Source organism: Acanthaster planci, linkage group LG01 (genome assembly GCF_054643075.1).
Source record: "Acanthaster planci isolate LZ-2023a linkage group LG01, COTS_SCS, whole genome shotgun sequence".
Taxonomy (NCBI): domain Eukaryota; kingdom Metazoa; phylum Echinodermata; class Asteroidea; order Valvatida; family Acanthasteridae; genus Acanthaster; species Acanthaster planci.
Genome location: NC_141777.1, coordinates 1 through 140,651, shown reverse-complemented (window position 1 = coordinate 140,651; position 140,651 = coordinate 1). Strand labels below are relative to the sequence as shown.

At 41.9% G+C, this 140,651-nt stretch overlaps 11 protein-coding genes, 2 long non-coding RNA genes and 3 pseudogenes across 21 annotated transcripts in view; 9 read left to right on the top strand and 7 right to left on the bottom strand.

The window, feature by feature from the left end:
- LOC110989926 (UDP-galactose transporter senju-like) overlaps nt 1-22,349 on the bottom strand; it is a 25,638-nt gene extending 3,289 nt beyond the window's left edge. Inside the window, exons 1-5 of one of the 4 annotated variants that reach the window (XM_022254629.2) lie at nt 6,493-6,613; nt 5,580-5,819; nt 2,461-2,654; nt 1,772-1,889; nt 1,288-1,334 (exon numbers count right to left, since the gene is read on the bottom strand). In XM_022254629.2, coding sequence (XP_022110321.1) covers nt 1,288-1,334; nt 1,772-1,889; nt 2,461-2,533 — 238 coding nt within the window. In that variant the 5' untranslated portion in view covers nt 2,534-2,654; nt 5,580-5,819; nt 6,493-6,613. Of the gene's footprint in view, nt 1-1,287; nt 1,335-1,771; nt 1,890-2,460; nt 2,655-5,579; nt 5,820-6,430; nt 6,640-22,209 lie in introns of those variants that run through there. The other 3 variants (XM_022254631.2, XM_022254626.2, XM_022254630.2) reach the window with 3 other exon arrangements.
- LOC110989925 (phytanoyl-CoA dioxygenase, peroxisomal-like) lies at nt 21,913-34,195 on the top strand. 2 transcript variants are annotated; one of them, XM_022254621.2, is made up of 8 exons: nt 22,415-22,839; nt 24,366-24,523; nt 25,670-25,838; nt 26,544-26,625; nt 27,730-27,911; nt 29,778-29,927; nt 31,622-31,756; nt 32,585-34,195. In XM_022254621.2, the coding sequence occupies exons 1-8, from the start codon at nt 22,756-22,758 to the stop codon at nt 32,636-32,638; spliced, it is 1,014 nt and encodes a 337-aa protein (XP_022110313.1). In that variant the 5' UTR covers nt 22,415-22,755; the 3' UTR covers nt 32,639-34,195. The 2 variants fall into 2 exon arrangements, with proteins under 2 accessions (XP_022110316.1, XP_022110313.1); XM_022254624.2 differs by lacking the exons at nt 22,415-22,839; nt 24,366-24,523 and adding an exon at nt 21,913-21,937.
- A 736-nt stretch (nt 34,196-34,931) lies between these two features.
- Nucleotides 34,932-43,739, bottom strand: LOC110989924 (uncharacterized). Its single transcript, XM_022254620.2, has 7 exons — nt 42,937-43,739; nt 40,397-40,492; nt 38,835-39,122; nt 38,232-38,463; nt 37,764-37,943; nt 36,635-36,837; nt 34,932-36,410 (listed from the first exon to the last, which is right to left on the bottom strand). Exons 1-7 carry the CDS (start codon nt 43,030-43,032, stop codon nt 36,183-36,185), a joined length of 1,323 nt encoding a protein of 440 aa, XP_022110312.1. The 5' UTR covers nt 43,033-43,739; the 3' UTR covers nt 34,932-36,182.
- A 5,624-nt stretch (nt 43,740-49,363) lies between these two features.
- Nucleotides 49,364-54,404, bottom strand: LOC147800220 (uncharacterized). The gene is made up of 6 exons (XM_087137164.1): nt 54,021-54,404; nt 53,413-53,583; nt 53,083-53,150; nt 52,465-52,562; nt 52,228-52,336; nt 49,364-51,583 (listed from the first exon to the last, which is right to left on the bottom strand). Exons 1-6 carry the CDS (start codon nt 54,402-54,404, stop codon nt 51,556-51,558), a joined length of 858 nt encoding a protein of 285 aa, XP_086993290.1. The 3' UTR covers nt 49,364-51,555.
- A 24-nt stretch (nt 54,405-54,428) lies between these two features.
- On the top strand, nt 54,429-59,677 carry LOC147800219 (uncharacterized). Of its 2 annotated transcripts, XR_015425338.1 has the most exons (4): nt 54,429-54,755; nt 55,056-55,221; nt 56,292-56,446; nt 56,572-59,677. It is a non-coding gene; the product is annotated as an uncharacterized LOC147800219 (long non-coding RNA). The 2 variants fall into 2 exon arrangements; XR_015425337.1 differs by lacking the exon at nt 54,429-54,755 and having other exon boundaries at nt 54,773-55,221.
- A 1,186-nt stretch (nt 59,678-60,863) lies between these two features.
- Nucleotides 60,864-65,558, top strand: LOC147800218 (carbonyl reductase [NADPH] 3-like). Its single transcript, XM_087141094.1, has 6 exons — nt 60,864-60,870; nt 61,635-61,978; nt 62,639-62,751; nt 63,609-63,734; nt 64,121-64,265; nt 64,790-65,558. Exons 1-6 carry the CDS (start codon nt 60,864-60,866, stop codon nt 64,949-64,951), a joined length of 897 nt encoding a protein of 298 aa, XP_086997220.1. The 3' UTR covers nt 64,952-65,558.
- A 2,013-nt stretch (nt 65,559-67,571) lies between these two features.
- LOC147800217 (carbonyl reductase [NADPH] 1-like) lies at nt 67,572-73,430 on the bottom strand. Its single transcript, XM_087137157.1, has 7 exons — nt 73,216-73,430; nt 71,474-71,737; nt 70,905-70,955; nt 70,079-70,191; nt 69,341-69,466; nt 68,723-68,867; nt 67,572-68,118 (listed from the first exon to the last, which is right to left on the bottom strand). The coding sequence occupies exons 1-7, from the start codon at nt 73,240-73,242 to the stop codon at nt 67,957-67,959; spliced, it is 888 nt and encodes a 295-aa protein (XP_086993283.1). The 5' UTR covers nt 73,243-73,430; the 3' UTR covers nt 67,572-67,956.
- A 2,016-nt stretch (nt 73,431-75,446) lies between these two features.
- On the top strand, nt 75,447-79,643 carry LOC110973489 (carbonyl reductase [NADPH] 3-like; annotated as a pseudogene). Its single transcript, XR_015425334.1, has 6 exons — nt 75,447-76,568; nt 77,075-77,355; nt 77,450-77,556; nt 77,821-77,946; nt 78,438-78,582; nt 78,909-79,643. The product of XR_015425334.1 is annotated as a carbonyl reductase [NADPH] 3-like (transcript).
- An 800-nt stretch (nt 79,644-80,443) lies between these two features.
- LOC110973487 (carbonyl reductase [NADPH] 3-like) lies at nt 80,444-86,678 on the top strand. The gene is made up of 6 exons (XM_022224348.2): nt 80,444-80,600; nt 81,365-81,628; nt 82,604-82,716; nt 83,013-83,138; nt 84,336-84,480; nt 85,414-86,678. The coding sequence occupies exons 1-6, from the start codon at nt 80,580-80,582 to the stop codon at nt 85,573-85,575; spliced, it is 831 nt and encodes a 276-aa protein (XP_022080040.2). The 5' UTR covers nt 80,444-80,579; the 3' UTR covers nt 85,576-86,678.
- LOC147800216 (carbonyl reductase [NADPH] 3-like) lies at nt 85,983-90,522 on the top strand (annotated as a pseudogene). The gene is made up of 5 exons (XR_015426416.1): nt 85,983-86,000; nt 87,401-87,507; nt 87,717-87,838; nt 88,853-88,997; nt 89,335-90,522. The product of XR_015426416.1 is annotated as a carbonyl reductase [NADPH] 3-like (transcript).
- Nucleotides 89,081-93,775, bottom strand: LOC147800215 (carbonyl reductase [NADPH] 3-like). Its single transcript, XM_087142825.1, has 6 exons — nt 93,534-93,775; nt 92,971-93,237; nt 92,576-92,688; nt 92,316-92,441; nt 91,938-92,082; nt 89,081-91,253 (listed from the first exon to the last, which is right to left on the bottom strand). Exons 1-6 carry the CDS (start codon nt 93,552-93,554, stop codon nt 91,092-91,094), a joined length of 834 nt encoding a protein of 277 aa, XP_086998951.1. The 5' UTR covers nt 93,555-93,775; the 3' UTR covers nt 89,081-91,091.
- A 183-nt stretch (nt 93,776-93,958) lies between these two features.
- On the top strand, nt 93,959-100,832 carry LOC147800214 (uncharacterized). Its single transcript, XR_015427708.1, has 3 exons — nt 93,959-94,140; nt 95,471-95,612; nt 97,300-100,832. It is a non-coding gene; the product is annotated as an uncharacterized LOC147800214 (long non-coding RNA).
- Nucleotides 100,833-104,881: 4,049 nt separating this feature from the next.
- LOC147800213 (uncharacterized) lies at nt 104,882-110,534 on the bottom strand. The gene is made up of 3 exons (XM_087139699.1): nt 110,264-110,534; nt 108,540-108,708; nt 104,882-107,603 (listed from the first exon to the last, which is right to left on the bottom strand). The coding sequence occupies exons 1-3, from the start codon at nt 110,407-110,409 to the stop codon at nt 105,660-105,662; spliced, it is 2,259 nt and encodes a 752-aa protein (XP_086995825.1). The 5' UTR covers nt 110,410-110,534; the 3' UTR covers nt 104,882-105,659.
- Nucleotides 110,535-110,670: 136 nt separating this feature from the next.
- On the bottom strand, nt 110,671-132,997 carry LOC147800212 (cobalamin trafficking protein CblD-like). The gene is made up of 8 exons (XM_087139723.1): nt 132,858-132,997; nt 132,653-132,730; nt 131,215-131,344; nt 128,788-129,023; nt 128,491-128,593; nt 127,732-127,871; nt 126,900-126,986; nt 110,671-113,045 (listed from the first exon to the last, which is right to left on the bottom strand). The coding sequence occupies exons 2-8, from the start codon at nt 132,668-132,670 to the stop codon at nt 112,848-112,850; spliced, it is 912 nt and encodes a 303-aa protein (XP_086995849.1). The 5' UTR covers nt 132,671-132,730; nt 132,858-132,997; the 3' UTR covers nt 110,671-112,847.
- LOC110973410 (uncharacterized) lies at nt 117,381-125,426 on the top strand (annotated as a pseudogene). Its single transcript, XR_015426116.1, has 2 exons — nt 117,381-117,743; nt 122,376-125,426. The product of XR_015426116.1 is annotated as an uncharacterized LOC110973410 (transcript).
- Nucleotides 132,998-135,780: 2,783 nt separating the features above from the next.
- LOC147800211 (dickkopf-related protein 3-like) lies at nt 135,781-140,242 on the top strand. Its single transcript, XM_087147584.1, has 4 exons — nt 135,781-136,098; nt 136,419-136,599; nt 139,003-139,201; nt 139,694-140,242. Exons 1-4 carry the CDS (start codon nt 135,877-135,879, stop codon nt 139,770-139,772), a joined length of 681 nt encoding a protein of 226 aa, XP_087003710.1. The 5' UTR covers nt 135,781-135,876; the 3' UTR covers nt 139,773-140,242.
- Nucleotides 140,243-140,651: the final 409 nt, after the last annotated feature.

The window sequence follows — 140,651 nt, the reverse complement described above, 5'->3', positions numbered from 1 at the left end:
AATCAAATCTACCAACACGTTTATGTTCATATGCAAGTAAGACTTCTGAATGAGAAACAGAGTGTTCATGATAACTAATTGATTACTGTTTGTATGTACTGCACATGTACATAGTATCGATATGAACCAATACGACCATAACATACATGTACAAGTCAATGTTGTTATAGCCATGGGGATGCAACTTTCTACGATTTTTTCATACCTGCCAACATTGGAAAGTCAAAAATAGGAACACAACTGGGAGCACAGAGCGCGAAGCCCTTACGGCGTGGGGTGTGGGGCCTGCTTGAGGACCCCCAGAAAATTTTGGATTCAATTCCTGGCACATTTCCCTTAGTTTGGCGAGGCAACAGTTTTTAAAAATTTGAAGAATTCCCTTGTCATTGTCTTCCCATACCTTGAGTTAAATACTTTCTTTAAACAGAACATATCTACATCTCAGTACCCCTTGGAACTTAATGCTTGAGACGGTCCCTCTCTGCATCCCCATGGAATGGCTGATATGTTGCCTCAAATCTTGCAGAATGCGAAAAACTCACCCTTACATGTAGTTATGAATTGGAACTGCTCTTTGTATTCGTCCCTAAATCTTTGCGTTTTTGCTTCTTATCCTTATCGCTCTACAAACTTGTTACCTCCCGCAACAATTCTCTATTTAAACCGAGGTTACACCACCTGACATGCCTGATCACGACTACACGCGCGCAAAGGAAAGTCACGTTAGATGCGAGCGTTGCTACACAAAATGGCAACTGATGAAAAAAACAGCCAATGGCGCCCTCTTTTTTTCCTGTGCATTGGCGCCCTCTTTTGCCATGACTCTTTAAGTTTTTAATTTCTGTTTTTCTATTTTGTTTGAAATCGGAATGTTCCGATTTTTTGCGGTCTGTTAACTAAAAATCAAGACAATTCGGATTAAATCAGAATGGTCCCCACAACTCTTCATACATGTTAGACTGACAATTAGGCCATTTTGACACCTAGGTTTTGCTGTGCAACTGCACATGTAATAGCAGAAACATTCAGTAACTTAGAACATCTTTAAATTCAGGCAAAGTCGGACACCCAATTCTTATTTGCTGGCTACAACCCTGACACAGGTAGTCATATCGCAGTGAGAATTTTGAGTTGTTGCTTTTTTGCTTCTTTGCCTTCTATTTTTATCTGGTTATTGGCTAAGAGATAAAAATTAGCACTAAAAATTTATCTCCTTGGCCTATCACTGCACAAATTTCTCTCTCAAAACTTTGTGTAGTGCATATCCCTGTACCTGCAATAACTCACCTGAGTTGTTTGATTGCAGATCTGTGATCAGTTTAGCAAATGAATACCTGTTGGAAATTGATATATGCAAAGAAACAAGGAAAACATTGCATGTATAATTTGGAAAAAACACTTGCTAGGTACGCCAAAGTTCAAGTTAACATCACATGGCCTCCACTTTCTGTGGAAACTGCAACAGCCATTACACAGCCCTTCGTGTTTGTCAATGCTGTTGAAAATTCCGCTCTCCCCGAAATTGAGGTTCCCCTCTAAACATGAGCAAGAGTTCCAGTTTTTAACATGTTCTCCAGCCGACTGTAGTAGCCCCACCAGTGAACTTGTTTTGGATCTGCTGTAAACATTTAGTGAATTGCAAGTTTCCCACAAAAACCTCCATAAAGTGAACTTTACAATGGATTTACCGAGAAGGAATCGACTTCAGGTCCAACAACCACCATACCAAACTTTAAAACTAATGAAGTGAGCATACAAAACTTTCCTTTACTTGAGGCAGTAGAAGATAACAGCAACCATAAGTTTGAAGAGCTCAATCAGCAAAGTCACCAGGACTGTACTGTAGCTGTAACCATCTTGTTCATCTTTAGTGAGCACTATCAACAGATCTAAACAATACAAGAGGATTAAAAAGCTTACGACTTAAAAAGGATTTCAGTTCATGGCCTCCACAAGTCATTACATAAAAACCAAATCAAATCCGGCATCTGGTGTAATTTGTACAATAGGGGTTCACCGTTGTGGACTCTACAGCTCAAACACTGTAATTACTATGTGTAACTCAATGCAGAAATTTTGTTGAAGTACGGTACCTGTACAAAGAACGAGTAATTAATGTATAGCATCAAGCATGGTCAGATTCAGGTTAAAGCTGACGGCACCTTCTCAGGAGACCTCTTTCATTCCTCGTTATCTCCCCCCCCCTCTTTCTCTTTTAGCACACCTCAATATTGAGGGTTGCTAGGGCAATATGGTAAATATGATAATAAAATTCCCGAGGATGAAATTCCTTTTGGCATACTGACGGTTGGCACAGCTACCAATGACATCTGACTGTTAATTATCAACGTGATCAATGACTTTTCCCCCAAGGCAAGATCTTGACCTATAGCACGCTTAGCAGAGGATTCATCAGCAAGAAAGAGAGAAGAATGATGTCCAGACTCAAGAATGACTTACTGTTGTTGACAAAAAGTGTGATGTATGCCAAAAACACCAGCCAGCTTCCACAGTCGACAAGGCCTAGCATCATTGACTCGTGAGATAGGGTTTCCAAAGAGAGGTCAAGGACCCGAACCAAATAAGCAATTGCCAATGGCCTTTTGTTATCACAGTCAGGATTCCGATGCTATGCATCTGAAGCCATCTTGCTTCTACACAGGATTAAACAAAAATTGAAATTAATTATTGATTTTACCATTTCAAACAAATTACAAAATCGACCTGATTCGACTACCCACCCTGTGTTATTAAATAGGGCTTCTAAAGCAAAATGATGCGTTCAAAGAGAGGGACGCGTACCAGTTAACAAATATATTATCACACAATGGATCCAAGCTATTAAGTGAAACTGAAGTATATGAGGCACTGAAGTGAGCATTTTTCCTCTTAAACACAAAATTCAAGGCAACAAATTTGGGCAATCAATTAAAGAATCTTTCAAAATTGACAGTTTCCAACATGTGACAGATTGAAGGAAAAAAATCACCCTCTACGATTCCAACCACAGACGTCCACAATACTTAGTATCCATACAAGTTAGCTGGAATAAAATCCCTCTTTCTTTCCTTTGTATTCACAAACGGCCAGTGGCTCTTCATTAACCTCAGCTGGAAAAACTAAAATAGGACCTGCTTGTGGTCCACCAAGATGCAAATTTGATGTAGTTACATCCACCTGTGACATTTGTGTTGCAGTCTGCTGGACACAAGATAAAACTATAGGTAAAGGTGGAACGCTATTGAAACCACTTACATGTAGTATGCTAGCAAAGTATTTAAAGTGCTACTTTTAACGTTAAATAGCTGCCAGGGGAGCCCCCTTAATTTTTTTCATATTACCAACCTGCACTTTTTTTTTTTTGCATATTGCGCCTTCAGGAGTTTTTTCAGTAACTTCTTGCGTCACTTTAAAGTTAAGTTTTAAGACAGCTGGGGAATCAGTTTTGTGACAGCTCGATCAATCGTTTATGGGTTTGTCCATACTAAAAAAACACATTTGCACATAACCAAAATCATTTCTCTTAATTAAACAGTGTTCTGGTGTTGAGAGTCAAGAAACGAACTCTAACAATATTACTGATGTTTGTATGATTGTAGAGACACTGTTTACACAGCGATTTGGTTGTTAGTTGTTAAAATAATCACGATTTTGATGAAAATGTCCGGCTTATATTAGGAGTTCCAGTGGGACCAAAATACCACTCTCACAGACAAAAACAATTCATCTGTTAAAACGTGGGTACTGCAGGTATAACATTAAACAGAAAATTAAACAGGAAATCTTAAACAGGAATTTAAGGAGAGCTAATTAAGGAATAACGTATTTCACGGTGTCTGTCCACAGAGTGACAAACATGAAAAAGACTGAGTTTGCCATTCCTTGAGCAGATAACCGCAACAAAACTATATACTGTATCTTCTTGAGAAAGTGTTTACAATTTAGTTTACATCATATTTGTGGTTTTTTTTTATCAGACAACAAAACTAAGATTTGATTTTAGGAATTGGAGATGTCTGTCCACTATTTTGTAACGTCACAACTACATGTATTTTTTGCTTTAAATGTAGAAATCTTAGATTTATCTTATTAGTACATATACATTTATTACAAAGCCAAATGAAATACAATAACATCTCACGAGGAAAAATAAGTTCATTTTGCTGAAATGAAAATGAGAAGACTGTCTGTCCCGAGGTTATGATATGTGATAAATGTTACATCTGTCCATGTAACAAACGTTACTTACTAAGGGAAACTTAAATAGTATTCATTTTAGCTGAAGTTTAATAGTATTTTTAACAAAATAATCTTGAAAACTGAAAACAAACTAGTTTGGTTTGTGAACAATTGTGTTCTCATGCTCTAATTCAAGCACCAGAAAAATGTCTGTCCAGTGCCAAATGTTACATTTCTTTTAAATAAATTTTTTTGTTATCTACACTGGAACTGTTTTTATGAGATAATGAAAGTTTCTAAAAGTTAACTAAACAGTATTTAACACATTGCAGGTAATTTTCAATTGTGCTTTAAATTTAATTTTAAGAATTTTAAATTTAAGAAACAAAGTGTCTCTCCAGTGTCCATGTGACAAACGTTATATCCTCAAGAATAAACTTCTGTAATTTCTCAAATACTGCTCATTTATCTTTACCTTTCAATGGTAACAGTCAGAAATAGTGAAGTCATAATAATGGTAAAATTTTACAGTTTGAGATTTGCACTGAATGTTGTGCAAATGTGTCCTTTACAGTAGTTTGGACAGACCCTTACTGATAAACTGTTCGTGATGCTTGTGCAGATACAATGCCATACATGTACATGTATCTACAAAATTTGTAAGTCACACTGCGGTTACTATACGTAACCATGGAGGAAGGAATAGACATACAAATACATGTGTACACTAGCTACTAAATTTTACAAATGCACAAGCATTAAATGAATTTTCTTACAAATTTGTACCGTCAGTTGGGTTTGTGAGTAGAGGTAGTAATAGTCGATTACAATTTGTCAACTTTAATGAAATTCTTACATGTGAATGTGGAATTTTCTGAGATTTGTTCAAGCGCAAAACGTCACTGATTAGGGAATAGGCCAATGGAATTTCAAGATGCTGAAATTGTTCAAAAAGGGTTGAGAGCTTGTTTTCTGAAGGTATAAGACAGTGCTGTTCAGCCATATCTTGACTCTTGTGCACATTTTATTATTTTACCTCCTGAGTTGATTATCCTACATGCATGGTAGTGATTATCCTATGGTGGTGATTATTCTATGAATGTATCTCATTCAAAGGTAAATCCATTTAGATGGAGAGCACTAAATTCGCGCAAGATACAAGCTGACAAGATCGTGCTGACCCTACCAGCAGGATCTGACAACGGACCTCCATGATCTACATGTACATGTATGTAACTGAATGAAATTTTTAAGTTTACCAGCAAAAAGGTTTGGCAACACCAACACACTGTTTTACAGTCTAGAAAGGTGTGCCATTTGCCAGACACACCACAAATTGCCAGACAATATGCTTTTGCTGCTGTACCTGAAAAGCTACTGAACATGCATACTACACGTACCTTCACCCAGCACTGCCTGTGTGATTGTATGGGACGGCGCATGACAGGGGTAACCATAATCCAGTATTGTCTCCTACGACTATGGTTTCGAGTTTGATCAAGCGTTTGAGGCAGCGTTGGAGAGCCGTAGCCAGTGTTTGATACTTGTGCATGTCGTAGTCTCACACGGAGACACCGCACCACGTGTTGCCAACATACAGTGCAATGTAAACGTTGAAAATATTTCTTGTTGGGGTTTTCCTGAAGATACACACCATATATATATTGCAATGGGCATTGGCAATGAAACACATGATAAAGCCAAAAGTAGAAATGTTTTTCAAAGTGATATTGAGCCATTTTATACAACATCGTCATTAGAAGCCAGTATCGATCCTTGACAATGTCACAAACTGATTTTTATCAACACCATTAAACCCTATTAATTCTAAACTATTGGAATATCAAGTGGACTTTTGGTTACACACCAAATCGCTGTGAAAGAATCAAATCAAAGCAAACAAGATTTCTAAGTTCACGAATCTGGCTTTAAAATAAAAACCTTTCTGAGCTAATGACATCAGGATGACCTTTAGTTCAACGCTAGCTTCATCATTACGTGTTTCACATTCTTGTGAAAACCCTGGTCGCAAGAATATATTGATTTGTTTTACAGGAAGAAAGGGAATAAATGAATTTTCACTGATCGAAAAGGCTACGGCATTATTTGATTACGCTATTAATTCTGTCAGTGCATGGAGGAATAAAACACATGGTCAGTGTCAGACGTCCTGTTTCCATCACGAAGCTCGCTGGCGTTAAGTGTATGACCATGAACAATAAGCAAAACTCAGTTGAGAAAGGAAGCATACGTGTCCGGGTGATATAGTGAAGACTGTCGTGTTCGATTTCCTTGATGATAAAAAAAGAATACCTTTTAGCAAAGTATAAAGCATGGAGGTAGGATCACATAATGCAAGGACCTGTCTATGAGCAAAGCTATGCAACAGTCGATTACATGTACATGTACATGTACGTTCTCATCACAAGGCCATTCGTAATCCGCCACAAGGTGCGCCCTCTGTTGGTGACTGTAAAAACTGAAAGCCCCCACCGCACGAAAACGACGGCCGGGGCGTGCAGCGATTTCCAGCATGACCACCTGCCCAACAAAATAATTATGTTCCTGCATAAAGATGTTACGCCAACACTTCCAATTTATACGCAAAATATATTAAATAGGTCACACACTGACATTCGTACACTTGATTCAATGTTCATTTCATATTATGTCGCCTTTCGGAAATTTCCTGTGGAAGTTGTGGGGTTCTGCGGCCGCCAAAATTGCGTCGCGTCGTTTTCGCGTTCCGTACGATATACTAGCCCCAACACCACGACGCTACGACGGTTTCGTGAGCGTCGTGGTGTCGTTTGTCGTATCGTGCCGCCGTGCCTTACTGTTTCAACGAATTGCTCGTGATTACTAAGGCCAGTAGAGGATGTATGTCACAAGTCCTGGAAAAAAATAATGTGCGTGCACAGGGTTGCATATTACACCAAATATAATACGCGCCCATAGAAAACAGCGCAAAATTAAACCAAAATAGTGCCGCCTGTTGACTCCGGAAGGAGTTGTCCTCTTTTTTTTTCACTTGAAATTCAAGATTATAGTCAGAAGATCACTTTTCTTTTCAATTTTATGGGGGTGGGTTAGCCACGTAGATTTTTTTGAATTCGCCTTTCCTCGAAGAAACCCAAAAAATTATACGTTCAGCTCTGAATGTAGCCGGGCCGTCCGCCTCTATCTTATAAACTAGGCTTTTTTGTGGTAGAAATACGCCACTGGCAGACGTGGAAACTTACCGTTCCCAAATTCGGGATTTGTAGAAATATTTCAATGATCCGTCCTAATTATGGCATGTCTTATTATAAAAGCCCAATGGGATCACAAAATATTAATGAGCTCCCAGAAATCGAACGATGTGAGGGAATGCACCGATAGGCCCTGTGAAAGATTTGATCATCATGAAAAATGGATTTATAATATTGGTATTGAACTTAACTCCGCCTCTAAGGGCGTAGATACTGGTATCAAAAGATACTGTGTGGGCACTTTTAATGCTAATGAGCTGGCCAGAAATTCTCACTTGAATTAATGGTCTGCACCCACAGAAATCTGTGCAAAGTCAGACCGAAATAGCGCCGCCTGCTGACTCTTGGGAAGAGGTTGAAAAGTTTTACAAACACGCTCAACCTATCTTTTGAACAAGGAGATTGTTTGGCCTCCAAAATGGTGAGATTGTGTAAATCATTGCCAGGATGAACTCCCCGGGCCTTTGAGTTTTCATATGAGAGCAGAATGGCTAAAAACTACGGTTGGAAAATGGTCCTAAGTGGCCAAGAAAGTTGAGGGTTGCCACTGGAAAAATGACTTCGGAAAAATCACTTTGGGGGGGGGGGTGATTTTGTTTTGTGGGAATAATTAAAAATGTAGTGGGGGAAATGGACAGTTGTGGAGCCCACCCCCTTTTCCATCATTTTCAGCAAAAACTCCTGGGTAGTACATATACATCGACTCAAAAAATCGGGGAAATCCCCTAAAAATCTGGAATTCCAGATTTTAACAATTTTCCCTGGGTACCTCATCGACCCCAAAAATCGGTTCCAAAAATACCGGGTATATATTCACCTTCTGAGCCAAAACACCCTTTCACCCACCAACGCCGGGGATTTCCACTGACCTTGAACTCTTGACCCCGGCGCACTTTTCCTGTAAACAACTCGTGACCAGCACCGATCGCACCAACAATCACTCACAAACAAAAAAGGGACTTCCCGTCGCTACAAGTCGAGACTTGCCCGTTATAAAAAACGAAAAAAAAAATAAATAAATAAACACTACATAAAAATAAATGGTAGATCAAACTACAAACGCGAATTGTTATTTTTGCAAAGACACGAGAAATTCGATCGACTTGATAGATTCGTACGATTGCTTTCGTTGTTTAAATTCCGAAAGTTTATGCAAAATGCACCGATTGTAAAGAATGCCACAGTTGTCACCAATGTAACGACTGCACCAGATGTAACGACTGCTCCACCTGCGACGATTGCGGTAAATGTATGAATTGCGTGGCTTGTTTTAATTCATGCGACTGCTGAAATTCTAATGCCTTGGACAGTTGCGAGGACTGTTACGAGTGCGCCCATTGTATCGAGTGTTTTGGTTGTACGCATTGCACCTGCTGCGTAAATTGTGTCGCGTTGGAAGGAATGGATCACGTGGTGCTCGTAGACGGCAAGCATAAAAAGCTGTGGCACGCGCGAGAGAATGAGCCACTCCCCGATTCAGCGACTAAACTCGACGCTGATTTGTACAAAATTGGACTAATTATTAAATACGACGCTGAGGTCAAACATTTAATTAAAGTAGAAATCCCACCCGAGTTATAACTGAGGTTAATTTTTTTCCTTAAATAAATGAACTATTAATAAAGATGACTGATGTGGAACTTTGTCACTTGCTGAATCTAAAGGAAATACACATAGCAGGATCTCAAAAACAAAGTAAACCGAGGCCCCCTTGTAACCACCAAATACTTGAAATAGACGAAAGATACGCTTGTAAAGATTGCGGTCTAATTTTTGGGTGGGTTTCTTCGTACACCCCTGTAGACATGGGAGATCGATATTATAAGCATCACGTTTGGAAAAAGCGCCACCACCAAAATCAAGAAAAACCTAACAAAAATATAACATTTGCTTTAAAACGGCGAAGCGGGTGAAATAGAATATAAGTTAAACCAAGTTTTAAACGGTAAGATCTCTAGATGTAAACCGTTGAAGGCTTTAATCGCGGTGTGTTATCAAGAGACAACCGGGGAAACCGAATCTCAAGTGAAAGATCTATTTCAAGTTTCGGATAAGCACTGGGAGATCGCCCTCGACAAATTAAACCTCGCCAAACAAGACCTAGAGATTGACCAAACAAGAAACGTATATAATAAAATGGAGACTCACACGTTTTGCTTAACCGAGAGCGAGCAGACATTTAAATTGAGAGATGTCATCAACAACACCAAAGGCGACAAGGTCGTCCGAGTAAAGAATATTCAGTTTGAAGCTGGATATTTTAACGTAACAAACGCCACTGAAATTGAGTGGGATACAAACTTGGACGGTAGGCCCGCAGGGGTACTTGGCGAACGACCGCCCGGAATACCCTCAGAGGAAAGAACGGAAGTATCTCCCAATTCAGAATTAGTACAAACAGCTAAAAACAGATTGATCCAAGCAAATGAAAGAGGCAATTTAGTGGAAGAAATTAGAATCATCGCTGATGAAATTGAGCAGCTAAACCAAGAAATCGCAACCTTAGAAGATCAGTTAAACCAAAGACAACCATTAGAAACGCGAGCTCGTTTAGCTTTTGATATCAACAATAAAAAAGTAAAATCAGCTTCACTGCTCGAGGGGCAAAGACAAGCTTTAGATGAAATTTACGAAGGGAATCCCCGACTCGACCTACTACCAACTTCCCCGTAACACCCGCGAGACCCAGAAGAGAATTAACTAAAAGACTGTTTTTGACGGGGCTATTAAACTGAACCTATATACGACAGACTTCATTCGCGAAGCTCATCTCAACCATTAACCGGGGGCCAAAGAGGAAGCATCGTGCTATCCCCCGGTTATTATAACATGGACTGGTTTCACTTTTTGTTAAACTCGATTCCGGGCGTTTCTTTTAAGGTTCACTCAGAATCTAAACAGGTGACTTTGGCCATTACGGACCCCAATCTCAAGTTGCGACTAAATAAAGAAGTGTCCAAGCTACTGAACTTACCCAAAATAAAACTTTTACCCAACGTTATTTGCGAAGGCAAGTACGATTTAAACCCATTGAAACTCGCGTTTATTCATTGCAAACAATTAAATATATTTTACAATTTTTATAACGGCCAGTCTTTAGACTTGCTGTACGTAACAGCTACCGAGCCTCGCACCTTAACAACCGTGACGTGTGAAACGCCTAAAAGTTAATCGACAGGAACATCAGTGAATTGACTTTTTCTGTTAAAAACGATCGAGGTGAGCTCTTGAATAACATCGGCAAAATTTTAATCGAGTTAGACATTTTTTTTAAAACGCGTAATTATAAAAGTAATATTATGATAAAGATGACGACTAACATTTACCCAAATTTGACTTTAAACTCGGCTGAACAAGCGGAAACCAAAATTTAGAAAGATCGAAGATATTAAATCCCAAATCCAAAGAGAACGCGACGCACGCGAAGCTAGCTATAAAAAGATCAAACGGCTTTTAACCGCACTCGGATACGTGGAGTACGGCGTGGAAGCCCTGGGCGCGACCTCGGCAGCCGTTGGCTTTCCCGCCATTTTGGGAGTCGTTACCGGACCCGTCGGACTTGTGATGGAAGGCATCGCTATTGGTGCGTTTGGTGCTTACGCGGTTCTAAAGTATGCCTCCCGTAGACTCACCCACAAAACTAAAAAACACGACCAAATTCGAATGTTGGCAGACGCAAAATTAAACGCCATCAAGGAATACGTATCTCACGCGATTGAAGACGGTGATATATCCCAGGAAGAATTTGTACTTATTTTATCCGAGCTGAAAAAGTTTAACGAAATGAAAGAAAAGATCAGATCGAGTACGTCTACAAAATTGCAAGCGAGGAAGCGAGCAGCAAAGAAGAAATCGAACGCCAAGTCAACCAAAGAGCAGAAGCGCTAGCCAACGTACGGGCGGCCGTTTTAAAAAAAGATCTTATGAAAAAACTTGGCGAATAAGTTTTACAAAGTCGGCCCGATATCAAGACCCACCACCCGCTTATCGAGAAGCGACCCAACCGACAGCCCCTCCTTTTAAAAGTCTTTTAAAATAAATGGGAACCAACTTTAGTCAGTTAAATATTGTAGTCAACAGAGACAACTCTTTTACAGTAAACTTTATCGACATGACAACAGCTTACAAATTACCAAAAGTTACTACGGACGAAGTTATAGAACGCTGGAAAGAAGACCAGATGTCGTTTTACCAAAATCAGATTAACTTTGCGGTCTATTGTGCGACGACGGCATGCGGAGTAGACTTTTGGAAAATCGTTGACGCAGATCCATATATATCCGCCCTGTACAGCTTTACGTATATTACACGGTTAGAAGAATCTTTCATTTGTGTGATTTTGAATTGCCCATCGAAAACGAGTTTAAATAGCTTGAAAATTATTAGAATCGCGAAAAGTTTTTGAAAATTTGCAGCGATTTTGGAGTTGACTCGGACATTAACTTTAGGCAAACCGTCGACCTCAATACAAATGGCCTTGGTTCAGCTTATTATTTTGACCGAGGCAGTTTGATGGACACGGGTGTTAGGAGGTGGTTACCCGTTCCAGGTGGTGACTTTTATCCAGATGCGCTTTTTCCTATGCCCGAAATATATAAAAAATATAAAGCTATGGATGAATCAATGGGGACAGGCTCGTTAGAACAGGTTTTAGGTTATCACTACAGCCTCGAGCCAGAAGATCACAAGGTGATGAGTTGGCATTATGCACCAGTTAACTCTGGCAAAACAGTACAATATGTAGTTGAATATATCGAGCAAGACTCAAAAGTCGCGACTAGCGGATGATGGGGTTTTATACCTCGCAAAAGGACTCAGTTGACAGACGTGGGAATCACCAAGGTAAACGAGTCTATCCGCGCCTACGTCTACGCATTACTCGGGGCACGGGCACAGACCAAGACAAGCGTTTTAGCCACCGGCACTGGATTAGACACGCAACAACAATTTAAAACAAACGTAGAAGCTTTAATCAATGCAGCTCCCGACCACGAACGATCTATCAACCAATTTCAAGATACGATCCAATACGCTAAAACTCATTTAAACTATGTAATCGGTCCGAGTTTGTATATAACCCCGTCAAACATGGACTTACGCATCGGCACTTTTGAAGGTTATAACAATAATTTACGGATTGCGACAGCAGATATGCAGACTGGTTATGTACCGGGTTTAAATTTGAGGTCTCAAGTCAAATATGATTTTGCAGAAGAAACGAGCGACCCAAAAAGCGAACGCAGCGACCAAAACAAAGCGAGCAAACCGAGCATCACCCCAGCTCCCCCTTCCAAACCGCTCGACATACACAACAAAGAAAAACTGTCGTTAACCGTTGGAGCCGTTGCCGTGGGTGTCATCGGTTTTACGTTATATAAAATTTTAACTTAAACGATTTGATTTAAGGCATAAAAAAACCTCAACCCAAATTTGAGGTGAGGTTTAATTTTTTTTGCCTTTTTACATCTTTTGCACGTACGTCAAAATCAAAACACCCACGCCTACAAACAAGGTCCACACGTGATCTGCCACCCAGCCGACAGCTTTACTCGCCACGTTAAAAATCCAACTAAAAACGCTACCGATGATCCCGGGCATTGGTTTTGGTGCTGTGTGCTCGCTCCGCTCGCTCCAACAGCTCTGACGCTAGCTACGATGCTACTAACAATGGTACTCACGGCTAAACTAAAAGCTGTTAAAATGCTTACGATCGTGACGCCTTGCTCTCTAAATATAGTTCGAATCTTCTCGCGTAGTGTCAAATCTGAATTCGTGATCTTTTCGATCGTTTCTTTGATGCGATTGATTTGGCTCGTCAATTGATCGGTGTTTCTATCGATGACTTCTAATCTACCCCGTCTTTCGACTCGTAAGTCGTCCAATTGCCGTTGAAGTTCTGTACGTTCTCCTTCCGATGTCACTTCTTCCAATCGGCTTTGACCTGTTGAATTTTTGCGTCTAACTGATCTAATGTACCTTGATTTAAAATTAATTCTCCTTTTATCGTTTGTAACGATTTATCTAAAGCGACGAGTTCTCTGTAATTTAACCCTTCGAATTGAACGGTCTACGTCACGGGTGATGTCTTCTACAATGTCGCTCACTTGGTCTGATATTTGGGGAAGCTCTTCCATTTGAATATTTTCGGGTTGGATGGATTTAAACTTTGACCTAGCTTTTTCTGTCTTTGATCCAAAAGTGCTAAACCCTAGTTCGTTTGTAATCAATTCTCGAGCCTCAACCCTTGCAGTATAAGCAGCCTCTTTAGCATGATCGACGATCGCACTGAGCTCTACGGGTTGATCAACTCGCCCCACTTCTGCACTGGTCAACAGCACACGACCTTTGTCGCCCATGTAAAATAAGCCTTCACCATAGCGATTTTCAAATTTTGCATAGATAGGTCGCGATGGTTTATCTTCTCTGTCGCTAAAGTGTTTATAAAATTTATTTACTTCGTCTTTAGTAATAGTCTCCTGAGCTTCAGTGAGCTCCTGTCGTAGATCTTCCAGGTTTGACCCTCCACCTTCCACAGAGGACGTTTCTTCTTGTGTTTTATCAAAGGTATCGTCCCATTCTAAGTTATTTATATCAGCTTGTTCTTGATCTTGATCTTCCAATGGAGGATATTCCTCCAGATCGAATCCTCCTTCAGCCATTTTACTTTAACTTTAAAATAAGGTGTTCAAATCCTTTTTAACTAGTCATAGGAAAACTCGCGGGCAGGATACCCTGTGCTACCAACCAGCCCTGGGTGGCCAATGCACCGCTAGACAGTGCGGTCAATTTCAACGCGTCTTTGGCAGACAATTTAGTTAGGTATGGCGGTTTAATTTAAAAAAGCTTACTCGATAGCATGGCGTAACCCATGGAGATTGCCGAAACGACGGCACCGTGGTAAACAGTATTGGCGATTCCGTTTTCGTCGATTGATTTAGCGTTACTCATATTTAATAATAAGGAGTTTTTAAATTTAATCCAAATTTATTCCAAATTTATTCCATATCCAAAATCTGTTCTTCAATTTTATTTTCTTGGCTCGGATTTCTGCTCTCGCTGCGTTCGCTTTTTGGTTAAACTAATTGGTTCTTGTTCATTTTGGCTTTCATAGGCGTGAACTTGTTTTTCCAAATAAAATAGACCGCAAGCGCTCCAATCGCCAATCCACCCAATATAAAATTTCTGTTCTCGATGGCCGTTTGATAAATTTTATTTTCATTTTTATTTTCTCAGCTGAAGTTCTGGCTGCTCTCTTCGCTCGCTAATTTCATCTTGGCGAGCTGCTGCTTCATCTTTTTGTTATGCTCGGCTAACTTCCTACCCTGTTCTACTCGCCTCGGATTTTTAGCTTTAGTTACCGTCTGTACCTGCGTCTTTACCGGGGTAATTCTCTCTTCGTTCGCTTCGCTCGTTGACATCTTCTTTTATAGTAATAGAACTTTTGTTGAACTACAGGTGTTTAGTGGTAATCAGCATAGCTGTCAATGGTGACAAGTAAACTCCATACTTGTAACAAACTTCGGTGAGTAGGTGTCCCATGGTCTGACTGATAATCGGGTCGTCGTTTAGGTCTTTAGTCAGCGCTTCTTCGGATTTTAAGTTGACGTTGAACCCAAGGAGATCGATCGGGGTGGCTATTCCTAGCAAGCGAGAGTACAAACTTAGGATCGCGTGACCGAGAGTTTTTACGATCTCTTTACCAAATTTAACTTCATACAAATTAAAAAGCTTTTCTTGGTCTTTGAGTGACATGGCTTCGATTTCTTTGATCGAGTATTCCTTCCGAGATCCTTCTTGCTTTCACCTGACGCAGCTATCGAGCAGTCTGTCTTTGACGATAAGTTTACATTCGGTTGATTCTGTTTTTGAATCGGGGAGAATGCTTTTGATGTTGTCCATTTAAATATATACTTTTTAAATTTGTTGACCGTTTGCTTTAGGCATAGATACTCGCTCGTATAGTAGGTGAAGTTAGCTGCTATAATTAGCTGAGCAACTAGCTGTACGTATTCTAAAACAGCTATCATTTGTTATAACAAAAAAAAAAAAAGTTATAACCAGGCTACATCAGTCTAGTTATAACAAAGGGTAAGTAAATGGTAACTAGAGTCAGTTGACTCGGGAACCGTGTTACACTTACGCATTAAATTACACTTACGACAGTCCAACACACAATTTGACTTGACATGTCCAAGGTCTGTATTTAACCGCTCGATGGTACACAGTTCATCTCTTGGATAAATATATTGCAATTTTACGTTGCAGTCGTTGCAATAGCAATATTCATAATCTTCGATCAAACCATGGCAGAAGTCCGTATCGATAAAATGATCGGGGTCAAATCGATTGTGCTTTTTATCTGATTGGCGACAATGACATATCCAACCTCGAATCGTTACTTCTATAGGATCTGAGCAATTCTTGCAATATTCTCTCTGTTTTTCGTGAATACATATTCCAGTTCCTTTGCACTCTTTACAAGTATATCTTTGTCTCCCATGGGGACATTTATTCAATTCTTGATGAACTGGTACTTTCTCGATGCACTGTTCACAGGTCGCATTGATGTTACCCGTCTTCCGAGTTTTACAGTTGGATGAGTCCAGGAGCCATCTGCATTTAGCGCAATTTTTAAAATTATTTTCAACCATTATCTTACTTTTATTAAATAAGATTAAAATATTTCTCATTTTTTATTGAATTAAGTAGCTCACCGGCGGCTCGGTATTTAAAATTGGCTTACTAAGTTTCACGTCGCGTAAATGTTTTTTGATTTCCTCTCGTTTTTCGTTCGGTACTACGTCCTTTTTGTCGAGACATTGGTCAAAGGACGATCTATCTTTGCAATGAAAGATTGCCACCCACGCGGTATTTTCTCTCACGTCCTTGAGCACAGAATTATACTTTTGGGTTAAGAGCCAACACGAATGATCGCAATGACGCCCTGAAAAAGCTATCCTACCAAGAGCGCAGGCGTTACTCGCCTTAGATTTTTTACGATATTTAATAAACTGATCAGCCGCGCAGTCGTCGATGATAAACAACGTATTTACCCCGTCAAAAATTTTCTGATAAAGTTCAATCGCTTCGTTTAGTTCTAGTCTCTTCTGATCTAAATCGCAGAGGTAAACATTCTCGTCCTTGTATATCCACAGACGTTCTAAATACGTTTTATTCTTAAAAAGCGTCGGACAGATGATCGCGATAGCTTCAAACGCGGCTTTATATTCAGTCTCTAAAAGATTTAATATTCCGTTGGTCTTCCCGCTACCCGTCTTACCTACAATTAAGGCGCAGTGCGGATTCTTGTAAATCTGGTTCATTTAATTTAAGTCCCGTTTAATAAACCAAACTTTTAAAATTACCGTCTTCGACCGTCAATGGACGCGCCCATCACCAAAACCACGTACATCGTCAGCGATGTCTCCACCGCCGCCTAGAGGTTTACCCGACCCGTGAGCGCTGTTATTGTCAGAACTTCTGAAATCGAGCCAGAGACCATTCTTATCTCTTCAATATTCGGCTATATCTACTCCTGTTAAGTTTAGGTCCTTGGCCGCCGCTCTCGCCGACTCGGTATCCGAATCGCCAAAGTACTTCGTTACCTCGTTCCAATGTTGATATTCAAACAGACCTTGCGAGTACAATTGATTTGGCTTGCCCTCGACCGTGACGACCGTTTTTGTGACATGCGGATTATAAAATCTCTGGGGATTTTTAATGGCCGGGTCCTAAACAGGATCAAAAATCCTTTCAAGCTCTTGATCGTCTGGTCAATGCTGATGTTCCATAGCGTGTCAGACTTGTTTACCGCTTGCTTCTTCCACGAGTGAACCGGTCGAATAGGTAATAGAGAGTGTTTTTGTTCCTCAAGGTTTGAGCCAGATCTCGATTGGTGACGACTTCGTATTCTAGAGTCAGGTCCGAAATGGAGTATTCTGCGGCTGTATCTGACGAGTTGACCACTTTATCGTGACTGTTAAAAGTCAGTTGATACGTCAGAGGCTCTTGAAACCCCTTTAAACTCTTTAAAGGGGGAATGGTCCGTCAACATCGGCGTGTCCAGTGGAATCGCGTAACGATTTTAAAAGCGTCTGCAATTGCTTTATCTTTACCGTTGTTTGCGGCTTCGTTTTTAATCGCCAGCACCGAGACGTATCTTGGTCACGTTTTCTTTTTCCAAACCAAAGTACGCCATATTTTTCGTCTGCGACAGAGGTAGCCAATTGTCCTTAAAATTGTGAAATACGTCTGCATCTCGTTAACTTACGATTTTGTTTCCTTGGAGACTCACGTTTATTTCCAAAACCAGGTTTCTCGCCACGTTGTTATACACGGTTCTGTTATCAACCGAGGCGCCGTCTAGATCGAGTTTAAAAGCGAGTTTTGGCGGTACCGGGTACAATGACGTCTTCCGTGCCTAGGGCCGGAAATTTTACGTTTAACGTGTGACCCGCGGCTATGGTACTCGGTTGTGTGTAATGGTTACTTCGCGTCTTTCGCCTTTGATCGCGCGAGGAACTTTAAGCCTGCGACTCGGGTTTAGCTTTTTGGTGTATTGATTCGACATATTACCTTTATATAATACTATTCTTATTTACGATTCTTATTTTTATTTTATGATTTTTAATCTACTGAAATATTTTTAAAAGAAAAGAAAACGCAATTAACGTTAAACCCGCTACAAAAAATAGGTCTTTGTATTTTTCACTTTGGATATCACCGATGTGATCGATAATTTCACCCAGCATCTGCTCGAAGTTGCTTAGGTCGGCTTGAATTTCCGACAGTTGATCTTTATTTTCGCTATTCATTTAATTTAATTTAACCTTATTTTAAAAATGGCTAGCGCTTTGATGATGGTGGGAGGAGCGATAGTAAACGCCTTGGCATTTACGGGCTCAAATTTTTTATTTAGCAGTTTATCAAAAAGTAAAGTCGACGAAGAACGAAAGCGTCACGACCTCGCGTTGGAGCAATTGGCGCAAGCGAAGGAATCCTGGGAACAAAACCGTGTACACATGCTAGACTTTTTAAACGAACGAATGCGACAAGAACGCGCGAGTCAGCAGACATTTGTAAACGTGGACGAAGCCCTACGAGCTTATTCGGAATTTGACCGGTAAAAATATTACGCTGTTACCGCCAGAGCCTAAATTGTCCGATTTTTACAAGCCTTCCGAAGATCAAAAGAATCGCGAGTTTGTTTGGATTTTAGGCGGGACGGCCTCGGTCAGTTTTTTAGCGTATCGATTTGCGTAACTTTATTTTTAAATGGAACCAAAATTTTCATAGTTGTTTTACAGCCCGCAAGGCTACTGGCGAGGAGAAAGCGCGGTCGATCATCTACACGAAAAGACCTGTGCGGACAAATCAGTTATCCGGAACTGGCTAAAAAAGCAGGCCATTTGGCAAATATATTTACCAAAACCAAATTACGTACCCAGACCTACAATGTTGCAATCAGAATCGGTCGAACCGAGTTAAAAGAAAAACGTTTACGTGCGCTTTAACCGTGGTAGACGTGGGTTCCCGGTATAGAGAAGCCGAGCCGTTGACCAGTAAAACCGCCGAGCAAGTGAGCGAAGCGAGCAAGAAAATTTACGAGCGATCACCTCTGACCTGGCCCAAATTCGTAATGATGGACTCGGGATCTGAATTTAAAGGCGAGTTTAAGAAGCTAATGGCAAAACACGGGGTAAAAATGTAAGTGGGTGAGCCAGGTGTGCACAGATCGCAGGGGATCGTGGAAAGGTTTAACCGCACTTTAGCTGAGCGTTTATTCGCCCACCAATACGCTCAAGAAATGATAAACGTGAGTGAGCGAAACGCTGAATGGGTAGAACGTTTGCCCCAGGTCGTGAAATCGTTAAATGAGGAAAAAACGCGTTTAATCGATGACGTTCCCGCCAAAGCTATAAAATTAGGCCGAGTGAAACAAACACCGAGTGCACCTGTAAGAACGACCCAAACAGAACTTCCTCCAGACGCGGTCGTTCGGTACCTTTATTACCCGGGCGAGCAAGAGGGCGGCACCGTCAGAAGGGCGACAGATCCGGTCTGGTCCGTGGACGTTTACCAAATTGAAAAGCGCACCAGTCAATTTAAACGGGTGAATGGCAAGCGGATAAAAACGGGCCCAACTTTATATTATCTGTTAAACGGACCAAATAGGAGTTTTGTCAAAGAGGAACTTCAGGTCGTACCCGAAGATACCGAATTACCGCCTGATTAGCTTATGCCCGTAAGCTAACGTATCAACCCTGTGTGACAATACGTAGCGCTTTGTGTCCAACGGCGAGAGGCTTAGTTTGTTTTGCGACACGGTGAACATCTGATGTTTATCTGATCTAAATAGCTGCTGTTTATTGAAATGAGAAACCCGGTCAAATGGGCAGCTTTTATACATCTCGTGGGTTAGGGTCGCTTGAGTTACTACTTTTGTGACCCCTTTCGCCTTCTTTAAATTTTGATCGGTAGTTAAGATCGAATAAATTTTTGGGCGTATACAAACGACCTCTGAAATTATTTGGCCACCAAATTCGTTTTTCATTTTGCCTATTACTTTTTTTATTTTTTGAATCATAAAGTCGATGACCTGGCGGGTAATTACGAAAGTCAAATAATGTACGCTTTTTACTCAGGTAGCCGTTTAAATCGTGCTTTTGTAAAGAATGTAAAGACCGTCTTTTTTAGTGTAACCAAACACATTGATCGCTAAGTTATTTTGCGATTCGATACGTGGTATCTGAGATATGGGTGTTGGAAAGCTTATGTCTGTAAAATTTAAACCATCTGATTCTGACCTGTAAGTCGATGTTCGCTCCTTATTTATTTTATATTTTGGATTTGTTTCTAGCTGGCTTTTGACGTTGTCAGAATATAATTTTAAAGCTGCCCGCAACGCCCATCGGATACATTCTTGATCTTTATTTTCGACATTTATGATTGCTTTTTGTCTCCCAATTCTTTAGGCAACGGAATGTAAGAAGAACCCATTGGATTATATTCAACCACGTTGATGTACAAAGCGACGACTTTGTCAAAGATCCAACCCGAGCCTTTTTGTGTATGAGCCTCCACCTCTTTTATTTGCGCTTCGCGTTGTTCAGTTCAGCGTTTTTAACGTCGGCTTTATTTGCGCCTGCATCGTTGTCGCTCGGAAAGGGGAATACGCCAAATTCAGTTTTTCCGGGTTTTTCCAATCTAAACTGAACTTTGATATTTGTTTGCAATTTGTACGAACCAATTTCTTTTAGTTCTTCCAAAGCTTTTTTTCTCGATGAAAGTTTTGTAAAAATCAAAAAAGTGTATCAAATCGTATTCAAAGAAACGGGATATCAATTCCCAATTGCGAAAATTACCCTGAAAGCGCCTGACGTTTCTAATGTCGACTTCCGCAATTTCCTCGGGCTGAGTGTAAGCTTTAATCGGTTCAATAAAGTCCTGTTTGATATATTTCTCTTTCCTTGCAAAAGGAATATTATATTTTTGAACCGTTTTCAACAGCTGCCGATATGACTGACGCGGGAGATACCTAAATTGTTTTTGATCTGCCCGTATGGCTTCAATAAGCTGAGATCTACGCTTGGGTGCCGGTAATGGGATGTTATAACGCTTAAAAAGATCTTCTAAAAACGCCTTCTTAAATCGATTAAAAGTCGTTAGTAGAGGTCGGTGTTGTGGATTGCTCATGTCTCTATTTATATGTAGGTCTCTAAAATTTTTATCATTTTTTCTATCGACTTGACTTGAAATGTTTTTTTATATATTGTTATTTTTATATATAGGTCATTTATTTAAGGCGGTTGTAAACATAGCGTGTTTTGCTTTGAACAAAGCCACACTTTAAGTAGAGGTCACGAGTTCAGGCCGGGCAAGTCTCGACTTGTAGCAAGGGGAAGTCCCTTTTTTGTTTGTCAGTGATTGCTGGTGCGATCGGTGCTGGTCACGAGTTGTTTACAGGAAAAGTGCACCGGGGGTCAAAGGTTCTATAACTGGAAATCCCCGGTGCGAGTGGGTGAAAGGGAGTTTTGGCTCAGAAGGTGTATATTTACCCGGTATTTTTAGAGCCGGATTTTGGGGTCGATGAGGTACCCAGGGAAAATTGTTAAAATCTGGAATTCCAGATTTTTAGGGGATTCCCCCGATTTTTTGAGTCGATATACTACCCGGGTTTTTTTTTTTTTTGCTGAAAACGGTGAAAAAGGGGGTGTGCTCCACAATCGGCTATTCCCTACTACTCCTATTCGGCTTTCCTTTTTTTTAGCGCATGCCGCCTGCAAGGTGCACTATATTTGCCATCTGATCGCAGTTTTCGACGGGCGTCGCATTTTTCAATGAACTTTGACCTCCACACAACCATTTCTGAAGCAAGATTTGACGGGAGAACCCCCGCCTTTGTGTTGGTCATTGTTTGATCGGAATCTCAGGAATTCTTTACAGACTTCTTGGGGGGACTCTGTGTTAGGTAACGATAGTCTGGAGTGTGTATAGGGATTGGACAGGTAAGGGGGGGACCCTCCGTCTCATATCTTGCCTGGTAAAACCATGGAGGAAGAAACACAGCCTGTAGCCTACATCATATGTACTGTACATGCTGTAGCCCCCGACCTGTGTAGAAATGTATACGTTGCTAAAACCACAATGCTTGCAGCGAGGTGAACTTCCACGAATAATTAGGTTCATTAAAGGGCTGTTAATTTATTCACATACAGTTAATCGACGCATACATGCTAATTTAGCCGTTTCTATAATCAGTAAAAATATGTACGCATACCTTAGCATCCAAGTCAACTTCGCCAGGCCCAGCTGGACCAAGGTTGACCATTGATGATTAATGGCTTATTCACATTGAAAGACAACGCCCGACGAAAAATGCGACGCCCGTCGACTGAAAAATGCGACGCCTGTTAAAATATCCGACGCCGGCTAAAAAAATGCGACGCCGGTGGAAAAATGCGACGCCCGGTCGAAATGCGACCAGGTGGCACATGGAACACTACTATAGTGCACCGACCAAAACTGAATAACCAGTCTTGGGACAAGACTTTACAGGGCCATCGATCGCGATCGGTACGGTACATGTACTTGTAATTGTACGTACCTGCATGATCGATCGTGACGTACCCGTACCTAATTTGTGCAGAATAGGATCGAGCGTCGTATCTACGTAAAGGTTAACTTCACCTGAAGTAGGGACAACTTTTGCATGTGTTGCTTTTGCATCTCAAACGGGCAAACTGGGCCAGTCCTCTATTTGATCTCCCACACGTCGATGTAATTTTTTGCCTTTGCGCGGGCGGAGTAGACCAAATCAAGTGTCATGGCGGCCGAAAGGTTGGAAGTCCTACGCCGACACTTATCATTAGGGAGTGCGGCAAAATCATTGAAGCCGTACACACTCCTTGTATCCTTTGTGATTTTACGAACTTTCAACAGGCATAGTTTAATTATACATCATGGGCTAGCTCAGATTTTGAGGTGAAGTTATGGCAACAAACAGAACTGTTGAAGAGCACCATATGTCATACTTGGATGGTCATTCACCATGGAATTCTACCTCCATGGTATAACTGTAAGCATGCATGGTATGAGTTGGACCGGACAGATTTTACTTATTGGGGTAATCCTGCAGTTGGGTGAATTAATATGATGTCACTCGTCCAGGTAGGTGAGTCTGAAAGCTTTTAACCCTAACCCCTATGGTGTATGTGTAGGCCTACATCATACATCATTTCAAATTGGAGGATTGAGGAATATTGGTATTAGGCGGAAAAGGGGTCCCAAAATCCACAGTGCCCTTACTTACTACTACCAGTATCCTTGTTGAATGCAGTCTTTGAAAATGCACAAATTTTAAATTTTGCGAAACCCCTTTCATGACTACAAATTATGTAGAGCAATTAAATAGCAAGCTTCATGAATCACAGGCAACAAAACTGTATGTAAGAGACTGACATCAAGTACACGTTTTGCACAAATTTAATTTAAGAAGGTCCTTAGATACAGATATTATTATCCCCATGTTTTATTTGAATTTATTTACAACAAATGCACACTTACTCGAGCCCATCCCAGTATTACAAAACTATTGCCCCCCCCCACGGACATGTTAACACATACGCATAATCTTTATTGTTGGGTCCATTTCCATGTGTGATATGTGCTGCATGTGAAGCGTGGCACATACTTACTGGGCACAGGTACATGTATATGCCGGCCATAACACATAAGATGAAATTTCACCCGTTAGTTTCTACCTGTAGCTTTTTATGTATACCTGTATTGCCTCTTGAGTGAGAACTTTACATGTAATTCCCTCTAAAATAATTCCTTATAAAAAGGAGGATCCCAGAGAAAACAAAAATCACAGAATATAAGGATATTGATATCACCCCCCAAAATACTCAGTATCAGTACTAGTTTCCAAGCTTGACTGGTGCCCTGTAATTGAGACAGCTCAAGACTTCTGAGGAAATGGGAACCAGTTTATGCCAGAATTCCTGCCCAGTCGAACAGTAACCATCATACATGTACATGTACATGTAAGTCTCCCATTAAGCATTGCCCAGTTTAATTTGAGGCACAAAACTTGAACACGTTCAAAGATTACGCTGAACACCATCATACTCGCCCAACAATAAAGTTTTAAGGAAATGCATTTGTTACTGCATGGTCACTGTCGTCACATTTTTATAATTTTGAGGCCCTGTAGATCCAATTAAAATATTGGGGGGGAATGTGGGTCTGATAAACATGTGTTTGCCAATTGATGGTTTCATGCACTATGTTGGATTCAGAAAGCAAGCATATTCAAGGAAGGATTCTAACAAAAATGCCTCATGTAGGGGTTGAGAGTTAATTTGTTGCTGATTGTAACATGCTAGAAGTATAAATTCAGGGAGTAATCCTTAACTGATGGCAATTTTGCAGTCCAGGAACGAGACCAGTTCAGTCTCGGTCAACCCAACAGTCATCCAGTATGTATTACCCAACTCACTGCTGACCCCAGAACAAGTGGCTTCCTATGAAAGGAATGGTTTTCTCGTCATAAGAAACCTTGTGCCTCACGACAAAATTGATGAATACAGGTACATGTACATGTATGCCTACACCAATGCGTGTCACTTGAGTTGTTTTCTCTAGGCTGGTTGTCCTTTCTTAAAATTCTTGAAATATTTATGTGAACAATTGTATTTTCATTGAGATGTTTATTGTTAAGGCTGAATCAGTTTGATGATTGAATATAAGAATTATGCTGTACAAGTACATGTACCAATTCTAAATTTCCACAAAAGATCTGAACAAAATATACAAGGTAAACAAAAAGATAACAGTAGTGCTTTGATACTTTTTCTATTTCTTAGACCTGTATGATAACAAGACCTTTGATCCGTTCTTATCAAATCATTGTATGCTAATGTACATTTCTGATGAACCATACTCATTTGGTGCAAATATAATCATTGAAAAAAAGTAAAATAACTATTTTTAGGATGTTCTACTATGTGGGGACCAAAATAGTTGCTTTAAGTTTGGCTTGAAAGAAACCTTTGCAAACAGTAAAGAAAAAAATTGAAGCCTGTAAACGGCATGTCAATTAGTTAATTACATGTACATGTGTACTTTAAATGAATATTTTTGTTGATGTTCAAGTGTTATAGGTACATTGTACATGTACATGTATTATATTTCTACAAAAAAAAATAATCATTAAAAAGACACACTTTATGGTTAAATTTCTGAGATTGACAGGTAGGAAGGGACATGTACATGTAGGCATCTTCCACATTACAACGTACGTGTACATGTACATGTATAATCTGAAATACCTGGTAATATAATGGTTGAAAACTTGAAACTGCCTTGAGCTGATTTTAGACCCACAGCTAATATACTGATGGCATTGAGGAAATAAAAACCGGTGTTTTTTCCAAATCGCAGAAACTTTCAGGCAACATCCTTGGCTAGAGGCAATGTTTCAGCCTGATGGCAAATCTATCTTTGGGACCTTTGTCTTGTTGGCTTTATTGAAGTTCTGACTGTAACTTTGTATGTCAGAGTGCATTGCAATACATTTTAATCAAATTTGATACTACGTTTTCATTTTAAGACATATTTGGACATTGAAACATCAAATACTGTCAACAGCCCTGACAGGAGAAGAAGAATGCCGATTACTATCGTCTTACAATTTGACAATTTTGGCTGGATTTTTGGATTTTATTTCCTTCAAGGCAACGATTTGCAGACATCTGCAGTCGGCAAGTGGACACCGAGGGCATGGTGATCATGCGTGATGTTGCCATTGCCAAATCTGAGTTTGTGCCGGGAGAACAGGCTGTCACGAAGATCCAAGAGTTCCAAAGTGATCCAGTACTGTTTAAATACTGCTGCTTACCAGAGGTAGGTGCCTTTATTTGTGTTTTCTCACCCCCAGTTCCCTAGGCCTTATTGGCTTGGATACAGTACCTCAAAATCCCCCACCTGCCTCCAGGTAAACATTGGATACAACCTTAGTCCTCCATAATTTTTTCATGCGTACTTTTTAGGGGTGATTTTCAATATCCTCTGTTAATTCCACTCATTATATTGAGGCAGTGCAAAAGGCATCCTTAATTAGTGTGGGTTGCTTCATATATAATCCAGGCCTGAAGTTATGAATGCATTCACAACACACTTCGGCAGTCAGCCTCACTTTTTTGCCGTTCATCTCCGAAAACCCGACCAGATGATTTTGGAAGATTGAGGAATGTTTTGGGTAAAGTTAACAGTGCATTAAATCCAACAAAGTTGGAAAGAATTGCTGAATTCAAGTAAGAACAATTAATCCGTATGCCCAGGGTTTGAGTGTCCCTTGGCTTTCAGAAAGCACAGCAGAGGTACGAAAGTCGTTCTTTGTGTAAAAAACACCATAGAAAGCTTGCTGGTTTAAGTTCTCAAGGCATCTTTATCTATATCACAAAGGAGGAAGGCCTGCTCACTTATGAGGGGCTCTTCCATTTAAACGTTGACAAGAAGGCTGGTTATCTAACAGCATCTTAACATTTATGTCACATAAGAACTCATTTTCCAGTGATGTACATGTATGTCTTGTACATATTTCTTCAGGTCTTGAAGTACGTTGAGTGTTTCACCGGGCCCAACATCCAAGCCATGCATACCATGCTGATCAACAAACCTCCAGATCCTGGTAAGCGCATTACATCCACAACTTCATATTTTCCAGTGTCAAAGTTGTTGGTTGCTGTTGGAGCCTTCCTGAGTCAAAGTTGGCCAAAGTGACTCTGGAAGCAGTGTCGTTCAAGCCAAAATGGTGAGACTTTTTGATGGAGAGCACAAGTACATGTACATGTATTCAAGAAATGCCGTGATAGTTTCAGGCATCTTCAAACTCAAATTGGAGTCCAAATACTTATCGAGTGCTTTGACATTGTTTCAATCTCTAATTAAATACTGCCTTGTCAGTTAGGCCTTGGCAAACTTTTGTCACTACTGTCTGCAGAGCCAATGCGTACATGTAACCTTCCACACCTAAATAACCAACAGCTTGCCAGCAGGGCAGCGCACTTTCCTTTGTATATCAGTGCATCCACCCTCATTATTCTGCCACCAGCTTTTGAATCTGTTGTAGCCAGAGTACACATATCAATCAGCACTCTGCATTCCCTTGGCAGTATCTGATCATTGATGGTACTGCTTGCTTGTTCTCCCCATTTTATCCAGCAATGTATAGCTGAGCACCCGTCTTAAAGCTTCATCATTTCTCTACAGAACATTTTTCAAACTAGACTTCTGTTTTCATTATATCAGCGGGCATAAAGGATAAATGTAGTGCATTTTTTTACAAAGGACAGTAAATGAAAATGCACCGTTGTGTTGCATTTAACATTATTTTCATGTGTTTAATATTGGTTTTTTAAAACTGTGATGTCATCACACCAGCGAGGAAAACCTCAATGTTGATATTTTACTGTTTCAAATATCCTTTTACTGTTGCTTCATTGGTGTTAAACACATGCACATAGCAATAAGCTAGTGAGCTACCCTGTCTTAAAAATGTTCAATGAGCAACTTTTGGATTCACAGTGTGAACAGAACAACCAGAGAACTGAGCTACATGTATGTTTCCCCTGATCGCAATCACAGCAGGAGCATGAACAATAAATCTCACCCCAAGCATGTCAAATTGTTGTCACATGCTTAAGAAATATGTAAAGTTGCATAAAAAGTTGTGTCCTAGAAAACGTCATCGCCTGGACCCTCAAATTCACTTCTTGGATAATTCATCAATCAGGCACAAGGTCCTCCCGCCATCCCATGCACCAGGACCTGCACTACTTCCCATTCAGACCGGCCGAGCGTATCGTCTGCTCCTGGACAGCCATGGAGAGAGTGGACCGTTCTAACGGTTGCTTGGTGGTGCTTCCTGGCACACATAAGACTGAGCTGTTACAGCATGAGTACCCACAGTGGGAGGTACGTTCTATTTGGGCAGTTGGGAGGGGGACATTTTTGCTTCGAGCTAAATTCAAATGCTTACTCCAAAACAGTTTTGGTCATGGTTGCCAGAGCCAGCCCTTACTCCAAAACAGTTTTGGTCATGGCTACGGGGCGCTGCTCTGTAGCGACCACCATTGGCACTTGGTGTCCGTCTTGTACAAGTGACTGTCTCTGTTCTAGCCCAAATTGTAGTATAATTAAATGCAGATGACACAAGTTATTATAGGCTATTCAACCGACGATTCAATCTCTTATTTAACGGAGATAGCAAAGTTTGTGGAGTGGTGTGACTGCCATTTCATGTTTATTAATACCGAGAAAACTAAGGAGATGATTGTGGATTTTCGGCACAACACAGGAGCTCATGAACCTGTTTATATTAATGACAACAAAATAGAAAGGGCTACTGTGATGACAAACTTAACTGGAACAAAAACACCCAGGTAGTCTTTGGCAAGGCCATGCAATGGATGTTTTTCTTTCACAAGCTCAAACAGTTTAATGTTGACAGGATGATCTTACGTCTATTCTACCAATTCATGATACAGAGCATTGTTCCTTTTAACGTAATTAGTGTGTATGGTTCACTTTCACCAAAAAACAGGGATAGGTTTAAGCGTGTTTGTAAAATGGCTCAACGCTCGGTAGGTCTCACCTTGCCAACATATGACAATATCTGCTGGGAATGTTTTATATCTAATGTACACTGTACATGTTATTCTATCAGATCCAACTCATCCTTTTTTTAAGTGTTTTGTTTTTAATAGATCCGGTTTTAGACTTTGTGAGCCTCGTACAAAGGTAGCTCGATACAGTCAATCCTTTGTTCCCAGCTCTATTCATTTATTTACCAAATCAGCTGTTCGTAAATTAGGGATCTAATTAAGGAGCTCCCCTACACATGACGAGTTTGTGGATTTTCCGGTAGTTTTTATTTGTACATGTATGTTAATAATTTTTATTTGAGTTAATTTGTTTTAGGTGGTTAGTCTCATTGGTTAAATATTGTAAATTATTGTCTATTTTTAAGTACATGTACCAATTTTTATATTTGGATGTGCCAATGGAAACAAAATTTCTGTATTTTTTATGATGCGGATAGTAAAATATCTCATCTCATCTTGTCTTGTCTCGTCTCGTCTCTAATGGCTGCCAGAGCCACCCCTTACTCCAAAGCAGTTTTGGTTGTAGTTGCCAGAGCCAACCCTTTTTCATGTACGTGTAAATGCTTCATTAGCTGTCTATGTTTTATTTTCAGTGCAGAAGTGCAATCCAGGTAGATGTACACAGTGTACAGTTCACATGGAATGGACAAATATAAACTGTGAAATTGGTTGAATGTAGCAATTAAGAGACTTTATGATTACTGTAATAAATACAGGTACATAATATGAAATTAATAAAAGGTAGAATATCAGAGAATTGTATTGAAGAAGTGAAATAATGCAACAACTATGTACTATTATTAAGGAAACATCAGACAGAGTAAGCTTGGTAGGAGATCTGCTTATTAGTTGGAAGCTGTTGTTGGAATGGATGTACATGTACATTGCACGTTCGCCCAAACTGGCACTGTGGTTGCAGAGACTGCACATGTGTGTTGACCAGTAGTTTATTGATGGGACAAATTTGTTACGGGGGCAATGTGTCTCCCAAAATTTGGTCCCCAATTTCCTGGCAAAAGACATTGACCCATCATCAATATGGGGCTTGCCAGGGCACGGGCACATGTATTCGGTACATTTATTGTGCATGTCTCACATATGACTAGCCTGTGTTTATCTGTACATGTTGAATTTTTAAATGCCCATGTTGCAACTAAATGTGTCTATGTTCCCCCAGGGTGGTGTGAATAAGATGTATCACGGTATCCGCGACTACTCCCCTGACCACCCGCGTATGCATCTTGTCATGGAGAAGGGTGACACTGTCTTCTTTCATCCTCTTTTGATTCATGGCTCTGGCATGAACCGTACCCAAGGATTCAGAAAGGTATGCCTGCCACCAAAAAACCAATCTGCTCTGGCTAGAAGCACCTGTTTTTCTTGACGAGCAGTACCATGAAATTCAGTTGACACTGTTTTTAAAAGTGAATCACACAGCTGTGTTTTTGAAATCACCTGCAAGAAGTGTTTGTGCTGACACACTTCGATAAATAGAATTCACAGTCATTTATTTTCTGTGTCAAATCGTGACACTTGCACCAGATGGATGATTGGCTAAATGCACATAAGGCATTATTCTTGTTCTACAAATGTTATGCTCAGCATATTAAGTCTGTGGGTCATTTCAAACATTCTACTGATGTGGAGATTTAAATTAAAGGCAGTTCTGTACCATCCCTTTTAGAGGGGTGGATCAAAACCTAAATTTTCGGGAGGGGGACAATTTGGGAGCCAACATTTTAGAAATTGCTTTATGTAACCTTTTTTGTTATTTTTAAGGATGGGGCAATTTTTAAAAAATTTTTTGTTAAAGGAGCAGGAAGGACATGATCGCCCCCAAATGGCATTTTTTTTCCTCATTATTTTCCAAACATTTGCTGTTGTGGCTGTGTTGCCTCCTAGAACCTTCAAATCTGCCAATGCCCAATATTTCCAAATCTACCTGTACAATTACACAGGATAGGGTTTTGTAATTAAAATCTACAGTTGGTTGTACACGTAGAATCTGCATGTTCCATCATTTCTGCATGTACATGTACACGTTACTACTCAAAGTCACATATAACCCATATGCAATTGTTTGTCATGGGCAGTTTTTATAGCATTGTTCTTATGTTTTCTGATATGGGCATGTTGATAAAGAGGGGATTATTGCAGTTGATTGTTTGACTGTTTTATTCATCCCAAACTTGGTGAACACAGAAAAAGATTCTGACTCCAAACTGTATTGATTGATATTATATTTTGGAGCAGGGAGTCAAAATTGTTTTGGGGATCCAAAAATGTCAGAAAATTTCTTAATGTATTCTTCCATGGCCTTTGTGAGGGTTAGGGCTACAGTTTTGGACTTTGCACATTCTTTTGGAAGGAAGGGAAGTGAAAAAGTCATCCCAAATTGCCTTTTTTGCTTTTTATTCAAAATGAAAAAAAATTGCTGCTGGGGAAGGGGATGTTATGTCCCATGTTGCCCAATTTTGATTTAAAAATGATTTTTTTTACTCAGTATTGCAAAGCATGCACAGTGGCGGCCATGTTGAATGCCCCCCACGACTGCACACGTTCCCGTTACAGCACCCCGATATAATGTTCATCTGGCTCTTTTTTGCAACAGTGGCTGTTTCCCCATTGACTGTGTACATTAATTTTTTTGTTACAATGCTTTCTTTACAGCACTTTCAAGTCAAAATACATGTATCTTGTCCTGGATAAAAACATTCAAAGTATTGAGGTGTGATTTTTTGGTATTAATTGCCCAGCAGCACATCAGCTGAAGTGGTTTGCCTTCATGGACCCACTCTGTGATCCCGGCGATGGTCCAACAGAAAATGGGGCTTTGCTAAACCCTGAAAGTATGTGCACTGCGACCACTACGTGCACTGCGATAAATGCACAAAATTAAAAATTACCCATGCATGAAAAGCAATGTAACCCGCAAGAATACTTCTGCAGTTTATCATGAGAATGGTTATTGGGTTCTTGGAAAACCTGTACAAACTTTAATCACCTTTTTGTTCCTCTCAGGCAATTTCCTGCCACTATTCATCAGCCGAGTGCCATTACATCGATGTGCAGGGGACCGTCCAGCAGAACATTGCTGATGAGGTTATTGAAATTGTCAAGAGGAAATATGGCACAGATCTGGATTTCAAATTTGAGGTTAGAAGACACTCATGACACTGACAGCAGTTTGACATTTTTGCATGAGCTAATGTGCTGCAGGGTCCAACCTTTTGTTTTCATCATTCCCTTCAGCATGCAAATGTTTGTTCTCCTGTGGCCTGTCTGCTGAGACTGTTTATAATCACTTTGTATTGGGGTTATTTTAGAACAAACCGGCCTCAGAAATGGGATTTTTTGGCAGCCAAATAGTATTTATGGCAATGGCAAGATGTATGGGCCAAATGAAGTCAAATGCTGACATTTGAGAGTTGTGTACCAGCCAAGTCATGGTACCAACCAACCTCCTCATCGGAGGAATCTTGTATAAAGTATGCATTGTGTTCCAAATCCATGAGAAGTTGGGAACCACTGAAGTGTGAGGTGGTTTGAACACATCACCCGCTACTGCGGATAGCTGAATACATTGGCAGACCATACCCTCTTGAAAACTGTCATGGGGAATTGTTGCATGTTAAAATGTCTTGGGCCTGAAGTTGCTAAGCTTATTTTGCCTTTGCAATTTTATTTGTGTATATTCTTAGAATATTGTCCTCCAGCTGATGCCAAGAATCACATCAAGACTTGATGAGGAGATTTGCGCTATATGTTATCAGTAGAAGATTAATGTTCATGGTTATACTCCCTGGAAATATTTGTTATCGGGTAGAGAAATGGTTGTAATGCAGACTGACGTATCTCCCCATCCACTCCCAAAAAGAGGTAACAAAGCCCCAAAGCGTAGAGAGCAAAGCTCATTATTTTTTTAAGGAGCCATCATCTTTTCCTCTTCTTTTTCAATATTCATCGTTACCTGTTCTCTTGCAGGATGCCTGGAGGTTTAAGAGTCGTTTAGTTCAAGGGCAGGAAGTCAGCTTGTAGAGACCAGAGTCCAGGAGGCCAGTTTTGGAGGATGGAGTGAGTTCATGAGGAGACCATCCTAATAGGCAGACCACTGGATCAAGGCTGTAAGAGGTTGTATGATAGTATCCAAATTTAGTATGCAAATGGAATTTTAAAATCTCACAAGGTTATTTATAATATAACTCAATGTACTTTGAATGGTAAACAAACAGGAAAAAATATTTTAAATTGCAAGGAAATAAAGTTTTCTTTATTTTTCCCCATTCTCCTGAGGTGATTGCAGTATGGTGCATTGTATTTTTTCAATGGACACTCCATATTATGCTATATTTAATCAGTTTACTGTGTACACACACCACGTCTGTGATGATGAGGGCGAATTTTTCTTGTCTCTTTAATTTGTAACAGTTTAAACTGTCATAAATTGTCGCAGAAATACAAATAATATAAATCAAATCAGCAACCTAAATTGTTGCCAAAGATGTTAAAACCAGCTTTGGTATTCAGAGAGTAGAAATGATATGTACACCTAACCATTTGAACCATATTTGGAGATCAAAGAGGGTTTCAGTCGTGAGCTGTGAGAAAGCAGGTTTGCTTGTTGGACCTTAAGTTAAATTAGCGGTTCTTTGGCACTAGCTTATGTGTTACCAAGTCACTGCTAATTGATTTATGGTCATGTTTTGTGCATAGTATAATTAAAGTTCGCACAAGTTTGTTGCTAATTAATTAAGGTCCTGGGTATTGTATTATCTTCAAGCAAACTTGAATCCTCACTTCTCATTGATCGACAACAATGTGACATCACACTGTATCGCAACATGCACCCTGTGCATTATGCTGTTCTGACTCTGTAATTTTATAATTATGCAAAATGTGCAGTATAGCTGCAAATCGTGCTGATCACCAAGTGCATTTAAACATGCACTCCTTTGAGTATAGACAGCATGCTTGTTTCATCTCTACTGCGTGTTGAGTTTACCGAAAGATATTGTGCTCGCATGTGTAATAATTATCTCTGTATTTAGTAAGCAGATTGTATGTTTTATTATCCATGCCCTACAATATTGTAATGATTTGAAGCTTGTGGAAGTTTTTGTGGTCAGCTAATAAAATGAATCTGGGAGTGAGCACATAAAATGAATCTAGGAGTGGGTGACATTTTTGGCACTGGTTGCCAGTGGCGTAACTAGGAGTAAATGCCGGGGGGTGACCCGGAGATGCACACACTTTTCAAGGGGGCACTTGAAGAAAATAAGCTGCTGTTGCATGGCTATATCAATGAAGATTATTCAAAGATTTCAAATGGTGGGAGGGGTGCGGGGGGGGGGGACAGGCATCTGCCGAGGGCGCGCCCCCCTCCTCTAGTTATGCTACTGCTGGTTGCAGTTTGTTTAGAATTTCCAATTTTTCCAACGTTTCCAATTTCTCTATGGGTCATCAGTCTCTTCCTGGGCGATATCCAAGGATGCCCCCATGATACAGTTTTGTTTCCCAGTACAGGTTAACACAGGTGATGTATTCAGTGTATGACATTAACATGCTTTGAGATTAAAGTTTGCAATCTAAATGAAATACGTTACTCTTTTTCCGTGTCATGAAAAGATTTTGACGTTGAAGTTGAAAGAATTTCATACAAAGGTACCAAAATACATGTATACATTCATGAGTAATACTGCCCAATTTGTGAAAACAAATAGTTTTTATAGTGTTTGATCTTACACGAATACTAGTGGAAGAACAGCAGGTCATGATGTTGGTGTCATCGCGTTAAACGGGTGGTGATGAGTAAAGGCTCAGATTTTTAAAAAATTGTCACTCAGTGGTCCAAACTCCAGCGTTCAGAAGTTTCCAAGAGATATTGACTAGCCCAGGCTGGTTTTTGATGATTGTATTCTTTTAAAGAAAGTTCAATTATTTATTTAAGTAATTCGACAATGGATTTGATTGTCAATTATTCAAATGGGGTTCAAAATCCCCTTGACGCTATGACTTTGCAAAAAGTGTCTGTGCAAGAAGGCACTTGGGGTGCCCTGGAGTTCCTTGTAGGACATGGGGAACACGCTTTTGGATGTCAGCTGCCTCAAATATTCTTGGCTGCACACTTTTTAGCGAATTTCCCCCCTCCGCAAACTATATAGGATTTTCAGCGCATTACAAATCTAACCTTTTTCCTTGAACAGATAACAATGTGTGTGAGGTTATGCGTGTTGAAGTTCACATCATATTACATATATCATATATATGGGTTTAGATACATTTTCATCCAAAAATATTACATACAAAAAGATATAGTTTTCGTGCATGCGCATTTTCAAACCTTTTTATTCGGTTTATTTCAAACCGTTTATTCGTCCAAATTTATAGTTAACTTCAAAATTGTTTGAAAATTCACTACTTTTCGTATCCCATGTTTAATTTCTTGTTGCTCGTTTTTGCACCTTTTCTCAAACAATTAGGCCTACTTTTCATGACAGATGATGTGATTTCATCTTCCTCAATTACCGGACGTACTGCAGATGAAATTTTGCGATCGATACAGATTTCGTTAAAATTTCTCACGATTCATTGTACTCTTCTTAGTTTTTAAGTCTCATCTGTTCATTTCTGCTCACTGATTGTTAAGACTGTTTAACATGATATGTAGGCCGACCAAATAATATAATATGTATAATGTGTAACCCGACCAAATTTCGTTGCTAAGAAAGTAGCGCCCTCTTGGTTCAGCTCGCGGCCACAGTCATTGGTCATTCCCAAACCATGTCAATGGTCTATCGTTTCAAGACAAATTTGAATTTAATCGTTTATGACAGTGAACGAAATAAGTTTGAAAATGTGCAAAAAATCTATATTTCTGAGACAAATTAACAGTGTCAACAACTCGAAGAAATAAGGTCTAGCAAATGAAATTGTACAGTTCTACGTCATGCAAAAATAAGTATGACTATACTTCTGAAAACAAAACTCCTTTGCATTTTTATATCTTTCACAGTCTATTCAGTTCTTATATCCTTCGGATTGGCTGTTAAACCTTCCATTTCTTGTCTTGCAATATACACACTGTCAAATATGTCTCTGCATGGTTGTGCACAATCCGATGAATTGGATCAAAACATTCTTGAAATCGTGGACTCACGAATTGAATCTCTACATTACGTGTGTGATCATGAGAGAGAGAACGAATTCCTTTGAAATGTGACGAAATTGAATTGACAGATATTGGGAAGATGGTACATAGGCCCTTTATTAAGCCTTCGTCAGGTATGTTTTTTGATGGTGTTTCTGGACACTTTTTTGACGCAAGGTTATTATTTAAACTTTCCAGTTGTGGCATAAAGTTACACGCTCCATGGCGAAAGCTCAACGTGGCTTTGGCTTAGAACACTGAATGCTGGAGCTGTGTAGTCGAGTTCACGACCAGTGCTAGTAAATTTGCAGTCTAAAGTCTAGACACATTTCTATTCGAATGAACGATTACAAAAGTAGTCCTTTTTTCATGTTACATGTAGACGACTTGTGTTGTGAGTGCTTTACGAAAAGCCCTTGACTGTAGAAACGCACTTCACTCCCGTGGAATGCTAAAGGATTCAGGATGCAAACTCGGTGCAGCCTGTTGCAAGGCCCCGACAAACTGCAAGGCTCCGTCCAACTCGACGGCCTTGCTCATGTAGACCTGGACGCTGCATTTGGTCCCCCAGGGAGGCAGAAACGCGCCCAAGTTGATGACGCGATTGTCGATGGACGCAGTCGTAGCCTGTTGGGGTTGCCATCTCTCGCGGTATTTCTGTGGCTTTGTGGATCAGGTGAAATCAACATACATGATAAAAAATACTTTCCATAGATTCATAGTAATAGAATACGTTTTATTTACACTTAAAATGTACATGCAGTCGCAGAAAACCAAGTATGCGACTGCTGTTGTCAGCAACCTTTTTGAGATTATGGGATTTGGGAATGGACACTGCGATTTCTCTTTGTAAAATGGAAGTCAAAACAGTGAGTGGGGCAACTCACCGAGCACAGTTGCAAGCATTGCTCGACAGTATCTGGAAAGAAACCTTGGATTCTTGCCGTAACACTACAGCCGCTGACGGTGCTGAAGTCCGCGCCCCTAAAACACGACAGTGGGATGCTCTCGTAGCGGAGACTATGCACCTTGTGACCTCTGACACTGTAGGCATTAGTCCTTACTGTCCCCTCTCTTGTCAAGTTGAGACCTGTGAGGAAATTTGATGTAGTTTTAGGATGCTTTTTTTTAAAGACTTTTAAATGGTGGAGATGTTTGGTCGTGGACTGTGGAGACCCAGCTTTAGAGGAGACGGAGGCCAATTTTATTGAGCTTCAGAAAACAGTGACTTGCTAAGCAAAAATCTCCAATCTGATGCTTAGAAAAACGGTTACTAGTCAACATAGACTGGTTTTCTACGTATAACTTTATAAGTTTGGATATCCTGGGCATTTTATGCGATGTGCATGATTTTAGTGCACTGAGCTTGTATTAAGAATTTTTTCTAAGATACGCCACGGCGCGCTCAAATGGATCCAAAGACTCATCCAAAACGCATTCAGGGATATCTTAAAACCATTTCGTGATATCTTGAATGCATTTAGTGATATTTCTAAATAAGTTCCAAATACGTATTAAGTTGATATCATAATATCTCGAGTTTATTTTAAAGTATATGCAGAAATTATAAACTTTTGTGATCTTGCGATGATTTCTCAGGCAGTAATTTTCAAATCGACTTTAGTTATATCTTTAAATAAACAATTATAGTAACCATTGCTTCAAATTGTATAGTAAACAAACGGCTGACTCTATTTTGAAAGAATCGAAAGCCATCTGTTTATCTGAAATATGTTTCGCTCATGTTCGTGATGACTGTGTGCTGACTGTTTTTATTATTGCTCTACAAAAAGGCTAATCGTGTTCGTCAAGATGCACAAATTAGAACCAAGGCTTGTGGTTTTATAGAATCAAGTTGCTAGTGGTAACTTTAACGGAGAGGATTGATTAATTGTGATAATTTTTGATTTGTTACGCATTCAAGTACAAAATAAGAACTAGAAATTCTTGTATCTATCACTCAATATGAAAGTGGTTGACATTAATGATTCTGTTGTTACGGCTCTTTGAACCTGCCTTTTGTCTCTTCCGCCGACAGCAAGATCAAGCGCTTATTGGTCAGGTACGCACGACCTTGGGTCATTTCAGGCTTTGGTGGTACCGCAACATCGCTTTTTGTATCGCCAAGATACTGGAACACTACCTTATGGAAGGCTATGTGATTGTCAGATACAGTCTCCTCTGAAAACAGAACACCTGTTGGAAGAAATTAAACCTTTGTGAGTTTTGCTGGTGTCTTTTTGTCTTGTCTGTTACGTACAATGCTAGTACGTAATAGTATAAAATGTAAGACTTTCTTGACGACTGACAACAAAGGAGATGTTGGGTCGAGGTACTTGCACTTGAGGGACCTCCAATTTGGGGTATGGCAATTGCAATAGCAATGGCAATGTTGCCCAAAATCAAAAGCAATTATCTGATCAGTACAAAGTTTGAGATACCCTTCAGGCACGAAGTCTTATTGGAAACATGAGTGCTACTCACCATCAAGCAACACATCGTATTCCATCTGACAGCTATGAGGCAGCTCCAGGTTACTTGTTGCCGTCATGACTTCCGTCAGCGCTCCCTGGACACATCCTGTAACCTCGAAACCACTTTTTGGATGTTGGACCCCAAGACTGTGGAGAAGTGTGTTGGACGCGGGGTTGAAGTTGAAAAGAGCCAGCTGTTCCTGTGAAGGGGGCGAGGGTGGCGGCTGGACCACAGGCTGAACCTGGACGAAGGTATTTTCGTAAAATGTTTTATCAAAAATAATGTGAGTTCTAATGACATCATGTCAAAGCCCGTAGGTCACCGTCTCAACTGTGCATAGGCCAGATGCAGATTAAATGCACGAAAGAAGGAACGTTTTTTGAAAAGGTGAGGGAAGCACTGAATTACAAGGATGTACACACACTGCTTTTTCAACTTACTGAGAACAGAACAAAAATCAATCGATCACTGGAATGGAATGCAAAAGGAAATCAGTCTAAATCATTGTGTTAAAAATCCTTTCAAAAGTGATGTTTATTTCATAAGACTTTGGAAGTTTCAGTAATGGGGCTCCCACTTTCCTTTCTTCGTATAATGCGATGACATATTAACCTGTGCTCTTGGGGCCTGTTGCTGCACCAGTTGAGCGGGCTGCTGTTGCACATATTGTTGCTGGTGCATGCGCTGCGTGCCTTGCGGATGCGGCTGATGCTGAGTGCTCCCTTGTTGCATGGCCAGCTGCTGTTGCAGTGCGTACTGCCGTTGTTGCATCGCGTACTGTTGCTGTTGCTGCATGGCCGCGGGCTGATGTACCTGTTGTTGTACAGTCTGGTTTTGCCCCAGTGATGGCGGGGGCTGCTGGGTGTACTGTGGGCCTTGAGTACTGGGCGGATTTCCAGGCTAGCACGGAGTTGAGAACAAATATAAAAACGACACGAAAGTGTCGTTTATTAATGCAACCTCACACAAACGGTGTCTTGAAATTTACAAGTACTATGTGAATTTCCGACGGTCACGTGGGTATTTTTATTGGGTCTACTTAGTTTTTCCCCAAGTTTTGTTTCACTTTTGCCTTAAGAAGGTTGTCCATTGGTTGAGAAATAAAGATTGAAAAATACTGAGCAAAACCTACTCATTTTGGGGATATGCCAAGGCTCAAATACAGAGATTATACACCACCATCTGGTTAAAAGTAGGCAGCACCTCCGTAATATAAAGTGAAGGAGTATAATTATGACGCTATGGAGAAAGATCCTGTCATTTGATTTCATTTCAAGCGAACCAATGTTAACGTTACTAGATTCTAGTTTCCACCAGTAAGTGCCTCTGTGTCGGTAGTTTATGTCATTCGTTTTATTCCTTCATAGAAATGATTTTTGTCCTCTGTCTCAAAATTACAGCTTTCAGTCGCTGCATTTCAAGTATTACTTCTAAACGGAAGACAAATTTATTTTCCCCTTTCTTTTGAAGTTTTCGAGGATTTTAAGAAAATAAACTTTAAGAGCAAGTGCCCTAGGAGATCAAGGGACTGGTACCTCAACCAAGTTCATTGATAAAACAGGCTAAAGTATAGTGAGTACAACTGAGTTTCAGGTGTTTCATTCGATAAGATTTTTTCACTATGTATTGGGTGGTGCTTATAATTGTCCTTGCAATGCACGATTCATTTTTGCTACGCTGGGGTGAGGAGCAGATTGGTTCTAAATTAAGATGCTAATCAGAAAGAGTTATTACTCGTCCAATAGAGGGTTTGCATGGCTACCCGTTTGCAGGCCAATGTTTTAAGTTGCTCCACAGGATGTGCACTAACGAGGTATCCCCGTGGAACAAACGAACTGCTCTGCAAGATGGCTAACACGCAAAGTCTATATTCTCTAAGCCAACTAAAATCCTTATTTTGGCCGGAAAGGCTTCACAAAAAGCATGGACTATACACATCAAATCCTAAAGCGACTAGGATTCCAGCGTTAGATTAAGCGCTTCGGATAGAATTTGGACATTTAAGATCAATCAAATGCACTTTCATTTCCAAAGTAATCAAACACTTTCAGTATGGTACAAGTACCATTAGAAAATTTGACTTCTTTTTTACAAAATGGTAAAAACGGAATCAAAAGCAACGCAAGATTTCTTCCTGGCAGACAATTTACCGAGGCCTCAATTTCTTTATATACCTGTGGGGCGTGCAGAGTTTGTGTCTGGTAGGGAGAAGAGCGACCGCTGGAAGGTTGGGAACCAGGCTGTAGACTACTGGGTAGCAGACTACCAGTCTGTGTCAGAAAAAAAGTAATCACTGAGTCTCTTCGAACCTAACTTCAACTGCTTTTGAGCATATCAAGATTACTGGTGGACAGCAGGAAATTAATATTGTAACGTCTCTCTTGGGGTAGGGAGTCGTTATCATAAAGAATGAGAGTCATTGGACTGACTTATACACACACCACTGTTGTATTCTGAAGAAATATTTACATCTTCTCCATATTTACAATGAGCAACTGCTACTAGTAAGGCTGGGTATTAAGTACTGCTCGTCCACATCTGAGCCATTTATTCGGGAGTGATAGAAAATTTGTTCATATCGGAGCTATGCACCCACGAACGGTCAGGGAGTTTTTTCCACAGCTGCCCGTTTGGGAATGATCGTAGCTGACCGCTGGAGCTGGTTGCTCTGTATGGGTGCAGACCACTAATTCAAGTGAGAATTTTTGCCCAGCTCATTAGCATTAAAAGTGCCCCCACGGTATCTTTTGAAAAAGGAGATTGTTTGGCCCCCAAAATGGCGAGATTGTGTAAATCGTTGCCATGATCAACTCCCTGGGTCTTTGAGCTTTCATATGAGAGCAGAAGGGCTAAAAAGTACGGTTGAAAAATGGTCCTAAGTGCCCGAGAAAGTTGAGGGTTGCCACTTGAAAAATGGCTGCAATCAGACTTCGGAAAAATCACTTTTTGGGGGGCGATTTTGTTTTGTGGGAATAATTAAAAATGTAATTGGTTAACCCACAAAAAATTGAAAAAAATTGAAAGATAAGCGACCAGACAAGAATTTCATTTGTGTTTCAGAAATCTCAGGGATGTTGGCGTGCATGCTATTGGGCCCTGAACAGGCTGATTTTACACTGTTTTCAATGGGGCTTGATCTAGTGGACTGGACCCATATAGACTTTTGGGGCTGCATCTTAGCCTACGGGAGCACTGTATTGGGGTGGTTAGGAATAATTCAAAGTAGAAAGTCTATGGAAAAAAGGTCTATGGGGATTTTGTACACACTTGGTCTTCGCTGACTTAGTTTCTGGAGAGCAGTAAGGTCCGAGAAGTTTGGGAGCGGGAGGGTGAAAGTCTGTTCGTGAGTGAGCTACGGGGGACTTGGTCAAGGAAAGGGTGAGCCTTTCTCGGTTCATTGGGTTGTGTATTACACTTAGTCTCTAGACGGCTAGGAAATCTACACGTAATTCTTCCGGGGTAAAACTGAGGGTGAGCGGAGGTAATTGACCTCGCTGTGCCGTGACCAGACACAGGCTTTTGGTGCGTGGTTTGGTGGGATACATACGGTATGAGTTTGGTATATGTGCGGGTCGAATGTACGGGTTATATATGTGCGATTGAAAGTAAGATCGACTCCGAGGAAGATTTGGGAGAAAATGACTAAGTTGGAATTGTGCTTCGGAGTTGCGGTTCAAGGGCATGTTGCAACATAGAGCAAAGGGGTCGCGCGGGAATGCAATGCGCTGTGTGCTCTACAACGCATGTAATCTACGTGTAGATGGTCATTGCGCGCTCGCTGTGGGGTAAGTGGTGCGTGTGGTAGCGAGTACACTATAATCTGCATGCATATAGGGGAACAGTTTGTGGGAGCGTAACAGTATCATTAAAAATACAATGTTGTGTGTCAATACCATTCTGAATATTGAAAGGCGCTAATGTAGAATATTATCGGTTAGCTTAACCACAGTCAAACCGCTTATGCGCATTTCAGAGTAAATTACAGTTCAGGCGCGGATCAGGGAGGACCCCCTAGAAAGTGGTTGAAAAATTGGGAAAATAATAAAAATAACTAAATTAAGTGCACCAATACCATATTGTAACAACGTGTATAACGAAATATTTCATCTTCACTTCCACTTGTCCGCAAGAAAAATGAGACAGAATATCCGGCCTGACCCCTCCTGGAAAAATTCCTGGACCCGCCCCTGGAATACGTAGGATGTATTAGGAGAGATTTGAAGTCACCGAGTTGGCAGAATAATGCTATGCGACAAATCATCTTTTCTGTGGATTAAGTAGGACTGACAATGACCGGTGCACTAACTTGAAGCTCCGAATATGTTCTCTGCATCTTCGTTGCGAGAAACCTACGCTGATTTATTTTTGTGTCTATTGCAAAAATGACAAAGATTAACAGAGTAACCGTCATTTCCTCCTTTATATCCTAAAGGAAGTAGGTTCACGTTGGCCTGGATCACACGATCCTAGATGCAAATGTACAAAATAGTAACGGATGAGCAACCCGGTAAGTGATCCCGTCGTTAGCCTGAGAATGATAGTGTGTGGTAAAGAGTAGGCTAATGCTTTGTCGTGGCTGACAATAATTCAGGTGGACTACCAGCCTGTGATATACCCTCCGGCCCCATTAATACTGACATGTTTACTCGAATCTTATCTAGGTCTCAAAGAATAGTTTCGGAGTTAATTGATAAACCCATCTCTTCCGTTTTACCTGAACATTCTGCCTATTTTGTGTCTGGGATGCATTTGGCGTCCCCGTGCCCACCGCCGTCTCTTCCATTGAGTTCACCAATGATGCCGACTCCATTCAGCGTCCCAAGCGAAACGACACGGAACTTCACTTCCCTGAATTTAGCAGGCCTAGTTTGTAAACGCCTGTGAACAAGGCACAACGCACAGCGTTGAGCTTGAGTATCTTTGAACTTGTGACGATCACGTGTTTTAATCATCGGCAAGCAGAATCTGTGAGATTCAAGAGGTTGAAAGGTTCCTTCTCCACTGAGTCACCGTACGCGTCGTAATACCTTGAAGCTGTGACCCCCACATACACACACGTGACCGAGAGTTGTAACCTTACCCACGACACTATAGTCGTGCGTAACACAATGCAGTCTCCCGAGCCTGTGTCAATAATAAATGCGCCCACAACGTCAAAGTCACGGACACAGAGAATGGTTATTTCAACATGTACATGTAAATGTAGATAACTCACTGCATTTGGCCCTGAGTGAGCGTTTCAAAATGGTTTCACTTTGTACATCATAGCATTTTCCCAGCTAGCACTGAGGCCGACGTCGGCAATCGTCACATCCGTCGCAGTCGTATTTCTGGCGTTGTTGTGACGTTGGTAAGAAATGGTCAAATTTCAACGTTGGCCTGCCGTGCCAACGTTCAGTCGACGTTGGTAATTAGTTTGTATCATCGACACTGAGGTTGCCGACCTTGAGCCGACATAATAGCGTCCTGTATGCAATTTGACGTCGGCATACCAACTTCGTGCCGACGTTGGCTATTGGTTTGTTTATTTGACGTTGAGTTGCCGACGTTGCGCTCTGACGTTTAGTGTCCAGTATGCACTTACGTCGGCATGCCAACTGTATGCTAACGTTGGTGATTGATTTGCATGACTGAGGGTTTTGCCGTTGTGCTGATGTTGGTGAATTATTGCATATTTCACGAGTATCACATGCCAACGGCAAATACATTCTTTTGTGATGTGAGTTAAAAAAGAAAGCAACTGGTTAACATGGGAAAGAAAAAAATAAACGTACACTTTGAAGGAATGATTACGGAAACCTTTCGTAAGACATGGAGTCCGTTAATTCGACATGAACACTTGAGCAGCGACGTCTATAGTATCTAGGGATAAAACGGGGTTGTTATAGTTTGTAAAATATGAATTTACAATCATCGAGGGCACTGTTTTTTTTGGGTGACCCTTTGAAAAATCACTGAAAATGACTCGCTATCCAGGTTTGGATGTATTTTGCATCCGAATCAAGCCACGGGCTATCTTTTGGGACCAAAAAAATCTTATGTTTTTCTTTATTTTTAAAAAAAATTGACCAGAAGTGACGTCATAACTTGGGCGTTGTACGTGATACGAGGATTGACTCTGAGGGAAAGTTGTTTGCCTTTAGGTACTCTTTCAAATGGTACCACTTTATATGCTGTGGGGTGTTCCCTTTAGGCTGGGCATAGAGTAGAGCCATAGGGTATGTGTATCAATGCATAGGGCCGTAGCACCAGTTTTTCCAAGTATAAAGTTTGTACACAACTAATAGGGAAGACTTGAATCGGCTATAACTGTTGAACCGGGAACCCAATGTGTACCAAATTTATACGAAAGGAGGAGTGTCTGTACGTATGACGTGTCAAGTTTATTTGTTTAATTGTTATAAGGGATGTTCAAGACGTCAATGTGGGGAAATCAGAAAGGGTAAGAAGTATCATCATGGGCGAAGGGTTAAATATGACCCAATTTTTGGCTAACCAGGACCCAATACGTCGCCCAAGGGCCTATCTCTATAGGGGTCCAGATGTGCAACTAGGCCCCTGTAGGGTTAGGGGTTTAGGGTAAGGGGTTTAGGGTTATGGGTTTAGGGTTAGGGGCTTAGGGTTAGGGGGTTAGGGTTAGGGGGTTAGGGTTAGGGGTTAGGGGTTAGGGGTTAGGGTTAGGGGTTAGGGTTAGGGTTAGAAGGGGTGTCCCCGTTCGGTGACCCTAAATAACTTTTGAGTCCCGTGACTTTTGACCCTGAAACTTACAGGAAAAATAGTAAACCTTTTCATCTACCTTGTGTTTAAGATTAAGGGTCATAGGTCAATGGGTCATGGAGTTATAGCCTTTCTCCCGAGGGCACTGTTTTTTTGGTGACCCCTTGAAAAATCACTGAAAATGACTCGCGACTAGGTTTGGATGTATTTTGCATCCGAATCAGGCCAAGGGCTATCTTTTGGGACCAAAAAAATTTCTTATGTTTTTCCTTATTTTTTAAAAAATTGACCGGAAGTGACGTCATAACTTTGGTGTTGTACGTGATACGAGGATGGACTCTGAGAAAAAGTTGTTTGCCTTGAGGTACTCTTTCGAATGGTACCACTTTATATCCTGTGGGTTGTTCCCTTTAGGCTGGGTATAGAGTAGAGCCATATTGTATGTGTATTACTGCATAAGGCCGTAGCGCTAGTTTTTCTAAGTATGAAGTTTGTACACAACCAATGGGGAAGACTTAAATCGGCTGTAACTGTTGAACCGCGACCCCAATGCAAACCAAATTCATACGAATGGAGGAGTGTCTGTCTGTGATCGTTTACAGAGACGGATGATGTCTCTAGGGAAAAGACCCGTCAATCACTTTCTGCCTCACTCTGGACGATAGGAATCATACGAAATACAAGACCTGAATATGCAGAAGTGAGAAAAAGGGCACAGATTATCCTACGGATGAAAGGGTTAAATATGCCCACTTCTTTCCTAACCACGACCCAATACGTAGACCAAGGGCCTGTTTCTATGGGACCGCGCATGTACAAATAGGCCCCCAATTGGGTTAGGGTTAGGGTTAGGGTTAGGGGTTAGGGTTAGGGTTAGAAGGGGTGTCCCCGTTCGGTGACCCTGAATAACTTTTTACTCCCGTGACCTTTGATTCTGAAACTTACAGGAAAGGTAGCACAACTCTTCATCCACTTTGTGTTAAAGTTTGAGCGTCGTAAGTCAAAGGGTCATGGAGTTATAGCCTTTCTCCCGAGGGAACTGTTTTTTTTGGTGACCCCTTGAAAAATTACTGAACACGACTCGCGATCCAGGTTTGGACGCATTTTGCATCCGAATCAAGCCACGGGCTATCTTTTGGGACCAAAAAAATTTCTTATGTTTTTCTTTATTTTTAAAAAATTGCCCGGAAGTGACGTCATAACTTTGGTGTTGTACGAGATACGAGGATGGAGTCTGAGAGAAAGTTGTTTGCCTTGAAGTACTCTTTCGAATGGTATCACTTTGTATCCTGTGGGGTGTTCCCTTTAGGCTGGGTATAGAGTAGAGCCGTAGGGTATGTGTATTAATGCATAGGGCCTTAGCGCCAGTTTTTTCAAGTATAGTTTGTACACAACCAATGGGGAAGACTTAAATCGGCTTTAACTGTTGAACTACGACCCCAATGCAAACCAAATTCATATGAATGGAGGAGTGTCTGTTTGTGATCGTTTACAGAGACGGATGATGTCTATAGGGAAAAGACCATACAATCACTTTCTGCCTCACTCTGGACGATAGGAATCATACGAAATACAAGACCTGAATATGCAGAAGTGAGAAAAAGGGCACAGATTATAATCCGGATGAAAGGGTTAAATAAGCCCCACTTCTTTTCTAACCACGACCCAATACGTCGACCAAGGGCCTGTTTCTATGGGACTGCGCATGTACAAACAGGCCCAGGGTTAGGGTTAGGGTTAGGGTTAGGGTTAGGGTTAGGGTTAGAAGGGGTGTCCCCGTTCGGTGACCCTGAATAACTTTTTACTCCCGTGACCTTTGATTCTGAAACTTACAGGAAAGGTAGCACAACTCTTCATCCACTTTGTGTTAAAGTTTGAGCGTCGTAAGTCAAAGGGTCATGGAGTTATAGCCTTTCTCCCGAGGGCACTGTTTTTTTTGGTGACCCCTTGAAAAATTACTGAACACGACTCGCGATCCAGGTTTGGACGCATTTTGCATCCGAATCAAGCCACGGGCTATCTTTTGGGACCAAAAAAATTTCTTATGTTTTTCTTTATTTTTAAAAAATTGCCCGGAAGTGACGTCATAACTTTGGTGTTGTACGAGATACGAGGATGGAGTCTGAGAGAAAGTTGTTTGCCTTGAAGTACTCTTTCGAATGGTATCACTTTGTATCCTGTGGGGTGTTCCCTTTAGGCTGGGTATAGAGTAGAGCCGTAGGGTATGTGTATTAATGCATAGGGCCTTAGCGCCAGTTTTTTCAAGTATAGTTTGTACACAACCAATGGGGAAGACTTAAATCGGCTTTAACTGTTGAACTACGACCCCAATGCAAACCAAATTCATATGAATGGAGGAGTGTCTGTTTGTGATCGTTTACAGAGACGCATGGTGTCTATAGGGAAAAGACCATACAATCACTTTCTGCCTCACTCTGGACGATAGGAATCATACGAAATACAAGACCTGAATATGCAGAAGTGAGAAAAAGGGCACAGATTATAATCCGGATGAAAGGGTTAAATAAGCCCCACTTCTTTTCTAACCACGACCCAATACGTCGACCAAGGGCCTGTTTCTATGGGACTGCGCATGTACAAACAGGCCCAGGGTTAGGGTTAGGGTTAGGGTTAGGGTTAGGGTTAGGGTTAGAAGGGGTGTCCCCGTTCGGTGACCCTGAATAACTTTTTACTCCCGTGACCTTTGATTCTGAAACTTACAGGAAAGGTAGCACAACTCTTCATCCACTTTGTGTTAAAGTTTGAGCGTCGTAAGTCAAAGGGTCATGGAGTTATAGCCTTTCTCCCGAGGGCACTGTTTTTTTTGGTGACCCCTTGAAAAATTACTGAACACGACTCGCGATCCAGGTTTGGACGCATTTTGCATCCGAATCAAGCCACGGGCTATCTTTTGGGACCAAAAAAATTTCTTATGTTTTTCTTTATTTTTAAAAAATTGCCCGGAAGTGACGTCATAACTTTGGTGTTGTACGAGATACGAGGATGGAGTCTGAGAGAAAGTTGTTTGCCTTGAAGTACTCTTTCGAATGGTATCACTTTGTATCCTGTGGGGTGTTCCCTTTAGGCTGGGTATAGAGTAGAGCCGTAGGGTATGTGTATTAATGCATAGGGCCTTAGCGCCAGTTTTTAAGTATAAAGTTTGTACACAACCAATGGGGAAGACTTAAATCGGCTTTAACTGTTGAACTACGACCCCAATGCAAACCAAATTCATATGAATGGAGGAGTGTCTGTTTGTGATCGTTTACAGAGACGCATGATGTCTATAGGGAAAAGACCATACAATCACTTTCTGCCTCACTCTGGACGATAGGAATCATACGAAATACAAGACCTGAATATGCAGAAGTGAGAAAAAGGGCACAGATTATAATCCGGATGAAAGGGTTAAATAAGCCCCACTTCTTTTCTAACCACGACCCAATACGTCGACCAAGGGCCTGTTTCTATGGGACTGCGCATGTACAAACAGGCCCAGGGTTAGGGTTAGGGTTAGGGTTAGGGTTAGGGTTAGGGTTAGGGGTTAGGGTTAGGGTTAGGGTTAGGGTTAGGGTTAGGGTTAGGGGTTAGGGTTAGGGTTAGGGTTAGGGTTAGGGTTAGGGTTAGGGGTTAGGGGTTAGGGGTTAGGGGTTAGGGGTTAGGGTTAGGGGTTAGGGGTTAGGGTTAGGGTTAGGGTTAGGGTTAGGGGTTAGGGTTAGGGTTAGGGTTAGGGTTAGGGTTAGGGTTAGGGTTAGGGTTAGGGTTAGAAGGGGTGTCCCCGTTCGGTGACCCTGAATAACTTTTGAGTCCCGTAAGTTTTGACCTCGAAACTTACAGGAAAGGTAGTGCAACTCTTGATCCACCTTGTGTTTAAGTTTGAGGGTCATAGGTCAAAGGGTCATGGAGTTATAGCCTTTCTCCCGAGGGCACTGTTTTTTTTGGTGACCCCTTGAAAAATTACTGAAAATGACTCGCGATCCAGGTTTGGATGCATTTTGCATCCGAATCAAGCCACGGGCTATCTTTTGGGACCAAAAAAATTTCTTATGTTTTTCTTTATTTTTAAAAAGATTGACCGGAAGTGACGTCATAACTTTGGTGTTGTACGAGATACGAGGATTGAGTCTGAGAGAAAGTTGTTTGCCTTGAGGGACTCTTTCGAATGGTACCACTTTATATCCTGTAGGGTGTTCCCTTTAGGCTGGGTATAGAGTAAAGCCATAGGGTATGTGTATTAATGCATAGGGCCTTAGCGCCAGTTTTTCCCAAGTATAAAGTTTGTACACAACTAATAGGGAAGACTTGAATCGGCTATAACTGTTGAACGGCGAACCCAATGGGTACCAAATTTATACGAATGGAGGAGTGTCTGCTTGTGATCATGTACATAGACGTATGACGTCTCAAGGTTATTTGTTGAATTGTTATAAGGGACACCGTGCGAAAAACTTGGTTTCCGTATGCGGAAACTGGTGCCGAAACTGGCCGCAAACCAACCCATTTCCTGCGCGTTTAATGTTCCATTCCGGTGGCCGTTTCCGCACTCGTTTCCTGGGTGCGTAAATGCACCCCTCGTTTACAACAATTACTACCCCACGGAAACTGGCTTGGAAACCTGTCTGCCGTTTACCACGCACGTTTCCGCTGCAGTCCGAATCGCAGCGGAAATTCATCTTTATTTAAACATTTAAGCACATTATTGTTTATTAATAATTAATGCAACGTTGACAATGGCTGTCAGGAAATGGTATGTGTGCAGAGAGACTTGTTTTAAGTCATGACTTTTTCAAATGTAGGACAGTACATGTACAGTAACTGCGCAGTTCTAGCATTTGCATGTTGTTTGGACATAATAAGAAATGACACAAGGCTGGAAATTTCAGCTGTCCTCATAATGCTTTAATTCAGTTTACTGAAACTTTTTTAAATGGCCAAGCAATATAAAGTATTGATGTTAAACAGCCAAGCTTGAGGCAAACGTTAAAGAGGCAATTTAACTAAAACAAATTCTACTAAAAAAATGGCATACGGGTTATAGTTCTGATGTTAAAAGTGCACCATATACATATTCTCTTTGTTTTGGTTCGGTCTGTATACAGCGTTATACAGCATAATTAATCATAAATTTCGAATTTTTATCACGATGATCCTTATCCCGTGTTTGGACTTTCAATAATCAACTCCCAGTACATGCCGCTAGATGACCTCGGATTTCTGGGTGCAGGCTGTCTGACCACAATGCCCAGGGGAGTTGTGGCCTTGGTCTGTTTTGATCACGGACCATATTACTACCTCACACGATACATAAATTTCCGATTCTCTCCTTGAAGCCCATTTGGACATATAATGTACACTTTATACACCTTCAGAATTGAACAGTTATTATTCTGTGATATATAAATAACTGTGCTAATTTATATCTATAATTGTGGTGTGTGGAAATGGCAACAGGCGAAAAGAAATTGACTTAATTTCTAGAGCGAATTGATAATTTTTCTCTCATTTCAAAAGATAACTACGTGTACGGTCAGATCTCACTGAAGTCAGCTGAAACTCAATTTAAAACATGCTCAACAAAATGGGAAAATACCATTTTTTATAGTAACTAACTCTAACGGGAAAGAAAATGACATTAGTGTGCCCATACATGCATAAAGAGGTAGGAGGAGAGTTACATATGTTTTTCGGTTTGATAAAATGTTCAGTTCAGTCAAATTAGGGCCGTTTGTAAGATATCAATATTTTATCGCAGGTAGCAATATTCTAGATCTCCTTCCTCCCTTCCCCTCGTCAAGAACTGGGTTAAAACATCAAATGCGTTTTTCCTCTGTTACATGAATTAAAATTAATTTGATAGGGAGGAACAGGTCATGCTTTTGTGTATAAAAATACTATTTGTCGGTCATTTTGCATGAAACAGCAACAACAAAAGTTAAACCAAGATGTAATTTTTTTTTACCTGACAAACAGTCAACTGTGACTAAATTTGAAAGAAAAAACATAGCACAGGACACCAACGCTGCATTCCATAAAAGATGTGACTGGTAACAACTACCATTTTACATTGCGCCTATCAGGTAGGCGAATAATTATCAACACATTAACTGAAATCGAACATATAAAATGTCATCACGTATTGAAGAGCATACGCAGCCTCTCTCAACCTCGTACAAGTTATTTTGTTTTTTACAGACTGAATTGTTTGTGATAAATAAATTCATAAACATGACATTTGAAAAAGGAATTTACATAAGATTCAGAAGCTTTACACAACAAACGCTCAAAATGAAAATATTCTTTGCCTAGTTTAAGGGGCGTACTGCCCAAGATGGTGCACTTGCCGGTGGAGGCCTAGAGGAAGGCACGTTCGAGATAACAAACTCCGGAAGCAACCTTGAAACTACCGGAGGAGCGGTCTTTGCAAACTGGGAATCCAGTTTGTGTTTCAAAGATGTTAATTTTGACCTCTCCCACGGTAGTTTAAGGAGTCTCCTGGTTTTGTTCCTCGAGGCACCTTCCTCCTCGTCTTCTGACATGCTCTCCTCTGAAGACATGAAGTCGATTGTCATCACTTCATTGAGCTGTCTTTTCATGTCTTCAGAGAGATCACTGTTTCTCATGGCGCTTTGTCGCCTCTGCAATTTCTGTGTTATAAAAACAAAATACATATAGAGTGTGAAAACAAGTGTTTATTTATTCATTCATTTGTTTATTTATATGCGTTTCAAACACCTTCCTGGTCACACTCTATGGACGTGTTGCGGTTTTAATAACCCAAAACTATAGATAACTGTTGTGGTGTTTATTTTTATGACGTGTGTTATAAATGTCGACACGATGACACGTTTGGGTGTTAATAACAAGACTCCAAAACTCATTTATCGGTGGTAAGACTTCCTGAACACTGCAACACCTCTATTTCCAAAAGGGTTATTAATTTCAAACAGCTATTATGTTTACAATTAACGCAAAGGTGCGTTCGTAATGGGCGTTCCTGTTTCCAGAGTATAGTAGTGAAATTTGTAACAACAATCAAAGACATCATTTTTTTCACTGATATTGGGAAAGGATTTGTAAATCGTTACTTAGAAAAGCTTGTATAATTTCTCAGTCCATGTTGGAATGCATGTTAGTTATCGATTTAAACGCACTGGATAAAGGCAAATGAATTTGCGGGTTACACAACATAATCCTGTCCCATGCAACTCGTGCATGCTGTTTTGAAGAGACTATGTATATAGGAGAGTTATTTGAACCAAGCAAAATAACGAAGAGAGAGGAGACTCACCCTGAATTTCCTGCTTCTTTTTTGGCCGCTTTGGCATGTCTTTCATATGTCCCACCATCAACTCGGCGTTTTCTGTCGCGCAGCGAAGAGAAGTAGGTCTTGGCAGCTTCTACAAAAATGATTAAATCGAAGAACTGTACAAGATTGTCCGGACTTTGTAGCAGGACCACGTAAATGATTGATCCACAATTCTGCAATACTTCTTTACACCAAGGACCTTTATGGCTAGGCACTTACTTCGTACTTGGTCGCAGGTCCACTTCTCTCGCCCATGAAGCGACCGGACTTCTCTGACTATAGTAGAAACCACCAACTCATTTTCCTGGCATGTTTTACTGTGAAAAGTTAAATTCATTTATCAAACCGTCACTGAACTTTCACTTTGAAAAGGTTGTGAGTAATGATCAACAGAGAAATGTTTGAACAGTATATTTTAATTAGTATTCCAACCATTTTCAATACACACAATTGCTTGGTCTTTCCGAATGAGATGATGACTTTCAAATTGTTAGTTTGTTCAACCTATTTTGGCCTTGTGCGATGTCTTTGATGAAATCTTAATACTAGCGTACTTCCTCCGGAATCACCCTTTACTGAGCGGCCGTTAAATACTAGTTTTACTGATACCTATTGTTTGTTTGTTGGCTGATTGGGATGTGGAATTTTTTTGTGTGTTTTGACTGTTCCTCTCCCGAGACCTTTACTCGGCCTGTCTCTCTGGCTTTCTCTCAACATGCTTTATCGTTGAAACGAGCAAACAGTAAAAGTACAAACCACAAAGGAAAGCAGTAAATAATCTTTGCAACACTTGTGGAGTGTTTTCTTTCAAGTTATGACAGAAAATTCAATACTTACGTCAGTGAAAGGTTGAATCCTCCCGTCCCGTCTTTGTAGAGTTTTCCGTACACTTCCCGGACAGCTTGCTATGGGGAAAAAGAGTGCTTACAATTATTAAGACCCCTTACAGAAAACCAAGGGCACAGGATTTTGGTCGTAATTTTTTTCTCTTTAATTAAGAAAGTTGCGTTGTTCAGTTTGTGTTCCCACACAATGACAGACAGCACCGAACTTTCTTAGTTCGTGGTTTTGATTGTCATTATTTAAATGAATATCTAAAAACTGGGGAAGAGATAAAAGTGCAGAAATCGTTTCATTTTAATTGAATACAAGGGTTTATTAACTCACTGAGCATTCACGTGGAACAGCAACACGTTTGCTTCCAGAGTTTGCTGCGGCACATCTCATGTTCCGTTTTATATCTTGGAGCTCTTCATTTTGCTTCTTGAGCTGTGCCTCCAGTTTTTTATTCTGCATGTATAGCATGCGCAGGGTAACTGCAGATGGTGCACTGGACCCCTAAACCAGACATTTGAAAAACACAGCAGCGTAAGTCAGCTGAGCCTACCAACAAGTTCCCGCGCGTCTCCCTTTATCATCAATTTACATCACTGCTTAAAACAATAAACTATAACTTTATATAATTTCCTAAGATACCTGAGTTATGGAGGATTGTCAACAACTGAAGAACCACCCCCTACATCTAAATTATAGTGTGTTCGCCCCTTTTCATTTTAAAATCACCACGCTCGGTCAATTCTTAAAATGTTCTTTGACGTTAGAAATGCTATGGTGAAATTTCTGCATAAAATATTTCGCCGTGTTCAGATGTTCGCAAGACTTATTATTGTAGATATTAGTAATTACTGAAGCAGGCTCAAACTTAAGAAACAAAACTTAATATTATGAAATTAATTATTCAACTATATGAATTCCATACTACGTGCTGAACTCACCACTGAAATACTTCCCGCAGAAGTATTGAGCGAAGACGAAGAGTGTGCACTCCTCTCAGACAAAATGGACGATGCAGATTCTTGGCTTTCGGATTCACTGTCGCTGGAAGTTGGTGTTGAGGTGGCTTGGGGGAATCCGAGGGTGTTCAGAGGGGCATCACTGGTGCTACTTGTGCTAGCCTGAGAATAGCTTACTCGTATGGCGGGTCTGCTTTGCGAGATATCGAGCATCGTTCTGCCATTGCCTGTAGACTGCAACTGCCCCGAGTTATATTCTTCGGGAGAAGAAACTCTGTCTAATTCGGCCAGCATTTCTTCTTGATTGAAGAGTCGTCGCCGAGGCAAATCATCAATATTGGGAATATGTCTGATTCTAGGATTCATTTTACCAGAATGCTTTGATAGAATCTGGGGAGCAATTGCTCTATATATGTGTGACAGACAAGAACGGTTACTATGAATTGAAAATGGCGCGCAAGAGGGGCCAATTGGGATTGGATGAATATATAATTGGACCTTGAATTATGCCAAGATCGACCCAGTCTAGCCACGGAGTCAGTCATCAACTGCGAAATTCCCGAGACACAGCTTCCGAACAGCGCTCCAATTGTACGTGAGCAGAGAAAGGAGACGCTCCAAGGCTTCTCAAAAACCGCAAGAAGCCAGAAACTGACCAGAAACGTGTGTTTTGGAATTACTGGTCGCACTTTTCCCGCTCTTCAAAATCATCCAAAAGTAAGTTAAACCTTTTCTAAGATGTACATGTATTCTTCGTCCTATATTCCTTTGGTAAAGTTGAGTTTATCCATTTATTTGAATAAAACCTGTTCAACTCACGTAGACAATGCATATGCTTTATTTAAGATCTTCATCTGCATTTGACTACACAAAAATCGCTCTTATGAAATACTTTATATCAGAAATTTTATCTTATCTAACGACTTAAACTCATAAGCACAAGTTATTCATCAGTCTTACAATTAGTGATGGTCCGATTTCCAACTTAACCTTTACTTTGTTGTTAATTAATTATAGGCAGACATGAAGCAGAAAGAGAAACGGAAAAGTTGCCCCAACTGTGCCACTAACTTTTCTCGGAGAGCCTTCTATTATCATAAACAAAAACACCACGATGGTAACGTGTGGACATGTGGTAATAGGCAAGCCAAGATTTATCCGTCGAACGTGCCTTTGCAAGCAGGTATGTGCAGCATGTCCTATTTACCCGACACGCGGTTATCGTTCATGATCAGTAGGAATTGGTCAAATGATGCCATGTTTTGTATGCTTTTGTTCTTGATGTCGCTTGTTTGTATGTTTTGAAATTCATTTGGTTTAAAACTATTTTTCTCTCTTTAATTTTTATTCATTCTTTTCGAGCGGTGCTTACTTCATTATGAGTGCCGGCGTACCGTTTTTTGCGTAAAATAGTTATCTGAGCTCAGCGTACTGTGCCTCAGTTAAAACGGAAGTAATGTCATTGGTTTGCATTTTTTGTGGCAAATCGGTTATGTTAAAAACAAATAAACCCCAAATAAAACTGCGTAATTAAATCAAGCCTAGTCCTCGCTGCATTAGCTAACTACAATGAGATCAATCGACTGGATAATTATGTATGAAGTAACTTGCCAAGTTACAGTATTTGTGAGCATTATCATTCCAAAATGATAGCACTTAAAGTTGTTTTTGAAAGGATCACTGCCGGTACTGAATTTGAAAGAAAGTCACTCTAAACTAGAGAACAACTAGAAATGGGTGTGTACATATAAGATGTGAACCATTCAGTTTCATCAGGTGTCCAACTCTACTAAATAATACAGTTGGATCCCACTTACAATCGTGTGTACGTGAGTGTCGAATGAAGCATAATGCACAATTTTCCAATGTGTACATGTACAGTACATGTACATGTAGGTCCGGTATGTGAGTGTACAATGATTGCACTGAACTGACCTTGTAAGGTCACAGGAGGCACTTTGACCGCTGTCCACTGCGGTATCGGGTGCCATTAATCATTATGACCGCTTCCGGGTTTTTTATAAGAAGGTAGGACTAAACTCTTTACCTCCATGTTCAGTGCAATATGTACATACATGTAATCTCAAATCTTACAGATATGATTCGGCGGAAGATGCAGTCATTTTCAAACATGATAAGAAAAATGAATGAATCTACAGTGAATATGACTTCGCGGAAACATTTGTGCACAGAAAACTGACGAACGGTGATGAATATGGCCAATGGCTTTCACATTTTATACATTTTTCACAGCTTCTATTGAAATGGAATCCCCCTCGAGAAAGATCAACGATGCCGCTGATACTGAGCCCATTTGCTCCAGTGCAGAGTATCCTGTGACCATGACCTCTTCGCCACGAGCTTCAGGAGATGTTGCCAATGATTCAACCCGCAAAGTAACTGTTGAGGTTAATATTTGTGATTCTTACTTTCTCATGTCATAATTTAAGGACGTGTAGGCACCCCTACGAGTTATTTTGTGTATTTGGATTTCCATTTTAATTTTAGTTATTTTTTGGTGTTTTTCTATCAGGATTTTACAAGTGAATCAGATTCTACTGGTACTGACAGTAGCAATAGCTCAGATACTGACAGTAACAGCGAAGATGAGCAGTGGGAGAAAGACGCAATCGATCCTAGAGACCTCTTCGAAGTACCAGAAGGGTCGTATTCTCAGCAGACACGCTCTGGCAGGTTTCCTGTCTGCGAAGATAGAGGAGATCTTCGAGAGAAATGTAAAGCTCTATTGATATGGGTGTGCCACTTTTTGTTCTTGTGGCAAACTAATTATTTAATAAGCGACCGTGCCCTGGATAAACTTCTTCACTTTCTGTCAGTTTTGTTTAAGGCGATTAGCCACCAAATAACAGCTCTGACAGAGATTGCTGGAGTGATTCCACAATCGGTTTATATGATCAGACGGCATTTAAAATTTGATAGAGACTCTTTCATAAAATATGCTGTATGTCCGAAGTGTGCAAAGTTATATGATTTTGGAGAGCTGTTTTACGAAGTTGATGGAACGTCAAATCCTCGTAAATGTTCCAATTCCTGGATAAAGTCAAGAGGGCGTCAGATCACCTGTAATAGCAAACTCGTGAAAGCAGTTCGATTCGCTGACGGATCGAAGAAATATTACCCACTTAAAATCTACTGCTATCAAAGCATTATCGAGTGTCTTGAAAATATGATTAAACGTGAAGGCTTTTTGGATGATTGTCAAAAATGGAAGGGGCGGAATATCCCTGGCGAAAGCTTGGCTGATGTTTATGAGGGAAAATTATGGAAACAGTTTCAAGCTTACCATGAGCAACCATTAGAAACGGGGAAATATTTCTTCGGTTTTATGATTAATTGTGACTGGTTTCAGCCATACGTTCGCCGCAACGTCTCTGTTGGCGTTATTTACCTAACAGTGCTAAACTTGCCCAGGGTCATGAGATTTAAACAGGAAAACACCATCGTTGTTGGGGTCATACCTCCTCTAGACAAGGAACCAGCATCACTCAACAGTTTTCTTGAACCAGTTGTTAAAGAATTGAATGCCCTATGGAAAGGTGTTCAAATAAGTACACCTTGCGAAGTTATGACGATTCAAGGAGCCCTAATGTGCTGTTCAGCAGATTTACCTGCAAACAGAAAACTTTGTGGTTTTTTGAGCCACAGTGCTTCACTTTTCTGCTCAAAATGTTTGAAAAAAGCTCCAAATGTCCAAACAGGGGAAACTGACAAGGTTGGGAGGCCTAAAATGAAAAATGATTACGGGGGGTTTGAGAGGAAAACGTGGCCTCCGCGGGATAACAATAGCCACCGCAGATGTGTGGCACAGGTTCGGCGGAGTGCCTCTTTAGCAGAAAGAGAGAAAATTGAGAAACAACTCGGAGTGCGTTACAGCTGTTTACTTGACTTGGAGTATTTCGATGCAGTCCGGTACTGTGCCATTGATCCAATGCATAATCTGTTTACAGGGACTGCCAAAAAGGTATTTAGCCATTGGGTTAAAAAAGATATACTCAAGAGAAAGGCACTGGATGAAATTGACGAGAAAATTAACCACATGTTAGCCTCGTCAGACCTTGGCCGATTACCTACAAAAATTGCATCAAACTATGGGAATTTCACAGCAGATGAATGGAAGAATTGGACATTATATTTTTCAATGTACGCGTTGGATGGGATCCTACCCGAGGTACATCTTAAATGCTGGCAGACATTTGTACTGGCATGCAGACTTATCTGCAAACCGTGCATATCCATTGCTGAGGTAGAAAAGGCTGATTTTCTGTTTCTTAAATTTTGCAAGGAATACGAAACATTACATGGATCTTTGGCAATAACGCCAAACATGCATTTGCACACCCATCTCAAAGAATGCATCATTGATTTTGGTCCTGTGCCTGCCTTTTGGTGTTTTGCATATGAACGGTTCAATGGATTAATTGCGGACATACCTACTAATAACAGTAATATTGAAGTTCAATTCATGAGATCTGTAACGAGAATTCCGTTTGTGAAAAATATAAACCACCACTTAGACTTCAGCAAAGATTTTCTTGACATCTGTAATAGCGTTTCACTGGGTCACAGTACCGGTACATCAGCACAGATTCCGGAAGCGTCAGCCGTAGGTGCACTTTTCCGCACGTGGAGAGGGCCATTCGTAGTTCAAACCTTTTCAGATCTCACTGCAGTTAAACCTGTAGGACATGGTCTAATAGCTTCTTTTGATTCTGACGATTTGAATTATCTTCTGCAAATGTATCAATCTTTGTATGAAAACACCAGATTACAAAGGGATCATTTGCAGCTAACGTTCAATAAATATGGAGTTATACATGTTGGGAACGAAGTTTTTGGATCATATTTCAACAAGAGATCGCGAAATACCAGCGGGATTATGGCTCACTGGGTCGACGACGATGCAAATATTGATTGTCTCGCTGAGCTAAGACCAGGAATAGTCAAGTACTACATCAAACATACGATATTTCTTAACAGTGTCCCAGTACCTCACGTTCTCGCTGCGGTTCGATGGTATGTTAGAGACCATGCGATTACAGATCGCTATTTAGCACCTATTACATCTTGGCCTAAACGCTCATATTTACAAGGAGGGTCATCTTCTTTTATTCCGGTGCAACGAATCTATGGAAAGTTCATTGCGGCACACGACAAAGAAGGCAACGTGGCCTTGTCTTCACTGAACCGACAGCTCTTTCTTTAGGACAAAGGAAACACTGACTGTCCTTCATTCAGACTTTTTGTCTATGATATACTACATCGTATTGTTACCTGTAGTGATACCGAAACTTTGCTATAAGAAATGTCCAGTGATCTCTGGGTTCCCCAAATGCATTGGGTCAATTTCATTTGAACAAAGATTGTCTAATCCAAGAAGTGTGTACTTTATGTTGCAACAAGCGTACTCTAGATCTGTTAATGGCAAAAGAAGAAACCCTTCAAATGCATGTGAGGTATTTGCTAATAACGTGAAATAGGTTCGTTGCAGAATATGTTATTTCCCTTTTCGCTTAAGTCCATCGAGAAACTGGTATATAGAAATTTATTTTTTCTTGTACTGGTATTTCATGTAGGAGATTAATGGTTTACACAATAAACTACCAGTATTGGTCACCGCACCCTTTTAAGTAACAGTTTTGTTTTGTGTTCTTTAAAGTGGACCTGTAGTTGCACATAACTAAACGTTATGCAAACAGACGGATATTTCAGGGAGAACAATAATCGTGTCTATAACTAAAGTCTCAAGGGGAAATGGACATCCAGTGAGAGGACCCAGTGACCTCCCTCCACATTCCACATGACAGGAGGACATTATGCCAGGTGCACACGTTCACAGTTTTATCCCAATTTGATTACAGTTTACAGCGACGGCCTTGAAGTGTTCCCTATCTGGATGTGGGGTACCGGTCACTTTAAGTAGACGGATGATGGTGTTCTCCAGCTATGAGTAATCGGGCGTCTTGCCTTGCACACTAAAGTTTTCTTCTCCCGATTGAGACCTCGCTCATTTCCCTCCATTTTCAATAATTCCACAGAGGTTATTTCTTTTGAAGTGTATTCTATTTTGAATGCTTATATGATCTTGCAACCAACCACATTTCTCTCAACAAACAAATCTTTTACTATAATTGTAATTTCCTTCATGAATTTAATTGCATAAGTAAACTTTGCGTAGCTTAACGCGATTGTCGGCGCTAGTTGCTTTCAAACAATGCCAGCAAGCTGGTATGCCAAACTATCTCCGCCGACTGCAGGCGCTTGTACACATGGCACCGGCATAGTTTGGGGGTGCTGTGGTAGTGGCAAACACATTAGTGTCACCCAAGCAAAGCGACCCCCCCCCCACTCACTCCATCATTGTGGTCAGGCTTGCTACTGTTAATGGAAACTAGTGGCTGGGGACCTACCTTGTGAGAATACCTTGACCCCATGCGGTCACCATTCTCGGCTTGACACCGGCACCTCTACAGTGAAACACAGGGAGTGGACCGGGGAATGCGGTAGAACCCTACTACATACATATACATGTATATGGAGCATTTCCTAAATGATAATTATCAGGGTCCTTAACGAATAACTGATTCAAAAATATGGGATTGTGGATTACTTTTAGGATGAAGATTGGGCACCCAGGACCAAGGCAAATCATTTAGGTCAGACAAATAATAAAGTGACGGCTTTACTTTTTAATCACATCAACGTTATGATTCAGTTTTGTGTAAAACTTTGTTTCGTGGTGGTCATCTAAAAAAATCAAAATGACCACACGACATGTTACCGGATTTTCGAGTTCTTGTGAGACAAATGAAGGGTAAGTGGGGTACTTGCAATGGCTTATTCTTTATGGTCCTACACTGAGTGATAAACTATAGAACACTGAATGACTTCACCTTCACGAGTCTGTGTCACATATATAAATAGCCATCAAAGCTAGATATATTGAGACAATTGAACAGAAAAGGTCGTTCATAAAGAAAACCCCCATAGAGCCAGTTTCCCTTGAATCTTCCACCAGTTTCCGCGTGAGTAGTTTCCTTGGCACGTAAATCCTCCCCGTAAAATTAGGAAACGGGGTCTCACGTTTCCGTTGCCCGATTCGGGGTTGGTAAACTGGCAGAGGAAACGACTGGGTGCAAACACTGCACGCGTTTCCGTAGGTATGAAATTTTCGGAAACGCATGCCTTTCGCACAGTGGGAATCAAGGGTCTCTGCCCACTTTCCCTCCACCCAAACTGGGACTGTCACTTTCTAGATGAGAGGCCCCATCCATAAAGTGCGTCAATGATAAAGATATTTTTTGCAAACAATATCCCATCCTTAAACATCAAGAAATGTGACCAAACTACGCCGTAAAATCCGGGGAAAATAGTCATCTGCTCCAGGCGGGACCAAAAGAGGGCGCAATTTTCCTAACAATGGAGGCTCCTGTGCTTCGCTGGTTAACAAACGATTATAGAATTTACGCATTACGGTCGCGTGGATACCGACAATTTTGAACACTCTTCGCCAACATGGCTCTTTTCCGCTCTTTTCGACCGATGACGGGGTGTGTGCTTCTGCTCAAGGAGGATAAGCACTTTGCCAACGACCACTGCCTTTTTCGGTACACTGCCTTTCTCCAAAAAAATCTTATATTCTGTTGCCATGGTTACAGGTAACAGGAGCTAACAAGGGCATTGGTTTCGCCATTGTCCGAGCTCTGTGCAAGCAGCTGGATAATGGAATCGTCTACCTGACTGCCAGGAACGAGGAGAGGGGGAGGGAGGCCGTGACCAGACTCAATCAGGAGGGGCTCCAGCCTAAGTTTCACCAGCTGGACGTTACCGATCCGGCCAGCGTGAGCAAGCTGAGAGATTTCCTACAGAAGACGCACGGAGGCTTGGATATACTGGTCAACAATGCTGGAGTCTACTATGAAGTAATTTCATTTTGTTTTCAATATGGCTAACCAAGTTTTAATAATTCGCTTTTCATAACTCCTTCGCTGCTGACGGTAACTGCCACTTCCTGTAAGTGTAAGAAAAAGCCGACATTGTGCCCGTAGGCTGGACGCTGCATGATTAAAATGTCCAGACAGAAAATGTACCCGTTACGCGGCATGATCACGCTTGAATTTGATACTAAAGTAACCATAAAGTTCGGAGAAGAATAAAGGTTCAGTTCGGCTTGCTTTGTTTGAGGGAGGGGCTACACCGTTTGGGGCTGGTCTTGAAATTATTGACTGGCTTCTATAACTGCAGTTTCTGTGAGCTCCCACAGTACATGTAGTAACATGACTAATTTCCCCCAAGACCGCATCAAGAGTTTCCCTATAGTGCTCACACCCTTGCCTTCTTAGCTGAACCCGTCTCAGTCTAGAAAATACTAGTGTCTCGGGAGTTATCATCGACACGCCATTGCTCTGTTTTTTTGTAATGTGTTATTTTAATTTAAGGTAATAAATGCACTTGTCTCGATGCACGTTTAACGTCACATTTAACACAGCCAAAGAGGGTATAGAATATAAGCATTCAACGTCTTGGGATGTGATGCATGAGCCAGAAAAAAAAGGCTGCAGTAAATTTGGTCGTACTTACAGGAGGGGTCATCTCTGCCACTTGGAGAGAAGGCGTCGGTTACTATGGCAATCAATTTCGACGCTGCCTTGGACGTCAGCAGAGCTCTCTTCCCACTCATACGAGCTCATGGAAGGTAACATTGTCGACTAGGCAGTGACAACCGATGTTTCTGTAAGGTATTTTGATTATGAGGCTGGGAACTACACTGAAGCTATCAGCGATCCTTCATATATTCGGTGTTTCCATCACAGACGTCGTACAATGAAGACAATGAATACTGAATACAATGGAGGGTTCTATAAGCTTACACAAGACCTGGGAATGGTCGTGTGTCCCGTGTTAAAGAAGCGAGACGGTGGGACAAGAAAAAACTGTGTAAAGGCCGGTTTATACATGTACTTCATGTAAAGCGAAGCGAATTTGACGTCACAAAAAGATTTGCAGGGAAATTTCGCTCAAGTAAAAAAACGTGTTCAATTTTTGCGAATTCGTAACGGGAAATTTGATCTGACGTCACAAATTGGCGTTCGTTATCGCTTTCGCGCTAAATACGAACCGGCCTTAAACCACGTAAGCTGTCGAACGCACCATCTGAGACGCTTGGTCGTGGCAAACACACATCGATCATGCGTCACCGGTTCAGTGTTAATTTGGCGCGAACTCTTGTTCGACCAATCGTTAACTCCTTTCTGTCAATGTGTATTATGCATATTATGTATATTGCAAGTCGAACAGCACTTCTTGGCAAAATTCCTTCATCACATTTTGCCGTTGCTAGGCTGAAGGAAGCGTTGTAGTGTCCATGGGCCACGGCTTTGAAGACTAGGTGATAAAAATGTCTCAACTGTAGAAACGCCAGATTTCAAGAGGATTTTCCCAAAATTCTTCAATAAATTCAACTCTTTTTACCAGATTCCTTTTTGATTAATTTTTTTATTTCTAAAATTAAAATCACAAAAGAAAGCTTGCATATTGCGTTATGCTTCTCAGAATCGTCAACGTATCCAGTTTAATCGGGGTCTGGGCATTCCAAAAAATGACCAAGGAGCTGCAAGGTCGTTTCCAAGGAGCCAAGACGGAACAGGACGTGGAGCAGCTCATGCACGAATTTGTGACGTAGGTTCTAGAAGGTTAAAGTTCTCTTCCGTAGAAACCTTTTGAGTGGTCACCGAAAGAAGTATTGGCCCAAACAAAATAACCGTCGATGTCGACGGGGAATTATTAAAAAAAAATCTTCATCATGTCAAACTTGAACTCTTCGAAACTCTGAAATTGTGTAGATAAACTCTAAAAAAAATACAGTTACTTTGTTAATGACCCCTTCTGATATTTTGTTGACAACATTGCATGCAATTTTTATATTCCCTTTTCGTTGGCGTCAAGTCAGGCACTCCTGTACGGCACTGCATTATGCGGTGAGGTATAAAATGGCGTCAGACCACTTGAACCTTTCTTGTCGATGACTTAAACATGCGCTGTTGAATTTTGCCCCTTCTCGTTAGACTTGCCAAGGCCGGTAGTCACGCCCGTGAGGGATGGCCTGAAATGGTCTATGGAATATCCAAGATGGGGGTCAATGCACTTACCCGGATCCAAGCTGCTGACATTGCCAAGGATAAGACTAAGGGTGATGTTCTTCTTACGTGTGTAAGTTGATCTATGTACAACTCTATAGCATTTTGCCTCTACTGTTGGGAACTACATGGAGCAGCAGTCTTGCAGTAGGCCTACAATTCCTGGCAAATGTGCGTTGTCAAAATGTACCACTGTCTTCCTTATCATCAGATGCCATTATATCCAGCAATTCACGATAGCTAGACACTATCGGCGACCAGGAGGACTTACCATACGGAGAGCACAGTGCAGCCACGCCTATGGCGCAAAGCTAGAAGGCAACGTAAGGTCCAATGCGACGCCAATAGACCCCACCTCGTAAACACGTGCACCGTAAGCTTGCGGTAGCAAACCGGTTCAAAGTTAGTGCGGCGTTGTTGCAACCTCTTGACTGTGGCGGAGAAACAGTAAATGTTTACAGCAGAAGCGGTGAGACAAAATTAGCTTAATTGTGCATGACGGAGTTGGTATATGTATTGCGGAGATACAAAACACTTCTTCAGAGGCAATAGACGGTGCTGCAAAATTAGGGATTATGTATTTCTCTTTCTCCACAGTGCTGCCCGGGCTTCGTGGCCACAGACATGACAAACTGCCAAGGGCAGAAGACAATCGATGAGGGCGCCATTACGCCGGTCTACTGCGCCCTGCTACCGCCCGGTTCCAGTCAATTCAACGGCAAGATGTTCAGCGAAAAGAAGCTAGTTGAGTTCTGGTAGAGTCCGAACAATGAGTTTTCGTCGTCGTCTTCTTAGACTTTGAGACACGGAGACTTTTAGACATTCATTCAACGTTGCTTCTCGGATAACTCCCAAAAAAAAAACTTAATAGGTAACTTCATGCATGCTCCATGGAATTCACTTAGAAATCAAGAGAATACCTAATTCAACAACATTAATAGATAGAGCTATGGGTTGAAGCAAAGCTTCCTTTTTCTAACTTGTGGACAGATACAATCACAATATAAATGACAGATAGGGTGAAAAATATGGAAAAACAAAAGCATTACAAACAGAGGTAAGACAATTACACATCAAACCTTTTAAGAGTTGAGTAGTATTGTGTGTATTAGTTTTTTACTTCTAATTTAGATAAAGTTAAGGATGTTTAATCGATTTACTCAAGAAGCTATAATGTTGCCCTGGTAAAAAAAGCCTGTTTTGTAAGGCCGTTGCAGGAACTTAGATATCTTTTTGAAACAACTTCTTCTGTTATACAACTGAAAAGTCATGGTTACAATGGACTAAAAGGGCTGGAAAATAGATTATTTGAATAATTATAAGCAAAGTTACCCATATTTAGGTAATAAAGATTTTTAAACCCTAAGTGTTTGAAGTTGACAAACAGAGGATGAGCATGTTCAATGTGATCCGCCTAAAGTGGGAACAGGAGCCTTGCACAATTTTCCTGGCAACTGCGGCTACTGTAATGGGGACTACACTTCCTAAGCTTGGCTAAACAAAATGAACGCTCCCCACCAACACGGCTCCTTTCAACCGGTGAAGCTTGTCGTGTGAGGGTTCGTGCTCTGTATTTCGGTCAAGATCAAACACCCACGTGACCAAAACTGACTTGGCGAACATTCATCACTGTCCACTGTCAATCGTCCACCATTAGCCCATATAATGTGTTTCCAACACAATAGGAGGGGGCTATTTACAGTGGGTAAATTTTAAACGTTTTCAGCGAAACAAACTATCGCCTGGGTATTGTGTGCACCATTTAATTGGCACGACCAACATCAGTGAATTTAGCGAACCTTATTTTGTAATGTACGGCTAGAGACTTAAAAATTTTTAAAATTTTTTTGTTTTAAGTACCTACCTATTTGACTTGTGGGGTCTAACAGCGCCCTTGCTTGGAGCAGGTATGAATGAAACTTCAATATACATGTAGCTGGGTTTATGCGCAAATGTCCTATAAAAACCATGTAACAACAAAACTGGACCCACAATGCCTTTGTCCCGAATGAAGCCACCAGCCGCCATTTTACTGTGCCGAATACAATAGGCAATGGCTCGCTTACGCGTCGTAACTATTGATGCCATGAACGAATTTGGTTAGTAATGGCGAAGAAGCCTTTGTATTACATTTTGTATTTGGAACGGTTAAAGATAGCCGCAGGTGGCCTCAACGACCGCTGCGTGCTGATGAAGGTATCAAAGGTCCACATTTACTGATATAAGGTCCGTGGGTTTATGGTGTGGTTTGATGGAGCGTTTTTAGGGCCTGTTTGTTTCACACGCATCACGGTCAGCGATCCAAGAGCTGGTTATCGCTATCCATTCGGTGGGTTGACCGTTCTGGTGTCAGTGAACCAGCGACGGATCACTGATCGCGGTCCGGACCTGCGTGGAACAAACTGGCCCTTGGTTGGATCCTGAGTAAGCATTCTCTTCCCACCTCGGCGCCTCCAGCAGCTTCACCATTAGAACCTCTTCTGGGGAGCTAGTTCGCGTAGCGGTTCTTTCCTCACTTTGCATCAATGAGTCCTGGCTTGGCCCAGACTTTAAGTGCATTTGGTTTCCAGTCCATACTCGCTCTCGTAGGTTTTCTCCAGGCACTCAGGTCTTCTCCTGCCTCTAAAACTGGACCTTCTTCCTAACTCCGTTAATGAGATGCTGATTAATAAAGGTTATAAATAAACGTATAGTTTATTTGTTTATTTTTTGTTTTTTTTCCCTGCCCGACATGTATTTCTTTCAAGAATTCTACCAAGAGAATTGTCATTTTAAAGTGTAAGATACAATATCATGCTGATACTCCTGGATCAATTAAGGCCTGGTTCCTAATGTTACCTTTATGCCTCCGATGACTATCCTTGCAAACTTGGCCGCAAAGTGACATTTGATCCTTGGCCACGTCAACCATGAACGGTGTTTAATACCGATGCTGCATCATCATTTTCTTCCCATTTCAACTATACATCCTCTCAATATCGGTCATCCACCTTGCAACATCCGTGACATTAACGGTGAATGATATTTCTTTGATGAGTCAACCGTGGTCCTTGAAGTTTTGAATCAACTATGGCATCCACGCTCTATCGAGTTATTGAGAATGTGACATTTGGTTGGTCGACTGTTTCATGTCGTCGCTATGATTAATTAAACACGCAATCTGTACGTTTGGTACCTTATTTACCGAGTATCGAAATACTATATAGCTGAATTGGCTCTGTACAAACTCAAATAAATGAATAAATACACGCTGTGGTTTTTTCTTTCAAATTATGAACCTGCTGCTGTATTTATTCCGAAATTCCACAGAGAGAATAACTGAGAATGAGCATTTATATTGGTAGAGCGGAATGAAACCATCAACATTGTCACACCCCCCCCCCCACCGTATGCGTTTCTCAATAGCTCTCTGTCGTGTAGTTGTGGCAGTCTGGATGGTACAGCGATATGATGTTCAACCAGCTTTGGCATTGATTGCGTTACCCACGACATAAATAAGGAACGTTAATGAATGAACCCTTTTGAGGTTGTTTGTGCAGCTATGTTGTTTACTGTTCTGTGTACACAAGCCCGATAGACCGGACACCCACATGACCAAAACTGACTTGGTGAATTCCATTCCTGTGTTAGTGGAGCATGCATGCAGTTATCTAATTAGGTTTTTTGGGGGGTTATGCGAGGAGCAATTAACGTTGAATGAATGGCTAAAAGTCTGCATGTCTGAAAGTCTAAGGAGACGATGACGAAAACTCATTGGTCGGACGCTACCAGAACTCAAGCAGCTTCTTCTCGCTGAACATCTTGCCGTTGAATTGGCTGGAACCGGGCGGTAGCAGGGCGCAGTAGACCGGCGTAACGGCGCCCTCATCGATTGTCTTTTCCCCCTCGTGATTCGTCATATCTGTGGCCACGTAGCCCGGGCAGCACTATGGCGAAAGACATTTAATATATAATGCTACATACATAATACGACCACGCGTTCTTAATTTTATAAAAGTCTTGTCTATTGAGGAGACAACGTATATGGGACACAACGCATGCGTTTTCCCACCAGGTTCACACAAGTGCAAGCTCTAATGGTTAACAAGTTTCCATCGGCTGAAAACAGCTAGCAAGCTTTGTTTGTTTGGTTTTTTTTTTCGGTTCCAGAACGGTTCCACCGCCAAAGGAAGTCAAGAGGTCGCAACAACGCCGCACTAACTTTGAGCCGGTTTGCCACACCGCAAGCTCATGGTGCACGTGTTTACGGGGCGGGGTCTATTGGCGTCGCACTGCACCTTACGTTGCTTCTAGCGTTGCGCCGTAGGCGTGGCTGCACTGTGCTTTCCGTATGGTAAGTCCTCCTGGTCGTCGATAGTGTCTATCTATTGTGAATTGCTGGGTATAATGGCATCTGATGATAAGGAAAACAGTGGTACATTTTGACAACGCACATTTGCCAGGAATGATACTGCACTGAGACTAGGCTGCTCAGTGTAGTTCCCAACAGTAGAAGCAAAATGCCACAGAGTTGTACATAGATCAACTTACACACGTAATGAGGACACCGCCCTTCGTCTTATCCTTGGCAATGTCATCAGCTTGGATCCGGGTAAGTGCAATGACCCCCATCTTGGATATTCCATAGACCATTTCAGGCCATCCCTCCCGGGCGTGACTGCCGGCCTTGGCAAGTCTAACGAGACGGGGCAAAAGTCAACAGCGCATGTAAAATTCATACGACAACAAGGGTTCAATTATGGTCTAACGTCATTTTATACCGCACCGGATAATGCAGTGCAGTACAAGAGTGCACGGCTTTAGGTCGATGAAAACTGAATTTAAAATTTGCATGTAACATTCTTCACAAAATATCAAGAGGTCAATAAGAAAAAAGTGACTGTTTTTCAGACAGTTTCTGGACCAAAGTCGATAAATTGAGAGACATATTGTCAGGTCTATTTACAAAAATGGAAGAGTCAGCTATTGTCAGAATGAAGAATTGTTCCATAATTTCTCTAGAGAAACTGTCAACCATTATATTTTATTTTTGAAAATACTTCTTTCGGTAATCGCTATCTTTGAATTCATTTCTGACATCATGGTGACAAAGCAGGAAAGCACTCAAAAGGTTATTACGGAAGTGAACTTTGACCTTCTAGAACCTACGCCACAAATTCGTGCATGAGCTGCTCCACTTCCTGTTCCGTCTTGGCTCCTTGGAAACGACCTTGCAGCTCCTTGCTCATTTTTTGGAATGCCCAGACCCCGCCTGAACTGACTACGCTGACAATTCTAAGGAGCATAATAAAATATAAAAGTTTTGTTTTGTGATTTTTATTTTAGAAATTGGAAAATTAATCAAAGAAGAACCATAAATTTCCGGGTAATCATTGTGCAGTTGTTGGAAGCAGCGCCTAATGACGCAAACAGGGGGTTGAGTTTTTATGGTATACCTAATATCATATCGCAATTGTATGCTGTCTATTTCATCTATTCATGCCAATTTTGCTATTTTATCCATGAAAAACCTGAAAAGTAAAACATTCCAGGGCAAAATTACCAGCGCAGCGACGCGTGACGGTCGCAATCGTTAATTGTACGTGAAAACCGCTTCAAAGGCCAACCGGAAGTTTCCTGTGTCGGCAACTCCGGCTGACCGAACAAGTATACGCGCAATGTGTGGTGCGCCCGCTAAAGTTGGCAGTCCACTGTGTGTTTCTTTCTCCAGGTTTATTACGGTCGGCACAAAGGCATGCCGAGCCCAGATAGTTTTAATATATATATGACGTCCGTAATAAAAACACCGAATACCAAGGATCGCCGATCGCTTCAATATAGTTCCTAACCTCATAATCGAGACACCTTACAGAAACTTCAGTGTCACTGCCTAATCGACAATGTTACCTTCCATGAGCTCGTATGAGTGGGATGAGAGCTCTGTTGACATCCAAGACAGCGTCGAAATTGGTTGCCATAGTAATCGATGCTTTCTCCCCAAATGGCGGATGTGACGCGTCCTGAAAATACAACAAAACTTTACTGCAGCTTTTTTATTTCTGTTGCAAGGTAGCGTAGTTTTATTGATGTCCAGACTACATAGAATAGCTTTGGTGTTTGGGACCTATACACACAAGTACGGAATCATATTGCTGGTTGAAGTATAACTCATTTTTGTTCTGCCCAGTAGAGTTTTAGTACTTTATCTTGCAATTGTGTGCAATCTGTGAATTCAAATTCAAAATTTTCCACTCAACAACTGTTTTGATTCTGATTTTTTCAAGTTCTAAACTGGACGGTACTGTTGCTTACTTCAGAAGGCGATGGCTTGAATTACCAATCTTGCGCATTCTCAGAGTTTGGAGTTTTACAAATTCATGAGTTTATCTCAGAGAAAACAAACTCCACTTAATACTTGTGCAGCTTACATAATCTTATTTACTTTTGTGATAGTAACCACTTGGACCCATTTCAAGAACCTGTTTGTGATGATGGCATACACAAACAATTCAACACAACACCAGTGACCCCGTACAGAGAAGAATTCCCCATTCTAGCCATCCTATGTAGATCAGCTCGTTAAGCCTTTTGAAATTCCGTTTGATTTCAAAAATTAATAACAATTTTGGGCACGAAATGGGGGGGGGCAATAAATGTAAGTGTTGGATTGCGTTTTTGACACTCTGCATATCAAACTACCAAATTGGCTTTTGATTCTCAGTAATCTGCTTACTTGAAATAATTCCCATTCCATGACGCCATCGCGGACAGTAACTGCCACTTCCTGTAAAATGATGTAGGAAAAAAGCTGGTAGTGTGCCGTTGGCTCGCGTTGAATGGTTAAATGTCTATGATTAGTAATGACACGCCCATGAAATGTTCCAATTTATTTTATACACCTGTGTGTAACAACCAGCTCGTTTTGATATATTATGTCAATGTTCCTAAAGATGCTATTCGTGCTATGATAGTATGCACAATATTTCGTTAGTTTGGATAATGAGTGGTATTCAGTATGAAGCATATTATGTAACGCCTCTGATTTAATTTCCAGTCTCTTGAGACCGTTTGCGATTCGGGATTATTGTACAATGATGGGAGAGACACCGGCGGAAATAAGTTTCAAGAACTGAATTCAGCTTTAGAAATTCCTTTCCAGCTTCCTCTATCATGTTTGTAAAAATGTTTTGTAAATGATGGGCCCTATCTTTTCCCATCTGATAACGCGCTGCAGCAGACAGGGCGCTACGGCAGAAAGAACAGCCTTCTTTAAAGATCATATTGCAAAAAATATGAAATTACTTTATAGTAGACTGCTGCATTGTTGACCAATACGTCCAAGCCTCCGTGTGTCTTCTGCAGGAAATCCCTCAGCTTGCTCACGCTGGCCGGATCAGTAATGTCCAGCTGGTGAAACTTAGGCTGGAGCCCCTCCTGATTGAGTCTGGCCACGGCCTCCCTCCCCCTCTCCTCGTTCCTGGCAGTCAGGTAGACGATTCCATTATCCAGCTGCTTGCACAGAGCTCGGACAATGGCGAAACCAATGCCCTTGTTGGCTCCTGTTACCTGTAACCATGGCAACAGAATGTAAGACTTTTGGGTGAGAAAAGTAGTTTGCCGAAAAAAAGGTTGTGGTTTTTGGTGCGGCATTTATCCTCCTTGAGCAGAAGCACTCACTCTTCATTGGTTAAAAGAGCCACGTCAGTGGGGATTATTCAAAAACTTTGGTATCTATGTAACTGTAACTCTTGTATTTCTTAATTGTTTGTGAACCAGCGAAGTACTGTCCCATTAAATGAACCTCCAGTGTTACCAAAATTGAAATATCCTCACCGTCACTACCTATTCGCCCGGCTCTACGTTCCGTTCACCTGGCCATGTGCCGCGCATGTTTGACGATCCATTCGATTGGTATGCCCCACGCCTCCCATATTGGGGGCTGGCCCGTTGCGTTGCCAACCCGTCACCCCGTACCAGCGTTTTTGCTTGACCAGACTGCGTTCGGCGTGTATAATATGATATTGCCATCAATCTCAATGATACTGACGTGGTCATAATATGAAGACCGTTCAAATTTAATCTTTCCGACGGGAAAGAACCTTAAGAAAATAACCTCCTGGATATGAACGATCAAAGAATAACCACAAAATTAATTCCTTATCCGCTACGCTAGGCGGGGTAGCTCGGCCGAAGTTCTTCTCTCCATACTTTTGCCCCCAAGACCCTGCATAATGACGTCGAAGATGTTCAATGCAAATTGAATTCAAATATCCATAATATATTTCGGCCAGGTTCCTAACAAGGGGCGTTTCTCCATAAAAGCCTCGTTGTTAACAGCGGTGGGTAGTGGAATCGCGTGTCTAAAGACCCTTTTACGTTTCCAATCTTACATGATACATGTAGTCGTCAAAACCCTAGCCTACATGTTATCGCCGACCCCCCCTTCTCAATGAAATCAGACTTTAGAATGGCAGCATCGATGCCGTCTACTTGACAATGTTGGCCTGTTATGTGTCATTTTTCGGTTATCAGAAGGGCCTAGTTTTACCAAGAGCACTGTTTTGTGGCTGGGCATTTTGGTTGTAGATCATGCACAGCATTTTTCAATTCGCCATGAAATTCCCTGTGAGTCCAAAGATAAAAATGAGAACCCAGTTGACGAAAGAACATATCTGCCTAGTCAGGTTTAGATGGACACGGATTGCTTGTGCACAAAGCACTCGCCTCTCAACGATGTAATTCCAGGTTCGAGTCCCGGCCCACGTCATTTGTGAGAAGAGTTTTGTGGTAGTTTAAGTGTCTCCAGTATCACGAGAAGTTATTTTCGGTTTGACACGGTTTTACCCCCTCAGCAAAAATCAGCATGTTCAATTTTCTGCACTCCGTTGGCAGATGTAGGTTGACAGCTGCCCAAGGCGCCTGTCTTTGCCTCATTATTACGTTGTAGTTTAATGTCTCACTTGTCCAGCACAATTGAACATAATTGTATGGCATTTCTGCTTTATAAATGAATCAATTACACTTTAACATGAGGAGAATCTTACCACTGCAACGCGCTGAGTGTTGGACATGGTCGATGATGATGGTCAGATGCGTGTCGTGTCCTATTAGCAATATCCAGTAAACTTATGTGCCTGTCACCCGCAACGCTTGAACTGCACAACAGAATGTGAAAGAACCGGGCGACTTTTAACCCCTCAACGGTGGATGATCTCCCTTTGTAAGACTTTTTCAGTGCAAACGATTTTTATACATAAATTGCCAGACGCGTTGTCATGAAACTAGACTTGCTGCCAAGTCGACAATTGGTTTGATTTTACTCTCCACGCGCGCATGCCACGCGTACGATGCACCGTCTAATCATAACGCCTTTGCGTCATAGGACTTTGTTTGCCTCGTCCTCATCTTACGGATTTATGATACAGCTGCGCGGGAAAATTAGAACACGACTACTTAAAACGACTTGTCGTCAAGTCTACATAAAATCTTGCAGCCCGCCTTCCTACATGTGAAAAATGCAAGTCACGATATCGTTAAGTCTTGTAGAGTTATAATGCACAACATAAAAACTGGAAGTGACAAAATTGCAAATAATGGAACGAAACATTTGCTGGTTTAGATTAAACTTAAGGCTAGTTCTGGTGTCCGTCAACAAACAGTCGGTTACTGATGACATCATGAGATCTGGATCCGTGTGTGGGACAAACAGGCCCACGCATTTTGACAGTATACAGATTATAGGTGGTTGCCAGAGGTGGTAACAAGTCGACTTTTGCAAGTCCAAGTCAAGTCACAAGTCATTTGGTCCAGTCACAAGTCATTTGATCACAGGTCAAGTCAACTTGAAGTCAAGTCACAAGTCAATTTGGTCTATGTATAGCAAGTTACAAGTCTTTTTTGTCCAAGTACAGGTCAAGTTGCGCTATTATGTGTGATTTCAAGCCATAGCCTAGTCTTGGTTCAACGACCTTCCATATTTATTCTGCAATCCGCGACACGAACCACACAGGAAGGTTTTGGATATTTTGTTTGACCAGGGGCGGCAACAGACTTTAGTAAGAATGGTATGCATAATTCATATCACCTGGGTGATGATCGACGGAAGCTATGCAAAGTAACCTGTCAACCGAACGAAGTCTTAAGACGGTTATTTTAAGAATGCAAGGTATAAGTTGGCAGGCCTAGTTTAAAGCTGAAATGGGTTTGATCGAATAGTTTTTTTGACCTGGTATAAGTCATAATTTGCAAGTCCAAACCAAGTCACAAGTCATTTTTTGGAAGTCCAAGTCAAGTCACTAGTCACAAAAATAGCGGCTCGAGTCCGAGTCAAGTGACTCAAGTCTACAACTCTGAGGTGATTGCGATCATGTTTCGTTTGACACTGGCTTTTCCACCGGAAAGGCCTACATTCTCACCTTATAGTGTTGTAAAGTTCCGTCTTTCGAGAATCTTACTCAGACTGTTCCTAGTTTTCGATATGGTAGACAAAAATCCTGTGCAACATTCTGCGCCTTGAAACAATGTGACCTAGTCATGTCATCTTCACTTATTACGAGCTTATAGGATGTGAATGAATATAACCAAGATAACAAGTGAACCGCCCTAACGGACACTTCACCCCCTTTCGTCCATCCATGAAAACCATGCTGTGTGTGTGAGCTTGGAACAGAAGTCTTCCATATGAAGCGCAACACGCGTAGCACGGAACTGAATTATACCAAACTAAATTAAACACGTAGGCCTACAAAAAGTTATGCTGTGAGAAAAATTCATTGCATTGAGGAATGGCCACATCATCTTGTAAGAAAAGGGCTCCCTCTAAAGGACGTTTATTATTTTCAACATTGGAACATTTATGGTGATACGTATTTTACCGTTTGTAAAATTTACAAGAGCTATTTTCCCCCTCAGTTTCAAAGGTAGGGTCATCAAGGCGGAAGTGGTCACCAGATCGGCAGTGCACGACTAGATTGAAAGCTATAGTGCGTTTACAGGCAAAGATGTGTCGTAGGCATAAATAATAGCAGTTCTGCGTTATAGCTGTAATATACACAGCACATAATGCATTGCGTGCGAAGACCAACGTGATATTTACCGTTTTCACGCAGACATGAAGCGTGGCGGCCTTAAATTCATTGTCAGTGTACTTTACCACGAGAAAACCTGCCCTTCCAGATGAAGCGAGTCCCGGTCAGGGTTGGACCCACATGTATCAGTTTTGTTATCGACAAGGCCAGTGAAGTGGGCGGCCACAATCAGTCATTTCACTGTCAGTGTAGGCCAGGCTGGACTTTGCCACAAAAAATCTAGCCACCCGTTCAGTGTGTGTGTGTGGAATTGCTGGCATTGGCTCACGAGGAGTGTAAACTATGTATTGTAGTGTTTTCATATTGGCACTATTTAAAACTCGGGAAATTAATTTGTTGATTTTGTGCTCCCGGCTGGCCATAGTTTAACTGCTGGAAAATTTTTGCTTCCCGCGATGTAACAAAACAGAGGTCATAGATGTCCGTCTAGTCTGTTCATTTTGTCAAACATCATCAAAAAAAAATTGCTGCTGCAGTTGTTTTTGTCTTTACATCATCTAAACCGACAGACAGCGGTACAGTGCCACAAGTGAACCTTTCATACATTTTATTGATGAAAGCAGTACATATACATTCCCATATTATTTTGACACAAATTCCTCAAGTAAGGCAGCTTTGATAGTACTCAACTATTCCACTCCAGTTTATGCATTCGAGCTCCAGTTTGTTGCTTTATAATGCAAATTCAACCTAGCCCCAGGAAGGAACATGGAGAGTTTTTTTTACCGTTAAGCACAACTTACCGTACTGCATAGAAAATTCAATGTTCTTTCTGGTTCTTCGTAATCTCCAAAATCTGTCCATGAAAGTTGTAGAATATATTAGGCATTATAGGCCTCTTCTGGGAGTATTTTTTGTATACTGTATTTAGAGAAAAGAGACTACTTTTCAGCTTTGACTTGATCATTAAATCAGCATCCCCCCTCAAAAAGTAAAGTGACCTGTGAAAGGAGGCTAATTAGTGTAATTTCATTTGTTCTGAGATCAGTGTCGAGCTCAAATCTGATCGAAACCTGCTTTGAAAAATCGATTTTAAAAAGTAAGATCATGATTTATGACCTTTCACTCTTCGCTGAATGAAGTCAATGAAGAAAAACTCACTTTTTTCCCCCAGGAAGTGTCAGTCAGAATCATTTTAAAAGCGAGGACACGAATCGGGCGGCGGTTGCCAATTTTGAGAGCGATTCCTTTATCTAACCGAGCGCCCTCATCTGGTCGATCAGCCTACCATGTACCAGCATGCAACGCACTAGCATTTTAGAAAAAAAACGTGTGAAACTTAACTGCACATGGCGCAGCGGATTGCATTGGTAAGCCACATTCTGGGTGAAGTTACTTGAGTTTTTAACCTTTTTAAGAGGGCTTGTTATAGACCCCGACAAGCAGAAGATGAAAAGAGTTCCATGATATCTAATTGTCCATGCGCTACCGGTATACCAACACAGTGTAGGAGCCCCAGAAATAACGGGAATTTCCGTTTTACAGCCACATCGTAAGTAAACCAAAGTAGGGGCCTACTTTTCTACGCCTACTTGGCAAAGCTCCCCACATCATTGGGATATCACACCAAGGATGATCATCAACACCACGTCTACACTTGTGCCTCAGGTATCAGCATGACTAGATAGCACATCTACTGATCTAGTACACATTTGCCACCATTTTTAGGGTGAAATCCATTGTTTTTGTTGGGCATTTACTTATTTGTATTATATGTTACTTATATTTCCTCCCCAAATCTTAACCCCAGCTCTGATGAGTACTTGCATAAGGTTTAAGAGGCATAAAGATGTCTATGTGCCGGTCAAATGTTCAGGTAACTGGAGCCAACAAGGGCATTGGTTTTGCCATTGTGAGGGCGCTGTGCAAGCAGCTGGACAATGGAATCATCTACCTGACTGCCAGGAACGAGGAGAGGGGGAGGGAGGCCGTGGCCAGACTCAATCAGGAGGGGCTCCAGCCTAAGTATCACAGTTGGACGTTACGGACCGTGTCAGCGTGAAGATGCTGAGAGATTTCCTGAAGGAGACGCACGGCGGCTTGGATGTACTGGTCAACAATGCTGGAATACCCTTCAAGGTACAACAAGGGGATTGAGTTTTGGAGTTTTGATTTTTCAGAGTGCAGTTGGGGGAAAACAACAGTGTTTCACATTTTTACTTGCCTTGTCCTGTACTCCATTCTAGAGGAGCTCTCCTGATTCGTTGGCACTCAGGCATCCGTAGTCATGGCAACCAACTTCACCGCCCTGTTAGAAGTGAGCAGAGCACTCATTCCACTGGTTCGTTCCCACGGAAGGTATCATATCTTCTTTCTGTGTTTAGGGCAGACAAAGTTTTTCTTGGTCAAAACATGCCAGGTTGCAAGGAAACTTGCCTGGATATTTCTCAACCCAAGTTTTGTAAAATCACCCACTCAACATAGAGTTATAGCTTAAGTTTATGCGAGAATTTTTTCGGGAAAACTTTCCCAATGATCCAATGAACTCCAAAGATGGGACGTTTTATGCAGAAGTTACGAAGATCGTCATTTCATCACTTTCACACATCTCCATTGTTCCAGAATCGTCAACATGGCCAGCACAGTTGGGCGGCATGTCTACAGCGAGATGAGTGAAGAGGTCAAAGGTCGTTTCCAGGCCATCAAGACAGAGCAGGATGTTGAGCTGCTCATGAAGGAATTTCTGGAGTAAGCCGTCAACCAGAATATGCTAAGTTCTGGATGATATTTCACATCAGTACTGTAAATAAAAATTTCACAGGCCTCCATTTCGAACTTTTTCTTTTGAGACTTTGGTTTGATATTTCCCCAGAATGTTCAATATTGCAAATGTTGCTTCAGTGGTGAAAGTATTCAGGCATCGCTGTACCAACATGTGTGTTGCCCTGCTTTAATCTGAAGACATGACGTCTGGCACCTTGTCTCTTTTTCTGTTCATTACTCTTTCCCTAATTAGGAAGTCGTGCCATTGGGAAGAGAGAGTCTTGTGAAAAATGTCAATCGTGCACCAGTCTATCTGTTGCTTTAAAATTGTTCTGAGTGTTTTGTCCCACTGTGAATATTTGAAGTAAAAACAACCTGAAGTTTGAACTGAGCCTTTGCAGTGAGAAATTTCGCCAAAGAGGGTGGGTTTTATCGACATTGTTATGTGTCGTCAGTCTTATGGTTGATCTCCTCAGACATGCTAATGCCGGGGATCATATGAGGAAAGGCTGGCCCAACTCGGCCTATGGCACAAGCAAGATGGGGGTCATTGCACTTACCCGGGTGCAAGCTGCCGACGTCACCAAGGACAAAACAAAGGAAGACGTTCTCCTTACATGTGTACGTGAAGTATTTTTATAGTTTCTAGAGTTCATTTACAGTGAAGCAGGCTTTTAGGTAGAGAACCTGTCATGGTTGTAAGTTTTCAGATAAGACTGTTACAGACATTTTTAATTATTTCAAAATTGGTTGCTTGAAAATAAAAAATCAAAATTACTTCTGCTCTAGATGTTGGCTTTGGCTTTACTGATCTAAAACAAATTGGAATTGAACATGCATTGCATTGGCCGTAGAACATGAAAAATGTAGACTTTGAAATAGGAAAGAATTGTGAAAGGTTGGAGAATTTTAGTCAGAAATATGCTTGTTCTTTTTTTTTGTGACAGTGTTGCCCAGGTTACGTGGCTACAGATTTGACCGATCATAAGGGGCCCTTGACGGTTGAAGAAGGGGCTGTTACGCCCGTCTTCTGCGCCCTGCTTCCGCCAGGCTCGAAAGACCTTAATGGAAAGATGCTTTACCAAAAGTCTGTTTTGGATTTCTGGTAGCTCGAGAACTAGACTCACCTCCACTTGTAGAAAAACAGTGAACTAGGAGAATAATTTGATTTCCAGTTTTTATCACAAAATGGACCACAAGCTCTCAAGATACCTGGTAATAATTGTTGCAAATTGTCTTCATCATGGACAAACTTTTAACCACCCCCATGATTTCCTCTTTGAAAGTATCCTTGTCCAAATTGAAAGAGGGTTGTCTTGTTGAACTGGTCCTGAAAGTTAACGTTATTTCCTTCTTAAAGCTAGAAATGGTGGTGAAATTTAATTTATATGTTACTTGTCATGAGGTTTAATTTATGCATTTATGAATTGGAAATTGCTTGAACATTTAATAGAAGAGTTATGGCGAGATTTTTACCTGAAGATGTATCTTTATACAAGTAAGCTGTTTTTGAAGATGTGTGATAACAAGCAAAATGCTTGATAATATAAATTTTTAGTGCATTAATTAGGTACATTTTGCCACTTCGTTAAGAAGACAAGTGCCGTGAGGTATGTGCTCATGCAGCATATTACAGTGACAAAAAGCTTTACATGGTAATAAACCCTTTGATATTGAAAACAGTCAGGTTTGTGTGCTTTATCGGATATGTTCAAAGTGCCATGAAAAACTGGCTGCCTTCTAGTTCTTTTGGCGCAGTTGGCGCAAAGCTTGAACCCAACCGTTCTTTTTATTATTCCTGTTATATTTCGTTCGAGCGAAAGCCATTTTGTCAAACCGGTGGTCCATTTTCCTTGGTAACCAGCGTAACAGATATTGCGCCCTCTAGTGTCATCCCAACTATGGTTGTGACCGGCCCAACTATGTATGGCTCAAATGAGTGACAGAAGTTCAGTGTGTGCTTCCGACATTGTTAGAATTACATCATCATCTTGTGCTTTTAGAAAAAAAAAGTTTCTTTACAGATTAAGCACCATATTTTAGATGAATTATATCAGAGTGAACTGCATAAAGGTTGAGAAGTTTTTACAGAGATTGGCCAACAATAGTAGAGCCAGCCCAACGACAGACAAAATTTATGTATGAACCACCAGGTCTTATTCAAAACTAGAGGGGTCACTGCTCTCAGGCGCCAAACAAAAATAAAAACTGAGTAAATTCACCCCTCGGTACGGGGAATTTATGCACAGTTGAAAAATTCCAACTATAAAATTCTATGAAGCCATTTTTCAACTGTAAAAAAAATCCTCTGGCCCGCGAATTCAAAACAATGGGTTTCAACATTTGAAAAGAAGAGATAGCAGTAGGCCTACCGAAGGGCAAAAAAGGGTGAAAGTGCATGTATTTGGAAGCACGTGTGAACAAATGCAGGCAACGTGAGCCTGGTGCGTTGTGCGTGCACGTACGTGCACGTGATGCGCACTGAACGCACTGCTATCGATCGCTTCGCTCACTATTTGGCCGGCGCCCGTACTTCACGGATGCCCTTGAATGGCGTGTGAGCCCAACTGCAGCACGGTCCCAACTTTAATTGGCGTGAAATTTCGGTCAGTAACGCAATGGCTGAGCGAGTTGCAGTGGTAAGCATTAAGCCGTTTTTTGTACAGTTTGAGGCCGAATTTACTCAGAATTCGTAAGCCTTATCGCAAATACTGCATGGGTGATTTTACACAATGGTAGAAAGGCATTGTGGGAAGGAAAAAGGAGCAAACATTGTCCCTTTTTCCTTCCCACAATGCCTTTTCAAAATCACCCATCATGCAGTAGGCCTATCATGCCGATGTGCGATAAGGCTTATAATTTATAGCACAGTGGCAAAGGCCAAACAAATAATGTCAGGCCATTCCTTCCGGTTTGTAGGCCTTCTAAACCATACTGAAGAAGCGGCGTCAATTTCGCCCCGTTTACATTCATAATCTTATCTTTGCAAACAAATAAAAACATTGTATGAGTACCCAACCAAGTCAGAAGTGAATTAGGCCTAACAACTTGATAAGGCAAATACCGAGGCCTACATGTAATGTAATGTTACGTGTAATAGGGGTTAAGCGGAGACTACAAGAATGACCTTACATCATTGCCTAAATTTCTGTGGTGTGAGGCAACATTTTGCGGCTGTTTACAACATGGTTTTTAAGGAAGGGAAATGACATAGGGCTAAGTCTAGATGAAAATGCCTTCCCTTAAAAAGGAACGATTTGTGTCTCCTTTTTGGGGGGGGGGATGGCAAAGCCCTGTTGTTCCACCCACCTGTGCATTTGCCCTTGATCATGAACAAGATATTCAAATCTATCCCCTGCATAAAATAGTAAGAATTAAGATAATGTAATGTGTCTTTGTTCAGGTAACTGGAGCCAACAAGGGTATTGGTTTTGCCATTGTGAGGGCGCTGTGCAAGCAGCTGGCCAATGGAATCGTCTACCTGACTGCCAGGAATGAGGAGAGGGGGAGGGAGGCCGTGGCCAGACTCAATCAGGAGGGGCTCCAGCCCAAGTATCACCAGCTGGACGTCACCGATCGGGCCAGCGTGAGCAAGCTGAGAGATTTCCTGAAGGAGACGCACGGAGGCTTGGACGTACTGGTCAACAATGCAGCAGTAGCATTTAAGGTACAACGTGACTCTCTGTTGTCTCTCTTATTGGATGCCATCACTTGAGGAGTATCCAAGGCCATCTCGTGCATGTTCCAAATATCTTTGAGACGTGGCACAGCCGATGCACTTAAATGAAACTTTGAAGTCCAAACTATAGATGCTCGTGGCAATTTGCAGGAGGCGGGCATGCAACTTTTCCTCAGATTAGGCAATTTCCTCGTTTTCCGCTTCACGCTCCTGCCATTGAAAATGGAAAAGCACCCTACAAAATCTCGTAAATCTTGGATTTTCCTACTTTTTTTTGTCAAAGTCCAGGTAAAGTTGCATTGCATGAGGAAGTGACATCATTTTTAGAGGGACCTATTAAACCCTAACCATGCTAAACCCAACAACGTTATGCAGGATTTCACTGGTCCCTAGTTACAGCTTTTACCCTGTTGGGTGTGCACTCCCTGTGATTTTTATTCCTGCATTGCTATTAAAACGAAGCAAATTATACCTCGGTGAGAATATTTTCAAGATGTATTTTTGCGTTGGGGAGATGTTAATTATATATAACAGGTTTTGCCCTTACCCAACATATATTAATAAGCACCGTATGCTCAGTGCTTGTCCGAGAGCTTGCGAAAAAAACCTCACAAGCTTACTCGGGTGGGACTCGAACCTACGACCTCCTGCTTACTAGTGCAGATGTCTTAACCACTCGACCACCGAGCTTGCCGGGGTCGGCTGGCCGGTCCGGGTTACATTACAGTTACGGTGAGAGTAGTTTTATAAGATGTGAATTTTGTGTCTAGGGAGTGTTCGTTTTGCATACGTTGGGAGTGCCCTTTGCCCTCCTGCCCCAGGCAGCCCTGTGGGTTCAGTTTTGAGATCCGTACGATGGTTGGCAGGAAGTCTTGAGTTGAAACGTGTTGCAGAAATACGTCTTTTACAGTGGCATGAGACTGCAATATCTTATTTCTCCAGGTTTGTATTTTCCTCTTGCAGATGGAGGCTACTGACCCATTTGGCATTCAGGCAACTGTTACCATGGCAACCAATTTCACTGCACTGCTGGAAGTCAGCAGAGCACTACTTCCTCTTGTGCGCCCCCATGGAAGGTATCTGATTTTTAGCAAGTACAGCTATGTTTGGGGTCAAGAAGGTTGAAGGATTAATATGTAAATTGATTTTCATGCCTGAGAGAAAAAAAATTGGGCCCAAATAAGTCCCAAAACGGCTTCCCACATTCTTCCTTTGCCAGTGCCACTGTTTTTACGTTTTGAAGTGTCTGGGCCCAAGCTCAAACAAGATTCAGGTGGTCGCTTGAAGATCTCCACAGGTCAGACCCTTTCAGCAGAAACCTCTGAGATTCTTATGCCAACGTACCTCTTTGTAACGGCTCTGTGATTCCCAGAATTGTCAACGTTGCCAGCATGTCCGGGCCATATGCATACAAGAAAATGAGTCAGGAGGTCAAAGGTCGTTTCCAGGCTGTCCGGACAGAACAGGATGTGGAGCAGCTCATGAAGGAATTCGTTGAGTGAGTCCATTTGTTGTGCATAGTTTGCAAAGTTATGTTTAATATGAAGACATTCTCAAAATGAAGAGCTTTCCCTCTGATGGACGTTGAATTTTCATTGTGCCCTTTTAATTGTTAACAGCTTGAAAGCAAATTTTTTTTGTGAGTAGAGGTTGAATGCGAGTACTGAATTAAGTACTCCTGTGTAATTTAGTATGAGTGTTGCAGCACTATAGCTGTAGCTGAGTACATTTCTGTGAGTCTGAGTAAGAGTGTGAGTGTTGAAAAGTTTCAAGGAGTGGATGAGTTCAAAGAGGAGTGTTACAGCACTATAGCTGTTGTTGAGTACATTTCCGTGAGTCTGAGTAGGAGTGTGAGTGTTGAAAAGTTTCAAGGAGTGGATGAGTTCAAAGAGGCGTGTTACAGCACTATAGCTGTTGTTGAGTACATTTCAGTGAGTCTGAGTAGGAGTGTGAGTGTTGAAAAGTTTCAAGGAGTGGATGAGTTCAAAGAGGCGTGTTACAGCACTATAGCTGTTGTTGAGCACATTTCAGTGAGTCTGAATAGGAGTGTGTGTGTTGAAACCATTTCACGGAGTGGATGAGTTGCTTTTATTTCGTCCAGGTTAGACTTCTGTAACAGTTTACTCGCAAGTCTGCCGCAACACACAGTACAGCGACTCCAGAAGGTACACAATGCTGCTGCTCATTTACTCACCAGAACAAAACATCACACCATGTAACACCTGTTTTGCAAGACCTTCATTAGCTTCCAGTTAATTACAAAATTCAATTCAAAATCCCTCTGCTGACTTTCAAAGCCCTCCATGATCTCGTCCCATCTTACATCCTGGACATGTAGCAGTACCGCAACCTGAGACCTGGTCTGAGGTCATTGTCGTCCTCTCACATGCTGTCCCTCCTCCGAGACGCGTCTGGCAACCTACGGAGACCGGGCTTTTTCCAGCTTTGCACCGCATCTCTGGAATCTCTTGCCAGATGAGTTGAGGAAGGAAAACGATCTCTCACGCTTCAAACTCCATCTAAAAACACACTTTTCCAATGTCGCTTTCCATCTTGCACCTTTGAATGGTACTTTCTAGATACTGTATGCATCAGAAATGCTCCATTGATTATCATTATGATGAGTTGAAGGAGGAGCATCACTGTACCATAGCTGTAGTCAAGTACTTTTTTGGTTGATTGTTAATTAACTCAGTTGTGCCAACGCCGGGGATCACATGAGTAAAGGCTGGCCCAACTCGGCCTATGGCACAAGCAAGATGGGGGTCATCGCACTTACCCGAGTCCAAGCTGCCGACATAGCCAAGGACAAGACGAAGGAAGACGTTCTGATCACCTGCGTAAGTGCATTTTCTTGCTAATCGGATGATATTATAAATTTGGAGTCCATTGTCAATGTATCATCGGACATAATTTAGTAGGTTTAGAACATCATTTCTAAGAGGAATGAAGTAATGCAGTTTATGTGTACTTTTAAGTCAGGTTCATATTGGTGTCAAATTACACTGGTCAGGTGTAACAGGCACACAAAAGTCACACTTCTGGACCCCACGTTTATTGAATAACCCAGTTGTGTGTTAAAAATATCCTTCGTTAGCCATTCAAGTGTAGTTTTGCGTACAGATTAATTTCATTTTGTCATTTTTTAATTGAAATTTTGATGAAAAACAAATTTCTTTTATCTGAAAGAGTAAAGCTGTCTGTTTGATGTTTATTTTGACTCCTCCAGAGAAAACTTTGTGGCGTAATGTGAATGGCTTGGTTACAGTACATGTAAAACACAGACTTGGTTCTAATAAAAAGGCAGAAGAAAGTTTTAAATAGAAAATTGGCGAATACTTGCTGCAAGTGTGCTGTGAAACCTTTCTCCAGTTTGTTCTTATGTCAGGTTGAGTCATTTCGAATGCTTCCACATTTGAATATTTTACCTTCCATCCCACCACACATTCGGTTACGCCAAATTCCCTCAAAAGCAGGTGCAAAATATACATGTTGGTGTGGTAGTCAGCTGATCGGTTGTTGAGTTCCAGGACATTGAGTCATCCAGGGTGAGGACGAGCGAGCGTCCAAGCGATGTTCTGGCCCACTTCATGTTTTCTTCAGAAAAAGTCCCATTCGGTTGCTTAAATTTATCCCCTGTTTGTTTCATTGATTTTGAAATTGAAATGTTTGAAAAATTAGTCATTAAAAAACTGTTCAACTGTTTGAATATTGGGCACAGGCCTATCAAAATTCTGTCTCATTTTCTGTTAACAACTGTTGATTTCTGATAGTGCTGCCCAGGTTATGTGGACACAGACATGACAAGTCACAAGGGGTCGCTGACAATCGACGAGGGCGCCGTCACACCAGTCTACCTTGCCCTGCTGCCAACGGGCTCCAGCGACTACAACGGCAAGATGTTCTCTGAAAAAGCTGTTACGAATTTCTGGTAGAGCTTTGGAACGGGAACAAGACTTCAACCCAAAGGAGAGGTTTGCACTGAGATTGTGAAATGCAGGCAGTTCTACTCAGTTGAGACTATTGCAGTTGTTGCAAAGTACCTTGCCTATGGACACAACCTTCAGAGTCCCTCGTTTCCATTGGAAATCTCATTGCTAAAGGGTAGCTATGATAAATGTTTGTTAGAGAAGGTTTTCTCTGGGTTTTTTTTTTTGTACGTTTTATATAAACCATTTGACTTCCTGTTATGTTAAATGTATTTAAAGGTACACTAAGGCTAAGATCGGGTGGCTTGTTTTATATATATGTTTTTATAATTTTTTGTTTGTGGGTCAGCCGCTCAAACGCTGGGGACGTACAATTGGTTATCGCTGGTGGTTAGTGACAAGCAAGGTGCAACATGGCGGCGTCCTACAATGTACACATTCTTTGGGGGTTAATGTTTGGATAACTGGGCTGAATTCTTTTCTGTTTGAAAAGGACATTCATTTCTGTGTTGTGGAAAATCTTTCTAGTTAATTTGGCAAAACTTCCCATTGTCTCTGGCTTTGTAAGCCATCTTGCTGTTTTTGCAGCTGTTCAAAAATAAAAACTCACGAGTTTTTCCATGTGTTCCTGTAAAACCCTGACGAGGACGTGGTGTGTGATCCTGTTCCGAGAACAGTGTTCTTGGGTCGTGTTCCTGCCGTTCGAGCGTGAGACCACGAAATCTGTGTCAAGAGCAGGTCGCCCAAACTCGACCTTAAAGTTGTCCATGCTCTTCTTGACATTGAGGGGTGCCGTTACTGTGATGCCATTTGGGGAAGGCAGAGTTCAGAGCATAACCCAGTGAAATCTGAATCTTGAAAGATTCAATTTAGATTTTGACAAGTGAGAAAAAGAACAGTCTGGTTCCCAATCGTATTCCTCTGCAGCAACTGTATTCTATTTATTCTTGGACGATGGATGTGGACAAGTATCCATCAGTCACTGTTCTTGATCCTGATTATTCACAACGGACATGTTGCCTAGTGGAATATATGCATGTATTTACAGCAGGAGACATTGGCACGAATAATTAAAATACCGGGGGTACTTTAACCCGTCAACCATTGAATTTGGTCGTGATGATGTGTTTTTTATGTACAGTGTTTGTTGCAGGAATAGTTTTTCCAGCGTTTCCTTCACTGAATTCTTTTCTCTTGCAAAAACTTGCGGCTATTAATGCCTGTGCATTAAAAAATACCATAGCAGTTCAGGTTCTTGAGTTACAAAATATGCTGGGCCGATTTCCTGCTTTTGAGTTCAAAGCCTTATCTGAAAGTCTTGCCAAAAGCCTGTAGCATCGTAATTGGAAGTGGCTGTGGCGGCCACGGCAAAGTGGCCTTCCAAATGCATGCACGTGCCGAGCTGGATCACTGCCAACAAATCTTCTTAATCAGTCCATAATCACCACAATCAACACACCGATTTATTGTTGAGCTACTAACTTCATATGCAGCAAGGTATGAGATGGAGAGAACCCCCCCTGCTTTGTGTTGGTCATTGTCTCGCAGGAATCTGGGGAATTCCTTTCAGACATCTTGGGGGGATGTGTTAAGTAACAATAGTCTGGAATGTGTATAGGGATTGGACATGTTGGGGGGGGTACCCCTCGGTCTCATTTCTTGCTGGGTATAACTAACTTGAACACTGACAAGGTATTCCTATGCACTGGTAGACCTTCACTTTCCAAAAGGTGAGCTGAAAATGAGTGCTACACGTATTTCAGGTCAGTAACTGGGGCCAACAAAGGCATTGGTTTTGCCATTGTGAGGGTGCTGTACTGCGTGCAAGCAGCTGGACAATGGCATCTTCTACCTGACTGCCAGGAATGAGGAAAGGAGGAGGGAGGCCGTGGCCAGACTCCATCAGGAGGGGCTCCAGCCTAATTTTCATCAGCTGGGGTGAGGAAATTGAGGGATTTCTTGGAGGAGTCAATACTTTGGCGTATTGATTTCTTGGTTTGATCAATCTCTCGACTATGGTTATATACTGAGAGTGGGTCCTGCCATGTTTCTGTGGGGGCCAAAACTTGACCCACCCCTATGAGCCACATGCATCTACTGGGTATTCAGTCCAGATTTTTTTCCATGCATGTTTGCCCCTTGTTCAGGCTAGTCAACCTCTCAAGCTTCGCTGGGCAGTTTGCATATGAGAAGATGAGCAATGAGGTCAAAGGTCGTTTCCAGGCCGGACAGTGGAGGATGTGGAGGCACTCATGAAAGACTTTGTGGAGTGAGTCGTATTTGAAGAGAGACTAATTTTCAAGAAAAAGCAAAAAGAGGTTTGTCAAGGGAATTTTACGGAAAATCTGCAGACGAAGTTAAAGGTTGTATATGGAGTGAGGTCAGGGATTTTGAACATGTCTTTGGAAAATGTTAGGAAAAGTACACAAAAATTGGAAAACTACTGACCTTAGGAAATACTATAGAGCCTGAAAGTTGACCCCTGACGGTGCGCTTCTGTAACTCTTGGATAGAAAAAATCACGTTCAACAATTCTAGAATTTGTAATTGTTCGTTTTACTTTTCACCTCAGAAAGAGGCCTTTGTTAAAAACTAAAAAATTACCTGATCTACATGCACCAGAGAAATATCCTGCCAACATCTGACCTCTCACTTCTGATAATCTAAAATACAGAAAGACCAGTGGCCAGTGGTCTTGTATGCAGATGAACAGTTGCAAAATTATATGGTATTCTTTCGATAAAAGCTAAATCAAAAACAGATCAAACTAAGAAATGAACTTAAAAGAATGATCTGTATTTACGAAAGATTCTGATGTTTAATGACAACAGCTGCGTCAGGTCGACTCGACTGAATCTAGAACCCACTTTGACTCCAGGAAGATAAATCTTTGCAATGTTGTACAATCTCATTTTTATGTAGGCTCACGAAGTGAAAACAAAATGTGCGTGAACAAGGAGACCTAGGAACGATATTGCCGGAAGTGAAAGGTCGTTAACGAATTTCGTTGTTTAAGCATCTCCGATTGACTTTTCAAAAATATTGTTTGAGAAAGACACAGGTAAAATCCAACATCAGTGTCCAAAGATTACCAAACGTGATAGGACAACCCCGTGTAAAATTCCCAGAGGCAGACCTCGCGAGGGTTCCGGAGGCTCGCTGCATGACCTTTTACTCTCAGGATCTATTGGCTATGAAACCTTGGAGAAATTGGCACCAAAGGGCAAAGTGGAAATTTACGGATTTCACGCATTTCCCACATCTCTTGATTTTGTCTTGTCAGGTGCGCCAGTGCTGGTGATGTGGTTGCTAAGGGCTGGACCGACAATGCGTACTGTGTGTCAAAGATGGGGGTCACACCAGTGACCAGGGTCCAAGCTGCCAACTTGGCCAAGGACGCTACCAAAGAGGACGTTGTTCTAACTTACGTAAGTTTGTTGGGTAGATTGTCACAGGGGATGAAAGGGGAAGACAACACCTTTAAAAAAAAAATTGAAATCTGTCACCGTGGTTTCATTTAAACTTTTAATCCTTCCTGTTTTTCTTCCTTTGAAAAATCTTCCAGATTTTCCTCACACTATTAAAAAGAATCAGTCCATTTCTAGGACATTTAAATTTACCTCCTTTAATTTCTTCGAAATGAGGAATATCAATTCTGTAACAGTGGAAGCATTTTTTCAGTCGAGTAACACCTTTGACATAAACTCTGGAAACCCAATTTCCACAAAAGTAATCCCGGATTGGTTTATGTTTATTGTGCACAAGTGTTCGCCTGGCTACGTTGGGACGGATATTACCAACTACAAGGGGCTGCTGACATTTGATGAGGGCGCCATCATGCCAATCTACTGCGCGCGTCCTGCTGCCACCCGGCTCAGACCAGCTCAGTGGCAAGCAAGTCTACGAGTTCTGGTAGTACCACAGATATCCCAGTCAAGGTATTTTCAAATTATTTACAAAGTCGCTCTTCCTACTGTTGAGTTAAAGGAACCAGGAAATGAGTTTTTCTTAGAATCACCTTTTGTGTATCTCTGCTCATGAATATGCAAATAGTATTAGCATAAAACCAAAAAAGCATAAAAATATGGGTTAAAATTACAAAACAAAATTTCAAAATAAGGTTAATTGAAACCCAAAGATGCAATTTCAAGGGTTTGTAGTAAAATTTATAAAAATATTTCTATTTCCTGATTCCTTAAACACTTTCCAATCTCCCACACTTTGCCCAAAAAACTTCAAACAAAATGTTCAATTATATTTCTCATGATTCCCCCTCCTGAAAAGACAGAAAGCTCAACCACCAATCCAGTAAATGCATCACATAGAAAGTGGATACCGGCAAGAAAATTGCAACAGAATTTTCCAATCAAAGTTATCGTGCCACCATTTAACCAGGGCACGGTTAAATGAGCAAAAAATGTATTTGAAAATGCAGTCAGGTGGTTTTTAGTTCATTCTTCGACAAAAACCAGGACTTTGTTCCCTCACTCAAAATTGATTTTTTTTATATAACCATTTAAAATTTGTCAAAAGGCCTCCCTTTTTTTATCACTTCGGGACGTCATTGGTGAAAACTTGAGGTAGAAAAGGTTGCTTTCAAAAAGTGAGGTGTTCTTATTTTTTCCTGCTCTTTGTATAAATTAGTTTTACAGAAATATATTTCATTTATCTCTTGGCTGTACATATCTCAGGATTTGTAAACACCGAGTTCCATGAACTCTTGGGTTTGAAAAACAAAATAATGTAATCAAACAAACCATGGCGTCTGTAAGGAATACTGATGGAGGTAAACAACAGAGTGCTTGAAAATATTTTTTTCTGCTCTTTGTATAAATTACTTTGACAAAAAAGTATTTCATTTACCTCGTGAGCTGTATTTATTTCAGGACTTGACAACACCGAATATCGTTTCAGTTTAAAAAACAAAATAATGCAATAAAACAAATCATGGCATTTGGGAGTGAACTTGCAGAAGTGAAATAAATGAAATGTCAACCCAAGCTTGTTGACTCGATGGTCATATGGCGAAGTATCAGGGCCCGATCTCGATCAGTGATCCCAAAGCTGGTGTGTGCTATCCATCTTGCAGGGTTCTGGTGTCGATGAACCAACGTGGGATCACTGATCGCAGCCAATGGGGCCCGTTTGTTTCATGCGGACCCGGATTGTGATGAGCGACCCGACGTCGGTTCACTGACACCAGAACCCGCCTGATGGATGGTGTGAACCAGTGTTGGGATCACTGATTGAGATTCAGATCACTGATTGAGATTCAGATCACTGATTGAGATTCAGATCACTGATTGAGATTCAGATCACTGATTGAGATTCAGATCACTGATTGAGATTTAGATCACTGATTGAGATTTAGATCACTGATTGAGATTCAGATCTGTGCGAAACAAACAGGACCCATGTGATGTTGTAACATACCAGTTGTCAAATGGGAGGGGGGTTTCAAATTTAGCCTGTGCCGACGCTCCTGATCCCTGGGTGCCCGAGGACTGGCTGACACCGCAGTCTCAGAAATCAAAGTACACCACCCTCTCCCTGTACATCTTGCCGTGGGGCTCTGTGGTGCCCGGGGGTTGCAGGGCAAGGTAGACGGGGGTGTCGGCACCTTCGTCAATGGAGATCTCACCCTTGTGACTGGACATGTCCGTGCGAACATAACCAGGACAGCACTGGAGATAAATGCAGCAAGTGCCCTTTATAATGTGTGTTTATGAAATGATTTTAAAAGTACAATGAACTGTAGAAACTTTGAGCCCCCTGATTGGTACCTCCTTCCAACCTCTAGAGTTGGAATGGACATGGATGGACTGGGAACTGTCTATCTGACTCCCCAAGTGGCATCCATTTTATTGTGTGTGTGTGTGTGTGTTCGCCACAATGGAAGACTTGGAGACTCTCGGGGGCGGCAGATGAACTGGTCCTTTGTGCCAGTTCTGGCATGCACCTCTGTTCTGGGCATGCGCACAGCCGTGGAAAACAAAGGTTCGTCTGCCGCCACCAAGCATCTTCCAAGTCCCCCATTGGCAGAAAAACGGCGAAATAGGCAGAGATGCAAACTTCTTGTCAACAAATAGGAAAATCTGCAATAAAGACAGTCTGAGCAGGCATTAACGTATTGACTGCCGCGCACAATTTCACAGGGCGTTCCCATTTGCCAAGTGTTGTACACATGCGTGCATATTTCAGGTGTCTATTTGAACAAGAGCATTTTACGGATTTAACATGTATTAGTTGTGTTCTCAGTGATGCCAATTTACGTTACAAAAGCCTTTCATTTCCTGCGAGTATACTCGTAGTCAGCAGTCACCGTATTAAACCTCTTAAGCTTTGACTCACAAAGCAAGTTAACTCACTGCCATGATCAGGATGTTCTCTCGCGTCTTGTCCTTGAGTACGTCAGCGGCTTGGATTTTGGTCAGTGCGATCAGGCCCATCTTGGAGGTGCCGTACGTTGACGTCGGCCAGCCCTTGCTGGTAGGATCACCCCCCTGAGCAATCCTGACGGACACGCAAAAAAGGAACGAAATGTTTCATTTCAGCCACGAGCCCGAAGCGGGACCAGGAGAGAGCAAATCTTCCCAGCAACGCAGGCTCCTTCGGTAATTACAAATGCTGCACTGGGCCAAAGGATTTCAAATTACGGGACTGCATTTGTGAAAGTGAAAGCCAATTAACGCCACTGGGCATGGCCAAGGCTTGGGAACAAGCATGGTACCAAATTGTGCACTTACTCAATGTATTCCTTCATGAGTTCTTCAACGTCCTGTTCTGTCCTAGTGGCCCGAAAGCGACCTTGGACCTCGGGGCTCATAGCCTCAAATGCATACTTCCCTCGTCGACTGGCAATATTGACAACTCTGAAGAAAAAAGGGTTCCATTGGAAAGCATAAGAAAAGAGTTGCCCTTGTCAAAACGGGGGAGTTATAAGTCTTTATTGTTACGCTATAATGGCATAACAATCGGGGGTAATAATAGGATGACCATCGCGTACCTGCCATGGGACCGTATCAGTGGAATCAGCGCTCGACAGTTGGCCAGGGTCCCAAAGAAGTTGGTCGCCAGGGTGGCTTTGGCCTGGACGCCAATGGGCTCTGTGGCACTTTCCTGAGAGCAAAGGGGGTGGAAATGATATGGTGTGAACTTGACATCTGCCATGGAGTGTGAAAAAAGTCCATTGGAGTTGATACAGTTTTATGCTTTTGCCTGAATCTGTGTCACGGACTAACCATGTGGGGCTATCGTTTATACTGTGGAAAGTAAGCAAGTTTTGCATCCTGAGTGGCTTTTCACCTTGCAATGGAACTGTGCAAAATATCACATGGCATGCCACTTTCCGTTGATGCTTGCCAGTTGTCAGTTTACGTCAGCAGGCTCTGGAAGTCTCACCTTGAAGGCAATGCCGGCATTGTTGATCAGAATGTCCAATCCGCCATGTTCCTTCTCCAGGTGTGCCCGCACCTTGTCGATGCTGTTCTGCTCCAAGATGTCTAGCTGGTGGTAGGCCGGCTTCAAGCCCTCCTGGTTCAGCTTGGCCACTGCCTCCTTGCCTTCCTCCTCAATCATGGAGGTGAGGTACACCGTCCAGTTGCTGTCCAGCTTCTTGCAAAGGGCTCGCACAATGCCCAAACCGACGCCCTTGTTGGAGCCAGTGACCTTAATGTGGGTACAAAGCAATTCAATGCAAAATAGTTGAATATTGCAACCTCAAAGAGATAAATAAAAAAGTGACTGCCCTTAAAACTAGGCCTAAGCCTATTTTTTTAGAATTGAAACCAGGGCTGTCTGGGCAATCCTTTGACCGTCTATTTCTACATGTACCTCTATCAATCATTGTCTATCACGTCTATGCTTTGGGTTTGACTCGAAGTTCGAACTCGGTCATCATCCATGATTTTCATGACAAAAACCATCATCATGTGAAAACAGCTGGATTCCACTATCCTGCTTACCAAAGCAACACGATGAGCCATGTTATTAGATGTCAAGGCAGAAACACTGTCAAACGTGAAGTCTACTATAGTATTAGTTAGCGCTTAACTTAAGAAACTGTTTAGCCTTAGGATTCACATTCACTCGTCGTGTCACGTCAGTGGCGTCTAGGCACCATACCACTGCATGCTGTCAGGAACAAAATCTGTTGAGGGCGCTCGTCTTAAGGCTGGGTCCAAAACGGACTTCCAGAGCTACGGCTAGGTCTATTGTCTGCGCGTTGCCACGCATTTCCAACGGAGCGAAGACCTAGACCTAGCTCTAGACAACAGATTCGGATGCAGCCTGAGCTGTGGTTTTTAAGTACTGATGATTTTAAGCCAGGCACTCGGTGCATGACGTCACGCTAATCTCCGCTGCATGCATCGAAAACCACGGACACAATGGCGATTACGTACAGACCTAGACAAACACCTCTCAAACAACACGTGGGTGCTGTAGCACTGAGCGCGCGCACGGTGGTCGCTTTAATCAGTTTATATTCGCAACTTTGTAAATCATCAACAGATCAAGAAATTAGAGTTTGAGAAATCACTGATGGCACGGCTACGTGATGACATTGATGGAGTAAGTACAATGGATTTTGCTTTTAAGGGGAATGGGCCCTAGGCCTAGTTTTTTTAGTTGAGAGTGTTGAGACCATGGAAAAAGGAAATAAAGACCATGTTGAGACTGTTACGCCCCAACTACAGCCTATGACTAGACTAAGTATGAGCATAGCATCCGTCCCAACTAGACTATAGTTGGGCCCGTCCCAACTAGAGAGCTACAGTTGGGCCGGCCCAACTACAGCAGAGAGGTCCTGTGTGCATGATGTGCCCAGCATGTGCCAAAGTCATATTGTTTACAAATGTCATGTCATTGGTCATAGGGCTAGATGAAGTGCCACATTTTATATGAATTGTGTCAAGTGTGAGACACACTGACTTGGATAATGTTGAGACATTTTCCACAGACATTGGTCAACAATAGTTGGGCCAGCCCAACTGCAGTACTACAGTTGGGACTTATGCTATAGTTGGGTCGTAAGTAGACTAATCCTACATGTAGGACTGGGATCAACACTAGGCATGCCTACACGACACTGACTACAGTACATGTGCTACCCCTGGCACATCAGACCCAATGACTTGAGGGGTAAACAATTTGCCAAATGTGTGCAAAATCTTAGTGGGCCTAGGCCCATATAAGTTACTCATGTCATTTTCACAGAAATGGGCCGTGCACACGTATACCCCCTGATCTTCCGGGTTTATTATACCATGTGATTCTACCTCCATGATTATACCAAACAAATTTTCTGTGCAGAGTGGCATTAAATACCATGGAAATTGTCATATGTTCTGGAAAGTGCAGGAAAGGTCACTGAATTTGATTTTCAGATTTCATGGGAACCTTGCCATGCTTGCTGTAACAAGCAGGGCCCAATTTCTCGGCGCTGCTTAGCACGCAATTTCACGCTTACAGAGGCTCTGCATATTTCATGCGTACCGTTAACACGAAGTACAGCCAAATGCATCCTAATCTTTGAGGAAAGATTTGCTTAAATTAGGGATGTAACAACAGAAATCCCTATCTGCACACAACCGTTAGCACAACCACCCTAAGCACCGCCATGAAATAGTGCTCAAGGTTAGCACATTTTTCTGCTATTAAAAGTTAGCACAATTTTTCTTCTGACTGTGTTAAGAAGCCCCATGAAATTGGGCCCTGACCCCACCCAGCCTGTTACACCCTGCACTCCCCAGCACTCTATGGTTTTATGGACTTAACAGCGACCTACAATGGGTTGAAACATGGATGATTTGCTCATTTGGGGAAGAAATTATTATTACAGTGTGACTGAAAACCCTTAGGTGACCTTTTCTTGTTTTTTATCATTTTTCCCTGTGTTTAGATTTCAGAAGGCCTCGTTGCCAGGTGAATGTACTGCCATGGCAGCGTACATGAACATTGAGGCTGGCTAGCGTCATGGTGCGAGTGGACTGACCGATGAAATCTCCAAAGTGAAGAGGCGGGTTGCATCATAGGTATCACAGGTAAGAGTCCTGTGTGTCATATCATTGCTGGCTTTCTGTAAGGATGAATACGGGAAAGGGGGGAGGGGCCAATTGGGGTCATGACCAAAAAAGGAGCAAAATTGTTTCAGTTGAAAAAATGAAAGGATCTTTTTGGTCTTTTTAATTTCCCTTCTTTTGAAAAGTGGAAATGTAGCCTAACCCCTCAAACAACTTGAAAATTTTTGAAAAATTGGCCCCCAGAATCAAGTTTGTCCCCGCTCCCACCCCTCCAAAATTGGGTCCTGATCCAGCCTTGGATGCTTGTGGCTAGCTTGTAGGGCAACCCCTCATCTAGCAATGGTTGTGTGCATTGTGTCAACCCAGCAAGACAAAAGGTATGAGGTTAAACCCTCGTATCCAGGGCAAGGTAGTTGATTGCACCCGCTGTACTGGAATTGTTCAAATTTTCCTGGCCTAAAGTTCCTTTTCCTTCATGGTTTGTTGCTGTTTCATGGCAAATTACCTTTGATCAATGGTCCACATTTTCTGAGACATGTTCAATATGTTCATGGAGCAATTTGGGTGTCATAGTTTTAATAGTAAAACTCATGAAATGAAGCATCTATCATAGACACAAAATACCTTTAGACCGACAACAGCAGGGGCATATTTAAAGGAAAGTCTCTATTTCTAATAACCATGAGCAATGGCTGCCTTGTCCCCTGAGGTTTCATGATTTGCTGTGCAGCACTGCTCTACATCAACGAAGATGGATTGGGGCAACTGTGGCAATTGTCCATCAATGATTATTTGGCCCGCTTGGTCTCTTAAAGTTCTAACCCGGATAGTTCAATTCGTCTTCCTCGTAATATTGCCCATTGTTACAAGCCATTAGTAGAAGCCAAGGTGCACATCATGTGAACTTTGGATAAATTCCTGACATCTCTGTTGTTTAGTGAATATTTTCAAAAGCAAATTTAACATATTTTCCCAAGTTTTATGTGATAGAGCACTGAGAACTGTGTTTCCAAAACATTTCAAAAATAGTCTAAAAATTAAAATCTCATACATTGTTGGGATTTGTGCAGGCTTTCTGAAGGTGAGCAATGAATACGGGCAAAGGTTTAAGTGTTCAGAGCTCTTATCAAAGGATCTACCGTAATTTTGACAAATATTGAACCAAAATACAAAAAGGGACCACGTTGTAAACACTTACATGTAACAGTATCTTCAGTCACCATCCAAAATTTCCGATTTGTATTCAACTCAACAGACTTGTGCACACTGTTGAAATATTTCTGCCCACAGTTGGGATTAATTGTTGGATTCTGTAGGACCTTTTGGTCCATAGATATTTTAGGTTTGTGGTCTTCCCCGATTTGAGTTACAGTATCATGGTAAAACAGCGCCCTCACTTGTTAGGAAAAGGGAAAGACAATTTTAAGTGTTTGAAAATGTCACCTTTTGATTCACCTTAAGGGGTGTCTGGAAATATATTTTTAGCAAATAGTACAATTCACAAATACTTTCAGAGGTAATGGGTCAGCAGTGTCAAAGGAATCCTCTTCATGCTCTGACATGAAAATGGATGAAACGCACTAGACACGGTTTTTTAATGAAATAAAAGGTTTACAAACAAGGAGCATACAAGGATCCTATAATTTTTGAAGAGATGTCGCATTTTTTGCTGCAACTTAGTTCCTTTTGTGATTAATTTCTTCCCCAGACCTCCTCCTATGAAAGCTGTGGGTATGCCCCAGGAGAAGCAGACCATGATGCTGATGAGAAGAGCGCCCTCGCCTCCTTCACCCTGGAGAGAAGGAAGATAGAGGAGAAGATCCTCTGGGACATCCCAGGGATGATTCATGAGAATTTTGAGGAGAGGAAGTAACCTAGGTAGATGCCAGTCCTCGCCTCCATCACTGAGGAGGAACAGTTTCCAAGATTGCACGAGGGATCCTCATCAGAATCTTAGGCATTGATTCACAAAAAGGCAAGGAAAAGACTCAGTCTTCTCAGAGATGCAGTTCCTTGCTTCCACCTTAGTGATGGAGCAAGTCTATCTGCATTTGTGCACTACTCAAAGGATCACACGTAGTGATTAATAACTTAAACAAATGGTATTCACACTGCAAAAAATGAGCGTCATTTAATTTGGCTATTTTCTGGCATCAAAACAAGAAACTTCCGCTACAGAGTACTGAAGTCTCACAACACTGAATAAACAAAACTTTGGTCAGCCCTTGTCCAGGGCCCTGAAGTAATGTGAGGGCAGTGTTTATGAATTAAAATGATATCTTGGTAATGTGAGGGCGCTGTTTATGAGTATATTCTGGTAATGTGAGGGCGCTATTTGGGATTCTGAGTCACAGAGATGAAGCACTTTGAAGTGTGTGTATTTCAGCATGAACAAATTACATGTAACTGTTGAGACCCTTTTATTTAGTAAGATAATGCAATGTCTGTCATGTATCTGTTTACAAATCTTCCCCCAAATCACATATTTCTATAATTAAATGTAAAAATGATGATTGATACACGAAATCAAATTTGTGGTTGTAAGGACATTAAAAAAAAGCAGCTTCACGGTTTTTTTTAGAAACCTAAACACAAAATGGTAAGGGTTCCAATATTTCAGTCACTTTTTCTCAAAATGTCCTGAAGTGAGACACATGCCTGTACATCATTTTACCACAATGGGGTTGCAGAGTACTGGCCAGTCTCATTCATGTCATTGTTACCCCCCCCAACTCTCTAAGACACGCCCAGTCTCTCACCCCCTTGCCTCACAGTCATCCCATCCTAAATTTATGTGCAAAGAAAGTGAAAAGTGGCATTTTTGAAGTTGTGCAATACCTTAGCAATACACATCACCCAATGCTTTTTGACCCTTCCTGCTAATTGGGTTCTGAAACATGACTAACCAAATGTATTGTCTCACATTCTATGGTGCTCAGCCAAGCATGAACATGAGCTTCAGTGTACAATAAGTAAAGTCATTGAGGTACACACCTTTAATTTTTTTGAGTAGTGTATATTGGTACACAGTACAATCCTGCTATAATGAACAGGGCAGGGTCCATACGCAGTGCTTGGTGTAGCATACCTCCCCAAATATTGGGATTTTATTGGTACTGTTCCAATCGTTACATTTTCATAGGCCTTGAAAATCAAAATGTTCTGATTAGGGCTGAGTCAATTCGAATAATTCACAATTGAATATCTGACCTTCAATTTGATTGAATATCTGAATATTCGGTCATACTGACCATATACAAAATCAGTTGCAATAACAGACACAATTGTACATTATGATCAATGCAATAGCTTCTCACACCTAGGAGTATCTTCAGCCATGATTTAGCTAGATTTAATAGATGAATAAGACTTCTTGCCCTATTGAAAATTTCTATTCTTTTAAAATCATTTAATGCATAATTTTTTTCTATTGTCCTAATATTTCTGACGCTTTTCATTTGAATCTGCTTGAAACAAACCTCCATAGTGCAATTTTTCTCATTTAAAACAAAAGAGAATTTTTCCTTTTCATGAATTTTGCATTCGAATATTCAAATTCAAAAAACAATATTCGAATATTCAACAATCGATCCAATATTCGGATATTTGGCACAGCCCTAGTTCTGATTTCCATAAAAAAGGGGGAAAAAGTCTTGGCAAAAGAGGGCACCATTTGCAGAAAAAAGAGGGTGCTATTTCCTTTGCTGGAAAGTCAGTTGTTACACATACATACGTGTGTATTCTTGTTCGTGTAAAACAGATCTTCTCTTGTGCAGCTGCTTGTTTTGCTGTGGGCTCATAACATGGCCATTCCAATTTTGGACTTTGTTGACATCTCAACTTTTGAGTCACTGTCGTCAGTCCTAAATGTTTTTCTTTAAATCAAATTTGTGATGTTCAGTAAAAGTGCACAGAAAATTTGGGAGCCAAGAGGCATGTTTCATATACCGAATTGTTCAGTATAGTGACGTTGTGCTGTACTTGCATCCAAATTATTAATGACTTCAGAGGGTACTCTGTAAATTGAATAGACAATTGGTCAGTTTGCTTTTGAAGAAAGACTATAGTTTGCCTGTAATTTGTTTCTTTTCATTGTAACACATTGGTTCATATTCATGCACATTTAAAAACATTCATGTTTACATTTAACTTATCAAGATGCTATACATGTACTTTAAAATTTGCAAATAATTAGCATTTGGAAAGACCCTAGACACTTTGATATGACTTCTTTTGAGGACTAAAAGCTTGTAACTGTTGTATGCTTTTCAAAATTGAATGGTGTTCCCATTCAGGCAGCCAAAATACCAGCACTGTTCAGTCAACCCCGTAGCTGTTCTGAACCTCACTTTTAACAAGTTTGCCCCCCGAACAGGGATATTGACAGATGGGAAGAACCACCAACATAGGGCTGGATAGCTCGGTTGGTAGAGCACTGGTACGGTGTTCCAGAGGTCGCAGGTTCAAATCCCACTCCACTCACTTTCTTTGTTCATTTTTATAATTTTTTTCATTGACCAAATTCTGTGCGCATTTTGTATTTTCCAAGGTGCACATCCACATTGCCAGAGCATTAGAAAAAAGTCTTTTACTTAAAATTATCACAAACCTGCAAGTGGCAAATTGTTGGCTCAGTGCTGAAAGGTCATTACTGCAAAACGTAATTTTTGAAAACACTCGAAAGGCCTTACTCTGTGCACGAAAGAAATGTTTGATTTTAACAGTTTTTTTATTTTTTAGTCATAAAAACTAGTTTTTTTGCGGCCAACATGTCTATATTTTAACCAATTCTCTTCTCAAAATTAATGTTAAAACAATATTTTTCACTAAACACCTTTTAGTGCATTCTAAGGACCTTTCAGCACTGACATGAAATTTGTTTCATTTGAAAAAACATGTATTACCTTGCAAAAATGCTTTGTGTGTATGTAAAACAATCACCAGTTAATTTCTATTTGATTTAAACAGGTTTTTAGTCGTCAAACTAGTTTTTTTACAGCCACCATGTTTAAATTTTAACCAATTCTTTTTCCCAAATTAATGTCTAAAACAATATTTTCCACTAACATTTTAGTGCAATCTAAGGGCCTTTTAGCACTGACACGAAATTTGTTTCAGTTGAAATATTACCTTGCAAAAATGCTTTGTGTGTATGTAAAACAATCACCATTTATTGGTATAACCAGTTAATTTCTATTTGCAAGTGAAATAAATGCTCATTTATTTAAACTAGCAGAACAACTTCTTTGTACATGTATATCTATTTGTAAAACTGTAGTACTTTGCCACTGGACCATTTTACACTGCCAGTTCCATCTTTAGATTTTACATTACAGCCTCAACCTACATCTTCCAACCTCCTTATATAAAGTTCCCTCTTGGAGCCTTTTAGTCTCAATCTTATAAGGGCTACAATAAACCCAATAACAACATGGAACATTAAGAAGCTATGTCCTTCAACCCCATGGGATCCTCAGAGCTCTAATACTGATAGTCCCGAGCCCTCAGCCATCCACTCTACCCTTCCTATCAGCTCTCAGGCTTCCAGCCCCTAGGACTGCCACCCTTGCCCATCTCCAGTACACAGTTTGGCTGAAAAATATTCTAAGTCCAAACAATGGAAGGTTTAACATTTAGAAACGAGCACATCTTTTCAAGAAAGTGCCGTGGCATAGCGGTTAAGAACACTAACTGCTATGCACAAGGACCTGGGTTCAATTCCAGGTGGGCATGCACAATTTTGTTAAAAAACTTAGTAAAAAAAAAAAAAAAAAAAAAAAACCTCCTTTTCCAGGGACCCCAGGTTTTGAACCGGGGTCCCCTGGCCTGGCAGGCCAGCAAGCTAACCACCAGGCCACAGGCCTCTTGATAGATTTGATTTCGGAACTTATATTTAAAGGTTAGGATTGCGCAATTCAAAAAGGTCAGGAGGCACAGCACATTTGCATGTATTTAAATAACAAAACAGAAATTTCACCACATTAAAGACAGAGAACTCACAAAATATTCAGAGCTTTCGTGCATTTCAGTATATTTTAGGTTAAACATATATTTGCGAACCTTTCTTTGTTTACACTTCCAAATGTTCAGTTTTATATCATGTACTTGTCACTAAAAATTCAACTGTGTTGGTTGGAACTTAAACACACAACTTGGAGAAAGATTCTGCTGGGATTGAAACGTCAGGTTCTCTGAGTTTTTTAAGTTATAGAATATTTCAAAATTTTTGGTATCTTGCTAAAGACATTAAAACTTATCAGCTTTTCTGGATGAGTGGGGGCGCTACTGCTGTGATGTAAATTAGGGAATTAAGGCAGTGTTCAGTTCTTTTTTTCCCCTCTTTCCATTACCATTGTGCCATTAAGGCAGCGTTCAGTTCTTTTTTCCTCTTTCCATTACCACTGTGCCATTAAGGCAGTGTTCAGTTCTTTTTTCCTCTTTCCGTTACCACTGTGCCATTAAGGCAGTGTTCAGTTCTTTTTTCCTCTTTCCATTACCATTGTGCCATTAAGGCAGTGTTCAGTTCTTTTTTCCTCTTTCCATTACCATTGTGCCATTAAGGCAGTGTTCAGTTCTTTTTTCCTCTTTCCATTACCACTGTGCCATTAAGGCAGCGTTCAGTTCTTTTTTTCCTCTTTCCATTACCACTGTGCCATTAAGGCAGCGTTCAGTTCTTTTTTCCTCTTTCCATTACCACTGTGCCATTAAGGCAGTGTTCAGTTCTTTTTTCCTCTTTCCATTACCACTGTGCCATTAAGGCAGTGTTCAGTTCTTTTTTCCTCTTTCCATTACCATTGTGCCATTAAGGCAGCGTTCAGTTCTTTTTTCCTCTTTCCATTACCATTGTGCCATTAAGGCAGTGTTCAGTTCTTTTTTCCTCTTTCCATTTCCACTGTGCCATTAAGGCAGCGTTCAGTTCTTTTTTCCTCTTTCCATTACCATTGTGCCATTAAGGCAGCGTTCAGTTCTTTTTTCCTCTTTCCATTACCACTGTGCCATTAAGGCAGTGTTCAGTTCTTTTTTCCTCTTTCCATTTCCACTGTGCCATTAAGGCAGTGTTCAGTTCTTTTTTCCTCTTTCCATTACCACTGTGCCATTAAGGCAGTGTTCAGTTCTTTTTTCCTCTTTCCATTACCATTATGCCATTAAGGCGGTGTTTAGTTCTTTTTTCCTCTTTCCATTACCACTGTGCCATTAAGGCAGTGTTCAGTTCTTTTTCCTCTTTCCATTACCCATTGTTCACTTTGTTTGTCTCCCTTTTATCTTTCCATTACCATTGTGTGATCATGGAGGTAGAAATAGTCATGATGTGATATGGTAGGCTTCATGGAATGGTAATAGCGCCCTCTATGGTTGCTCAGCATTTTATAGCGGAGCCTCCATCTGATGCAGCAAACACAACGGAAATTCCTCTTGCCAGGATTGCTTGGAGAAAACATATTTGAAATCTTCTATATTGCCTTGATGTTACTTTGTGCACGTGTCTCTGACATCAATGTATTGCCTCAACATCATCTTCAATACACATGTACATGAAAGACAACTTACAGTCACTGCAGAAGACAGACTTTTCCTGGATGGACAGCACATTTCTTCCACTCTCACTACCATCTCTGCTTCTATCCACTTGCCAACAAGTGCCCAAACAATAACAAAAAAGTTAACTGGACTGGAGATAGAAAGGCCTTATTTCTGTCAATTAATATGAATGATTCCACAGCCATTTTCACAATTACAAGCACAATATATAACCCTAACTGTTCAGGGTTGTTTGGCTAGAAACCCTGCCAGACACATCAGTCTGCATTATTTGTCAAAGTCATTTGCTTGCCTAGTGTAACAAGATCCTACAGGTCAACTCTCCCCAAGGCCAAACAGCCTGGGAGTCCGTGGTTGCCAACCACCACAAGATCCAACAGCAGCATTGTTCAGTGAGACCAGCTGCTATTGTCTTAACATGACCAGTTAGTTTGGCTGCTGTTGATTGCACAGTGCATCAAAATAGCGCATCAAACTTTTACATCTGCTGCAGTATGCTACATCTGGCTCGGTTAGGGTCAAGGTCAGTATTTGCAAAGTGATACATGCAGTTTTCACCATTGTTTTAAACTCCTCCTCTAAAGGTTGTAGACTGACCATCTTGCTTGGACCTTCATCAGTGTTCCAAAGTAGACACGACAATATGGGGCTTGATCTGTGAAATTAAAATAATCATACAATGATTCAACTAAATTAACCATTCATAATAAAAATTGTGTTTTCATAAATTACAAGACATGTATTCATTTTTATGTTGTTATTTTCTAAGGAGCAGCAAAAAAACTATTCAAAGATTCAAAATTGTGGTTTTCATCAGTAAATTTGGGGGGATACTATACCCCAAGACAGATTTACCAGCGGTTATGGTCTCAGCTAGAAAATAGTTATCATCATGTCTACAAAGTGTATAACATTCAGCACTGTGCAGTCTCTGTAGTTTTTAACTTAGGTCTCTGAGACAACAGAAATTAATACACAACCTTTTTTTTTTACTGGCCCTATGAATTTTTTTCCTGTAAAGTATAAGGTTGGACTCATAAAAGCAATACATCACTGTACTTACAAGTACTCCATATCATGTAGGTGTGCCAGCAGTTCCTCAGAGACTAATTTCTGACATGTTGTCTTGATGATACACAAAGTCGCGAAAATAAATGGATTAAAGCGACCACCGTGCGCTACACATGCGCGCGTGTGCCACCGCACCCACATGTTGTTTGCAGTGTGTCTGTCCACAGTTGGTCTGTCATTATATCCGTGTTCTGTAAATATGGTTTTCGATATGCAAGTGCGAGTTTTGCGTCGTGACATCATGCACGGGAGTGCCTCACCCGCTCCAGTGCAGGGTCAGCGTATTTTAGTCGCAACGTGATTTCAAATGTGACACTCGAACTCCATTCTCACTGTTCTCACTGTTTGGATTGTACCTTGTAACTGTTGTTGAATGTTTCACCTCTTCAAAATCAGACTTCTAAGAAATTCGTTGCGCATAGCCTTTGTACTTTCTTCCCCACTTGGCGAGCTCAATTTTCAGACTTGGTACTTAATACATTTGTTTAGTGACTTACCCTGAACAAGCCGCATGCTGTGACTTGAAAAAGGACTCCACAAAAGTTCAGCAAATCAAAAATACGTTACGGCAATATTATAATCGCAAGAGTGATAATTAGAAAACTGGATAAAATACACAGCTCAAGACAAGTAGTAATCTTAATCACGCAGAAAGTCATGGACAGTGCGGCAGAAAAATATCCATGTTCATATTAAACTGTAAGATTTATTGAAAACCCAGCGACATTCGCCAGGGACGTTAATCAATAAAATTTCAAAGCTTTTAAAATAATCGGTAAATCTTTTCTTAAAGGTCCATTTTGTGCAACAGTGGTGTCTCTTTAAAGTAATGCACACAGAAAAACCTGACAAACGATATGCCGATACACACAGGCAACATTTCTGAAAAATGCCAATGAAGAGAGCCTTTCATGTGTAAGTACAATCTATTTGATGTTTTCGCATCATTAAAGTGATTCCGTCTTTGAATTTGGAGGCTTCTACAGGACGTCATCATCCTACAGTTCTTGTCCTCATTTCCCTCCACCTCAATGTCCATTCTTGAACAGCTAACAGTCCTCCACACAGGCTTTGCTCCACGGCTCGTGAAGCATCTTGCCATCTTAATTGTCAAAGCTTCCAACCACATTTTTATTAAAGCACACCATAACTGCATATTGCACTTGATTGGGTAATTGCAACTTTGAGACTTGCTTGATCCTATATATATGTACCTGTAGATTCAATGAAAGTCCAACAGTTCATCCCAAACTATGACGATGACTGACGTATCAGTTCAATATAAGGTTGTTAAGAAGGTTATGTTTTCAAAATAACCTTCTGCTTTTTATGTGTAAAATTCAATTTCAGTGGGCTCAACATCTGGCCAAGTAGAAAAAAGATACAAGAACATATTTACACACAATCATTCATCCTGCTCAGTAACTTGTACACATGGTAGTGGACACACATCTCTCCTTAGGATAAAGGATCCTGAAGATTATTCAGCGCTGCACAAACAGCGACAACATCATCTATGTGAGGCAAGAGACTGCTTTCAAACATGCTGGTAAGAATGCTGAATGATCTCAGTCGCTGTGCCATCCTTCTGGCATAGGCCCTAAAGGCGACAGTGTCTGGAGTGTGTTCAGACTTCGGGCAAAATGCGGGTTCTGGAGTGGAAGATGGTGCTCCTGGTTCTGGAAGGCCATCAACAGACTCTTGAAGGCCATCAACAGATCCCAGAAAGCCATTGCCTATGGATCCATCGGGTACAGACAGCTCCATGAGGTCTGACTGAGCAGCAGCTTCTGTCATCTCACATAGCTCCGACAATTTTGTCGATATTGAATTGCACGGTCTAGGCACCCCTTTAGAATGAGGATGAGTGAGGATGTCCGAACTAGGATCTTCCTGCCACGGAATTGTGCAGGAAGTATATGGTGGAGACAGCACACTGAATCCTTTAGATCTTAGAACCCTATAAAGATGCTTATCTTGCTGAAGGAGAAGTACTCGGCTATCTTTTTCACAAAAATCAGGCAATCTCAAATTGGCAAGCCCATCACTAACTGTGGTGCAGCAAGTAAAGGCGTTAGATACAGAGCCAATGCTGCCATTTGGATACAGCCCTACAAGGATCTTGACAGCACCTGTGCCTTCCTCCTTTGACAGCATCTCGGGTTGGTGCTCTGGAGAAGGCCACTCTGTTTGGATAATCAAGAAGTCAATGACAACCCTCAATCCTGGAATACGTCTCCAATGGCTTTCCTGTGGCAGCGAATCTTCCCAGCTACCAGACGGCCACCGGACTAAATCTGAGAGGAGCCCGACTAGGGTGGCCAAAACGTGAGAGAAGATGTTGCTGACAGTGGGAGCTGTAATGCCAAACACAGTGGCGAGGAACTCAAATGGCACATTCATTTTGAGCTTCATGAGAAACAGGAGCAGACAGTTGTGGGAGGGCAGTCCAGGCATGACTTCCGGGAGTTGATCTAGAAGAAGATCAAAGACTTCTGGCGTAACCCCTGTGATCCTCCTGACAGTGGTCTCCGAGAAGCAGATATCATTCCATCCATGGAATCCAAAACACCTGCCTCGAGTCTGTAGGGATGAGGTGTTCCAATCAGCAAGACTGGCCACACTCAAGACAGTTTGTGTTTCTTTAGACTGGTGCATCGTCAGCAAGTTAGACAGGATGCAGTTGTGAGGTTGCGTACCCGTTGTCGCATTCTGCTCCAATGGAGAAGCGGACGCATTTAAGGCCCTGGCCCTGTTCAAATCGACACTGCCTACTGCTCTAGTAAAGTGTCTTATCTGCACACTCCTGGGGTGCTTAGCTACACTAAGGTTTCCTGATGACTTGCGGCTTGTTGGCACCGACTTCTGCAAGCGCATTGGACCCTGTGGCTTATGACTGGCGTGAAGTAATCTCCTCTTTCTGAATCCGGGCTCATGGCTGCCACAAGCTGCATTCACTGCACTGCCCAAAGTCCTAGACTGCTTGATGTACAGCCATCCATGAGTACTATCCACTGACAAAGAACCATCCTTTACTAACTCATCTTGTGTACTCAGTTGACCGCCGGATATAAACTGACAATTGCCGTCAAGCTCATCGCTAGTGGTAACACCTGAGGCAGTTTTAACTCTTGAGGGACTATCTTGATTGGCGGAGGTTAGCTGGTGGCAATCGGCCTCTTGAGCACCATCTGTGCTCGTTAAGGGACCATTTATTCGTTCATGATTTGACTTCAAAGCATCTTTTTCAGCCTTCACTGCCTGGGCGTACTCTTCTCCTGCTTCTTTGGACAGATCCAACGCTGCTGACACATACTTCATGAGGTCGTCATTTTCATGCCTCGGGTTGGTAGGAAGTGGTAAGGGTGGGGGGTGGTCAACAATTGCTTGTACCTCTTGTGCCTGAAAAAAAAATCGGGAAAACATTGGTTTCAGTGATAAGTGCGTGAAATAAGAATACCTGTACATGAACAATTACATCCTAATTTTCTGAAAGCTGCCATATAACACTCTACCTGAAATCAGGGTCCTTAACTTTTTTCCTCACTTGCTAAGCGGGCCAGCAGTGATGGCTTTTTCCTAGTCCGCCACCATTTTCACTAGTCCGCGTCTTCCCCCAAATTTCAACATTCTTTTTTGGCACTAGTGTTTTCTGCTCCAACATCATGCATAACAGTGTGCACTCGGTGCTGACTGTTGTTTAATTGTTGATGAGTAATCATAAATGGCCATGGGAATTATGAATTTCCAGAATATTCATGAGTATAACTCTACTCTTCAACACACAAAGAGGTTACGTGCTGAAAATGGTTTGTTTTATTCACAATTCAAGAGACAGAAAAAAAAACATTATGAACAATTTATGTACATGTATGTTTTATGCAGTATGCACATGTACATGTACACCTCGGGAAATGTACATACAGTACATGTTCGTTCTAGACTGTGTCCAGTACCCAGAATTTGGCTAGCGGACAAGCGTTAAGGTCGAACCCTGCTTAAATGTATACATGGGCTCACATTAAACTATAAAATTAGGCGTGCAAACATGAAAACCTCTGTCGCCATTATTTCTTCTCGTATTGTAGAGCTGAACTATGCAAAAATCATATTCCACTCTGGCAATCACAGGTACACGTAGCCTGCAATTCAACAACTCCAAGTGATGTACTCAATATTAAATGCCCTGATGTAAAATGTACTGTGATCAGGGTCATACGATAACGACATCAAACTGCACGTACAACAGGACTACATCTCCTCACACGCACAGGATTGGGTTCCTGGTCGATACTGCGGTGTGCAGCTTTAAAATGCATCCATACAAAAACGTTGTACCTTTTGGCGGTACATCTCCTCCATCATTGTCTTCCGGACTCGCCTGTCCAACTCCGGCGCTGGGGGGAATATGCTGGGGTTGTAGGCGGGGTCATTGGGGTCATCGACCTTGTAGCCCCCGCAGAAGTGGCAGCCGCAGACCCGGCTGTTTTTTGTGGGTACCCATTGGCTTTGGAGTACAAGCAAAATAAAACCGTTTAAAAACTAAATGGCTGGCACTCTTGCTTGATGACATTTTGGTCTTATCTCCAAAGACAGTTCACAATGATACTGTTACGCCCCAACTATAGCATCAGTCCCAACTAGAGTTGGGCCCGTCCCAACTAGAGTGCTACAGTTGGGCCGGCCCAACTACAGCAGAGAGGTCCTGTGTGCATGTGCCCAGCATGTGCCAAAGTCACATTGTTTACAAAATGTCACGTCACTGGTCATAGGGCTAGATGAACAGATAAAGTGCCACATTTACGATGAATTGTGTCAAGTGTGAGACACTTTGACTTGGATAATGCTGAGACATTTCCCACAGGCATTGGTCAACAATAGTTGGGCCAGCCCAACTGCAGCACTACAGTTGGGACTTTCCCAGCTATAGTTGGGACTTATGCTATAGTTGGGGCGTGACAATACTAAATGAGGCATGCGAGAAAGTGTGGCAAAGAAATGGGGCCTAATATGGCTATGCCACCTGTCTCATCACTTGTTGCCAATTCAATTATCATTTACAGTGATTAGTGCCAATGCCAATATGGTATGTAATATGCATGCAATTGATAGAATATTCTTATTGCCTCCTTTAATTCCAGGGGTGTGAGTGATCACTTAAAAATAAAGCTGAAATATAAAAAGTCCCCATACTTTTGTACAGACCAGGTGTACAAAAAAGCTGAAATTTAGGGTCAACATCTAAAGAAAAAAAGCTGAAATCAGCTGAAAAGGAGAATTCTCACACCCCTGCTATTCTCACTGACAAGAAAAACAAGTTATTTTGTTCAATCCAGTTGACATTGAAGTTGAAGTAGGCCTTCTCCATCCCGCGTTAATTTGCCTTTGAAAGAAATCAATTGACAGGAAAATCAACTCAAGAGAAGTACAATTATTCTCTGCAAGAGTCAAGATAGCGCTGAACAGTATCTGTCTTCCAATTTAATAACGGAGGAATAAGAGCACATCGGCCTCCCTGGCCCTGTTCTTTTATTTTTAATGTTAACATTATTGGAAAGAGTTCCATATATACAGACAACACTTGATGCTCCTGTACACAAACCTATGAGACTTGTCTGAAAAAATCCCAAGCTAAGCATTTTTTTCATATAAGTAAATGCTACAGAATTTCCTTAGGGCCTAGCTAAATTTCAATTAATGTTATGGGTCCTTAATATTTTACAGAAAAATTAGTGTTGTCCGTATATGTAACTGCTCTATGATTTGACTGACTAAAACCGACATGACCGAGGTAAGCATGCCATGCCATGGCCTATACTTATACACAGTCCAGGTAGGCTAAGCCTACATGATGGAAATTTCAGAATGGCAGAATGAAAAAAACATGGCAAACGAAACTGTGAATTCCATGAAACAATTTGTGGCAAGCGGTAGCCCACGCACTGAGCTTCACTGCGGGGGAAAAGGCAACAAATATCACGGACATGGTTTAGAGACATGATCGTAGAATGAAGGATTATACAAAAATAGGCCTCGGCCAAACAACAGTCACCGTCAGTCACCTTCCTCGCTGTACGAGCTTAACCCACAGCGCTCGTCTCTCCGGCTGCTTCTCCTCGTTTGGGAAACCCACGAATCTCCCCTTGGGGCAAGTCTTCTGGGTGTGAGAGCACCCACCAACGGCGCAGTTGCGGTTGCTTTTCGGCATTATGACACCGGTTCTGCTGCCAAAAAAACACACCGCATACCCATCGGCACAACCTGACGACTACAGGAGGCAGACATCTTTTTCTGTCGCCAGTGTCTTTGTGATTTAGCGCCCTCTATAGTTGAGAGTTGAAAAACAAAATGCTGTGGGGTTTTCCAGCAGAATATTAACGCTGTATCTAGGAATGTTTATCCGTGGGGACATATCCTACTGTAGCCCAATTTTCCTCCGAAATTCATCAGTCAAAAATAGCACCCACAATTTTGTCCAATATTAACACATTGTTTTAATAATTTACTCCAGTTCATACAAGATTCTATGCAAGGAGCGCACTGTCTTCAGACGAAACCCTAATTCCAGGACCAATTTCTGAGGTTTGGAGGCAGAAAAATTAACAAAACCAAATGGCTTTCAACAAAGTTTAAAATAATAAATTCCCACCCCAAATGAGGTTTAGAATGTTTACATAATTTCATGGTTTGAATACAACAGAGAAAACATTTGACAATGTTTATTGGAAGAAATGAAAATATGAACCAACATCGCTGTAGTCGTCAGGAAACTTGAGGAAAAACAAGATTCAAGGAAACTATGAAATAACAAATTTAGTGCCTGACTTGCACATTATGAGCAGTGCTAATGTCCTGTAAATCACAACTGAGCTTCCAAACCTGTACTCCCATCCTTTGTTATCCCTTAACACCGGGAAACAAGTTCTTGGAATATGATACCAATATACATGTAAATTAGGACTTGTTCCCACAAAATCCAGGCCAGACAAAGTAACACAAAGCAAAAACGCTTAGGGTCTAAATCCCTACTTGTTGTAAAGGTTCTGCTCTTTTGACCTCACAGATGTGTTTCTCCTACAAGTGGCTGCTGTATCTATGGTTGGCCGTTGGTACAAAGTAAAGTGTCAAAAATCCCACGCAGTGATCAGAACATTATTTTATTTTTGATTTATTTAAGTCTCCCTGGTAATGAAACCATGGATTCCTCAAAAGTGCCCTGGGCACAGTCGCTCCAAAGCCTGAAGAAACCTGTAGAGAGGAGACAATGAGATGAAGTTACAGTGTTTAGAGGTGGGAGGAAAACCCCAGAAAAATATTCTGGTGAAAACCCACAAAAAGGTGGGAAGCGAGGAAAGAACCACTACGTAAGCTTAAAGGCCCAGTTAATTCATTTACATTCAAATGGACAACTGTCCCGGTGGTTTTGTTTAAATGAATACCGGTAACAATACGCGTACTAATAAATACTAAAATGAAAACACAACCACTAGGACAATTGTCCATTAGAATTTAAACGAATTGGAGGTAAAATTTAAAAAAACCAACCGAACTCTGGCAGCCCATGCAAGTTGTAGGCAAAATGAGAGCCGTCTCTTGGGAGAAGGTGAAAAAGAAAACCAACTGGAAAGCTGAATTCACTTGAGAACTAAACATGTCAAACTTTGATTTGTTTTTAATTAACTGATCTGTCTGGACTTCATGGGAACAGGTCACAAATAATCTGCACAAGGTTTCACACTCGCCATACCACTGTCGGCCAATCAGCAGGAATTAAGGGGGGAAATGTCCATTCTTGGTGGTCTTGTGAATTCTGAGGTATAATTTATCCAACAGTGACTAAAAATTAACTGCAGTTTTTACTTCAATCTGTTTCATATTTCCTGGCAGAAATGTGCACAGTGAGCACAGCTGGTAACTTTCAGCCGTAACCACAAGTGAGCCAACTTTCTGTGGTGTAACACTTTTATCTGCATGCTCTGTTCCTGATCTCGCAATAGTCTGGTTACCACTCCACCAGACCATAAATGCTGCCGAGAGATATCTTCAGTCCAGCAGCCACAACGGTCACATGACTAAAATCAAATGACTAAAATCTCTGAAATTTTCTGAGATTGGCTCAAATTTTCCAAACCTAATTCGCTGATTTTCGAGAAGTACTGCCAGCCTCCGCAAATCTGCACAAAAATGGGACATTAAAAACAGCTCTTCTTTCCAGATTCCTAAACTTGAATAAGAGTTCCAAACAGTATGTCAATTTTTCGTCGTATTATTTTGTAAACTGAACTCCACTTTTCCACAACTTTAATCAGACTGATGGTTTAAAAAGGAACATGTACCAGTACATATGTATGTGTGTGCTGCAGCTAAAAATAGAATGGGGGCATCGTGGGTATTATGTCATATTCTATTTTTTTTCACAGTGACAGCATCCTGCCCTCAGTATCACTGACATTTCAGCCTAGATCTCACAGTATTGCTAAGACGACAATACTGCATAGAGATGCTCAGCACAAATCAGCCGTAAACCAGTCGACCCCAGTATGTATCTCATGACACTGTAGCTGGTACCCCGTTCTGCCAGTGATTAGCAGCTCCCCTGCAAAGCACACATTACATGCACCATCAATGCACATCGGTATTTTCATTTCAGTCCTTGAGAATGCTCGATATTAGCTTGCAGTCGGGCGGGGCGTTAGTGAAGATCGTCCCGACGAACGCGTGGGTGCCCCACACAGAATGCCGGATGCATTTACAGCATCCGAGGTCCTCGATCTCGAAACCCAGCGAGCGAAACCTCTCGTCCGTCTCGAGGAGGGTGGTGTTTGGGTTGGGGTCGCCAAGGAACTGGAGAATTTAGAGAATGACAGAGGAAACAGAAGAGCTGTTAGATACGGTTCGAGGTTATCATCTACAAGCAGGTGCCAGAGCTCAAAGCGGACAAGGATTTAAGATGGAATCTCCACCGAGCCATCCATTTTTTTCCCTCTCTCTTTTCTTTCAACGAGCATGCAGAATGTATGCTGGGGGAGGGGTTTCAATAGCCTATGGATGCAGTTTTCATAAACTGTGAAAGTGGCCAACGTCATTTTCGTGTGTTTGCTTTTGGGAGGAGACAGGGTTGGGGTCACAGGAGAAGAGCATGATTTCCGGGCTCCCGAAAACTGGGGATGTCAGTTGATGGTCCCCGGAGGGAGGAGGAATCTGTGCCCAATTTTGATTCCAGAGGTTCACACAGCTATTTGCATGACGTGCATGAAAAATTTTGGCTCGTGAAAAATTCCACACGGGGATTAAAAGATATCTATTAAAAAAACAACATCCCGTTTGGAATGAGGGGAAAAAAAACAAAAACACGGCCGAGAATTCGCCACCAACAGCCGCCCCGCCCGCATGGAAATGGATGCAACTTGTAAAACTGACGCTTGGCCCACTTTTGATCAGCACACGGATTTGATTAATATGCTTAGAACTGCCACAAAATTAAGCAGATTTTGCGCAGAATAGTCACTCACTAAGGTCACAAGGGTACTGTTGCAGGCGCTCACACAACATTGATGTAAGCATTACACACAATCTCTCACATATGATAAATTTATGATAAACGGTTTTGACAATCCGACCTGCAGATTTAAGCCTACTGGGTCAAACTATGAAAGTCAGGCAAATTCCCTGCTAAATGAATGCTCGGAGGTCCTAACAACTTTGAGAGATCAAACCTCGCAGACTTGCATGAATTTAGTTTTGTTGGACTTGAAGTCCGGCTCAGTTTCCACCTAGAGTATTTGTTACTTTGTGAAATCTGACCTGGAGTTCTAGTTTGGGATTTACAAGTGTACATGTACACACACAAAAAGTACAGTGTACATGTACATGTATGTGTGCTTCTTTATTACTGGACAAAGACAGGGTTTTCTCAAAGCAGACTGTCGCAATGTTACAGACTTGGGAGTAACATTGGAGTAATCCCCGAAATTTAGGCCAGATTTGCTTCTAAAGATCGAGTTCTCTGAACTTGAGTTCAGGTCTTTGGTCTCTCTCTTCCGTTCATAAAAGAAGCTTCAAAGTTTTTTAGTTGTGGTGGAATGCTTTTGAATGCTTCACTGATGTGATTCAAGTTTTTTAAAAAACTAAAACAATTAAAAAAATGTTCAAATCTTTTCTTTATGGCTGCAAGACATTGTCATGAAATATTTCAGACGATGCTCACTTGTGTGAAAAAACCCACAATACCCATTTTGAACATATGTATTTAATACTACATGTATTGAGTATGCCAAGAAATTATTAGTACAATTTTTATGGCTTCCGTTAGTTCCTGTTTTCAGAGCAGAACAGCAAGTGGTCAACCGCAACCCACGTACAGTACATGGAGGTCGCCAACCCACTGAGCAGGTGCCTTCACAGTTCATGGCTGGGAAAATGAACCAAGGTCAACATCATAGGGATATGTGAACCCGGCTAAAACTAGTTTCCAACTGGCTCTCTAAATACGGCTCTAGCACGATGAAATTGAGACACGGAGAAAAAAATTGCTCAGTTTTTATTTCACCCACTGATGTGGAAATGTCGCCGACCCCGTTACACGACGCATACACAGGCAATGGAGCAGCTTAAGCCATTTTTCATACTAAGGTTGACTTAGTTTGCATATGTGGCTTGGCGTGCGACTGCAAAATTTGGAGGTTTCCAAATGTCCCAACAAACCGACAGTAAAATGTGGCCTAACGATACAGAATGTCTATACTGTTCGTGAGGCAGAACACAGAGAAGCATTAGGCCAGAGTCACCCAAGTCAAGGGCTTAAAATCTCCCGATGCTACGGACACAATGCTGACACAGCTGAGACTTCAATGACGAGTTGGATTCAGGCTGGAATTAAAGTTTAATAGTGGGCAATGGTATGAGTACAAATTTCAGAATCACAGATAAACAAGCAAAGAAAAAAACAACCAGGAAAGCACGAGACAGGTCCTGTGGAAAAGATCGCAAACTGAGTCTCAACTTTTGAACCTAATGCGAACAAGGAACCTGTCTAGCTGTTTCTGCCAGTTTCAGTTTAGTATCCATGTACATGTAAAAATCCAACATCACATTAATAGTCGTCGACAGTAACCCACATGAAGTCAAATTGATAAACTTTGTCTTTCAAAAGGTGTTCAGGGCACAAAGGTGAAAAAATCTATAGATTTTCTATAAATCAAAACTAATGATGAATAAATGATAAAAAAAGTCATGATCTATAAATCAAAACTAATGATAAACTGAGGCATTTTTTTACAGACGTACTGATGTAAAGAATGGGACATCCGGTTTGTAACTATTCAGGTATTTTTTATGTAAACCTTCTTAAAAAAAATCAAACAGATCAGTAGCAAAGAGCCAATGAGTCCAAAGACCAAACCAAATTCCGCAAAACAAAACTCCAGCCCTCCTTCAAAAGGGTGCAAACAAAGCCACCTGATAGCATTGGATTTGCCAGGAACTTGAAGCTGACACAAATGGGAAATCCCACACTCCAACTATGAACAGATTTGTCAAATCCAAACCACAACGGCGCATTAAAGTATGACAACTTTGACAAACCTTTCCAAACAAAAGTTTGGACAAACATTGCTGTGCAAGGGTTCCACTAGGTTCTTACAGCCATCGTCAGAAGTTGGCCAGTGTACTTTTGATGTGCTTAAACATTTACATGTAAAGACAGTCTGATATCAATTTCCTCCACCATTTCAAAATGGCGTCTGCTTTGTACGGAAGCCAGCAGAAAACCTAATCCACTTTCCATTTGGAACTAAATAACTAAGTACATATTTTAATCAGTTTACACGTAAAATCTTTGTGTACTAAAATAATTATCTTATCTGTTACCATGGCAATAGGGCTCACCGTGAGTTACAGAACTGGGGGGAAACAATTAGCCACAGTCAATGTACATGTACATATTAAAGAAAGAAAATTACGAGGAAATGTTGTGTTCAGCAACAATTACATGAACCGTTACCATGGCAACAGGTTTAAACACTAACAAGGATGAGGAAATGATTTCTGGATATGAGTAATGCTGCTTTACTTCCGTCTTGTGAGTGGTCAGCTGTTTGTTTCCTGATCAAAAACTTGGGACTGTGACTTGGCATCGATGACCTTACTGGGGTGGCTTTCGGCCTTGGAATGACAATAAAACAGTATCATTTGATTACAATAAACTCCATGGAAGTTTTGGCGGGCAAAACGGTCCCTATCTTCAGAAGAACAGTTATTTGTATCATTTTAAGAGGGAGGCAGAGACGCCAACTTTATATTTACGAAGACATGATTTTTGGTTTCATTTTGTCGCATTCTGGCCATGGATAATCTCCCCAGCCCATGCCATTCAAATCGCATGAAGAGAAATCCTGTACATGTACATGTAACTACTCAGGCACTGTTCAACTTGTTCAACCTTATAACATATTCAGGGCTGAGGCTGAACAAGAAGGCGGGATGGAGTGGCAAACGTAAGCACTTATTGGCTTAAAAAAGCAAAATATGTCAAGGTCACAACCTTTATTTCATAGGGGTAATTCCAGAAATTAGGGGTCCAAAAGTGTGACATTTTTGTGTCCCTGTTACATCTGGTCTTTGTTAGTTGACATGGAAATATCACCGGAATCGATTTCAAACTATTACTATTTGTTCGGCAGGTAATTTGCATTAACTCATCACTCCTGGAAATTAGAAAATGTCTTCTAAACTTACAAAATCATATGTCAGATGTGACAGGGACATGCAAAAAAAAATTGGACCCCTAATTTCTGGAATATCCCAAAAACTGTACATGTTTAGTTTTTTTCTGTTTTATCCTATTCTGTTCTGTTTTATCCTATTCTGTTCTGTTTTATCCTATTCTGTCCAGTGAGTTATTTTATTACTGTTCTTTCAAAGACCAACTAACCAAACTTTAAAAAAAAAATGCGGGGAGCTGCCAAATTTAGATAAAATTTGCATGACAGGTGAGTTGCAATGCACATTGCACATGTATGTACAGTGTATTTTGCAAGTGGAATTCCCCTTTAAGAATCAATACAAAATCAGTCGATAAACCTGCATTCACATCAGGGATTATATTTGTAATAACCCCCACATATCAGGATGAATATACAGCAAGAATGTGCTCTGTGTGTGGAGCAGGATCTGGCCAGCCAATCAAACGCTGGGGGGACCCTCCCCTGAGCTACCCACGGGGAGGGGCCTGGACTGCTGACTGGCCAGAAACAGTGCCGTGGTGACGAGGGCCCTGCAATGTGGACAGTTTCCTGTGTGTGTGGTGAGTGTGTGTGTATGACAACTGACTGTGTTTAGTCACCAAGGACAGCCAGTGAAGTGGAAAGCAGATTGTGCTCTGAGCACTAGCAGGGACTTCACAACTGAAATCTCGGTTCTGTCACTGTAGTCCAGGCTTTGAGTTGGGTCATTATTAAACAAGTGGAAAATCAAACACCCCACGCAGTGAACATCTACCGAGTGTGACTGCCTCTTCAGCGGGATGCTGTGAGACATCGTATGGTAAGTTCCTACCAGCAGAGTGCACAGCAGTCTAGTCTGCTCACAATGGCCATGCACGAGCAGGTGACAGCATGCGGCATTAAGACAATATATTTCAGCTTACTGGCATTTTGTGCCTTGCCTGGGTAGGCAGCAGACAAATAAGGAACATATTCACGGTGTACAGTGCACACAAAGTATGCCAATATGTATAAGCCGTAATGGGTCCTGAGCGTGAACTGCTGAGGGCGCTCTTCGACTTGCTCACCACAGTCAAGGGATGGGCCGGCAGCGAACAGGCTGTGCAGTTTACGTACAAATTAAAACTTTAAACAGCGAAGTGCATGTATGTACATGCAAACAGCCCCAACAACAGTCTCAGATGTTTCATCGGGGTCTTCTCAGACCTTTTCAAAAGCCGTAACCATGTAACCTTAAGCAACTCCTAAATCATTGCTGGTGAAGAGGGTTTGGGGATGCGGGTGATCGATCCCGAGTATCTAAACACGGCAATGTTGGCAGCACCATGTGCTGCATGTATCCAACTGGCTCCTTGGCTTATGAAATCTCATGTGATGTATTTCTCATTACTGTGAATGGAGGACCATGGATGCAGACCACAGCCTCCATGGACACAGTCCAAATGGAAATGCGCGGGGGCGATAGCCGCATGCCTGAACTACCGGGGCGCAGTACGAAAGTAGCCAAACAATCAGGCCTTGTCCAATTCACTTGGCTTTGGCTAGGGTGACACACGCATCTACGGGAAAAGGAATAGCCGTAAGCCAGTGGCTGCCATAGGTCTAGGTGGTTGTTCAAGCTATAGCCACATCTTTCGGATACAGCCTCACGTTTCATCACGACAAAAATAGCCATTAGTGGAAATGCCCTACGAATCGAATGGAATGTCAAGGCTAGTGGGCCTCATTCAAAAGCAGTGCAGTACGCCTTTCTATTGATGAAATGAAAGTTTAATAGGTCATTTCGAAATTACACTTGTACATGTACGGCCAGTGTGGTACCAGACTACTCCTTCCAATAAAATGATAATTGGTGCTAAATTTCTACGGCATTGAATAAAGAAAAAACTTTTTACAGTTATACAAGGAATTTACTGGTACAAGGAAATGAAAAAAAAAAAATGATATTTCAACATTGAAGTTCAGAAGGCTCACGCCTTGACACACGCACTACGGGGTTAAATAAACTAAACCCACACTTTCCAGCCAAAGACATCAAAGCGAAACTAAATCTTAAACAATACCTAAGTGTGCAAATGATTCTCCCCGGCATGCATAAACACACTATGGCCACCGGGTGTAAATCGGTAAAGAAATTACAACAGTATTACTTTCATTGTGAATCAATTTAGTGATGTAAGGGTGTTAAACATGCTAAACACGGAATGTAATCCACATCTATCCTTCACAGAAATACAATAACGGTAGGTGGGATTACATTTTCGAGGTTATTTGTGGTTCAACAACAGCAGCGGCTGAAATGCATCACGGACAAAAGATGTACAGTGAACTTTTTTATTTTTATTAAAGAACAGAAACTCAGTCTCTCTATTTCCAATGGCTGACAACACTTACATACATGTACAAAGGAAGCCTTCTTCACAGCACGTTTGGCCCACGGCACCTGACCAAAAAAGGCATTTAGACAGCTCAGAGAGCATTCCGTGGACAATGCTGGCTCAGAAAGGTTTCCGTCATGCTATTACAAAACAAACTGGTAAATTTACGAGCAGGATGTGTGTACATCACTGCTCTCCCAGGCAAGTCTTGGTGCTCTTTCTCTTCCGCTTCCTTTTACTTACATTTCTCACAAATCTGATTTGGTTTCAGAATTCTGTTAACGCCATCTCCTTGGGCACGTATAACACGTTGCCAGAAAGTTTCTAAAATTGCAGAATTACATGTAAATCTAAGTAATTAAGAACTATCCGTTGGGGCATTTTCAGACCTGGCCAACTTCAGAACATGAAGACCCCCCGTGTGAAAGTACAAGTAATGATGAGTTAAACTGCTGTACTGTCATCCCTAAAATTACTTTGATATTGGTAGTCCATTTAATTTAGCTCGGAAGTTGTTGAAACTCTGCATACACATGTCCACTATAATTTTGGAGTCCAAAAGTGTGACAACATACATGTACGTGTACATGTGCGTTTGTCCCTGTCACACCGACCTGTGTAATTTATTTGACAGTTTCTTTGGTCAGCTTACATTTCTTAATCACTCTTGGAAATGAAGGACTGCGCTCTAAGCTCACAAAATATGCAAAAGGTGGCAGGGTCACCAAAAAACTGGACCCCAGAGTTTACTGAGCGATCCGTAAATAGATATTTTTCTGTGCAAATTTGACATTTAGTTTTTGCTGTCAAAAGAAAAAAAAAAATAACACCCCCAAAATGACAGACAGTTTAACAGCAGCACGCACGGCTGGATTTGGGTTCATTAAAAACAAGAGTACGGACCACACGGGGAGATGGCGCCCACTATCCCTCATGCGTTCTTGATGAACCTGCATACGTACATGCATGCATTTATCTTGATCAGATACTGAATAGAAGTGCACCGTACCGTGACTTCAAGGGAGGAAATCTTGTCCATATGCATGAACAAAATACCCCCAACGACAACGTTGAAAACAGCCTTGGGGTATTTCCCCCCCCCCCAAATAAATTGAAACATTCCCATCAACCACATTGAGTACAAACAGGGGTGCACAGCGCAGCAGCCAAACAAGAATTCCGAATGTAACAAACACTCGACGGTTAATGCCTCGTGTGAGCTCGCCCCATAAAACACATCCAAAGTTCTAACTGGCATGTACATGTAATTGACCTTTGGACGGCAATTTGGCAGGAGAAAGAAAACAAGTTTTGAGTCCGCGTACTGCGGTGGACTTATCGGGTAAATGTATGTTAAAAACACGCGAGGGCGGGACTGGAGATTATGAGCTCTATGTAGTCTTGGGTATTAGGTCCATCCTCTGCATTGTCAATTGTGTTTAAAATGACTGTCGGCTGACTAGGTGAATGCAGTTCAGTGAATAGGCATGAAACGTGTACACAGTACACAGGCACAGTACATGTGAAAACACTTGAAAACTTCCTACTGTATCCATACTGTAAATGAATTCCATCGGATCTGGTTAGACTGAGTGTGGTCAAAGGCCAATGCGCAATATTCATGTGTCCCCCCCCCCGAGACAGGCCACAGCTGTGACGGGGCAGCGCCACAGAATTGGCCTTCACACATTGCCACGTGTTCCCAGAACCTGGCATTTGCTTGTCAAATTAATCGGGCGGAGACAAGCACCCAGGTACATGCACATGTGTGATGATTTTAATTTGTACGGGCTCACTGGCATCACAAAATGCAGAGCCTTTCAAATACCGTCATAATTCGCAAACGTTTAAGACCATTGGAATTCATTGGTGTTTCTGTCACTGGGCCTGCATCACATTGTCATGACATTCTGTCTGTGAGGCAGTGTGGGTAAAAAAAAAAAGCCAGTCTAAGTAATCAGAAATACACTGTAGAGGGCACAGGAAATTGTTAGCATTTCAAATCAAGGAAATGCAGTCAAGATAGTGAGGTTACACATAGAAAATAAACATAAGTTGCCATCATGGATTGGATATTAGGTTTTTCAGGTTAATGCATTTTGTACGGGTGGTCCTAAACATTTGCAAATGACTGTACAACTGCAGCAAACCTGGGCCCTGTTTACATGGCTGACTAATGGAAGACTTCTGCACTTAGTGCCTCGTTTCCATATCAACGTCAGAAACGCAGGGAGCAACGTAATCGAGATACAAAACTGCAAACACAGACACATGGAGACATGTCAAACGGAAGTATTGCCGATAACCCAGATATACGCAAACCAGCTCCAGACGGATCGGCAAAGTTGAGCCCGGTTCAACTTTGCCGACTGTCTGTGTTAAGTCGCTGAGTAGGTCTTATACAAACACGCACGCTGAAGTGACGGGCATACAATGATGTCTCTCTCACTTAGTACCACTCAGTTTGTCCATTGTCTCCTATTACCGACACACATGTGCAGCCCCAATTGTCGACAAAATTAAAACAAAATACATGTACATCAAACTGGAGTATCAGTTTGGCTTCAGGAGGCAACATTGTCACCTACATTGTAAAAAGTGCATTTTTTGTAAAAATTTTCCAAATTTTGGATGCCATTTTGTTTAACGTTTTGGTGGAATCACGTCGCGCCGCGTCTCTTCCGCGAATGTCTGCATCTTGACGTCTTGTGGACCGTCTGCGTTAAAAACGACCAGATGGAAACCAGGCTTAACTCAACCCTCTGCATTAACAGCTTCATTCCAATCTATCCGGTTGAGCGCGGAATCTTTACTTACAGAATTTATTATGCATAACCTAAGATTTCCGAGATAACCTGTTACATACACTAATCGTAAGCTCGGACTAACATGTACGTGTACTTGTATTTGCTATGGCAAGTGGCAATTTATCTCTAATGGTAAGCAGAACCTTTGAAGTGGGACTTCACTTGGGTCCCGTGAAGGTGCGAAGTTAAGTATGAGCTCGACATTCATGCTTTTGTTTTTAATGTGATATTGTGATTACAGAATTTCGCTCTCTGTATCTTTGGCAGACGCACAAAATGGACGGGAATGGGGAAGATGAGACAAGGGAGCAGGTCCTGGGGAGTAACCTCACTAAGACCCCGTCCAGGGAGATGGGAGAGGAAGCAAAGGGAGGGGCCAAACGGGCCTTGAGGGACCTGGAGCAACTCCACGAGGAGATTGGGAAGCGGGAGCGTCAGCTGGAGATCAACGTGGAGGCCACGCGGCAGGAGGTGATGGCTTGCTTCCAGCGCTGTCAGCGCAAGCTGCAGGAGCGCGAGGAGGCCCTGCTGGGCAAGCTGCATCAGGAGCACAGGCGGCTCAAGCGCGCCCTGCTGGCCCCGAAGAGGATGGCCGTCAACGTTAACCATGCCAGCCTCAACAGTGACAGCAGCATGGTGGCTTTCTCCGAGGGAGAGCCCACCGACGGGCATACCATGAAGACAGAGAACGGTATCCCCGTGGGAGCTTTGCTGTGCAACCGGAACAATAATGGTGAAACAGAGCTGGACAAGGTACTGCAGGGGTTGCAGAGAGCTCTGGACCTAGCCAACACGCCCTTCCATCTCTCCCGTGCCGACGAGGCCATCCTGCGCCAGTTTGACGACTTTGTGGATCACCTCGGGACGGTGTATCTGGGAGACGCAGACCCATCGCGGACCATAGTTAATGCGCATCCAGCCCTTGTCCTTGCTGAGAACACCGCCAAAGTTAAAGGGGTGAATCAGAAAGGAGAAGAATGCAGGGGTGGTGGGGCCAACATCTGTGCATCGTTGAGGAACCAGGAAGGCACTGTCACACTATGCAAAGTGGAAGACTGTCTGAATGGCATCTATAAAATCTATTACACCCCACAGAAAGTGGGTATTCACTTCCTGCAAGTCGAAATCAGCGGGGATCCAATCAGCAACAGCCCTCTGGAGGTGGAGGTGAAACCGATCCGCCTCCTCCCCAACAAGGCCTTCATTGGTGGAAACTGTTCTGTCGCCATGGAAATGCCGCGCGAATACAACCTTCCCGTGTTGGGCAAAGATGGCAAGGAGTTGGGGAAGACGCAAAAGCTCTCTTTGCAGAGCCTGAAGATCGCCATTCTGGACCCAGAGGGGAACGACGTGGAAGCATCCGTCGCTGGCAGCGTCCAGCGGCGGGGTGTCATCTGCACCTACACGCTTAAGTACGTCCCAAAGGTGGCCGGCTTCCACGAGATCAAAGTCAGCCGGCTCGGGCAGGATGGCGTCCTCCTGGCTCATGTGGTGATGCCCGTTAGTGAGAGAGAGCAGATGGGCAGGCGCGGCCACGGAAGAGGCCAATTTGACAACCCGACTGACGTTCTTGTGACCTGCGAGGGCGATCTGATCGTCGCTGACACAGTTGAGAATGAGCGTGTGCAGTGCCTAACCCCGGATGGCCAGTTCAAGTACGATTTCCCCTTCCTGGTCAGGAACCCACACTGCTGGCAGCTAACAGCAAGAACATAGCTGCTCTTTTACTTAATGCCAAACGGGTCAGGATCTTGACCCTCCAGGGACGTCAAGTCCAAGAGTTTGGCCATGACGACTTCACGCAGCCCTACGGAATTGCCATCAACTCTGACAATCAGGTCTACGTCAGCGATCGCGGGGCCCACTGTGTCTTTGTCTTCTCATCTGAGGGCAAACTCTGGAGGCAGATCGGCAAGCACGGGTCGGGCCCCGGCGAGTTTGACTTTCCCAACTACATCTTCATCGATCCCAGCGACAACCTCTTCGTGACGAGGCCAAGAACTGCCGCATCCAGATCTTCAAGCCCACCGGCGAGTACACAAAGGAAGTGCGATCCCTGGACAAGCTACCCCAGCCTGGTGCCGTCGTGGCCACGGCCAGCGGCTACCTCCTGGTCCACAACGAGTCCGACAACCGGGTCCAGATCCTCAACCTGGACACGAATCGCTTCATCAGTAGCGTCCTGGTGGATCTCATCGCGCCGTACACCCGGCGGATTGCCGTGACAAGGACTGGATTCCTGTTGGCGCTAGACATGAGCAGCCACTGCTTGTGGACATATCCCATTCCATTTGAGTAGCGGCAAAACCAGTCAACACTACATCCCAAATGATTTGATACACGAACCTAGTCCTTCACATTTTCCGCATTTCTATAAAACTACGTGTACATTCAATAAAGACAGCCCCAAAAGAAGTCATCACCACTGTCAAAAGATCTGCATTACGGATATCTGGCCAAAACTTTGACAGCCATCACCAAATACTAAGCAGCCATAGAGTACCAAAGTGAATACGTCACGCGCACAATTAGTGTTAAAAAGGCATTAGTGCTAGAACCAGCACGTGAACCAACACGCGCGCGTACTCCATTCGTTTGCACTGCATTTTCTGGTTCACAGTGACGTCACACTTCGGTACTCTATGGACACTTATGTTCATGATCGTAAAAAACAGCCTTTACTGGATCTTTCAGCATTGTCTGTAATAGTGTGCCAGTGTTTATAAATCCTTTGAGTACATCACCCTCTGAAAAGAAAAAATCTCCCACGGGGGACATTTTGCGACATTACATGCCTTGAGTGCATCCGCATACGACAATTTTATTCAAAATTGAACCTTTGGGGAGAAGTCTAAAAAGGCTAGACTACATGTACTTATGGTTCACTGATGAACGTGACGCCTGTAAAAAATTGTGATGATTCTGGATCAATTCAGATATTAATTTTGCCGGGGGGGGGGGAATGAGGCTGCTCTCTACATTTTATTGCACTCGTTAAGTTGATAAATGAAAAATAATGGTTTGTACCTCTAAAAGATTCTCTTCAATACACACTGTTGTCAAGTATTCATGTTCTGTCAGTTTTCTATACCTTACTGTAAGCATAATATAGGTTATATTTTAAGGCCACATACATGCACTAGTACCAATAGCCTTAACAATCTATTAAAACATGTACATTGTTGAGAATTATAGGAACATCTAAAACAAATGTATGTATATTATTTGTAACATTTTAATCCATTTATTGGAGCAGCTGAAGGAATGAAAATCTATGATTTCAGAAAAAAAATAGTAAAAGGAGTCAGAGTCATTAAATGTTTCATTAGAAATGAGGTTTTTGACCATGTGCCCCAAGTTTTAAAATTAATTCCCGATACTAAAGGCTCATGAAGTCGAGTAAAGATGACACTCTCCATACTCTCAAAACATTTTTCCCCTGGAATGTTTCTGATGCTACACGGGAGACAGTGCAGGCATCCAGAGAGCCACCAAAAGACGCAGCTCGAAAAAAGTGCAGCGACATTTTTCCTGCCTTGAGTCTTCACACCTTCTCGTATACATGTAAAATGCATGCGTCATACTCTCGCACACTTTACTGTGCTCCAACACAGACACATCCCCCACAGCAATTGCCCCAATAATCTGGCTCGGTCTCCAGGCAATGGCCAACGACCACCGCTGACGGTGCTTCTAATTAGGGCTTTGCATCCCACGCGGGTAGAAGGTGCCGTTGAGGTCCTGAATTGCAAGGCAACGTTATTTGCTGCTCAGTTTTACTGCAGCTTTTCATAGCACCAATGGCCAGCTTGGATTAATTGGACTTTAAAGGGGCTATGACAACGTGTTCTTGTGGGTGTATTTTTTAGACCAGGGTAATTCCAGAAAGTAGGGGTCCAGAAGCGTGACATTTTCGTGTTCCTGTTCCGTCTGACCTTTGTTATCTGACATAAAAATATCACTGGAATTGATTTCAAACTATTACTATTTGTTTGGCAGGTAATTTGCATTAATTCATCACTCTTGGAAATGTGAAAAAAATGTGAAGAAAATGTGTTCTTAACTTACAAAGTCATATGTCAGATGTGACAGGGACACGAAAAAAAATGGACCTCTAATTTCTGGAATTACCCAGAAGTGGTTTCAAGAGAAGAATTCAAACCCATCCTGCAAAGATGGATCCTTCAAAAACTAAAATGTGCCGGCAAGCTTTTGTAGCATTCACCATGAACATCACAGATTCTAGAGGCTTTGGAAGATTTTGCAAAAACTAGAGGAAGGAAGAGACTTGTTACTGTAATACCTCAGAGGCTTGATACGCGCCTTGAAAGTCGAAGTGCAAAAAAAAGTTCTGTTGAGTTCCTGCACTGTTGAAAAATTTGGAGGATTCATATCCGGAAAGTTCCTGGCACAAATACCCTTGTGAATTGTGTATGGCACAACTGATATACGGTTCCTGCTGCTTCATTGCCATACGTAAGACCGTTTCAGGACTTTTTGAAAGTGTGCGGTGGTAATTCCCATGTCGTGATATGATTCACCTTATCACAGAAAGTTCAATGTCATATTAATTTGGGTACAGAAATTTGGAGTAAGTTTCAGTTTTCACCAAGGGAAATTCTCTGTCATTATCGTTTATTTCAGTGGCAAAACTCAATCGAGAGAGAGTGAGAGAGAGCTGTATTTCAGGTTCGCTGTCAATGTCTGAAGTGATATCTCCGCTGTAGCGCCATCGTGTGTCACAAAAATGCAAAGCTGGACATATGAGGACGAGAAAAGCAGTGTACTCACGGCTTGGCCCGATGATGGATCAATGAAGTCGGCCCAGTAACCCGCTTTGGACAGCACTCTGCACATCTCTTTGGCACTCTCAAAAAACTGCACGCATGTGGGGGCCAAAAAAACAAGAAGGCACAAAAATAACGTCTACTGAACTGCTAAAAAAGGTTTGGAAAGACCTGAGGGGCAAATACAAAAGAAATAGCAACTCTCTTTTCAGACAATGAGCCAGTTCGGTATTCCAAAGGCGTATGCCCAAAATGAATCGTGTCCGAGGGCATTCGGACGCATGTCTGAGGACATTTGGACACACATGTGAGGACTGTCCTATATCAGCACGGCCCTACACGGACTTGCGCATGTGCTCTGTTCCCGAATGACCTTGCTTTTTTTGAAATACCGAACTGGCTCATTTAGCTCATCGGTCGGTGTTTATCTCCAGTTTCCTGGGCATGAAATGACTGAGAATAATATGTCTATCACCCATACTACGGATGGGATGCCAGACACAAACATGACGCAGTCATGAACAACCCTGAACACAACAAGTTTACGGAAAATGCGGCACAATCTCTCTACGAAAACATTTGACAGAGCGGACGGGCGTTCCCTGTGATTTGTCGAGGTGAGATCGGGTGACCAAAACTCAACTACTTTTCATTTGGCCGTGTTCTGCCAACCATCCAGACAAAAACCGTATCATTCGCAGTTGTTGGCTACGTCCGAATGACTTGGCTGCGGCTTTCATTTACACGCGGGTCCAGGACAGTGGCTGCGTCGCTACCCACGGAGACGCGCGTAATTGGAAGCCGCAGCCAAGTCAGCTCGGGCACGGGGGGCTTACGTTTTCCATGAGTTCGTTTCGTTCCTCCTCCACCTCGTTGCTCCAGCCGGTCATGTTGTTCTTGGTCCGTTGGCAGAGGGTCACCACGGTCAGCTTCGCCGAACTCTCCAGACGCACCCCGGGGAACAAGCCCAGAAAATCTGCACCGACAAAAAGTAGGGATTTGGAGGGGTAATCAGTTCTGCCATTTCTACTCTGCTCAGATCAAAACGAGATCATGCTTTTTAGAAAAATTCAAAGTTCGCATTTGTGGTACATTTATGAAATGTTCTGTTATTACGAGACTGAACTGGACACGGGATGTAGTGAGGGAGATGTAACTAGCAACTTTAAATGTGATTAAATGCCTACAGACACACGCATCACAACTCCAGAGTGGGCTCGAGCCCCCGATAAGTTCCGTCAAGCCCAGGACACTAAGATACTCCACAGTAACCTTAACGGTCCTCAATCCTCCAAGTTAAACAAATTATGCAAGCCACTAATCTGGGTAACCAGATCCTCCAAAAGCATATCATGCTCAAGGTAAAATAACAGTAACACGACATTCCTTAGTGAGCATGCACACATGTACTCGACTGTTCCAGTTTTGGAAAACCCATTGCTATTAAAAGAAAGAGCAATGGGTTTTGCTTTGGAACAAGTAGTATTTTTCCAGAGGCTGTTATTATTACGCTTTGCAAGATTTGAGACGTTCTCTGGGAATTCTGAATTCAATTTCAACAAAGGAGGAGCCATGTGCCAGAGGGTGTCGCCTACCTTTTCTGAGGTTCTCTGGGCAGTCTTGGGCGATGCACTCCAGGGCCTGAGGGTGGTCCTTGAAGGATTCCTTGTCTTTGGTTTCATCCGGGAGATCATGTTCCTACATAGTAATAAAACAGTCAAACGGACAGGAAAAAAAAAAAGCTTGTTGTTTAATAGCTCAAAATGTTGAATTTTCGAAAAAAAAAAAGCAAAAGAAAAAAATTTTTGAAATACTGCCAAACCCCACAAATAAAAAGTTTTAATAACAAGCTAGTTTCCAAAGCCCGCACAAAACGTTAAAGGGAAACCCACCTCTGACGCTGTATTCACAAACTGGGCCAGAACGCCGGCGTGTCGGTCCTGCGGCAGCGCTCGGGTGAGGATGTCGGGCACCACTCTGCGGGCAACCGGAACGAACGAGGCGCTGTGAGCGCCGGCCTGAGATGCGAATCCCGTGTTGCCAGGCAGCGGGAACTGAGGATTGGGCGGGCCCACGGGGCCGAGGTCGGCGTCGGAAATTCCCGACGAACGCGCCATGCACTGCACATCTGAAAATCAAAAATTCAATTGATGCTTACTCATTTTCAGGCATGCAACTGGGAATGGGAGACTTTGAGACGCACGGGGGTCGCAACCATGCCGGCCCATTTTACCAGTTCTGAGCATGCACGCATTGTTCTGAGAACGCATACCAGTACACAGTTCTGAGCATGTGCAATAATACTGTGACAAAGGATCAGTACGTCTGCTGCCACCATGGTCTCAAATTCTCCCGTTCAGAAAAGGAATTGCAAATTTGAAAAGACTTTGTACAGATTCAGGAGAAGTGAAACGAAAGCAAAAAGTACTGCTCTGAGGAAAAAATGACTTTCCTGCACCTTCATTCTTCTGACTGGAAAAGAAATTTAGCACCCCTTGACAACGACATCAGTCAGTGTACAAACATGGCTTGAGGGTAAAGGGTTGATGTTAGCTCTCCAAGATGTAGGGCTGGGTACTAATCACTGATCTCTAGATAGGCAGCTCAGCAGTGACTGCCTATGTGTGAATTGAAGTGACCTCAAGTCGGGATCCTCCGTGATGTCTTGAATTTATGCTTTGGATATGGAGGCTGCACGGTGTTACTTGCTTCCCGCCCTCTTGTGTCTACATATTACTGTGAGTTGCGAAATCCCAACTTGACGAATCTGCCAACCGTTTGTACACAGCGAATCAGCTTATGTAGCAGCCAATCAAATTGCTGGACTGTTACAATGTTCACACCTCCGTTATAATGAATGAGTCTACGAGTCTGACTGCTGTGATTGGTAGAAATTCCAAGTCTGACTTCTTTGATTGGTGGAAATTCCATAAACATTATGCAAATTCATGTCATTCACGTGCAATTATGAATAACTACACATCACCGACAGGGGGTCTGATTGGCTTATCCGTCAAGTCAGACTTACTAACCGGTGACGTGTGACACTCGTACAATAGACGTTGATGCCGGATATCGCGGAAAGACTATCAAATGAGGGCGCCTTATGGGAAGTTATGCGAGCGGCCGAGCACAACTGTGAACAGTGAAGGGATGGCTGGCTGGGGAAGAGCAAACGCAAGTCCAACTTGGTTCAAGTCTCACTAGGCACCATAGGAGAGCACGCACATAAATAAAGTGTGGCGTCATCAGTGCACAGGTCCATCGGAGGGTGACAAATTAGTTCACAAGGCAAAGCTAAGGAAACGAGTCTATCACCTCTAAAACCAAGAGATCTAACCGGGGCTATCCATTGGAAATAAGCCATGACGTATTTGTTTAATTTGGTCCTCAATCACGAATATCACAATCACAATCACAATCACAATTTGAATAAGGTATGGTAGTACGCACCATTCCATCCATCCCCCTCATATGTGGGAAAAGGACGTTGACCATGTGGGGAATGGGACACACAGCTGGTGAGCCCAGAAATTTCTCAAGCAAAGAAGCAAATACAGGGCAACAAAAAAATTGCTATACATGTATGCCATATAGAGGGCTTGCATGGTGAGCCATGATGGAGGGCACGTCTACTCATGCACAGCATATGGGAACAACAGATGGAGCACGTGCGAGCACACTGTACTTCTTGGTTCACCACTCATTTTGCTTTCAGTGGAAAAGTCTTCAAGGAACATGTTCAGCTCCGCGTATCCATGGAACTGGTGCCAGGTGCTGTTGGCCTTGGACTGACACATGTGCACAGATGAAAGAGTTCCACTTGACACCCTACGCATAAACCCTATGAGACCGGTCTGAAAAATAAGTGTTTTTCTAAAGTGAATTCCCTCGATATTTTCACTTCTCAAATTTGACTTTTTAGGGCATGTTATTTCTGCCAGACAGCTTATAGGTCAATACGGGGAAAAAATCTGTGTTCTCCCGGATATAAAATTCTTTCAGTAAGCAAACAGAGGTTATGTACATGGACTACTGGTGCCTTGGAGGCTGTTCTTAGTTATATTAATTTAGTCAATTTAGAATGCACAAAAGGTTTACCTGAGCCTATCCTAGTGATACAGAGCCCTTGCCCTCTGACTCCGCCTTAATGCTTTTACGTCTATTATTCCTGTATGCCAATGCAGCTTCACGAGGCAAGTTTGAGTGACTGTCAAGCTGTTGGTCAAGCCACTGGTGGATTTCTGCCAAAATTGACCAGGGGCTACCCCGGCTGGTACTTAATGAAGAAACACAAAATTAACTCGAGGACTACAGACCTTCAGTGTTTTGTTCGCTTTCGGCACTGCTGCAAGAGAAGCCCGCCCTGGGGGTGCAGACGAGGGCTGCTCGCTGCTGGAGGGACTTCAGACCCGGCAGGTAGCTAACGAGACGAGTGCGGCTCAACAACTACAGGAAGCAGAAGAGAGATATGTGCTGAAAACTGTTGCCAGTCACTGATCTTCAAATCTTAAGTCATCGTTAAACTTTACTCTCCTTTTGAGAAGATCTTTCACAACTGTCTTATTACAAACAACAGGAGATTGGCCGATGGCAGAATTGACAAAGCATGACATGATATTGACCGAGCGAACAAGAGCCGAGCAAGCAGGAATATCGACCAATTGCACCCAACACTAATAAGGTCCAGATTAATAAATATGTAACATCCTTGATGTTATTAGGCCGATGAAAGTTGATCTTAAGGTTCTTGTCAGCCACTTCTGGAAAAGTGACGAGGGCTTTTCATCATCTTTCATTAGCAAATTTCTCCACAAATTTGACAAGGGATTTTCCTAAAAATTTATCACACTCACACTTAAAGGTTGAACTCATTTCAAAGGCTCTGGACAGTGAATAACGATTTAAATTGAAGAGAGAATAGAACTTCAAATTCTGTTGCAACTGCAATTTATTGACCCATACATGTACATGTATGCATACGCACTGCTCTGGGTATGCACCACGCACGGCTAGACTAAACACGTACATGTACATGCGAAAACACTGCCTGAGTGTACGTGTTCCCACAACGAATCAGCACGGTAGTGCAGTTTCCATCAACTTGCCTTCGAGTCGATTAGTACAGTATGCGGAATGCGGTATCCAATCAAAAAGTTGTTTTATTTGGCCATTTTATGACCTCGTTGGCCTTATATATGGAATGTAAAGGCGTGGCTACAGGCATGCAAAGATGTTGAAAGAGTTCTTTTCGAGAACGACATGAATGAAGCAACACAAAATGAATGGAGATGGTAAAAAAATCCACATCCAAACTATTCTGAGTAACTTGGCCTTTTTTAACATTTGGACATGGTCATGATGGTCGGGCGATAGTTGGGTTCAAGTACATGTACCTTTCACAGACTTTTGCTTGGATTAATTCATTCCACTCAAAATAGCTCTTACCCCCGAGTCAAAATTCACCTCTAAACTGTCCTTAAAATGTCTAATGCACTTGTCTATGGATTGAGTGAGAATTGGAGATTCCAATAATGATAATCTGATAATATGGTTTACTCACATATGGGAAGAAAAGAGAAATTTCCCCTTCAACTGGGAAATGCCGGACCATGTCCAAATGTTAAAAAAGGTTAGGGGCCTATATTTGTTGTGTAAGTTCAAACCGAGTGGCCCTGTATTCATGATATTCTATAGCTGTCTCCTGTCAAAAAAAAACACATTCTTCGCTTCTTAGTTTTACATAAAAGCACTTACTTTGGCCATGCTGTTCATCGGCCTGTGTGGTACTGGCGGCGGGCAAAGGGTTAACTTGTCAATCTCGATCTCGGGCGTCTGAATATTAAAAGACTGATTGTCAGTGACATGTTGTAAGAAATAAGTACGAAATTCTGATGATTTCCATGAAAAATTGGAACCTTGTACACGCTGGAGTAGTTTTTATTCACGTAAAATTACTTACCGCTGTTATATGTCCACGATGTATGAGTAGAAATCAAATATAAATGCAACCTTCCTTTCGCACGTACACAAAATTTGGATACAAATTTCACCACAACTTTCTACCGTCTGATTCTTAGACTCAAGTGTTCTCAGAACAGGCAAGCATTGAGGATATCTCGCTAAGGAACCAATCTAAAAACGAACACGCACGACGCTTACAAATAGCGCCCTCTTTGGCCAATACCCAAATATTGTCAGATTAATATTGTGGTTTGCGCAACATTTTATTTTTGATGCTCATTTGAAGAATGATAATCAATTTTCTGGAAATGAGTTTCCTTTTACTTTTATTTGAGTCCATAAACCATCAACGAAGCCGACCAGATTTTTTTGGCTTTGAGCGGAACCAATGCTCGACGAGTTTTCTCCAACAACCAAGACTGAAGAACAAATATGGAGAACGAGCTTGACCTTTCAATCCTAGCAGAATCGGAAATGACTAGGTAACAGTGAGCATATGGACATAAACCCAAGAAACAAAAAGCAAACTTCAGACAAGTAAAACACAAGAACTCCTGTGAACTGCATACCGACAATAGGGATTGCTTAACCTAGCTAAGCACTGTGGCGTATATAGGTTTTGAGTCAGGAGGCGAAGTGGGATTTTTTTCTACAAACTGGGGTAATTTTTTTTTCATCCATAAAAGGAACCTCCCAAGAAATGTGAAAGCATAGCCTTTTGAAAATTTGGTGCTTTCAATTGAAAGAATAAAATAATGTAAAAAAAAATACAAACATGTCTCTAGGGGGCACCCGCCCCACGCGCTATGCGCCGGCGACTAAGCAGTTTGAGGCAGTTTTTGCGTTTACACAAGTTTTTGGAAATCATTTCTCTGTTATATTTTTGCTCTTTGGTGACTCTCCTTACTGACAAAATGCGCCTGTTTAGGATTTGAACAAGTCCCTAACAGAAATTTATCACGTGAACTGAATTGGTTAATGGCCACTCCTTATTTCGGCAGCCTGAGCATCATACTGCAATGTTTGCGCTAGCGCAGCCTGCACCGCACAGCTTGCACCGTCAGTGGTACGATGCGCCCCGCCTGGCTGGACAGCCTCGGCGGCCCAGCCGCAACAAGCGAGCACGGCGCCAGAAACCGGGGATGCACGCCACGAGCAGTTATCACTGGAACGTTGATTGTGAGTGGATTGAGGACCGACTTAAATTGGGTTGTCCATATACACTGTCCCCAGTAATTTTATTGACTGGATAAGAGGTGTTGATAACGGATTACGGTAATTAACTTGGACGAAAATTCCAGCAGTCAGCAGGAATCCGGAAGTTCTATCATGGTGTAGCTATAAGCCTAAAACATACACAGAAGGTCCATCCAGAGGCAGATCCGCGCCTACAGTGCATGCAAGGCTAGGCTAGGCTGAATAGTGGCGCTCGCCCAAACGAACCTGGACCAACTCGAATACACCCCCTTCCCATTCTGCTGGTTTAGTCGACACTATCAGTTTATAAAATGCGCTAAATTTAGCACATTGTTTACAGGTTGATCAACTTTGCACTTGCCCTGTACTGTTGCGACTACTTTGCTTTGAGATGAGTATATTCAACTGGATTCCTGAATCAGAGTGTAATTAACTTTTTGGAGATCGAGGGTTATTTCCCAGTAGTTTTTAAGTACCTTCACTTCTGGGAATATTTTGCGTCTTTTGAGAAGGAAAATTGCATACGATTTTAGGCACTGTATAGGTCTTGCTAGTATCAGCAACATAAAACATCGTAAAATCCGATACATGTACAGCGAAACGAAAAGAACGTCTTCTCAATGTTTCGACCTGCGTGGTAACAGTGCATTGGTGCTTAGGTCTGCGGCGATTCAAGACTCAAAATCTGTACGACTGTCACACATAAAAAAGGGTGTTGGACATTGCCTGGGGCCATTACATGTAAACATGCCAGTGTTACCAAGGACAAAACCAACTTTGCCAGTTTTCAATTTCACCAGCATGATCCCATTGTTGAAAACTTTACACAAAGTTTGGCAGAAATATAAACAGTGGATGAAACATTACCACACCAAATAAGTATCGAATGTTCGAGTTCACATTTTTCAAAGTTTTTTCATTTGAAGACTATACAGGAGTGACAGCAAGCGCTTGAGTGCTTTTTTACTTTTCTAATAAACAACACCTGAGCACTTTGGTTAAACCCTGAGTTTTTAATGCTTAATGTCATGTTGAATGTGTTCCAGTAACCGTTAAAATGAAACAGCCCACTAGCTACATAAACAAAATTAAACGGAGCGAGAAAACTACGCCAAAAGGCGTGAGTGCACACTTAAATGGTGTAACTATTAAAGGTCAAAGAATGTCATACGATTTGTAGGAATGTAGCAAGATGGCAAGACCATGAAAGTCGAGAAAAATCTGGACACGCCTGAGTGCAATCCTGACAGCTTACTTAGTGAGGTTTCTTTCATTGTTTGCCTGTCAGGGGGCTGGATTCAGTGGGACTGACGGAGCCAAAACCGCACAAAGCCGGCTCATCGGACTACTCCGCCTCGCTCAATTCATCGCTGTTGACAATACCGCTAACGAGCGTCTCGCGACGGTTGATTGACGGCTCCCGGGTCTCTCTCAGCCTCCCTACGGCTGGGGCTGATCACCTTCAGTTGGTTGTTTTTCTGCGCGCGTGAGCTGGGAGTCTGGACCCCTGAAAAAAAGTCTCACGCCAGTCAAAATGAATTCAATCAGGTCGCTCCGGTTGTTTGTTTCACCAATTGATTTCTTATTATCATTACGAGTCCAGGGAATTTGGTTTATGGACACGAGTCAGTTAAACCTGGGTGGATAGGCTATCAGAGATCACTTCGACGAAGAGCTTGGACCAAGCAGCATTGCTTTAAGTCATAAGTCAACTTTTTGGCTGCAGTTGCGGCATTTCTCGAAAATATTTTTTAAAACAATCAGTTGGGTTATTTAACTTTCAAACAAATCTGCAATCCGATATTTTTATCACCAGCAAGATGATTTCCTCAGTACACAGTACGCTGGTGTTTTTGATGGGCCTCATCTTGCTCGCCGCATTACCAGCCGTCGAGGGGTACCTCTTGGCCTGGGCATACGGACGGCACCATGCAAGTGATTCAGTAGAGGACGATACCGCCATAAATCACCCGAGAAACGTCTACAGCAGGGACACGTCGTCTTCGAGAACAAGAGATGAAAATGGAACACCAGAGGACGAGGTAATGTTTGTAAACATTCTAAGATCTCAAAAGGTCAAAAGTTGGCCTATTTTGAAGTACTTAACTGCCCATGAGAGAAAGGGAATAAGTTTTACTCACAATCTGGAAATGTGATTTTTTCTGGATATACCATTTCGTGTGCTCAGCATAAAACCTTAGAGCACGGAAATGGAGAACGAACTTCCTTCTGGAACCTAAATAAAATTGGAAAAATGAAAAAAAAAAAAAAAACAGAATATTGACTTAGATTAACTGGTAAAAAGTTTGAAAAACTAGACCACAAAAATCTCATGCTGGTTTGCTTTCTGGGACGAAAACAGGCTCTCGAAGTTTGCAAGAGCGACAAGGCCTGCGGACGGGGGTTCTTTTGCGATAGACATTACGGGGAGTGCATTCCTCATCGGCACGAGCTGGAGCCGTGCCGGCGCGACGGGCACTGCAACCGGGGGTTGGAGTGCCGCTTTGGAACCTGCCAGCAAATCATCAAATCCGGAAGAGTCGGTGAGTGTAAGAATTATACTTAACTGATGTACTCACTTATGTTATTATCTGTCTTTTTTTTTACTTCAAAATGTGTATTTCGGAGCTTGAAACTGATTGGCATTGGTGTATGACGATGTCTCATCCACACGTCAGCTCTGAGGCAAATAACGTAACTGACTGTTATCGCACATTCTCAAGAAAGCTTTTGTGTTCGTTGAGCCAAACTTCGGTAAACATGCTTGTGGCCAATTCACTTATTTCAGGACTTTAATAACTATTGTGACCCAGCACGTCGAAATCAGGAAGAAGTCTCAAATTGACTTTTTGAGATATGTACATGGTCAGAAACTTTTTTTTAGATGCAGAGTGTCATCTTCGGAAATCTCTGGCAGCGTTTAGTTGCTCTTGAAATTACAAGCTATACTTTTGTACTGGTGAATTACTTTTCCCGAGTTGTTTTGTTTAAAATAACCTCATAAATGCGCATGACAGACTTGACAACCAATAGAAGCAGGTTCGCGTATTTTACGGAGTTGTTGGGTTCAAAGGTTTTTTTTTTAATACATGTAACTTCTCATGAGGGACAGAAAGATGTCATGGGTATGACATCCCTTCGATGAAAGTGTACCATTTCATCGCCCCTATTACATGCGGTTACCTTTTACTCCCTGATGAAATAGCAAAATTGTAGTCTGATCCATTCTTCTACTGTGATATCCCTCAAATCTCTAGGGTAGTAAGTTGGGGAGGACGGGGGAAACAAATGAACAAATCCCCGAGCAAATAATCAGAACACACAGCAAGTTTTTCCGGGGAACACACACCGTCGCAACTGTCACCTCTCATTGTCTGTTTTTGTCTGCGGAGATCGCCAGGCGCGCTGCTACCTGCTGCGTTCATTGTATGGGGTCCCCCGGGGTGAGCTGTCATTCCGTTTGACGAGCAGGCAAGGGGGGGGGCGACAAAAGTATGTCCCTAAAAACACATCTCTCCTTCGACAATCTTGACAATCATGTTCTAAGGCTTCGCAACTGGGACAACTGGGACCTCCACTCTGTGATGTTTTCAATCCTGACAGTTGCCTATTTTTCGAGACATGCCCGGAGCACAATGTACCAAAGTCGCGATCGTGCAAACAGTCAGCAGCCTGTTCTTCACAGCGCGCTTGGTTCAAGTAAACACTTCTCAGAACCTTGCTTAAATTCATGAAATGGAAATAAGATGGGGTCTATCCAGCTGGTGGCGGTTGGGGGAGGGCTGGGAAAAGCTCCCCCTCCCCCATAGGACGTTTTGTCATTTTTATGGGAACTGAACGCGCAAACACTCTAGAAACCGCAGAGTAGCACCTTCAAGAATTGGTCGCAGAAGGAAAGTATTGTTTAAATCCCGACTCCAAACCAGTATCAGGTACCCACAAAGAAACATAAATTGGGCTTAAAGTCATCTTAACTTCTGCCTACAGTTTGTCAAGTCCCTTGTGTGCTAAATCGTGACTGCCTCAAATTTTGAACTGAACTCATAAAATCATACCGTAAGCTATGCACTACTCGACTTATACTCGTAATAGCTACCTGTCGCTTTTTTATACGAGGCCTGTTTGCGTTTGGTCAGATGCCAGGTCGGTAGTGTCATTTTGATTTTTAACCAGTAGTGGTTGTATCATAATTTCCAGGGTTCCGTTTTGCAGTTGATTCAGTAAGATTAGTCAAACTTTAAAGTTAGGTATCACCCAATAGAAAAGGGTTTACAATTGGCCGTTTCGTGTCTGTTCCAATTAACCTAATAACCCGCAAACCTGACAAAGTTATCCTTGAGAGTTGCTAGCTTCTGTGCGAAAGCTGCACCTGGGAGATCTGGACTGACAGGCCCCGTTGTTCGTGGCCCGTCAAAGGAAAACAAAAGCCTGGAAAGCTGAGCCACTGGTTTACCAATTCACCCCGTTTTTGTGCAGGGTGGCGCACTTCGTGAAAGTTGTAACAGTTCACTAAACGGCGCGTGACACTATGCAATCGGTCGGTCCACAGGGGGATTGCTTTATTGTACCGCTTCAACTTTGTGGCCCACGAGTAATGACATGTGACAAGCCTTACACAACTCAAAAATGGGGCCGTTTTAAGAACGTTAACAGACTGGGGCCTCGAGAGAATCGTGTTTCAAAACACGATGGCCTCCAGTGTTCGGCGGTTTCTCTTTATTAGCTTTCGTATGCTGTTCCTCAGTCTATAGACTCACTTCCAAATTGTCAATCAATGTTGCTAGGCATCGCTGATTAATTTTCTTTAAGACACAATCATGACACACGAAGAAACCCCCCCCCCAAAAATGTAATTTCATTGTGCACTTAACAGGTTGCTTGTCAGCAAATATTGGATGTACAGCTTGTACTCACAATGTCTCAATTCTGTCATGTTTTTGCCCCAGGGGCGCGCTGCAAGAATGACAAGGACTGCGGCGAGGGCATGTGCTGCGCCAAACAGCACGGCGAATCCGTCTGCAAGGCCCGGCTACCCCTCAACGCCAAGTGCTACGTGCCAGCTGGGGGCATGGAGTACACAATCGACAGCATCTGCCCCTGTATGGAAGGCCTGACGTGTAGAAGAACACCACAAGTGAGGAGAGAGTAAGTCAGACAAAAAGACAAACAATCCCCAGAGTTGTAATGACTCGAGTCAATGACTCGACTCGAGTCGCATTTTTGGGTGACTCGACTCGACTCCCCTCCCTGGAGATAAATGACTTGACTCGACTCTCTGCTGTAAAATGACTCGACTCGAGTCACAAAAATCAGTGACTCGTTACAACTCTGACAATCCCACAAACTAACGTACACAAACATAAGCAATATCAAGTGAAACCCACGTAGATAAAGCAGACATGATTGAATCTACCATCATCAAGTGTTTCAGACATCCCACACTTTCCTGTCGCCATCCCCCGACTCACCCTCTAAACCACGCCCAGAGTGCATGGTCCGTGATAGTTTTTTTGTACGTGGGGAATCGACTTTGTTCCCCCACACCAGCTTTGTCAAAGAGGCCATAAATGGAACAGATGTCCATAGATTTATTACTCCTCATATAATCAATGCTAATTTATGCTTATTTTCTTCCAGGGAGGAGCTTGTTTGGCAGTTTTGGACCGACTACGATCACATGAGGTGCACACCCATTCGTCCCTTACCCGGACAATGATGACATCACAAGAAACCATACGTCTGTTTGTCAAATTAAAAGAAAGTCTTTAAAAAATTATTTTGTATATACCCATAAAACTATGTGTATATTTAGTTTAACAGTTTTGGACAGAGGATTAACTTCAAAAGTTAAATATTGTGTTTTGTTCTCCTTTGTCTTGCTAATGCTAATGTATCAAAGTATCCCAAATTGTATCTCCTCTTTAATGTTCAAGAAATCTTGAAGCCCGGGGTATTTTGAGATAAAACAGCCAACTTGACTCATGGTTTTTAGCTTTCTGTTTTGGTTTGGGCAAATATATGACAAAATTTATAACTTACTAAAATTATGAATTAACATCATTGTACATGGTTGCAAATGCACACTATGCTATTATAATAATTTTGATGTTCATGCTATGTTGACATTCTATCATTCGCCAAAAATATGAAGTCGTGAATCCAGAAATAAAACCTGAGTACCTGGGACTGTGTTCTCGAAATGCTGGCACAATATTTCTAGGTTTAAAGTCCAATCAGGGTTCACAAGTATGATTGCATTAGAAAAGCTTTGCTGGGCTGTCCTGTCTCATGCTGTAGCCACTTGGGCGAGGAAATCTATGAAAACCTATTCAAAAAGAACTTTTCAGTGGGATGGTTTTCAAAACACATCTCAAGTGGACGTCTGCTGAATGGCGCGCAGAACACTGAAGGGACGGATCATTAATTGCTTGTGGCTAGACCTGTAAAAAGTAGCAGTGAATTACGGTCCAGCTGATGGATAAGTAAATGGCAAAAACCAGTGAAAACCATGAAAGGTTTTCGCTCGTTTAGTCGCTTTACCAAGGCCCACATAAACAAAAATGCCAAAGAATATTTCAATAAGAAGCAACAAGTC

Excerpts from the sequence above, each read along its gene's own strand:
- LOC110989925 (XM_022254621.2), top strand. The coding sequence starts at position 22,756 with ATGGCGGCCGAAAGGTTGGAAGTCCTACGCCGACACTTATCATTAGGG. Across the intron at positions 26,626-27,729 it reads CAACAAACCTCCAGATCCTG|GCACAAGGTCCTCCCGCCAT; the intron begins GTAAGCGCATTA and ends TTCATCAATCAG. Across the intron at positions 27,912-29,777 it reads ATGAGTACCCACAGTGGGAG|GGTGGTGTGAATAAGATGTA; the intron begins GTACGTTCTATT and ends ATGTTCCCCCAG.
- LOC110989924 (XM_022254620.2), bottom strand. The coding sequence starts at position 43,032 with ATGGAGTCGGCATCATTGGTGAACTCAATGGAAGAGACGGCGGTGGGC. Across the intron at positions 40,493-42,936 it reads AAAATAGGCAGAATGTTCAG|ACTGGTAGTCTGCTACCCAG; the intron begins GTAAAACGGAAG and ends TTTCTGACACAG. Across the intron at positions 39,123-40,396 it reads AAACTCTGCACGCCCCACAG|CCTGGAAATCCGCCCAGTAC; the intron begins GTATATAAAGAA and ends ACTCCGTGCTAG.
- LOC147800220 (XM_087137164.1), bottom strand. The coding sequence starts at position 54,404 with ATGAATCCTAGAATCAGACATATTCCCAATATTGATGATTTGCCTCGG. Across the intron at positions 53,151-53,412 it reads CTGTTCCACGTGAATGCTCA|CAAGCTGTCCGGGAAGTGTA; the intron begins GTGAGTTAATAA and ends TTTTCCCCATAG. Across the intron at positions 52,337-52,464 it reads GACCTGCGACCAAGTACGAA|AAGCTGCCAAGACCTACTTC; the intron begins GTAAGTGCCTAG and ends TCATTTTTGTAG.
- LOC147800218 (XM_087141094.1), top strand. Across the intron at positions 62,752-63,608 it reads CTCATACGAGCTCATGGAAG|AATCGTCAACGTATCCAGTT; the intron begins GTAACATTGTCG and ends TATGCTTCTCAG. Across the intron at positions 64,266-64,789 it reads GTGATGTTCTTCTTACGTGT|TGCTGCCCGGGCTTCGTGGC; the intron begins GTAAGTTGATCT and ends CTTTCTCCACAG.
- LOC147800217 (XM_087137157.1), bottom strand. The coding sequence starts at position 73,242 with ATGTCCAACACTCAGCGCGTTGCAGTG. Across the intron at positions 70,192-70,904 it reads TGGAATGGGAATTATTTCAA|GACGCGTCACATCCGCCATT; the intron begins GTAAGCAGATTA and ends TTGTATTTTCAG. Across the intron at positions 68,868-69,340 it reads CTCATGCACGAATTTGTGGC|ACTTGCCAAGGCCGGCAGTC; the intron begins GTAGGTTCTAGA and ends CCGTCTCGTTAG.
- LOC110973487 (XM_022224348.2), top strand. The coding sequence starts at position 80,580 with ATGGCTGAGCGAGTTGCAGTG. Across the intron at positions 80,601-81,364 it reads TGGCTGAGCGAGTTGCAGTG|GTAACTGGAGCCAACAAGGG; the intron begins GTAAGCATTAAG and ends GTCTTTGTTCAG. Across the intron at positions 82,717-83,012 it reads CTTGTGCGCCCCCATGGAAG|AATTGTCAACGTTGCCAGCA; the intron begins GTATCTGATTTT and ends TGTGATTCCCAG.
- LOC147800215 (XM_087142825.1), bottom strand. The coding sequence starts at position 93,554 with ATGGCTCATCGTGTTGCTTTG. Across the intron at positions 92,442-92,575 it reads CTGATACGGTCCCATGGCAG|AGTTGTCAATATTGCCAGTC; the intron begins GTACGCGATGGT and ends TTTTTTCTTCAG. Across the intron at positions 91,254-91,937 it reads AGAACATCCTGATCATGGCA|TGCTGTCCTGGTTATGTTCG; the intron begins GTGAGTTAACTT and ends ATTTATCTCCAG.
- LOC147800213 (XM_087139699.1), bottom strand. The coding sequence starts at position 110,409 with ATGCCGAAAAGCAACCGCAACTGCGCCGTTGGTGGGTGCTCTCACACC. Across the intron at positions 108,709-110,263 it reads AAGCTCGTACAGCGAGGAAG|CCAATGGGTACCCACAAAAA; the intron begins GTGACTGACGGT and ends TGTACTCCAAAG. Across the intron at positions 107,604-108,539 it reads AGGAGATGTACCGCCAAAAG|GCACAAGAGGTACAAGCAAT; the intron begins GTACAACGTTTT and ends TTTTTTTTTCAG.
- LOC147800212 (XM_087139723.1), bottom strand. Across the intron at positions 129,024-131,214 it reads AAGCGAACAAAACACTGAAG|ATGTGCAGTGCATGGCGCGT; the intron begins GTCTGTAGTCCT and ends TTTGATTTTCAG. Across the intron at positions 128,594-128,787 it reads TTGTGAATACAGCGTCAGAG|GAACATGATCTCCCGGATGA; the intron begins GTGGGTTTCCCT and ends ATTACTATGTAG.
- LOC147800211 (XM_087147584.1), top strand. The coding sequence starts at position 135,877 with ATGATTTCCTCAGTACACAGTACGCTGGTGTTTTTGATGGGCCTCATC. Across the intron at positions 136,600-139,002 it reads CATCAAATCCGGAAGAGTCG|GGGCGCGCTGCAAGAATGAC; the intron begins GTGAGTGTAAGA and ends TTTTTGCCCCAG. Across the intron at positions 139,202-139,693 it reads ACACCACAAGTGAGGAGAGA|GGAGGAGCTTGTTTGGCAGT; the intron begins GTAAGTCAGACA and ends ATTTTCTTCCAG.